This window comes from Phaseolus vulgaris, chromosome 3 (assembly GCF_000499845.2).
Source record: "Phaseolus vulgaris cultivar G19833 chromosome 3, P. vulgaris v2.0, whole genome shotgun sequence".
Classification (NCBI taxonomy): Eukaryota; Viridiplantae; Streptophyta; class Magnoliopsida; order Fabales; family Fabaceae; genus Phaseolus; species Phaseolus vulgaris.
In genome coordinates this window covers 36002531-36146709 of record NC_023757.2, presented here as the reverse complement: position 1 = coordinate 36146709, position 144179 = coordinate 36002531, and the positions used below count along the sequence as shown (strand labels likewise).

Genomic DNA, 144179 nt, shown 5'->3' with positions numbered 1-144179 from the left:
ATTGAAAATCATAATTTTTTTATAACAAGATAAAATGATAAATAATTATTTTTATTTTTTTCTTATAGTATCATAATGATTGTGCGGTGTCTTATCCAAATGTACTAGTATTTATCTAGTTTTGGGATATTTTTTTTTCAAGTTTTTAATTAATATTGTATTTTTTTTTCTTAAAAGTTTAAGACATTGTTTGTTTCTCATGATGGAAAGGCGAAGATTTAACCGGCAGCGCAGAAAGTTGAAAAACCAAGATTTTTTTTTGAAAAACACAAAAGTCGAGACAAGTTTTACCTTCAAAACTTTCTTCGCAAATATGCGAAGAAAGTTGTCTACATATATATTTATTTAATTAATTTATTTTATTTAACTTTTTTACCTTTTTATTTATATTTAAATTATCATTATTTTATTTAAAATAAAATTACAATTTAAATATTAAAAATATAATCAAAATTATAAAAAATAATTAATTATATTTTATATATAATAAATTATAAATATTAAAAATAAATATATTTTTTAATAATAAAAAATAAATTTATATAATAATTATATTAATTACAAAATAGTAAAGATAAAATAATAATATTATTTAATAGAAAAACAAGTTTTTATTAAATATTTATAATTATAAATATTTAAATAATATTTAATTAAAAATTTCTAAATATAAGGATAAATTAATAAATTTACATTTTTATTAATTAAAAAAAATATAATTTCAATCACATCCATCACATCACTCACAAACTTTCATAAATTTTTCTCACACTTTCCACTCTATTTACCTTAATTCAAACATCCTAACTTTCTTTACATTTTCTCTTCAAATCATCTCAAATCCACTCCCTCATTTCCACTCTCTGATCCGAACACAGCCTTAGAACACATTTTTGTAAAATATATATATGACGTAATGTTTTTTGAATAATTGAAAAACTAGTGGAGAGAAGAAAAAAAAATCATGTGTACTCTTGTTTTTATTACTATTATACTGTGCGAAAAGAAGTAAGACTAAATGAAAAAGCACTTAAAGTGTATGGTGTTTGAGTTAAAATGATACCAAAAAGCTTGAAAAGTGACAACACGCGTGATTATCCTTTATTTGTTGTAACGGGTATTGAAACTAATTTAGGGGTAGAGGGTGAAACTGATTAGAAAAAAAACGACGTCGTTTAATCTGATCCTGAACAGAGAAAATGGAAAGCTGTAAAGCATATTTACTTTGTATGTTTGTGATTTCCATTGTTAAGCAGCTTTCAAGATTTTTGAGTAAGGTTTGACTCCTTTATCATCTTTAGGTCCATTCTATACCGTGCTATGATTGTGCACAAGTCCATTTCAATTGACAAAAGTTGGCTTCATCATTTCAGATTTGAACATTTGCACGTCTTAAACTCCCTTATCTATTTAAATGCAACTAATTGAATGCAATTGGATCTTTTCGTGTTTGAAGTTTGCATTGAAAGTTTTGGATAAAGTTCTCTAACTACAGCCACCAACTTTGCCCTCCCGTCATTTTCCACTTAAAGCCTGCTTTTTAACTATTTACCAAATACTTATAGAAGAATAGATTTAAAAAAAAAAATGTAATAATCCACGTAGTTGCTGTGATTTCAATCTATAATTAATAAGTTCGGTAAACATTATTCTCCACCCTACTTGTTTTAAATTACTATATGATCATTAATAGTATATTAATTACAAAATTTTTACTTTCATGGCATGTTATGCTAGCAAAAAAATTGCTTGCATAATTGTTTAATTAATTTTGATATATGCGGATCAATAATAACATCAAATATTAAAAATTGTACTTTAAAACTAATTTAACATTATAATATTAACTTATAATATAAGATTTATATTCATGTGTATACTTGTGCATGAGACTATATATTTATGGATAATCTAATAATAGTTTGATGACAAATGACTTGATAAGGTTAACAAACTCTTGTTAGGATAAACTTTAAATGACATTGATAATATATTAAAAAATGAACTTGAAGTCTAACTCAACTTTACAAAATCAACTTATTTATACCACTTATACTATGAAATGTTCTAATATCTAATTGATGTGTGATTTTTAACATGTATAATTTATTAAATAATGAAAATAAAAACATATTAAAAAATAAGATATTTTTATATAAATAATTTATAAATTTTAAGTTTGTTAAAATAGAAGTCACGAGTAATCCTTTAACTTGTTGAAAGTTCAAACATATTAAAATTGAATTATAACTGTTATTTAGTAAAATCAAGTTTTCATAGTTGAATTGATAATTAATAGTAGAAACAACAATCTAGATTGGATCAAGTTTAATCTAGTTTTTTTATTTAATTCAATGGATTGAGTTTATATTTTCTTATTTAGCAACTTAACTCAATTAGGGTTGAGTCTTGGTAGTAATTTAAAAAAAAAATTGTATTCGCTCAAGAAATGTCTCAAAATAAATTATTTGAATGTTTCTTAATAATTATAAGGTAATAAGATATCAATAATATATTTATAAATAATATTTATATTATAAAAAGTTAAATTAAATTTTATAATAAAGTCGTGTTGGGTTAAATTAAATTCAAGGTATTTTATTGAGTTGGTTTGGTAAATTCTTGACTTAACTACAATCTATTTGCATTATATAAATTAATTTTACAAAATTAAAATCAAGGTATTTTATTAATAATCATTTGATAGATACAAGAAAGCTTGTAATGCTAACTTTGAGGTTAACATGAGATATTGCTTCTCTAACAAGGAAATGATTATAATATTTGATAGATACAAGAAGACGTGTAATAGTATAATATGATTTATGTGTGAGTAAATTTTTTCATTTTATATAAGATAATATCTCACAATTTTACAATTTTATCTACAACTAACTTAGAATCTAGTTCAAAAAGATAAAGTGTTTGGTGGAACTTAACAATCCACTATGTTCATCACTTTTACTTCTAACACTTCATACAAGCTATTATATAGTCCTAAACCTTTGTAGTCATTGCTATAAAAAAAAAATCCTAATTATTTAATTTTTTCTTTTTGAAGCTAGAATCCATATTGCATTTTATGAGAGGAGGTAGGGATGCTACTCATTACACAATTATGTGGAGAGTGTTAGCATCGGTTAGGTTATTCAGAGTTTTTGTGACTTTGCTTTTTATTGAATAAAATGTATTATCAATTATGCTAGCAGCTTGTTGGACACTTCTTGTTATTCAACAACTTTTCATCCCTCATTTTTCTCAAAAACTAATGGTCACAATAAAGATGTCTATTGTTTGAAGAATTATGATATACTCAGTTTATTTTTTTTTCTACATTTACTTTCCAATTCCCAATACTATTATTTTAATTATTTTTTACATTATTTAATTACAAAAAATATTTTTTATTATGTATTTTTTTAAAAAAAAACTAGGGAGTTGTGAAAGTATAACTTTTCCTACTTGAAACAATGTCTAGACTTTAAATATAACCTCTTCAATATTGAGGAACACTGGTTTCTATAAAGGAGAAATAAATTTCAATTCTACCAACATTCTTAACTCTTCTTAGTTCCAAACCACAATTGAAGCATTCTCCTAGGTCTTTAAACATTGAAAGTACTTAATCCTCTACAAAAGTGTCAAAACACACTTTTGCCTCTAATTTTCAAATCAAAAACCAATTATCATTTATTTACATGTGAAATGAATGCTTTTATGGAGAACTTCATCATTGAAAGTGAAATGCAAAGTAAAGGAAAATTGATTTCTTATTTAGAAATTAAAAGGGTCATAAGAGTAAAAGATTTTATTTCAGTGCATTTGTAGGTTAGTTATATATCCCTAAAGTGATAGTTGAGAATTAAGGTAGTAAATTATCCATCCTTGTACTTTCAATGTTTAAAAAGATCAAGAATGTTTGACAAGTGATTTTAGGTGTAAGAAAAGTCATGGATATTGGTAGGAATAAAAATTCACCTTTGTTGCAACTATTTGAGATTTGTGGAAAGTGAAGAATGAAAAGTTGTGAGGGAGAAAAAAACAACCCAACAAAGCTCCTAATATAATGAACAATATCTTTTATTCAAGAATGGAGACAAGTCACAAAAGTTTTGAACACTCCAAGAAATGCTTCACTTCCCATTCCCCACGTAATTGTGCAATGGTTAACAACCCCACCTCCTTTCACAAAATGCAACGTAGACACTAGCTTTCATACCACAAAATAAATCAGGTAAAGATGACTATGAAATGTATATACCATGTCATGAAGTGTTAGAAGGGGAAGTCACGGGTCAAAAAGTTATATGATGGATGATTGAGTTTGACCAAACACATGTGACATTTTAACTAAATTCTAAGTTGGTTGTAAATAAAATTAACAAATCAAACACAAATGGTATACATAGTTAATTATGAACTAATATCTTATAATGTCAAAATTTATCCATTTATAAATCAAACTATATTATTAGATTTGTTAAGATAGAAATAGATACTACGACTCACTCCCTTTTTATATAAGCAATATTCTGTATATGGTAATCTCAAAATTTATGATAACATACCATTTTTATATTTGTTAAACTATTATCCGTGTCTTGATTTTGATTGTATAAAAAACCATCTTTGCATTTTTTTTTCTTTTGCTTTAGTAATATGTAAAATCATGTCAAGTAGCGAAGATACTATTGCAGACCACAACAAGAAATTATATTTTTGCTAAACTGAACTGAAAAAAATTCTGTTTGTACTTACTTTAAAATACTTTAATAGAAATTGATTTAAAATTATTTTTATGGACAGCTGAGTAATTTTTTTTTCTAAATTATTGAAAGATACATATCCATAGAAGAAATATTGATAAATTTAATGAATTCTAACAAGTAAATAATAAATGAGCTAGTTAAAAGAATATGTGTATTAAAACAAATATTCACAAGATATATCATCAAATAATAAACAAATTTGAATTCTGTTAAATTTAACTTGTTTTTATCTTGTTTAAAATTAGAGTGACGTTTAAAATAAATTATTGTAGTAATACAGAAGGTTGTAGGTTCACAACCGAGCACTTTTATTAATTTGTCTTTAAATAAGAATTGAGTATATATATATATATATATATAAAATATTGTTTTTACTGAAAATGTATTCGGAAAATGTGTTAGTGAAAATGTTTTATGAAGATATACTTTTAGTTTATCTTCATACAGAGAAAAAAAGTCTATTTGAAAAAGATTCTTCTACTTAAATAAGTAAGAAAAAAAAAATACAATATGTGCACGCTTTAAGTATGAATGTATATAAATTGAATACGACAAAATGTATTAATCAGATAAATTGTATTTATATATCTTTAATGGTCCTTAAACTGACTTATGATAGTAATTATGATTCTTAAATAGCCGTTCAAAATGATAATTAGAATACTAAAAGTCTAAGCTATAAACATTTATGATTTTATGACGGGTATATATATATATATATATATTATAAATCATAATTAATATTATTTTGTAAAATCTGAGTCCAAATTCATTCTTGAAAGAAAATGTAGAATAAAAAAAAGGGACTTCAAATTTCAATCAAATAACATACAGAAAAACCAAAGCAATGCTACTTCAATTCAACTCGCCTCTTGACTCGTTGGGTTTAAAAAATATGCAAGATTAATTATACACACTTAAAAATAGAATCATTCAACTTAATTTATCTGTTCTCATAGGTTAGAGTGGTTGATATGTGGATTCAGCTTTACTTTTCCTAGTTTAGTCCTAAAAAGTGTGACTAATAATTTATATAAACTATTGTTTCTTAATGAGATTTTGTTTCGATTAATTTAAATTGATTTAAAAGATCATAGTGAAAAAATGAAAAATGAATAAAATACTTTTATTTGAGTAATTTAAAAAAATATAATATATAACATAAAATATACAAATAATATAGTCAAATTAAGAAATATAAATGAGTTAAAAATCTAGTTTAAGAAAAACTTAATTGAATAAATTTAAGTAATTAACGGATGAAAAAGGTTAAAAATAAATGTAAAAATATAAAAATCAACTTATTATTTTTTTATAAAATGCTAAATGATAATGAAAATTCATTTAGAGGAAAAAAAAAGTTGTTTACTTATAAAAAAAAATATGTCTATACCATCAAATCCTTCCATAGTGTTTAAGATCTTCGTGCATGGTAACTAATGACAAAAGGTGAGAAGGAAAGATATTACAACTGTTTCCAAGTCAATTGAGATAAAAATTTCATTTTTGTTTGTGGTGGTAGAATTTTGATTTCAACTCTTAGTCTGGAAAGTGGATATTTTATTTACAGAGAATGAGAATAATCATGATCCATTATGACTGTTAATAGACGTTAAATACGTAGTATAATAGAAGTCATACATTTTAGATAATAATGATCATTAAAGAAGTTTTGTATTTATTCATTAAGGATATATTAAAAATAGAAGAAAAAGGTGCAAATAAGAATTAATGTGAGAAAGATAAAAACACTGAAGTATAATAAAAGGTGACGTACAAAATATCACATGAAAAGGGTAATTAAAAGAGTATAAAAGACAAGAGGAAGCGTTGAAGGAAAGTGACATAGGTGTAGTTCACTTAATGATGATTTAAAAAATGTAATTAGTGGGATTTGGTTTGGATTTATACATGAAATCCATTCTGAGCGCATTTGTTTGTTTGGCTTGTTGATATGTTATTGGTAATGAGTTTAACTATAGAATAATGATAGTGGGAGGTGAGTAAGTGAAGATTAAACAGAAAGAAAGGGAGAATATGGAAGTTGTGTATAAAATAATATAGAATTGAAGACGTGGTAAGAGGAAGTGCGGAAAAGGATGTGGTAGTATCCCTGTTGTGAATGTTGTCCTTGGCGTGTACGTTGGGTGGTGGAAGGTGACGATTCACGAAATGGGACCCAAACTTTGAACATAGTCTCTATTATCATTATTCTATTTTTTAACATTTTAATTGGTTAAACTGGACTAAATCAAACTGACGTATCTAACAACTCTCATCAGTTATAAAAGTATAACTGTTTTTAAATTGAACCTGATTTTTCATACACTCATATATATTACAGTAAAAACCCATTTTACTGCCTTACAAATGATAAGATTTGAAATTTACATTCTCCAGTTCTCTTTTGTTTATGATATATCCTTTAGACACTAGCTTTTAGAAAACAATGGGTAGATGATGATTAAACTACCAATATTGAAACTAGGTATACATGATCCACAAATCAGAAGGGAAGCATTAGTTTAAAGGTGTGCGCAACGAATGGGAAACCCAGTGCAAAATGTGGCAGGCAAATCATATACAGTGGAGGAATGGGTTTTTTTTATCACCATTTCCTTCCAAATCAAGAGGTCCATGTCTCCAACCATTTTATGGCACCATGAGGGTACATTACTTTTGCCTTGTTTCGATTCTATATATTTCAATTGTATTTTCACATTTTAACTTAAAAGCAATTAACACTAAAATACAGGGCCACGTACAAAATAACCAACCAAACTCAGATGTGATGACTAGTGATACGTATGCAACAAGTATAACCCAAAAAGCACAAGGTTCATTAATTATGACATGATGGGATGAGGAAGAAGAAACTACACAAATACTTTCCTTTTCTCTTGCCTCCTAAGAACTTAATTATATGATAATTAACAATTGCTAAACAAAATTAATCTTAACAAATTATTTCAATAATGAATGAATTGTTAATGAATTTTTTTTAGATTTACAACATATATCCTAATGCACAGTAAGTTAATATTGCTAGAATTTTTATTAAAATAGACAGCAAAACTTAAGTGTAGTCCACAGCACAAACATGCACACATATATATTAATCTACAATATGATGTAATACTACTTCCTGTGTCGAATATATACTTTAAAAGTTAAAATAATATTAGAGAATGATGCATTGAATTTTATAAGGTATCAAACATTTAGTGCTTCATGATTCTTGTAACAAAATAATTTATAAATAAAAAAGCATGTCTCTCATTATCTAAAATATTATTTAATTTATTAATTATAAAATAAAAAACAATATAAATATGTACCTAGATTCGCAACGGATATGAGTGATGTTTATGCGATAATTATCTCATTCACTAACTAATCTCAAGCCTAGGTTCAAATTTATATTAAAAAAATCTGAAGTCCAATAGATGTAATGTTTCAATCACATTGATATTTTATATGATCAAATAAACCTTTAAATTGAATTTTTTGTTATAAATATCATTACTTGAATGTTTATATTTTAAAAATGCAATTAATAACTGTAAGAGTTATAATGAAAAATCAGGTTCAATTTAAAAACAGTTATACTTTTATAATTGATGAGAGTTGTTAGATACGTCAGTTTGATTTAGTCCAGTTTAACCAATTAAAATGTTAAAAAATGGATTAATGTAATATTTTTAGTTGTATTTTTTTTAGTTTACGTTTATATATTTCATTAAAAATAAGTAACTAATGGAAATATCAAACCAGTTGGATTTGGTGGTTTCCGGACCAAAAATGTCACTGTATAATAAAAAAATGTAGATTATTATAGTAATAAAATGGAAAAATAAAATATCTGTCATAAAATAATAACATATTTTTAAAAATTGAAAGTTAAAATAATTAAAGAAAAAAAAATTGTAAATATTTACCAAATAAAATAAAATAAATTAGAAATATATAAATTTAAAAATTTATTTAACATACTAGGACATTTAACTTTTTAAAGTTGGAGACAGGGATGAATTTGTAACCATGGTTAAATTGTTTTAAGAACTAATAAATAGCCATATTGGAGTATTGATGACGGACCCTTACTTTTATTTGTTTTTGTTTGCAAGTCAGCAACTTTTTGAAAAAATGAAACCGTTTCCACCTTCTTTCTACCCACTCCATTTTTTTATTTCATTCGATCAGATCCTCTGCATCACTTTTTTTTACAGCCAATCAATAGCACAATCCAAACCATTGATTTGTCAGTACATAATAATTTGAGAAAGAGAGAGGCAGCAGATTAGACAATCTGGATCAGTGTACCGAATATGTTGATAACTATAGTGAATCTCCTCCTCTTATTTCTTCCTCTATCATCCAACGGTTTAAAAAGAATTTCTCGTTAGAGTAGGGTGGAGTCGAGGACATATGATTTTTCTCAAACTCATCAGGTGGTATACACAGCAAGCTTACCATATTGGGTCCAGATCTTAATCCATATGATGTCACCTGGTCCTATGTTGCATTAAATTAATATTTTTCATAAAATAACATTATATCATATATATAAATAATACACACTTCTTGGGTATCGCACCCTTTGTTGCATCCCATTTAATAGTTGAATTAGAATAATATAATAAAAATACTTAGATAAAACATCTAATCCGAAGCAGTTAATTAAGGGATGAGGGAATTTTTTATATTGTTATTAATATTATTATTGGACTTTAAATTCTTAATTGTTAAAGAGCAAATCAGAAGGCTCCGAAGTTGGAATCTCCATATCCGGTTCCGGTTCCAATTTTCAATTCCGATATAGGACATAAGCCTAATTGGAGGTATTTTGCTTTATGTTAATATGTGAAGATTATACATTAAAGTTTAGCAGATTACAATAAGTAATCTGGTGAATCATGAAGCATTTGTAGGTTATTTAGAAGTAGAATGGGGTGAGGCAGTTGCAAGGTGTAGTAGATGCAGTCGATCTTATCGGCAACCGATAGATGAATTAAAAAAATAGTGTTGATCTTGCAGCTTTTTCAGGTACTTTATTTGGAATGATAGAGTAATATGAATATGCAGAGGAGAATGGAAATTGTTTTTATTATTTATTTGAGTGTTTGTTTGTTGCGAAACATGCAAGGGCAAGGGGATCATATTCTTCTCCTATTGTGAAATTGACATGACCAGTTCACCCAGAGTGCGCATTTCTTGCGATGATAAATAACTCATAATCCTATCCTCTACAACCCAAAAATTAATATAAAAATAAATTAATCAGGGAAACTCAGAAAGCGTGACCCCACACCACACGTGGGTCCCACTGTTCCTTCCTACTCACCAAAAATGACGACACTACAAACCTCTCTCTCTCTGCAATCAAAACCTTTCTCAGCTCTCTATAAATACTTTCCACCCCACCATCCACCTCTCAACCCAATCTTTCTCCTCTTTTACTTCCAGCAATAATTCTTCTTCTTCTTCTTCTGCATCTTCTCGATTCCTCTGTTTTCTACAAACATGGCTGCATACAGAGAACCCATGAACGTAGGTGATAGAGCCCCGGTTTCTTCGCAGCAGCAACCACACTCGCCATGGCATTCTCCAGTTCCCTACCTATTTGGGGGGCTAGCGGCTATGCTGGGTCTCATAGCCTTCGCTCTGTTGATCCTTGCATGCTCCTATTGGAAGCTCTCCGGGTACCTTGAAGGGAACGGGGAAACAGAACGGGACCTGGAAGCTGGCGAGGGAAAAACGGAACAAGACCAGAAACCTCAGAGACAGTATGAGGAGAAGATCCTGGTGATCATGGCCGGCCAAGAGAAACCAACATTCTTAGCCACTCCGAGCGTCTCTTCTTCAAGCTGCAGCACTAGCAGGTCCTCTTCCTTCGGTGACAACACCAGCACCTGCACCTGCGAAGAGACGCAAAAATCTCTGGAAATGGCACAGACCGCAAAAGAGGGAAGTGCAGAGAGCGGGACCACCGAAACCTCGTCGGATCAGCACCCTTGATCGATGAGCCAAACATGTGGACATGTTGGGGGATTTTGTTTTGTAGCCGGGTTGCTTTCGTGCTAAAAGCAAAGCTGGTGACACCTGTGATTTTTGGGTGTCTCTCTAGGTAGCTAGGTTGCATGTTCAACAATTGGCAGTGAATGGCGATATAGGGATTCCGAATCTCTTCTCCTTTTCTCTTTCTTCTCTGTACATTATTTCGGGAATGTAAATTGTTTGAGGTGGAACTGGAATGGAATGAATTCTCTTGCTGTTTCGCAATTTCTGTTTTTCGGTGTTCGTTTTCTCCCACTGAGATTATATCGGTGAACTGAACTGTAATCACTTGTTAGTCTCTGGAACAAAACAGAAGGGGACAAAAGGAGAAAAAAAAAAGATGGGGGCAGAGAGAATTTAAGAGAGTTTAACAGTTTTCTTGTTTTTGTTATTTGATTGATTGTAAGACGTGGAGAGGTGGGGAACGTCTTCTTCTTGTATTGAGAAGAAGGAAAGTGTGATGTGTCTGATGCGGCGAGAGGAAGTTGGGAAATGCAGTGGCGGCACTGTTCCTCGAGGGACTAACTTTCAATTCGGTTTCTTTCATTTATTATTCTCCTTTTCGGCTTATTCTGTTTGCGACATGCATTATTCATAAGTTGGGGATGAAAACAGTCCCTGGAAATGCTCAACACAAGCTGTTTTGAACTCTTGCATTATCATTCTATGGTCTATAGAATAATGGTTTTGTTGTTTCAAAACACTTTTTTCATAACTTACCCCCTGCGCTGCATCTGGATCGGTTTTATTACGTTCTAGAATTCACACCCTCTGCAGTTTTATAATTTTTATACTATTTTCTTATTGATTTTATAGACTTTTTTTTGATGTCGTGAGGTCTGGAATAACCTTTTTATTGGGATCCTTTTATTGATTGATATTCTTTCCAGGCATTGAATTGAAGCAGTGGGGTAAGGCTGACGGTAGTGTGGGTTTAATGCATGTTGATGCTGTGTCTGCAAAAATCACGATAAACACTAAACACAATAGTTCGTATTGGTACTTGCAAAGTATATCGTACACCACCTTTTCTTTTTCTAATTTCTTGTTATTTTTCACATTTTGTTGTACTCTATTGTTTTCCTTTATTGTTTCCCTCTCTTTCTTTACCTAAAAAATTAGATGTATAGATTTTAGCATTTTCCTATCTATAGACAGCAGTCAGATAGTGTAACAGAAAAAATGCCTTTGGCGCTGATTTTCTTTTACCGCTTTGTATTTTCATCCATTTAATATAATTTTAGTTTCTTTAAATGAAATTATAAATAACTTCTGTTATATTAAATTATATATAGAGCCGTGCAGTTATAGTTTGATTATGAGCACTAAATTGGTTGTTAAATAATTTGATTGGGGCACGAAACATTTAATCATATATGGGGACTTTATAAACGGACAGAAGAATGAATTAATCACACCATTAACTCACGTTTATAATAATCCCTTTTATCTCTCTTTCTAATAAATTTTCCACAAATTACCTTAAACAATCATTTTCCAATAAAAGAAATCACTATGCGGTAATATTAATAGCGTTTGTGTATATATAAGTTATATTAATAGTGATATTGATATGGGGAACTAAATGACAACAGCAAATGGGTGGTACTTACATATTCCCTCAAAAAAGTTAAGGGTAAAGTGTGGAGAGAAATATAAAATAGACACATAATCCTTTAATTCTTGTAGTTTTTCGACCAAAGCAAAAAGAAAAATAGAGGAATCTTTGTACAATAATGCCAATGGGTGAGGTTGAGTTCATTGTTTCCTATTCTTTCCCTTCTTAAGCAAATATAATACTTGCCAACTGTATGTGAGAAATTTTTTGGGCTTGCTTTCGTTAAAGTAACACCATGCAAAAAGAAAATATCTTTTAAAAATTTTATTTGTGTTAATTATGTTATTAGCCAGCACTACTCTAGCAAGTCCCTTGAAAAGAAAAAAAAGAAGATAAAAAGATGATGACAACGCTTCCATTGTTGTTTGACTTGAGCTTCTATACTTTTTTTGCATAGAAAATGCTTCCTCCAATTGCATAGTGTAGCGCACCATATACCTTTTATAGGGTAGACCTTGATGTTCTCCTTCACCAAAAATATTGTTCACCCATAATCTTCAAGGTCTAAATCATGCACAAGTTATTTCTAAAAATTATATGCATATATATTGAAAGCGTAGCAAAATTAAACCCACAATAAACTTCTCCGATTCATCTTTCGGTTTACACTGCCCAATATATTCAACAAGTCTACGAAATCGAAATTTAAACCAATACGAATATGAAGCAAAAAGATAGCGAAAACTTGGTTCCGTGTAGTATTAAAATAGGTTCCACAATAAGAAAGCACACAAGCACACACATAAAACAACAAAATGCATGATAGTTGACAAATGAATTCTCTTGCCATATTCTGGTAACTGTTTTGCTCTAAACCTATGATTTAGGGAAAGGAAAATGCTAATTTAAGTGATGGTGTCTCTTTAAACAAAGAAAAAAGGAAACCTAATCTTGAAATCATTATCATTAGGCTTACTGATTGAGGGATTAAGTAAACTTAACAATATAATATAAAGTATATCCATTACCCGAATCTAAGCAAAAACTTTCACTGTCACATTTTCCCTTCTTTACAACTTATAAAAATTAAGGAAATTCACCTTCAATCCAAAACTATGATGTTACATATTGCCCATTTCTCCGTATTCTCAGGATATGATCAAATTATTTCATGGGATCCACTTTTACCTTCAAATATGTGCCACACTACATCATTGGATTATATTTGGCTGTTTCTGTTTGCCTTAGGTGATAGCCTTATATTCTAAAATAATATATATATATATATATATATATATATATATATATATATATAAAGTTGTCATTTTAAGAATTGGGATGAAAGAAGCAAAACATTAGAAGAGAAAGTAACAACTATATATAGTGATGTGATTAATATGGTGGTCTTTAGCTTGTATGGGCATGAAATCGCATAACGCTCATTGTTGTTGTTAGGGCTTTATTGACGACACTGATAAAATGAAATTGTCTGTTAAGAAATCTTTGCATTGTCAAAGAAAGTATATGCATGTATATATGTGGTATCAATCAAAAGAAAACAGAAGTTGCATATAAAGAATGAAAGAAAACGAAAATTGAACAATATCTTATTGCTATGTATAGAGCGTGAAAGTCATAGAGGGTAAAATTTAGTAAGACAGAAATATTGATATGATTATCAAATATGCACAAGCAACCTTTTGAGGTTTTTCCTTATCTATAATGATGTCGTCATGTAACAATTTATTTGATTTACTCGTGATTCTATTATCCGTATATATTGACAGTCCTAGGTGTAATTGAGCGTGATGATTATGATGTTTGAGCAATGTTGGTTAATGTATGATTGGTCAATGTATATTTATGATGGTGGCACCAAGTTGTTCCCATAATAGCAAAATGTGACTAGAAAAACTAAATTTGCATACGCCTGAACAGAAGAATGCAAAATGGCATAACAGTAAGCTCCAATAGGGTGAGCAGCACCCACCTATTTGTTCTAATTTTGGGCCAAGTGAGTGGTGCTATTAATCATGCTGTGTCGCATCCTCATGGGATGCCCTACGTCAAATTAATTAATTAATCTTTCTTATATATACATATAACACCTACTCAAATTTATTGATCTTTGACGATGATGGTGAATAATTGAAGTGATTACATCAAGGTTCAAATATATTATAATGAAACAAATCGCTTGGTTATGATGTGTGGAGATTCTTGTGGGTGTAAAGAGAAAGTTGTGGATTTAAGGACGATGAAGGTACCAATAATTGTCACTCGCCGCCCATTGGCTACTTACGTCAAATCAAAACATTCCCAACAGTAAATTATGATTATGACCACAAATAATAAACCCAACTTCTATAACTTATATTTATATAACTTATATTAATGTATAAATATTGATAACATTATGAAGTTATGTGACTTTATTGATCAAATACTTTTTTTATTAAATATCAGTAAATTATGTTTTTAATTTAATCTGCTTTTGTCAATTTTTTATTTATAATTTTTATTGTTATACTTTAATTCTTCTAAAATTGGTATGTGTTTTATTTTGTATGATTTTCAATTTATTATTTAAATATATTCAATTTCAAATTTTACATCCTTTTTAATATTATTTTCAATTTTATAATTTTATTTTCATAATTAATCATCTTTCAATTTTAATTGATATTTATTTTTATTAAAATAAAATAAAAAATATTTTTATAATTTACTTTATTATCCAATTTATTAAATTTTTTAATTGTATCTGTATTCTATTTTTTAATCTAAATAATTTATCATTTTCATTTCTTTTTTCTAACACACATCTCATACTTCAATAAATTAATATTTTATTTATTTTTGTTTTATTTATTAATTTAAAATATTATTATATTATTATAAGAATTTGTTAAATATTTTTTTTTTACTGTAGATGGCGTTAAAGAAATTTTTCTCTATTTGCTTACCAGGTTAGTATTAGTTTTAAAAAATTATGAAACTATTTCAGTCATATTGCTTCAATAATATAGTGCAGGTTACACATGATATAGTGTGCAGGAAGAAAAAAAAAACCCTTTCACAATGGACTTGAGTATATGGCTAGATAAGGCCCAATCAAAGATTTTATGGTTAACAATAGTACATTTTAAAACTAGCAGTTGAAGCACAGTGCATATGATATGATCATAACATGTGAGTATCTTGTTACTCTGTTGGAAAGTGTACCAAATTTTTTCAAGCAAAATATAACATATGAAAAGTGTTCTGATTTATCACTATATAGGTAACTTAGTCAATGAAATCAATAATTAAACCAAAGATTCGACTAAATATTACAAAATTGTTTGATTTCGAATCCTTTGGAGTATATGAAAAATAATGGTATATTGGTAATTTCTTTTGATATATACTTAAAAATTCTTCTACTATCATTATTGTGTGTAATTTTTTTGCCCAAAATTTCATCTTTTTTTAAAAAAAATTTATTGCTTCATTTACTTTTATACTTTATCGCATTTCTTTCAAATATATTTTTCTTGACTTTCATGTCTTTTAACTTATTAAATTTTATATTCTTTTATTAATTTCCCTCCCTTTCATCTACATCACTCCTGATTAATACATGTGATCTTTCACTCTTTTTTTACAAAAAGTTGCAATTAAAAGTTAGTTATTCTTTAAATTAAAGATATATGTTTTGAGAAAAAGTTACAGGTCATATCTTTAATCAACTTATGACTAAAACAGGCTTTTCAAGATGACAATGAAGACGTTTACGGAAGAGGTAGCAATTAAAGTGATATAAGGGCTTAATATTAACGCAACTTTGTCCTAAACTTATATATAATGGGGTAATTATGTTTTTTTTCATACACTATAACACACGAAATTGATTTTTGTTTTTTATTTAAATTTTATATCATTCAGAGATACCTATAGTGTATGCATGATTGGAATAAAATTTTCTAGATGTAAAATAATTGTTACTTTTTTATAAAAAAAATTATTAGTTTTTCTAAAATTTATTGTTATTTTGATTTCATAATGATGTTCACTATAATTACTTTTAATGATTTGATAAACTAGAATTTCAAGTGGAATAAATTTTAAATATAAAATAATTTATTTCAATCATTTTCATACTACTAGCATTTGAATAGTCTAAAGTTTGGATAAGAGACAAACTATTAAAGGATACTGATACATAGTTACAAAAGGATCCTAATATTAATTGGGAGTCTTTTCTAATTATCAGTGTTATTTCTCTTTATAGAAGGGAATAACCTTTATTTTATTTTTGTGTGTTATGATTATAGTATTTAATATTGATTATTTCCTTCTTTAGTTAAACCCTAGAATGAGTGTACTACCTGTATATATTCAGACCATCTGTTTTGATTTGAATAACAAGAAAGAAGAGATATTCATTCTCATATCCTTTGTCTTCAGTTTACTCTTTTGTTCATCTCTTTGTTCATCTCTGTTCTATTTTGTAATATGGTATCAGAGCTCTCTGCTTGCTACATTTATTCATGGGTGAAGTTGATGATCCCTCACAAGATCTTAGTTCACCTTACCATGTTAGTTCATCAGATAATCCTTCCTTTCTTATTGTCCCTATTATTCTTGAGGGACTAAATTATCATCATTGGTCTCGTTCGTTTCAAATGAGCCTAATTTCAAAGAACAAAATAGGTTTCATTGGTGGAACTATAGAAGCTCCCAATCGTACCAAATCATTGTTTCCAACATGGCAGAGAGCCAATATGTTGGTTGTTTCGTGGATTCTCAAGGTTATTTCTCAATCCATCGCGCAGAGCATCATCTGTATGAACAATGCCTTTGACATATGGAATGATTTAAAGGAAAGGTTCTCACAAGGAGACATGATTCATGTTTCTGATATCCAGGAGATGATTTCTTCTTTTAAACAAGGTGAGTTGATTGTTACAAACTATTTCACTCAGTTAAAAATTCTATGGGATGAACTTGATCTTTTCCGCCCGCTATCCGCTTCTTCATGTGCCTCTAAATGCAATACTCTTGTGAATGTTTCTAAATATAAAACACAAGACCAGATTATCAAATTTCTAAGGGGGCTAAATGATAATTATTCGACTGAGAACTCAAATTCTATTGATGGACCCTTTGCCATCCTTGAATAAAGTTTGCTCTCTTGTTACACAACAAGAGAGGCAAATATTTGGTGATCAATCCAAGGCAATGATTGCTACTAGCAAAGGAGGTTATAAAAACAATGCTACAACCTATGGCAGAGGTGCTGGATACGGAAGAGGAAGTAATGGAAGAGGATATACTTCCAAAATTTGTAGTCATTGTGGAAGGACAGGGCATACCATTGATACATGCTATAAAAAGCATGGCTTTCCACCTCATTTCAAGTTCAAAAATCAGAATCATGATCAGAGTCATACTAATGCAGTTTTTCAGAATACAAATTTCAATAATAATGAGCAGAATCATGAAGGTTCAAGGTCAGAAGTGGAGTCTCAACAAATTGGTTTTACTCCTGAGCAGTATCAAACATTGTTAGCTCTTTTACAACAGACCAAATCCAGTGGCAATGCTTCTAATCAAGTCTCTATTATTCCCTTCAATCCCTCCAATCAAACAGGTAATAATTTTATTTCTTCTTTTAGTTCTTGGATTATTGATAGTGGTGCTACTGATCACATTTGTTCATCCTTAACTTATTTCACTTCATATCATCAAATTGATCCTATTTATGTCAAATTACCAAATGGAAATCAAGTCATTGCCAACTATTCTGGAAGTGTTTTTCTCAATCAAAATCATGTCATAGACCATGTTTTGTACATTCCTTCTTCAATTTTAATCTTCTTTCCGTAGCAAAATTGATTGATAAACTATCTTGTGTTCTTACCTTTGACTCTAATGGTTGTCACATTCAAGACAAAATAACAATGAAGATGATTGGAATTGCTAAGACACAAGATAGACTTTATATACTCAGGATCCCATCTTACCAGAAATTTCAAATTAAACCCCTTGAATGTACACACACCATCAATACTGTTAATTTCAGTGCTAGTGATCTAGAAACCCTTTGGCATTTTCGATTAGGTCATATTTCAAATAAATGTATTGATGTTATCAAGAATAAATTTCCTTTTGTTAAATATAACAAATCTTTTGTTTGTGATGTTTATCATTTTGCAAAGCAAAAAAGACTTTCTTTTCCTATTAGTACTTCTAAATCAAAAAAATGTTTTGATTTGATTCATGTAGATGTTTGTGGACCATACTCAATACCATCAATTCATGGTCATAAATATTTCTTGACCATAGTTGATGACTATTCGAGGTACACATGGATTTTTCTTTTGAAACAAAAATCTGTTGTTAAGGTTTTGGAAAATTTTGTTATTTTTGTTCAAACACAGTTTGAGACAACAATAAAAATAATAAGAAGTGATAATGGAACTGAATTTTTCATGACTAAGTTTTTTGTCAGTAAAAGAATAATACATCAAACATCATGTGTCAATACTCCACAACAAAATAGTATAGTTGAAAGGAAACATGGTCATTTATTAGATGTAGCAAGAGCTCTTATGATACAATCTCATTTACCCAAAATTTATTGGTCATATTCTGTGATACATGCTGCGCATATTATAAACATGCTTCCCACACCTGTTTTAAACTATTCTTCTCCTCATGAAATGCTTTTCAAAACTGATGCAAATTTTAATTGATTAAAGGTGTTTGGTTCTTTATGTTATGCTAGCACCTTGTCAACAAATAGAAGAAAATTTGATCCAAGAGCATCAAAATGTGTTTTTATTGGTTTTCAACGGGGGACAAAAGGATATATTTTGTTGAATATTCAATCAAGAGAAATTTTTGTGTCTAGAGATGTTGTCTTTTATGAACATGTTTTTCCATACCAAAGGGTTCAAGATAATAGCAATGAAACTAACAATCCCGACGTTAATGATCAAATTTTGTTTGCTGAAGATCAATTTGTCTTAAGTCAGCCATCACAAGCTATTCTTGCACCTTGTGATAATACACCTTGTGATAATGTTGAAAATAGTAGTGATAATAATTGTGAGTCACAAATTGAGGTTTCAGAAGAAGATTGTTCCCATATAGACCAAAACCTCAATGAAAATCATGATATAGAACAAAGTTCTGAATCAGATCCATCTGTCCAAATGAGCACAAGAATAAAAAAATCACCTGAGTATTTAAAGGATTATCATTGTAATCTTAATGTTTCCAGTACATCTTCAAGCGTTAAATATCCTTTGAATTCTGTTTTGTCTTATAGCAATTTATCACCTTCTTACAAATCTTTTGTTATGTCTCTTTCTTCACATGTTGAGCCAAACACTTATTTTGAAGCTGTGAAACATGACTGTTGGAGAAAAGCTATACAATGTGAGATATCTGCTTTAGAGTCAAATCAAACTTGGGAGACTGCTCTTCTGCCTCAGAACAAAGTTGCCATAGGTTGCAAATGGGTATTCAAAATAAAATATAAGGCTGATGGAACAATTGAAAGGTATAAAGCAAGGTTAGTGGCAAAGGGATATACACAAACAGAAGGCATTGACTACCTCGATACTTTCTCTCGAGTAGCAAAGATGACCACCATAAGGTTGCTTCTTTCTTTAGCTTCTATTTATAATTGGGAATTGAAACAATTAGACATAAACAATGCCTTTTTACATGGAGATTTGAAAGAAGATGTATACATGGTTGCTCCTCCTGGATTGACTTCTATTCCACCAGGAAAAGTTTGTAAACTAAAAAGGGCTTTATATGGCCTTAAACAAGCCAGCAGAGAATAGTTTGCCAAACTGTCATCATTTTTGCTTTCTATGGGATATACTCAATCTATGAATGATCATTCCTTGTTCATTAATTCTTCTGAAGGATCTTTTACAGCATTATTGATATATGTGGATGATATAATATTGGCAGGAAATGATAAAGAAGAGATTGTTCGAATCAAACAAGCCTTGAATCAGACATTCAAGATTAAAGATCTTGGGAATTTAAGATACTTTCTTGGTCTAGAAGTAGCAAGAAGTAAGACAGGAATAATGGTAAATCAAAGGAAATATGCATTGGAATTATTAACCGATGCAGGTCTTTTAGCCTGCAAACCTGCACCCACTCCTATTGATAATCATGAGAAATTCTCTTCTACTGGAAGTCTTCCTTTCACAGATATTCAAGCCTACAGAAGATTGATTGGAAGGCTTATGTATCTCACTAATACCCGACCTGACATAACATTTTCTGTGCAACAACTTTCTCAGTTTCTTGCTAAGCCTACAATTGTTCACTATAATGCAGCGATTAGAATTCTCAGATATATCAAAGGGGCTCCAAGTCTTGGTCTATTTTTCTCTTCCACTACTTCTGTTCATCTCAAAGCCTTGTGTGATAGTGATTGGGGCATCTGCAGTGATTCAAGACAATCAGTGACTGGTTTTAGTGTGTATCTTGGGAATTCTCTCATATCTTGGAAATCAAAGAAGCAAGGAACAATATCAAAGAGTTCTTGTGAAGCTGAATACAGGACTGTTACATGTGAAATTCAATGGCTAACTTATCTTCTTCAAGATTTCAAAGTTCCTTTTGAGCAACCATCTCTTTTATACTGTGATAATGACTCAGCAAGATACATTGCAGCAAATCCAGTATTTCACGAGCGTACAAAACATATAGAAATAGATTGTCACGTGGTCAGAGAAAAATTAAAGAAGGGTCTCATCCATTTGCTTCCCATTTCCACCACATAGCAACTGACTGATATTTATACCAAAACTTTAAGTCCTCAATCTTTTAAGAATATTTGTTTCAAGCTGGGTCTCATCAATATTTGCTCTCCAACTTGTGGCGGGGTATTAAAGGATACGGATACCAGAGTTACAACAGAAGGATCCTAATATTAATTGGGAGTCTTTTCTAATTATTTGTTTCTCTTTATAGAGAAACATAATTAGGTGTCTTTTCTAATTATCAGTTATTTCTCTTTATAGAAGGGAATAACCTTTATTTTATTTTTTTATTTTTGTGTGTTATGATTCTAGTTAAATCCTAGAATGAGTGAAGAGATATTCATTCTCATATCCTTTGTCTTCAGTTTACTCTTTTGTTCATCTGTGTTCCCTTTTGTTCATCTCCGTTCTATTTTATAATATGGTATGAGAGCTCTGATCAGAGCTCTGCTTGCTACATTTATTCATGGGTGAAGTTATAATTTTTAAGGTTATAATACAGAAACGAAAAACATATTTAAGATTTAAATTTTTATCATCTTTTATTATTATTATTCAATTTTTAACAGAAGTTGAATTAATTTTTAATGAAATAACATTCTTCAATTAAATGGTTAATTCACAAAAATTTAGTATTAAAATTTAACATAACTAATAAGATGTATACATTTACCGAGATATTTAAAAAGTTAACAAAAAACTTTCAAATAAGGTTGAAAATGTAGAGTTGTGACTACTTTTATTTGTCGATGAGCTTTTGGAAAAGTTCCTAAAACTGTATCTGAAACCAAATTTCAAGTTTAGAAATGGATTATACGTAAGAAAAATATTAATACCTAGGACATGTATTAAAAATGGTTGGCTGGAATTAGAAATCTCATTTTAATTTGAAGTTCTTCACAAGTCTACTTGACCCACTATATCGTTGTTTTTGGGAATGTTTTTTTCTTGCATCTTATCAAATTCTTCCTATATTTTATGGATTATTTTTTTTGGAAGCTCTCTAGAGTATATTTTTTGAAATTCAACAGATGTATTTTAGGAAAAAAAATTCTGAAAAAAGATTTCCAAGAATATTTTTTTTGGATATGTTTCAGAATGTATTTTCTAGAATAACTTTCCTGGAGTGTGTTTTGAAAAGAACTTTTGCAATATAGACGAATTAGAAATTTCACTTATTTTAAGACATGCAGGAAAAACTTTCTATTTTATGGCATGCAGGAAAAACTTTGATAGGTGCAAGAAAAAACACCTTTACCCTTGACAAGATTTTTCGGTTCATTCTGATGGGCTGAACCTAAATGTTTTTATTTTAAAAAAGTTTTTTTTTTTATTTACTTTGTCTTTAGACTTAGCTGAGTGTACGAATGGTCCATGTGAGAAAAAAAATGGGTTTGATAATTGGCAAACAAAATGCAACAATTCTGAGCTCTAATTATCTCCTCTAGTTCATAACTGCTTCTGATATATGGTCCTTAGAGTGGAATGTAAAGATATTATATCATAAATAAATAAAAAAGTAAGCATCACAAATATCAACTCCTCATCATTTAGATTTATAGTATGGATTAGTTTACCATTTTACTTTGTTTTCTCATTTCTAAAAAAAAAAATATCAGTATTTTTAAAATTAAAATTAGTAGTGATCAATATTAATTAGTATCATTAATATTCATTTATTTTATTAAACATTAATTTTTTTTTATTATAATATTAAAGTGATTCAATTTTATTATTATTTTTATTGTCCAAAAAAGTAATATAAACAACTATAAATAAATAGATTAAAAAAAATTATAAATTTTTATTGAAAAGTTATGGACCAATGTCAATTCGATATGAAAAGTTATTGAAAAGTTACCAAATTTAGTGTGCATAGGAAGATTCATCCGTTTTCACACCTATTGGATTTGGAATTGGATTACTTTACTCTTTTAAAATTTGAAATCAAAGGACAGAGATATGAAAGAAAATCCTCTCCGCAAGCAAATAAGCAAAAGATTAAATTAATCCAGTAAAATGCAAAAACATAGAAAAACAACCATATCAAGTTTGATTCTCATTTAGTAATTTAGATAAATCACAGAAGTTGACTAATATTCAAGATCACTGAGAACTTACAATTCCTCCAATTGGCATCTTGATACGGCTCTGATTTTTTTACCCCAACTTTAGGGACAAACTTCAGACCAAATATCAAAGTTTAAGTGTTCGTATGACAACGAGTTTTTTTTAACAGAAGGAAGAGTCAAATTAGTAAGTGAAAAGTAAAAGATGCAATTTTGGTATTCGTATTTAGTAATAACATGTCTTAGATAAAAAAAAAAAAATAAAGGACGGAAAATTCCAACAAGAACAAGAAATGTATGATTTTAAAATTATTTATAATTGAATTATTCTCATTTTCTAAAGATAATTAAAATATTTATATTTCAAAAATTTTTGATAAAGAAATTGAATCTATCTTTAAAAATAAAATTCCATTTTAGAATATAAAATTTAAAATTAAACTTTTCAAAAAAAAAATTAGTCAAGTTTAAATATTTAAATAATGTTTTATAATTTTTTTAATATATATATATATATATATATATATATATATCCTCTCACTTCTTCCATTTTTCCTCTTTCTCACTCTCCATTTCTCTCCCTCTCAGTCCTTTCTTTATTTTTTCTTCCATAACTTATCTATTTCAAAATCCGATCACACCCTGCAATAACTGAGGAGTCAAACTACATTTCTACTCGATCATATTTTCAAACAGAGTAAGTTCATTTTTACTCTAAAGTCCTTGTTCTTTGTTTTCTCTCTCTATGATTTAGTCCTCCATCTTAGTAGAGTTAGTTGAGAAATTTCTCTTAACTTGATTAAGCTCATACTAAAATTTGGTAATGTTCGGATAACTTATTTTAGGTCCCTAGATTTTATAGTGGTTCTCCTACCTGAACATGAATTTTTGCGTGATAAGAGATTACAGTTAAGGGAAGCTAACTTTAACTTTCAATAGTACCCTTACCCTAAGCTAGAAGATCTGAATACGGAGGGGACGTGGTCCAAATTTCAATTTCTCTTGTAGGGATGTTAGTTGATTAAATTGTTTGATTTTATGTTGTGTGAATATGTATAAATATTATATTTTGACAATTTGAAAGTTAAATATATTTTTTTATATTGAAAAAGTTCTTGAATGATATGAATTTTTAAATGTTATGTGATTGAATGACATGTATCATATATGAATGATGAAAATTGTATGAATTAATGTCATACATTTGAGATAATGTATGAGTTGTGGTTTGATGACATTAAGTATGAAAAATCTATATTTAACGGAGATCTTCTAGCTTTCCTGATGATCTAGGTCATATAGACTAAGATATCAGGTGGTGAGAAGCTGAGAGGGAGTTCATACACACCGGGTTCCGCTGTAGACACTCAATATTAGGTGTTTGAATTTACCCTGATCCTTTCTCTTGAATTCGTTGGTAATATTTGAATCAGGTGTTAGTCTCTGGTAGGGACATACTTAATGAGTATTCCAAAAGACGATGAATTCATGTGTAGTCAATGGGTTTGAAATGAAATCCAATGATTGTGATTGAAAATAGATCTATGTGTGGTTTATATGAATGATGAAATTAGTATTGAAATTTTAGATGACATCATTTAAAGAAATATTTATAAATTATTAATATATATCTTTTTTTTAAGTGAATTTAAAATTCTATCATTTTATTTTTAAATGTCTTCTAGCAATTCCTAAATTTCAAGTTATTTTTAATTTTTTCTTCCAAACAACTTATTTTAGTTCACAAAAGTTTTAAATTTACCAAATTTATAAATTACTCTCTTAAATTATCTTATCCAAGTGTAAATAAGTTTAACTACACTAACCAACTTTATCAAATGGCATTACAAATTCTCTTGGAATACACGTGTATTTTGTGTTTTCACAAAACAAAAAATACTTTTAAAGACGTAGGATTATAGTTGTCTATAATCATTTTAAGAGGTAACAACAAATATTTACAATAATGATTAAACGAGCATTGATCATAACTTTTTTTAAAAACATCCACTACAACAAAATCATAAATCATTGATTAGAAATCAATCTTAGAAACTAAAAATAATTAGTTGTTATAGTAACCAAATTAGAGACCATTTTGGAGATTAAAAAAAATTGGTTTCTAAATTAGTTTATATTTTTATTAGATGGTTTCGAAATTAATATCTAATTAGCTACCAAGGTTTTGCTACCAAATTTAGAATCTAAATAATTGGTAATTAAAACCTTGATAGTTAATTAGATACCAATTTAGAAACCAAAATTTTTTTTAGTCTCTAAAATGATCTCTAATTTGGTCATTGTAGCAACTAATTATTTTTTATGTTTAAAATATGTTTTTCTTTAATAATTTTCTTGTAGTGACTCTTTTAATTACATTATAAAATCTATTGTAATCTATAAAGAACAATGTTGCTCATAAATTTTTTTGATAGTAGGAGTTAACACATTAAATTTTTTTATTGAAAAGAAAGAACATGGTATCAAGAATAATAGAATGAAAAATGTTGGCTTTTCCAAAATGAATTCAACGGCTCTTTTAACACTTTTTTTTCTTCCTCCATTTCTACTTTACTATTTTCCAAGTGGTCTCCTTCTTTCACGACTTCTCGGTTATGTTAGACAGGTGGTGTGTACAAAGTGTTCCAACGATAAAGTTAGAATCAATTCTAATTATGTGATTAGTCCTCTAAAAAAATATTCTGCCTACCTGTTAATCAAGTCACATATGTATACGGTAAATTATTAAGTCTTAATAGTGTTATTGGATTTTTACTATTTGTATTTATATTTATTGAGTTTACTCCTTATATTTTGAGTATAATATTTGGCCATCAAATTTACATAGTGTTAATGACATATAGGATTTGATGCTTTCTTGTTTTGTAATCAGAATTCCATTAAATAAAGTAGTTAGTAGAATGAGAGATCTTTCGGTTTGATGGCCTTTCGATCTCTTGGCCTTATTATTGTTCTTAAAACGGTTCAAAAAAAATATTCTCTTGTATTTTTTTTTGAGATCATCTTTATGCATTTCAATTCAACCTCCATGACATGTTGCCAAAATTGGTATATGCAGGACATTAAATACAGGATAGGGACAAATAAGTTACCAGTAGTCTTGGCCTAAAATATTTTCTAGCATCCATGCGAAAATTTTCAATTGAAAAAATGGTGCAAACTTAAAATAATACGGATAATGATATATTAACAACCCATATTTTTTATATAATCATATTACAACTCTTAATACTATTATTTTAATATTTTTTATATTATTTAATTTTAAACATATCTTTTATTGTATATATTTATTTCTAAATTCATAATTATATACAACTTGTCAAAGTATCATTTGTATAATTACATGTCTCAAAAACAGATTGAATGAGTGATCCGCGTCAAATAAATGTTAAAAGCTAAACTCAAATAGATCATACATCTTTCAACTGACTTTACTTAAATATATGTAATGAAAAATGTATAAAACACCAAACCAACTTATACAAGCATGTACCAAAAAAATTAAATGCATGGATAACTTTTAATTCGTTCCTGAAAAGAGGGAAAAAAGAGAGATAGAGAGAGAACAGCTTGGTGAAATTAACTCGTTGTAGACAAAACTCTTGAGTCTTGACCAATTCGAGGACAACGGCTAAAGAAGGAATCCTAAGGGCATATTATCTTACGTTACAGAGTAAGTCAAATGCACCTATATTTATATATCTATGATTTTAAAGAGTGGGTATTAGTATAATATTAGTGTTATAGTTTGTTCAAGCAAACTTAAAGTCAAAAGTTGGGTTAGCCGGCCAAAGTCGTTCGGCCGGCACTAATTGCACGTGCCATTTGAGAGGACCAAAACGACTGTTCTATACTTTAAAAGAGAAAAATTTGGTTGGACACAAGCTCCTTAACTTGTTCTTCATTTCGTCCCATCACACTGTGCCAATTATGGGATCCTCATTCAGTTGCTGTGTCTCAGAGAGGGTCGACGAAGTGTATGTAACATTACGTTTCTCCATTGCTGTTTTTGTGATTTTCATTGTTAATAATGTAAATTAATTATTAACTCTCATAGTGGTGTTGGCATCACCATCAATCTTACTAATTAGCCATCAAAATTGTGCGTCTAATTTTGTATAGGTCCACATCATTTGGCGTAGTTAACAATTCATGGAGAATATTCACGTACAAGGAATTGCATGCGGCTACCAACGGATTCAGCGATGATAACAAGCTTGGAGAAGGTGGTTTTGGAAGTGTGTACTGGGGAAGAACCAGTGATGGTCTTCAGGTAAAAATAGAAATAGTAGGCATAGACCGAAATTGAGTTTGAATAATGTCTTAATGATGTGTAGCTCTTGATGGCAGATAGCGGTAAAGAAACTGAAAGCAATGAACTCAAAGGCGGAGATGGAATTTGCTGTAGAAGTTGAAGTTCTTGGAAGGGTTAGGCACAAAAACTTGCTGGGTCTTAGGGGCTATTGTGTTGGGGATGATCAACGGCTCATAGTGTATGATTACATGCCAAATCTCAGCCTGATTTCTCATCTCCATGGCCAGTTTGCTGTTGAAGTTGAACTCAACTGGCAAAGGAGAATGAACATTGCAATTGGTTCTGCAGAAGGCCTTCTGTAAGTTTCAGCCACACTCATTCAACAACAAATTAGCTTCTATTTAATAATACATGTATTAATTTTGATAGAATCGTGTAAAATTGGATGTTGATGGTAGGTACTTGCACCGTGAGGTCACACCCCACATCATCCACAGGGACGTAAAAGCAAGTAACGTGCTTCTGAATTCAGAGTTTGAGCCTCTAGTTGCGGATTTTGGGTTTGCAAAACTAATCCCAGAAGGGGTTAGTCATATGACTACCCGTGTGAAGGGTACGTTGGGATACTTGGCTCCTGAATATGCGATGTGGGGTAAGGTCTCGGAAAGTTGTGATGTCTATAGCTTTGGAATTTTGCTCTTGGAACTTATAAGTGGAAGAAAGCCCATAGAGAAGCTCCCTGGTGGGCTTAAGAGAACAATAACTGAGTGGGCCGAGCCTCTAATAAGCAGAGGAAAGTTCAGGGAGCTGGTTGATCCAAAACTGAGAGGGAACTTTGATGAAAAGCAATTGAAACAAGCAATCAATGTGGCTGCTCTTTGCGTGCAGAGTGAGCCCGAGAAACGACCCAACATGAAGCAAGTGGTTAACCTTCTTAAAGGGTATGAATCTGAAGAGAAGAAAGTGAGTGTGACGAGGATAGACAGTATCAAGTATAATGAAGAACTATTGGCACTTGATCAGCCTAGTGATGAAGAACCTGATGATGCAAGCGCTAGTTATGGTGTTTTCAGCGCCATTGAAGTCCAAAACATGAAGGATCCATATAAGCCCGGTTATTACAAGAACATCGCCTAAAACCTTTATATATAATATGTCTGTAATGAACTTCTTTTTTAAGCCTTTTTATCTATCACCAATATAATCCTATCATCCTATTCTTTTAAGTCTAATCTTCATTTACAGATCTTTGCATCAATTTAATTTTCCTCAATCTCCCTGCCGATACTCGGGACAAAACCACATCAAAGATATGTTAACGATTCAATTCAAAAGGTTTAGAAACTATTGTAATTGTGGTATTCTATCAATTAGATCATTCATTCATTCTCATTCTTTCAATTATAGTATAATTTTCTAATAATAAATATTTATTGTGTGCAACATCAACTAAATACTAATCAAATATAAAAATAAAATATTTCATAACTAAACAATACATGCATAATAAAATGTAAATATATTTACAATTTTAAACATAAAATATATACTCTCAACATTTAATTTACAATACATATACAATAACATACATCAATTATAAATTAATTTTCCATTCAAATTAGCATCTTCTGTTAAGGTGTGAGAAATTGAATAAATTTGCCTCAATTCTTCTGGAAAGACAGTATCCAAAACATTCACAAATATTAACACTTATTCAAAGATCATAATCTACAAATTCACAATAATTAGTTAGTAGCTCATAACACTTATTATACTAAGTAACAATACATGAATTATCACTGGTTTCTCACTCTAATATTCATTTAAGTTATTTAAATATTAGTGAAACTTCAATATTTTCTACCATTGATGACTTTTCACTACTCAATACACACCACATATCTAAAATTTAGTCTGATTACCATCCAAAATAACTTCTTTTTAAGTCCACCACCTCATTCATCTCATTTAAATTTCATTATAATCACAGTTTTTTACCTTCATAAAATTCATTAAGATAAATATAACACAACTCGTATTTTCATTATCACCTCCTCATGAAGTTGCAATATGAAGGGATATCACTTGAGCTATATTACTTGAAAGACGAAATTAACATGAACTTTCACTTGCTCAATTTGTGCTTCATTTTTTAAGTAATATACTTTGTCACTAGCTTGAGCATTATACATTAGAGAGTTTTCTCCTACTCTTATTACTTTAAGCTACTAGAATTTTAGAGGAAAGATGATACAACATCTATCTCACTAAAAAAACTACTTTTGAGCGTTTAGAGTTAAGCATCATTGTTTAAATTACCATTTGAATGCTTTATAAAATGTATTTTATATTAAATGTCACACTAAATGATCAACATTGATGTGTTTGGTTAAAAAAAAATAAAAAAATTAATGGAGAGATGATAGGAAATATAATGTTAAGTTTCACTTTCTTTTTTTTTAAATTATATTTTTCCTTTTTTCCCACCAAAACATATTAAGGAAATAATAATTATCAAATTATATGCAATTATTGTATGCAATATTGTACGATATTGTACCCAATTATATGCAATTAATTTAATAATGATAGAATCTCATGATTAGTATCCCTACCTAATTAGATTGTAATTTGGAGAGAGAAACTCCCTTTATATTTCATATACATGAAGTGATGTAACATACACATAAGAGAATAAGAAACATCTCTTCTTCTTATCATTTTTTATCATTTTCTTATCTGGTATCAGAGCCTCAAATGAATGTGCTGGAAATTCCAGCTATATGAGATCTGTGATGACAATAGCATTTGAATTTGCATTTGAAAGCCATATGCAAGAGCATGTAGCATCTATGGCTCGCCAATATGTTCGAAACATTATATCATCAGTCCAAAAGGTAGCATTAACACTTTCTCCTTCTCATTTGAGTTCACATGCAAGGCTTAGGTCACCATTGGGCACTCCTGAAGCACAAACCCTTGCTCACTGGACCTGCAACAGTTACAGGTGCTACTTGGGTGTGGAGTTACTCAAATCTAACAACGAGGGGAATGAATCTTTGCTGAAGTCCTTGTGGCATCACTCAGATGCAATATTGTGCTGCACTCTGAAGGGGTTTCAACGAGGCACTCAATGGGTTCACTAATGAGGGATGGACAACAATTGGCAATGATGGTGTAGATGATGTTACTATTCTAGTGAATTCATCCCCTGACAAATTAATGGGTCTGAATCTCCCCTTTACCAACGGATTTCCTTCTGTCAGTAATGCAGTGCTATGTGCCAAAGCATCCATGCTATTACAGAATGTGCCCCCTGCCATTCTCCTAAGGTTCCTGCGGGAGCATAGATCTGAATGGGCATACAACAATATGGATGCTTACACAGATCAATAAGTTTTTTGGGGTACCTTGGACATAAGGCATGTAGCCCAGCTCTTCCCATAAAGAAACCAAAAGCTTGAACTACCAAGGGACAACATCAGCACTTTCCTGTTTGGTCTTTTGGTCTCTTGGTTGCATTGGAGACTGTCATGTACTCAGGGATAATGAGTTGGGTGTATACATTCGTATACATTACTCTGGCAAGGAAGTACAACTTGGACTATGGCCCTATTGGTAGATAACATATCTCTAAATCTGTAACAGTAGACTGGAAAATATATGCAGATTGTTTTTCATCTATGGTAATAGTATAGCGGATGGGGAATGTGGCTCGCCAAAGGGAAACATGTTGCAGTTGTGTTTATGGCCTCCTGATGGTCTGACCAAGGGGTTGGTTGAAAAAGAACGGTTACCTATGGAGCAACATGAAAGACTCTACATAACAGCAGCAAGAAACAACAATTGTTAGCTAACTTGATTTGTAGTTTTTTGCAGGTATAGTTTTATCCAAATGTGCAAGGAAGTAGAATGATAGTTGATGGTGTAACGACCCCTATTTCAACTGCCAAGGATCAAATAATTCTGGAGATGTATTTAAGTTGTTACCACGTGCGTTGAGGAGGGTGCAAACATCTAGTAGGTGGAGTTAGCTATGGTGAACACGTAAGAAGATGCTTGGTTGGGACGGATGAAGGAAAGGTCACTGGGTTGTGCTACGTTGTTGTGCACAACCTTTGAGGGGATTGTGATCATGCTATATCAATTCCCCTCAATTTTTGAACGATTTTCCCTACACATGAACTCAGCAGGTTTTTCATTGAACTTTAGCCATGTTAGCTTGAGGCCCAATAGCAAGGTTTCCCTATCCTTTTGTTTAAGTGTTGGGTTTGGGGGGGGAATTACCTGTACAACTTCGTTTAGCCTTCTGGTCTGTTGCTGAACTTCTATACTAGGTAAGGATTTCTAAAAGGGTTGGGACACCCCTTAAGTGTCCCTTCTTAATTTTATTAATTCATTGCTGTTAAAAAAAATGGATGCTTACACAGCTGCTGCTATTAAAGTTGGTCCTTGCAGCTTATCAGGATCTCGTATTGGAAATTATGGAGGTCAAGTTATACTCCCTCTAGCACACACAATTGAGCATGAAGAGTGTTTGGAAGTCATTAAATTGGAAGGAGTTGTGTTAAGAAGTGGGCTTTAAGCCTAACTCAACCCCATAAAATCGGCTCAATAAGGTGAGGTTTGCACCCACTTATATACTATGAAAGGCTCTAATCTCTAGTCGATGTGGGATCTCCAACACACCCCCCTCACGCCGAGGCTACCAACTCGTGCGTAAAGATATATGTTATGGGTGGTCCGATAACGGCTCGATAGCGGGTGGCCTGCTAAACCCAACAAATACTCGCTAGGATAGTCTCGAAATGGCTCTAATACCATGTTAAGAAGTGGGCTTTAAGTCTAACTCAACCCCATAAAACTGGCTCAATGAGGTGAGGTTTGTACCAACTTCTATACTATGAAAGGCTCTAATCTCTAGTCGATGTGGGATCTCCAACAAGTTGCTCATTCTCTTGAAGACACGATAATGCCCAGAGAAATGTTTCTCTTACAACTCTGCAGTGGAATGGATGAGAATGCTGTGGGCACCTGTGCTGAACTTATATTTTCTCCAATTGATGCTTCTTTTGCTGATGATGCCCCCCTTCTACCTTCCGGATTTCGCATTATTCCTCTTGAATCTGGAAAGGAAGCTTCCAACCTCAATCACACCCTTGACCTTGACACCGTTACTCGCTGGGCAAAAACCCATCGGATGCAAATGAGTCTATAAAATAAAGTACAACTCAGATGGTAGCGTCGACAGATATAAGGCGTGCCTTGTCGCAAAGGGGTACACTCAGATTGAAGGTGTTGACTATTCTGAAACTTTTTCACCAACAACAAAATTAACAACTTTGAGGTGATGTGCAAAATGCCTTCTTACATGGCACATTGCAGGAAATTATTTACATGGACTTGCCACCCGGGCATCATCGACAGGGGAAGAACATTGTATGTCGACTTAACAAATCCTTTTATGGTCTCAAACAAGCATCTCGAACATGGTTTTCAACATTTTCTCATGTGATTAAATCTGTAGGATTTCAACAGTCCAAGACAGATTACTCTCTAATCACAAGACAGAATAAATCATCATTTACTGCCCCTTTTGATTTATGTTGATGATATTCTTTTGACAGGAAATGATTTGACAGAAATTCAGTGTGTTAAAGATTGTCTATTACAACAAGTTCGCATTAAAGATCTTGGAGACCTAAAATATTTTCTAGGGATTGAATTTTCCCGTTCCAAAGCTGGTATTTACATGTCCCAAAGAAAATATGCGCTTGATATTTTGCAGGATACGGGACTCACAGGTGCTCGTCCAGACAAATTTTCAATGGAACAATACCTAAAACTCACACCCGACAATGGAGAGTTATTAAAGGATCCAGTCAAATACAGGCGACTCGTGGGACGACTGATATACCTCACGGTTACTCGACATAGCATTTTTGGTTCAAACCCTAAGTCAATATATATATGATCACGGAAACCTCATTGGGATGCCGCAATTCGAGTCCTAAAGTACATAAAAGGATCACCAGAACAAGGATTATTATTGCCATCCGAAAATAATCTGACATTGACAACTTATTGCGACTCAGACTGGGGAGGTTGTCAGACAACTCGGAGATCAGTATCTGGGTATTGCATTTTTTCTTGGTTCTTCTATTATCTCATGGAAGTCAAAAAAATAGACAAACGTATCAAGATCAAGCAGAATACCGCGCGATGGCCAATACTTGTTTGGAGATAGTTTGGTTGCGATATCTGTTGCAGTATTTAAATGTGTCATGTAACTTGCCAGCTCAACTTTTCTGTGACAATCAAGCGGCATTACATATAGCAGTAAACCCAGTATTTCATGAACGCACAAAACACATTGAGATAGACTGTGACATTGTGCGAGAAAAATTACAAGCTGGGATAATCAGTCATTCATATGTACCGACACAGTATCAGCTCGCAGATATTTTTACAAAGGCATTAGTCAAGAAACGGTTTTTGACGCTACGACACAAGTTGGAGGTTCATGATCTTCACCTACCAACTTGACGGGGAGTATTAAGGAAATAATAATTATCAAATTATATGCAATTATTGTATGCAATATTGTACGATGTTGTATCCAATTATATGCAATTAATTTAATAATGATAGAATCTCATGATTAGTATCCTACCTAATTAGATTGTAATTTGGAGAGAGAAACTCCCTATATATTTCATATACATGAAATGAAGTGATGTAACCATACACATAAGAGAATAAGAAACATCTCTTCTTCTTACCATTTTTTATCATTTTCTTATAAAACATTTTATCTTATTTCTATTACCACTAATCCTTACAACTTAACAAAGGTTTTATGAAAAAATAAGTATTTTTTTTCTCTTTCCTCTTATCATGTAATTACAATTAGTTTCAAAATTATTTAAAGACATTCAAGTGAATTGAGAGGAATGTTACAGAGAAGAATGTCTTGAACCTTATTTTATAATTGATACTATAATTAAATCAAGTAATCATAATATATCTTAAATTGTAAGACACTTGTTGTAAAATGAAAAAAGATATATGTTCATATAGTTTGTAAAATTGAAAAGGCAATTTTATGATATAAGGATTGATTTATTGTACATTACTCTTTCAACGGACTTAGAGCTTATATCTGTATTTGACTTCACTGTGTTGAAAATAAAAGAAAGTGTCCTTATTACGTTGGAATTAATTAGGTAAACTTTCTTGAATTTTATTTAATACAAACAAACGACTATAAATTAGTAAATTTGGTAAGCATAAGTAGTGACAAAGGAATCGTAAAATGTTTTAAATTCAGTTCAAACTTGTACGATGGTTTGCTCTTTATTTATTGATCCTGCCGACAACTCGAGCGTGGAGGAATTGCTTCGCAGCTCTCTCTGCCCCGTCTACGCGACTGTGTTATCTGCAAAATCACCCTCAGAACCTTCTCTAGGATCTCCAAACGCGACCTGCAAAACACACAGACGGCGCCTCTAGCGGCCGTTTGCACTCCGACGATCAAGTTAGATCACAGAACCACCAAATGAGAAAAACTAGTAGTGTATGTGAAAACTCTTGCTCTCTGTTTTTTTCTCTATCCCCTCTGAATCTCCCCTGATTCTCTTTTATGCCTTTCCCTGTATCTGGGCCTAGCAGAATTCTGTTATGCCCCTCTGGCATGTGTCAGAACCCTGTTATGCTTTTCTGAGACAACGTACCTCCAGAATCAGTAGAGTGTGAGTGTCTGTGCGTGTCTGCGCTTGGCTGCGCTTGTCTGTACCTTTAGCGGTACGGAGTGCACCTTTATCTGGACCGCGCCCTTCTTAGATGATGACACGTGGAGGCATGCGACTCACATCTAACCATACGCGTGTCACTACTTGAAGGGCTCTAACGCTTCTCTTTGTGCTAAGTTATTCCCTTGCGGAGTAACTTAGCATATTTCTTCCATCTGGGTAAACCGCATACTCTCAGGAGAACGCCAGGTGTGGCTGGTCTAGGCACACTCACCAAACGTTGCTCTCTGCGTAGACGGCTTACCCTTCACGGTGTCACGCACGTAATGGGTTGAGGGAATCACCAGTCACTGACCGGTTTACTAGCTCCCTCAGGCCACTCTCGTGCACGATTCCCTGAGATGTGCTCATGCGAGGTCCATGCGTAACGCTCTCGCTGGGAACCTCAGTCCCAGTTTAACTGCGTGTAACACGAGACCCCGATGACATTGCACCCGATGACTGATCAGTGCTCTATTGCTTCTCGCGTTTTGCCCTAGGCGTTCATCTGGGAACTGGTCTGTTGGTGGCCACTTGGTTACTGACCACCGATCACCGTTCTGGGTGATCTGTCTCCTGACTTCTCTGCGGCCTGATCTGTCGGTGGTCACTTGGTTACTGACAACCGATCACGTTCACCCTGATCTATCTGTCACCTGGTCCACGTGTCACCCTGCGAGTGGTCCACGTGGTTATCTTCTGCTGACGCCATTGACTACCGATGACCGACCGGATCACAAGCCCCCTAGTCTCGAGCTGTGAACTCGTTCTCAGCGAAGAGACTGAGTGGTCGTGCCCTCGGTCCACGTGGCATGTGGGCCACATCTCGTGCCACCTCACGTGCGACCCCTTTAACGTTACAACTTCCTCCCTTAATCTTGCGACGCGTGGACGCATCAACGGTCAGCGTGGAGTGTCGCTAGCGCTTCCCTTTTTTAAATAGGCGCGCGCCTTCGCTGTTTCTTCATCTTCTTCAATCGACTCTTAGACTTTCTGCGAACTCTCTCCCTGCGCTTCCATCCTTCTTCCAGCCTCTTACCTTCAAGGCTCTTGCGATCATTCAAAGGTATGGTTTTTCTTCTCCCTCAGTCCACTTAGGTTATTTTTACCGATTGCATTCATTTTTCTCTTTATCATGCATTCATCTTCTCTGTTTTCCCTCTCTTGACCCGCGCTAGGGTTTTTCGCGCTCTTGCTCTGATTTCTGCTTCTCCTCCTTCCTCTTTTCACCTGGGCATTTCTTTCTCCTTCCCCTTCTCTGTTTTCACCGAACCATTCATCATTCCCTCTTCTTCCATTCATTCTGACTTTTCGTTTTTTCTCCATTGCAGCTATCTCGCGATGGCTCGCTTGAAACAAACCGCCCGCATTATTCCCTCGTCTTCTGGTGCACAGCCTTCCGCAAGTGCGCCAGCTCCACCACCACCCGTTGCAACTTCCTATCACGACAACGCCAGGGTCTATAACTGGGCTCCCCTGGCGTTGCTCGCTGAAACCTTTACCTTGCTGCCGCAAGAGCACCTAAAGTCCCTCCTGAGCAGCGACCCGGATGAGCCCTCTTGCGCCATCGATCGGGAGAACAACTTCAACATTCGCGTCTGCATTCCTCCTCGAGGGATGCCCATCTGCGCGGACGATAGGGCCACCAATGGGGTGCCCTTCGTCTTCATCTATTCTGCCATCTTCAAAAGGTTGAAGCTACGCCTGCCCTTCACCTTTTTCGCGAAGGAGTTGATGATGGAGCTGAACGTCGCACCCTGCCAACTCCATCCAAATGCCTGGGCTTTCATCCGGGCATTTGAAATCCTTTGCAATTACTTCGGGCATAACGCCTCCGTGGACGTGTTCCTCTACTTCTTCGAGGCGAAGAACCCTGGGGACAGGTCCTGGATGAGTCTGAATGGGGTTGCTGGACGGGTGCTCTTGGGCCTGTATCAGCAATCTTTCAAAGATTGGAAAGGCAGGTTCTACATGATATCTGCCACCCCACAAAGTCCAACATTGCTCGAGGGGTACCCCCTTTACTGGGTTTCCGTGGTCGAGTTCAAGAAACCTCGGGATCTCGAAACCATGGCCCCCTACGAGCGCGAGCTATGTGGGCTGTTCCTGGGGGCCAAGTACAGTTCTGCACTCCTCATCAAACATGAGTTTGATGTGGTGGCTCTGAAAAAATATATAGGTAGCTCTTCTTCTTTCACCTCTTAGGATACTTGCACATTCTCATGCATGCTTGCATACATTTTGACTTACTTGCATAACCAGGCCATCTAACTCTTCTTTTTCCCTTCGATGCAGATACGATGTCAGGGAAGGATAGAAGGACAGCTTTGCTGGAGCTCGCCAAACTCCGAGGGGCCAAAGGGACTGGCTCCTCCTCTTCCACCACCGATCCTATTGCAGCCCCTCCACTTTCGGTCGCGCCAGCTGAAGGCCCCGAGCCAAGGAGGAAAAGAAGGAAGCTGGTGAAGGCCTTTCCTTCATCTGCTGCTGTTGCTGCCCCTGCTCTCTCAACCGAAGAGGAGAGCTCTGGCTCTCCTCTCATACACTACAAGAGGAAGCTTCCAGCGATTGGGGGGGCTTCATCTCTTCAACCTGGAGAAGTCGAGGTGGTGGAGATAGAGGAAGGTTCAGCCTCGCCTCCCTCTGCTCAACAATTGCCCTCTCCAACCCCACGACTACCCTCTCCAACTCCACTTCCATCACCTCCCCCAGCAGGCCAAGCTCTTGGCCAAACTACCTCACCTGCTGGGGGTGATTCTGCTCCCTCGGGGGGTCTCCCAGGGCCCCTTACATCACCACCGCCACCGCCAACCTCCGCTGCTATCGCCGAAGGTGGGGGCATCTCGCGACCAAGCGGCTTTGGAGCCAGTAACGAAAACTTCAGCCGAGTCATAGCCTTGGTCCGACAGCTCCTTCACAGCCGAGAGCTTGTTGAGTGGAATGGGGACGAGGTGGACATGCACTTGGCAAAACAGATTGTGCTTTCCTTGGATTTTTCCACCCAGCACCGCAAGCAGATAGCCCTGGAGAAGAGGGTAAAGGAGCTTGAGCACGACAAGTGGTCACTGCAGAGTGACTTCGAAGCTGCCCAAGAGTCCGTAGCCCTGCTGAGGGGTATGGTGGAAAAATCCAGGGGTGAGCACTTCGCGCAAGTCCAAGAGACCATCAAGACTGAGATCTTGATGGGGCAAGCTGTCAACTCCCTGGACTGCGAGTTGGCACAACTACAGGCCGAGACTTCCTCCCTATGCCAACTGAACTCACAACTAGTGGGGGAGCTCGAGTCCACCAAGGAAGCGGCCGCTACTGGGGAGAAGAAACTTGAGGAGGTGGTGGACAAACTGTCTGAAGCCAAGGGCCAATTGGAAGAAGCTGCCTCTTCCCTTGCTTCCCTTACCACCGAGAAAAATGCTGCGGAGGCCTCAAAGCTAAAACTAGAGGCTGAGAAAGCCGATCTTATGAACGTGGGTGCTAACGCCCTTACTGACGGATTCGAGCTGGCGCTCGAGCAGATCCGATGCGTTCTCCCAGATTTGGACCTCTCGCAATTCAGCATTTATCACGAAGTGGTAGATGGAAAGCTCACCCCTCCTCCTTGAGCTCTTCTCTTTTTTGTAAATTTATACTTCTGCACAACTTTTTGTACTTGGAATTTGTATAAAACTTGGTGTGAATACATACTCGTTTCAGCTATAAGCTTATTCTCTTGTACTTTCTTGAGCTTCACCTTTCTTTATGCACACGACTAACTCTTAGCTAGCTTAGGTTTAGCGCGATCTTGTACTCTTTGATCTTGGCCTCTACTTTGATCGCGACTAACAACTTCTCTAGCTTTATCTTTAACAGCTCTTGTGCGCTGCTTTGTACCACTAGCCAATCACTGACGACTCATCAGTCATCGTTCTTTGGTCTTCACTTAGCTTTTCTGTCGCTCTAGCGCCGAGTGCATAGAGGACTTTGACATCGATCGCTCGAGGTGATGCCTTGTTTTGGGGAAAGAAAAGTGTTTCTCGCTAACCCCTCTTACCTTCCCCAAGGTCATCACCCTTTGGCGGATCGGGTCATTCATTCCCTGCCTCACTCCTGGGGTGAGAAGGGTTTCAAACTAAGAGCCTTACTGGGCCAATATTGGTGTATGCCAAGTGGGTAAGGACATTTGTCAAAATCTTTCCTTTCCCTCTCTTGGTCTTACTAGCACCCCTGGCTTTTCAAAACCCTGGTCGCCTGCACTCACACCTGAGGTGAGGAAGGCTTAGATCAGTGTCAGTACTCGCGCCTAGGGCGAGTAAGGCCTAACCGATCACCTGCACTTGCGCCTGGGGCAAGGAGGATTTTAACTTTAATACTTGCGCGCATTTGATATGCTGGAAATCTTTTCATTTTGCTCTCTTGGCACGTGCACCAATACAAACTCGGTGAAGGACGTCTTCAGGAGCTGTACATATTCCAGGTAGGCTGCCATCTGGGGATCTTTTGCCTGGAACTCCCCTGTAACCTGCCCGGTGACTAGCAAAGAGTCGCTTTTAGCCAGCAGGTTTCTTGCTCCCATTTCTCTTGCTAGCAACATTCCTGCGATCAGAGCTTCATACTCCGTCTGATTGTTGCTAGCCTTGAAGGCAAAGCGGAGGGACTGCTCGATCAGTACCCCGTTTGGGCCTTCCAAAATGACTCCAGCGCCGCTCCCCTTCTGATTAGAGGAGCCGTCCACCGATAACACCCATCGGAAATCTAAACCTTCTGTAGGTGTCGCGATTGACAACAGCTCGACCACAAAGTCCGCGAACACCTGCCCCTTGATCGGTCCTCGGGGCTCGTACTGAATGTCAAACTCTGACAATTCGACCGCCCACTTGACCATCCTTCCTGCTACGTCAGGTTTCTTCAGCACGTTTTGGATGGACAGATCCGTCATTACCACCACTGTGAAGCTGTGGAAGTAATGCCTGAGTCTTCTTGCTGAAAATACCACCGCCAGGGCGGCCTTCTCGAGGGCCTGGTACCTTGTTTCAGGGCCTTGCAGCACCTTACTCACGAAGTACACAGGCCTCTGGGCCTGATCTTGCTCTTGCATCAGGACTGAGCTGACTGCTCTCTCCGTCACAGCAAAGTATAGACGAAGAGGGATGCCTACCTGAGGTTTACGCAAGACTGGTGGGCTTGCCAGATACTCCTTCAGCTTGATGAAGGCCTCCTCGCACTCCTGTGTCCAAAGGAATCTGTTGTTGCGTTTAATACACTGGAAGTACGGATGACCTTTCTCCCTTCCAGCGGACATAAACCGGGATAAGGCTGCCAAACGACCGGTGAGTTGTTGCACCTCCTTCACCGTCGTCGGGCTCCTCATTGCCACGATCGCTGCGCACTTCTCTGGGATAGCTTCGATTCCCCGCTCTGTTAAGAGGAAACCCAAAAACTTCCCAGCCTCCACGCCAAAAATACACTTCTCGGGGTTGAGCTTCAGCCTGTACTTGGCGAGGGTGGTGAATAGTTCCTCCAGATCGGCCGCATGGTGCTTCTTCTCTTGGGACGTGCACCACCATGTCATCTACATATGCATGTACGTTCCTTCCCAGCATGGGCGAGAGCACCCTATCCATGAGTCGCTGGTAGGTAGCCCCCGTGTTCTTTAGTCCGAATGGCATGACCTTGTAGCAATAGCAAGACCGTTCAGTCATGAACGCTGTCTTGCATTCATCCATCGGGTGCATTTTGATCTGGTTATATCCTGAGAACGCATCCAGGAAGCTGAGTAGCTTTCCTCCCGACGCGCTATCCACCAGAGCATCTATACCGGGTAAGGGGTAAGAGTCTTTGGGGCATGCCTTGTTGAGGTCAGTGAAGTCCACACACATCCTCCACTTGCCATTTGACTTCTGCACCAGCACCACGTTCGCTAGCCACTCTGGGTACTGGATCTCCCTGATGTGCCCTGCAGCAAGGAGCTTTTGCGCTTCGTCGTGGATCACCTTCCTCTTTTCCTCGTTGAATTTCCTTCGTCTTTGTCGCACAGGTCGAACCTTAGGATCCATCGACAGACAATGGCAAAGGAAATCGGGGTCGATTCCTGGCATGTCAGACGCTGACCATGCAAAAGCACCCAAGTGCTTCTCGATAACACCGACAATCAGCTTTCGCTCTTCTTCAACGAGATATCCTCCCAACTTGAACTTTTTCCCCCTTATGTCCACTTCAACCCATCCTTCAGCTGGGTGGGGCCTTCTCTCACTGGCGATGACCGCCCTCGCGATCCCTAACTCGTCGGGAGTGATCGCGCCTTCCTCTTCTTCTTCAACCTGAGCTACCTGGGAGCCCCCCATCGTAGCGTTCTCCATCCTCCGAGCGCCATTCGTTCCCGTAACCACCGATCGCTCTTCGCGCACACCAGGTGGTGGTGTCGTGGTGACGTGACATACGCTTCTCTTCTGCTTGAGGCTGTTCTCATAACAGCGTCTAGCCTCAGCCTGATCCGACTTGATGGTTATTACGGTTCCCTCCATCGACGGCAGCTTCAGCTTCATGTGCCTCGTTGATGGTATTGCGCCAAACCTATTAAGTGTTGGCCTCCCCAACAAAATGTTGTACGCAAAAGGGGCGTTCACCACCAAGTACTTTATCCTTTCGGTGCGGGCCGTCGTTCCATCAGTGAACGTTGTCCTCAGCTTAATGTACCCCCGCACCACCACCTGATCCCCAGCAAAGCCGTAAAGACACCCCGTATACGGCCTTAGTTGATCAGGGGACAACTGCAATTTGTTAAACGTCGGCCAGAACATGACGTCTGTCGAGCTTCCTTGATCTACGAGCACTCTGTGCACTCGTCTTCCTGCCGTGATGAGGAAAATGACCACAGGGTCGTTATCGTGCGGGACAACGTCCCGTAGGTCAGCTTTCCTGAAGACAATATCTACTTCAGGGTAATGGCTCTCGTCTACCGAGTCTACCGCCATAACCGACCGAGCGTACCTCTTTCTCTGTGACGCGGTGCATCCCCCACCAGAGAAGCCTCCCGCGATTGTTTGCACTTCCCTGTGCACATGGACTTCATGTTGCTGTTTCCCAACCTGGGATCCCGACGCGCGATCACCCTGTGGCTCGCGCAGGTAATCTGCTAGGAATCCGGATTTCACCAACTCTGTCAGTTGGTGTCCCAACGCCAAACAGGAGTGGAGTGTGTGGCCAAAGGCCTGGTGAAACTCACACCACTCATTCTTCTTCCTTCCAAGTACCTTATCTGTCTTCTCCGGTACTCGTAGTCTCGCTGCTACAGCAAGAAGGGCGATGAGATCCGCCAATCCCACCATGAAATTGTATCTTGGGGGTGCATTATTCTCCCTTGCACGCCCCCTGCCCTGGTCCTTGCTCGATGGATAGGAACGAGGTTTTTCCTGCACCTTCTTCCCCTCCTTGGCCTCGTGCACCCTTGCTTGCTGCTGCGGCTTCCCTTGCCCTCCACGCGGTCTCGGCGGTGCAGCACTCCCTCTTTTCTCAGAAACCTCTGTCTCTGCCACTATGTGCGCCACCGCGCGTCGTCGGATCTCTGCAAAGGTGCTGGGATGGCTCCTGATGAGGGACTCGCTGAAGGGACCAGGCAGCACTCCCTTCTTAAACGCGTGCACCAGCATATCCTCATCCTTGTTGGGCAGTCTAACCACTTGTGCTCCAAAGCGGTTGAGATAGTCCTTCAGCGACTCGCCTTGGTACTGTCGTACATCGAACAAATCGTATGACACCACTGCGGGTGCTTTGTTGACGATGTACTGCTCAGTGAAAAGCTTTGAAAACTGAGGGAAGGACGTATATGTCCTTCTGGCAGGCTCACGAACCATTCTATGGCGATTCCGCTTAGTGTGCTCATGAACATTTTGCAGTACACAGTGTCTGAGCCCCCAGACAACATCATCTGGGTGTGGAACGCCGTCAGATGCGCCTCTGGATCTTCTACCCCTGTGAACGACGCCTTCACTCCCACCAGGTTGGGAGGCACCATGGTTCCCATGACTTCAGGGGAGAATGGCATGGGGAACGATCTCTGAGGCGATGGCGACCTCGCCACCCTTTCTTCAACCATGTGCTCCCTCTGTGCCTGCAACGTCCTTCTCAGCTCTTCATTGACACGATTCAGCTCATCGTTTCTGCTCTGCGACGCTGCCAACTCCGTCTGCATCTTTTCTTGTTCAGCTCTCGACGCTGCGACATTATCCTGCAGCGTGCGCACCATCTCCAGGACCTGCGCCATTGTCACAGCTCCTTCGTCAGCAGATGGCGCAGGTGATGGTTGTCTGTTTCTTGGCATCTTTCCCAGCAAAGAACTTGGAAAAACTTTGGTAAGCTTTAAAACTGTGGTGTATATGGGACCACGATTCACTCGTGCCCCACGGTGGGCGCCAAATGATCCTGCCGACAACTCGAGCGTGGAGGAATCGCTTCGCAGCTCTCTCTGCCCCGTCTACGCGACTGTGTTATCTGCAAAATCACCCTCAGAACCTTCTCTAGGATCTCCAAACGCGACCTGCAAAACACACAGACGGCGCCTCTAGCGGCCGTTTGCACTCCGACGATCAAGTTAGATCACAGAACCACCAAATGAGAAAAACTAGTAGTGTATGTGAAAACTCTTGCTCTCTGTTTTTTTCTCTATCCCCTCTGAATCTCCCCTGATTCTCTTTTATGCCTTTCCCTGTATCTGGGCCTAGCAGAATTCTGTTATGCCCCTCTGGCATGTGTCAGAACCCTGTTATGCTTTTCTGAGACAACGTACCTCCAGAATCAGTAGAGTGTGAGTGTCTGTGCGTGTCTGCGCTTGGCTGCGCTTGTCTGTACCTTTAGCGGTACGGAGTGCACCTTTATCTGGACCGCGCCCTTCTCAGATGATGACACGTGGAGGCATGCGACTCACATCTAACCATACGCGTGTCACTACTTAAAGGGCTCTAACGCTTCTGTTTGTGCTAAGTTATTCCCTTGCGGAGTAACTTAGCATATTTCTTCCATCTGGGTAAACCGCATACTCTCAGGAGAACGCCAGGTGTGGCTGGTCTAGGCACACTCACCAAACGTTGCTCTCTGCGTAGACGGCTTACCCTTCACGGTGTCACGCACGTAATGGGTTGAGGGAATCACCAGTCACTGACCGGTTTACTAGCTCCCTCAGGCCACTCTCGTGCACGATTCCCTGAGATGTGCTCATGCGAGGTCCATGCGTAACGCTCTCGCTGGGAACCTCAGTCCCAGTTTAACTGCGTGTAACACGAGACCCCGATGACATTGCACCCGATGACTGATCAGTGCTCTATTGCTTCTCGCGTTTTGCCCTAGGCGTTCATCTGGGAACTGGTCTGTTGGTGGCCACTTGGTTACTGACCGTCGATCACCGTTCTGGGTGATCTGTCTCCTGACTTCTCTGCCGCCTGATCTGTCGGTGGTCACTTGGTTACTGACAACCGATCACGTTCACCTGATCTATCTGTCACCTGGTCCACGTGTCACCATGCGAGTGGTCCACGTGATTATCTTCTGCTGACGTCATCGACTACCGATGACCGACCGGATCATTTATAATAACAACTTACTCTTTCAATTAAGTTTTTTCTTTGTAGTACTTTGGAACCATAAACACCGGAATTGTAACTAATGTCCTGATAATTTCAAATCAGAGTAACAATGATTAACTGTTGAATAGTAGATGGATTTTTCAAATGAAGATGTATTAACGAACTTGAACAGTATATTCTTTTACTTTAAATAAAGGAATTCTTCGTATCTTTCCAATTTTATTTTGTTTTTTCCGAAAAAGTGAACCACATAAAGTTTACGAGTAAGGTGAAACTGTTGTTAATTTCCGATGTGTAGGATTTGAAAGATGGGTTATCCATGTCTCGACAGTTCCATAATCCCAATCCCTTGCCTTCACCACTCCAACGTTAGGTATGACAATCCGTTGTCACGTCTTATGCACCATTTTTGGATGCTAGCAGAATTGCAAAATTTCTGTCATTTTAGCTTAGAATTTAAAGTTTTGTCAAATCACCAAAAGATAAACTTCGTTAACCCTTTCATTTTGAATTTGGGATCCAAACATGCATTAGCCCATTCTAGTTTCGCATCAAAAAATTCAGCAGCAAATAATGCAATTCTATCGGCAAGATTTACTTTAAGGCTGTGTATACTGTGTGAACGTATTAATTGATTCATGTATAAAATAATGTGACTTCTACTATGTAAAGTCCAGTTTTCTTTTTTCTTTTGGTAGCAACCCAAATGAGAACCAGAATAGCATCACATGTTCCAGTTTTTTATACCTCTGAGTTGTAAAATCGGCATTATTATTTATTTAACGAATCTTGAAGTGAAAGTCGCACATGCTCGTTCAGAAGGGGAAATTCTTGTTCAGAAAAAAAGCAATAATTGAATGTAGAATGGCCTTATCTTCCTTGGAAGAGAGAAAATTGTAAACGAATCCACTCTTTCATAGCACACTAGAAGGGCCATCTGCTCTGAATTTTCCATTTCTATAATTTTCCATGTTATGAAAATATTCTTATGTGCAACAACTATTATACTTGTGATAGATTTGGGCTCACATTGTTAATGCTATAATTCTACATAACAAGGTAATCTATATCTCTCTAATGTTCTAATGTTTTGCTGTGCATGGCAAAAATAATGAAGGCTATGCACCAACCTCACAGTTCGATAGCGAAGTAGGGGAAACAGTTATAAGGAAATGTTGCCACTTCATCCATCAGAAAAGAGAAGACAGTTGGTGTCTTCTCGAAGTTTCATTGATGTTGAAGTGATGAGTGATGTTCTTTTTTTAAGAAGGTGGCAAATAGCCCCATAGTCTTTCATACCAAACGGAAGTAAAAAAGAAAGAAAAAGAAAAGAAAAGAAAAGAAGAAAAGGTACTTTGCATACTAAAATTGAAGGGGAGCTTCATTTTTGGCTTACATAGCAAGATAAATCAAATATGTGCCCACCTTTGCTTATACCCCAAAGCACCCAACTACTACAACACTTAATTGTCACCAGAGAGAGAAATAGAGTCTAATCAGTTTTCCTATTGCCACTCTTAAAGCCTTTTCATGCTTCTCCTACAAGAATTGGACATGGAGGTTGGCAGTTGGCCTCACACCCCTAACTGAATTTAATCATGCTCTTCCTTACACTACTTATTCTTAGGCTGAGAATGCATTCATCCATGTGTGACAAGAACTAGCAGAGCAAATAATTTCATTTCTCTCCACACACTCACAACAGTGACTGAACCTGTTCCCCAATTTTCATTTGAAGATGGTACTTCCCTCCCCTGCCAAAATACTCATTGGCCTCTCCTTAGACCCAGATGACAGCAAGGAGCTTCTCTCATGGGCAATAAGAGTTCTAGCCAATCCAAATGACACCATTGTGGCTGTGCATGTGCTTGGTTAGTCACTATTTTTCTACCCAAATTCAAAATTTTCAACCATTTAGCCTTTTATTACTTATTACTTCTTTCCTGCATCATCAATCTATCACGTATTCAATGGTGTTTTAATGAAATTCACTAAACTTAAGATTCTAACATGAATGATTGACGATTTGTAAATAGAGCAAAACACGTATTCGTATTGTGAATGTTTAGTGTTGTAATAGCCACCAAATCTGTTAAATTATAGTTAATGCGGATAAGAAGAAGCGAGTCTCCGTCAGAAAAAGGCAATCACAACTGAGACAAGCAAAAGCAAACGTTATATCTGTGCTTGGAGAATTTGCACAGACCTGTTGGTCTAAGCAGGTAATTCACCAGAATCAAATATACGATTATAAATGTCTCTATCTTTAAAAATGATAATTTTTTTTTAAATCTTGTATAACCAATATTATATTACAACATGCGTGTTACTAAAGTCTAGAATCAAATAAGTTATCATGAAAACATCATTATCAGGTTAATTTGGAGGCAAGGGTGGCACTCAATTCCACAGTTGGTGGAGGTTTATCGGAGGAAACCAAGTCCATCAATGCTGACTTTCTTCTTATTCGTGGCTCAAGAAACCAAACTAATAAGTATGAACTGAATGATATGGCAACAGTTGTCAATTTTCTTTATGAAAATCATGCAAGACAAACCCAATTTATGTTTTTTTTTTTTATTTCTTAGAATTGGAACTTCCAAAGGAATTACAGGGTATTGCTTTGAGCATGCGCATGAAGGGTGTACAATAGTCTCAGTTGGAAGACGTAGGAAGGCAGATCAAAGTGTCAAGCCAAACTCAGTTCATTTTCAAGGTAATTCAGTTCTCAGAAATAATGTGACAAAATACAAATTACAGTGGATGACAAGTCCCTTAAATACGGTAACTTGTATCTTTTCACCAGTAGATAACAAACAACCAAATTCAAGAAGGTTTAAGAAGGAAAAGCAATGTGATAAGGGTGTCTCCCCTGTTCTGGAGGATTATATCACAGGAATCAAGGCTCAGAACCGTTCACCAAGAACAGTACTAAATAGTCTAGAGGGACAATCAAACAGCACAGAAGATGATACCTTTAGCACTAGGGTCTCAAGCACCACGTATACCCCATCATTGGATTCAAAGATTAAGAGCCGATCCAAGATAAAACCACAGTTCTCATTTAGGTTCATAGTCTCATTCCTTGCTTCACCATTTAGAAGGAAAAACTTCAACATTTACGAAAGTGAAAATCGTCAGCCTTTGTTGAAGTGCTTCAGCTATGAACAGATATTCAATGCTACCAACGACTTCCACCAAGGTACGTTATTGTGGACTCTTGATTTCTTTCAAAATTACTTTTAGACAATCTTATATGCTACTGGGCGCCTAGTTAAATAAGGAAACAACAGAGAAAAATGTAGGTGGATAGCTGATATAAATAATAGGTGTTGATGGAATATTTTTTCCTTTTTCATTTATCAAAACAACAGATAATTTGGTTGGACGAGGTGGGTATTCGGAAGTATACAAAGGTGATCTTTCAGATGGACGAACCATTGCTGTGAAGAGGTTGGCCAAGGATAACAAGGATCCTAACAAGGAAAAAGAGTTCCTTATGGAATTGGGTGTTATTGGACATGTCTGTCATCCTAATACTGCAACTTTAGTGGGCTGCTGCATTGAAAATGGGCTATATCTGATTTTCAATTACTCTCAAAATGGAAACTTGGCAACTGCATTGCATGGTAAAAAATCCTCGTATTAGAGTTTCATTTTATTTTTTCAGCTAGAATTGCTTGTTATGTCATTTGAGATTAAATGCATTGGAATGATTATCAGGTAAAGGAGGAGATTCACTAGACTGGCCAATCAGGTACAAAATTGCCATTGGTGTTGCAAGGGGTCTCCATTATCTTCACAAATGTTGCAAACACCGAATAATTCACCGTGACATTAAAGCCTCTAATGTTCTTCTTGGTCCTGACTACGAACCACAGGTAGAAATAGAATTATAATCAAATGCAAACATTTTGGAATTGGAAAAACAACATTGTTTTGACGTGGTTCAAGTCAATCAACTCACATTTAAATTTTTTTGAACCTCTATTTAGATTGCTGATTTTGGGCTTGCAAAGTGGCTTCCTAACAAGTGGACTCACCATGCTGTGATCCCCGTAGAGGGCACGTTTGGATACTTAGCGCCAGAATACTTTATGCATGGAATAGTGGATGAGAAAACAGATGTTTTTGCATTTGGAATTCTACTTTTGGAGATTGTAACTGGACGGAGACCTGTTGATTCATCAAAACAAAACCTTCTCTTATGGGTAATCATAGCTTTTTATAGAGATTAAGTGAGAATTGTATGTTCCATGGTTAAGTTATTAGGAATTTATCACCAAACATGGATGTATAAATTGGTTAAGCAAGAAATTAATAGAGTTTTGTAACTACGTATAGGCAAAGCCTCTAATGGAATCAGGGAATATTGCTGAGCTGGCTGATCCAAGAATGGAAGGTAAATATGATGGACTGCAACTGTACAGGGTAGTGCTAGCGGCTTCATACTGTGTGAGACAAACTGCCACGTGGCGTCCCCCAATGAGCGAGGTGAATGAACAACAAAGACCATGTTTAAGTTTCTCTCAGTCTCAACAAGATCACACTTATTTTATGTTCTTCCTTCTTTTTTGGTTTTACGCAGGTGTTGGAGCTGCTAACCAGTGGCGAAGACAGTGAGGTTGGAAAAAGCTGGAGGATCCCAAAGTTCACCTCTGATGAATTGGATGATTACTCTATGGTTTTCGGATATGATGTACCCTCAGACCTATCTTTGGAGGATTATTTGTGAGAATTAAATTACACTTCAGTTTCAATTTTCTTTCCATCATACACACTATATATAGGTTTTTTATTTCTGTAATTTATCATATTATTATTTTCTTTGTTTTTTTTTGTACCACTTAGTATTTCCATGAAGGATAAGAATATTATTATTTCCATGAAGATTTTAGGGAAATACTGCAAAGACATTATCGTCTGTGCCCAGTTTTTGATATATAAAAGTTTAGTTTGCCTTTGTTTTGATGTATGGTATTTGTCAGAAGAAAAAAAAAACATTCAGAGAAGGTTCAAATAGATAGGCAAATAAAAACAGACCACATAATTTTCCTAATATCTAGCATTTCGATAAATATAAAGTTGTCATCCTATTTATTTATGATAAAAACAGGATCACGTCTATCTTAAATCCTGTTTATACGATCGATCAAATGGGTGAATGTGTTGTTTTGAAATATATGGTTTTTGAAACACTTTTCGCAAAAGGAAGATATTTTTCAGAACAAGAAAAGAGAATTTGTTAGGGGATACGAGCAAGCTCTTGGAAGATATGTCACTGATTGTTGCTAGATACACTTTAAAAGTCTAAATTTATAGATATCAGCTAAAAGTTTAAATTTCAAGCGTACTGTTATATTATTTAATATTAAAAGTGGTTTTTTAAGATGATCTTCTCTCCGTATATATAAATTAGAGTGAAATCTTTGTTTATGACTTATTCTGTGTTGAAAATATTTTTTAAAAAAAATCTCTACAAAAACAATTTTACATGTTTTTTTACTTGACATTTAATGTCTTCTAATATGTATTTTTCATTTATTTAACGTTCAATCATTGGATTAATTTAATATTTTCACACGGCCGGTATACTTCATTTAAAATCATAAAACAGTCTAAAACACTTATAAAATTCAATAAAACTAACATTCAAAAACATTCAACTATTAGACGATAATATAAAAATGTTTTCACACTCTCACAGTCAGTATATATAATTTACATTCATGAATTTGAACTCATTACTTTTCTTTTTCTTTGAGAAAGTTACTTATTTCTTGTATACATTTTGTTTCTTGCTTGCGTCCACTTGTGGGTTTTTGCTTGATGCCCTTAATAAATTTAAATTTAGTAATCTATTATTGATGTAAAATGATTAAAATATTCTTTTTTTTTTTAAAATGGATGGTGACATTTTAATATCCCATACATAAAAATACATACACTCTACACACTAATAAATTATTATTTTAATTTTATTTATTTATTTTTTATTTTAAAATATTATTATATTATTATAATTATTTGTCAAAAATGTGTGGTTTAGTATTTGGGTGTCAAAATAAACTTTTCCTTTTTAAATGAGAGTAAGGTGTGCTTGCCAAAATGTATTCTAAATTTGGTATTCTGAAATATATTTTTGATTTGAATTTTCAGAACACTTTTTCATATTATGTCCTTTGTTTCTGTAATAATCTTTTTAGAATATGTTTCTAGAATTTTGTTTCTTGGAATTCTTTTTCTGAATATGTTTCTAGATTTTGTTTTCTAGAATCTCTTTTCCAAAATGTATTATTTATATTTTGAATTTAACTTTTTTAAATGAGATTTTGGTTTTTTAATTCTATTCCAAAATTTCATTTTCAAGATGCAAAAATATCTATTCCGTTTTTCTTATTCCAGAATGTATTTTCAATTTTGGATTTCCAATTATGGAATGAAGGCCAATTATGAAATTTTAATTTCATTGGGTGTAGGAAACAAATTTATTGGGTACAAGAAAAAATAGCCCGGGGTATGTAATCATTGTATTAGGGCAAATTCTTCCTGCACCATATCAATTTTAACTTCCACCATATCAATTTTTTAAATTTCAAAAACTACCCTTATTCCAAATTTAAAAATCCAAAATAATAATTATAATTGAAAAATAAAAAATACATTATGAAAAAAAAATTCTGAACACAAAACTGATAAAAAATTTCAGAATTCAAAAATATGTTCCGAAAATTGAAATCCAAAATATTTCAGATAAAAGTTTCAAAAATATTTTTTTCCATTTTTGTATAAGATTATTTTCGTCATTTAAAGAGGGGTATTTTTGTCATTTTCTAGAGCTGATTGGGTACATGCTGAAATTGATATGGTGGAGGGAGAAATTGCCTTGTATTGGGGTCAATTAACAAATGGCCCAAAAGTTAGGGGTGACAATGCAGGCTAGCTCATCCATTCGGTATTAGCTGGTAAAATATGGGTCGGTTTGACCCGTCTTACATAAATAATGCAAATTAATTTTGTTGGCTTATCTCACATAAGGAATGACATGTGGGTCAACCTGCATATAGAAATTAATTTTTGTTGTTCTTGTTGAAGAATTAGATTAAATTTAACAAAATGAAAACATCTATAAAAATATAGATGCAACCTTAAAAGACTTTTCATTTTTGACTTTTTAATAGTTATAATCTTTCTCGTCATCTCCATGCATTTGAACAATGACAATGAGAGAATGAAATTAAAATTAAAATAATACAATAAAAATTGGATATGTAAAAATAATTGAATTAACACAATGCCTTTACCATGAATCAGTCTAGAATCAATCTAAATCACTAATCAACATTGAATCATAACATAAAATATTAAAAGAGACTTAATACCTTGACATGCTTCTTTTCAATTAACGTCCTGATTTTATGCATCCAAGATATCATTTTGTTATTGGAATTCACCAAATGAATAACAATATAAAATGGATAAAACAAACACCAAAGCAATGAATACAAATAAAATTATAATCGGTAGATACATTCACTAAAATAGGAATGATGGAAAAATATGTAGTTAAAATAACAATTTCACTTTAGATAGGGAAGAGTGATAAAAATCGCATATTCAATGGATGGATTTAACAAAATTAATAGTCCAAATTCTATTGCATTAAATTCATAAGTAGTATCATAACGCGTTAAGTAGCAACAAACTTAACAAAAAAATTCCAAATCACAAATTTTTTTTTGTATTTTTTAGTATTATGCAAGTTAGTGGGTTGGTCCATCCTCATTGTTTGCGTGTGCAGGCTACCCATTATGCGAGGTGAACCTAAAGTGGATCAGTGGGTCGCGAGACGACTTGCACAACTCGTCCCGTATTGCCACCTACCAAAAGCATAATCTAAAAGATAAAACAAATAAGACTATTTCAATTTGTATCCTTGTGTTTTTTTTCTCAGCGTCCATTAGATGTGTAGAAGACAAAACTATCATACTTTTTTTTTATATCATCCCTTATCGTTGTCACATTTTTGTTGTTGCCATCACATTTCATCCCGTTGTTGTTGTTATCATCCTTTTGTGTATGTGTTATGTCATGGACTCATGAAAGATTTCAAATTATGTAATTTGGAAGACAATTCTAAATTACATAATTTAAAAAAAAATTATGAAAAAAATGTCTTTTAGATAAAAGATGAAATAAGAAAGTTTATTCCAAATTTAATAATTCAGAAGTCCTTTTTTTTTATAAAAAAGTTAATCCAACATACTATACTAAATTCTAAATTTCACAATTTAAAATTAAAATTAACTTTCAAATTATTGTTATAGAAATCTGATATATTTTTTCCAACTTTAAGATCACATAATTTGGCAGATTTTCAGATCTAACAATAAAAAAATAAAACTTTAAACTAAAGAGGAAAGCGATGATTTTTAATATTTGTGACGGTGCAAAAGAAAAGCACGGGGTGCAAAAAGAAATCCCAGGAAATAAACGGTTTTGGGTTTGCATCTTTGTGCTTTGAAAGTTTAAAGAATTTGAAAGCCCGTCTTTGTGTTTGACAACTTTTATGTTCATTATAGGAACCGGTGTGGAAATTGAATGCCCATCATAAAAGAAAATAGATTCCCGTAGAACGTTCCATTTTCATATATTTGGGTTGGATTGTTATATTGATTATCAAATAGTCTGTTACGTAGAGAATAAAAAAACGGTGAAAAATGAAAACAAGTTAGAAATAAAGTAAAAATTTAAATGTTAAATGATGCAAATGCATATGAATTTTACACTATTGGACTCAATTTCACAAAAGTGTCATTTGTCATATTCATGAAGATTGGCGTTGTACATTTCCATATTCGTCGTGTCTCTACTTCACAAAATATACAACCACAAACAACTAACTAATGTCACATATTAAATAATACAGGAACTAATCACATTTGAGCCCAAATATGCACACTAAATTTCACAAACGTGTAATCTATGTAGCATGTAGGCACTTAGTACGTTACATAACATGTTTCGTTAATGTTAATATTTATGATTTAAGAAAAAGACTAAACTAGAAAAATAAATTACAAATCAAGAACCAAAGTGTTATTCAATCATGTCTCCCATATTTAGTATTTTTATTTGTCTACGAAATTGTGGAGGTTGTTAATATATCTTAGAATTTTGAATATTTTTTCTAAACTCTAAAACCCATATTCAAATACAAGTACAGCATCATGTATACTTGGTTAAGAATATAAATAAATCTTAACTAGATTTATTCTATTTAATCATACATTTTTGTAAATGTCTTGGTTTGATTGAAAATATATTTTAAGAACATTTTATTATTGATACAAAGTTCTAATAAAAAAATATTATTTAAACGAGAGGCACGATCTTTCAACAATTTAATTTATGTATTCAAATCCATCTAAGTCATTCAACAATAAAAATCTAGTTAACCCGAAAAATAACTCAAGGACATTTTAAAATTGATTTATTTTACCAACTTTTAAATGAATGGACGCAGAATTTTTTCAGTTCAATTAATGATTTCGAAGTCAAATCTTATATAGGTAATAAAATAAAATAAAAAATATTCGGTTCATAAAAAATATTTATTTGTTCAAAATGAAAATTCACTTTATATTGAATTAAAGTATATTTTTAGAATATATTTAAACCTCTTAAATTTCCCCCTTAAGGACACAGCGTCATTTTGAAAGTTATCTTTCCAGATAGAGTTTACGCGTCTTACGCCTGTTATGGATATCTTCAATCATATCTTTAAAATTTTATTGGAATAATTAACTTATAACGAAAAATATTTAAAATTTATATTATATATAATTTAAATCTAAAAAATGTATAAGATTTTTTTTGTCCACGTATGAGATATTTGTCAGTGTACTTATAAATGAAAAAAAGTGGTGAGAAGTGAAGGTCAATTCTGCAGATAAATAAAAAAAATAGAAGAGTGCATAAAACAAAGAAAGGAAAGGACCACATGGAACATAAGATGTAGCCTAGGTTGGATTCTAGCCTACTTCTTCTTCAATCGGGAACCCAATCGAAAGCATTGAGAAGTAACGGTCTAATACTAACATAAATGAATATAAAAGGTTGAAAATGAAACGGGTTTATCCCTTCAATTCAATCTCATTTCTGGTTGGTTGTAACATTCTGTGTCATGGCAAAATAACCATTCAAAAGGAGAACAAAAGAGTTAGGAACAAGATGGGAAGACCAAACTCTAACATGCTATCTTTTACTAGATTTGTGGAGTCCTAACCCCCAAATCAATATATGGATATGTTACATGTTGCTGTCGGAAATTTCTTACTTATTGTGCATCTCTATTTTGCTGTTTTTGTGTGCTACATTGGAGTGGTGTTGGTGAATGATATATGAGAAGTGTTGTGTCGTGTTGACTAGGCATACATAGGGTAACACTGTGGGGTCCTCTGTAGAGGAGTTTAGTGGGGGTGATGATGAACATAACTTGAATGGACCACACGAGACAGTGGTGCTGCAACCAGACAGAGCTGAGCCCACAAGGAGGTGGTTTGAACGAGTGGCGCACGTGAAGGGGGTATGGGCTGGGCCCACTATGTAGCCCATTTGACAGTGACCCCTCGTGAAACAAGTAACCGACACCTTTTCGTCTTCATTGTTCCATCCCTATATCCATATAAAACGCAGCCTCCCACTGTCCGTATCACTCTTCAGTTTTTTTCAACACTAAAATTATAAATAAGATAAAATTGCTTCTTTTTATGCTGATAATTGAATAGATCCCCGTTGTATCCAGTTCCAAAAGGATCATTCAGTTCCTCTTCAACCATCTTGTTCTCAAGTAAAGTTGCCTCACACTTTAAACCAATAATATTTTTAAATATATTAATTAATAATGGATAACGACATTACATTTTAAATCTACTCTTAAAGTTGTTGAAACTCGTAGTCGCTTTATGCCCAATTAACTAATTTGTGATAAAAAATAGTAGTATAACTTAATCTTAATAATTTGTGTCTACTAATTCTTCTTTTACTCTGTACCAGAAAAATAATATTTTTATAATAATATTTACTTTTTATTATTCAAAAGTAGGATGACAAAGTGAATCGGTCCTTAGCATGTTCATGCATAATAAACTTGGACTAGATTTTATGTTCCGTATAAGAGATCCGCATTTGAGTTTTTTTATTTTTTTTATTTTTAGAAATTCAATAAAAATATTTTTTATTTTTTTTCTTAAAAAATTATCAAATTGAATCCATATATTTGTTATTATCAACCATCAATATTTTTTCTTCTATTACCAACATAGTCAAACATTAATAATTCAATTAAGATAAAAATTAAATATTAATATTCTTCTATTTTAAAAATATTAAAAATAGTTAATTCAAAAACATTAAACATAAACATCATTACAATTAACATAGTTAATTTAAAAATATTAATATTTTTTTTCAGTTCAAGTTATCACTGTCAAGTCCAATCCAAGTCAATACACAAACTTTTTTTTACGGGCTAATGAATCAGCCCTCCCTGTCCCGTTGTTGACTCGAGCAGACTACGAATTATGCGAAACAGACTGAAACGGATCAGCGGGTTGAAAAACTAAATCCATCCCACATTTTTTACTAACGAACCAAAGACTGACCCACATAACCTGACCCACTGTATCACCCTAACCAAAAGTAGAAAATTTTTGGATATATTTTTATCATAAAATTGATATAAATTCTCTAATCCACAAATATTTTATACCCTTGAACTTTTAAGATTATTAGGATAAATAGATAAAAATAACTTTTTAATTTTATTTTTCTAAATAAAATATATAAAACTAATAAAATTTTCAATTTAGTTTCTATAGACTGTTATATGGATAAATATCAAATTTAAATCGGAGAAACTATAACAATAAATAAATAAATATACTCTTTAAGAGTTTCAATTTAGTTTCCATATTCTGGATAAATCTTAAAAATCAAATTTAAATTGGAGGAACTATAAAGAGATAAAAAAATTCAATTTTGTTTTATTAAAGACTATGAAAGCGAGACAAAATATCCGACCTAATATATAATGTGAGTATTGTTATCCTTTAAAAGAAGAGTTATTACCTAAAGTTAGGCTTACTGACCTTTCTTATTATTTATTTATTTCCAATTCAAGTTTTCTAGTATTAAAAATTTCTTTAAATATCTCAATTTTAAAAATATAAAATTGTGATATTCTGCGTGTAAATTGCATTATACGGAAATTAAAATTGCCACTATTTATTTGTTTATAATCTTACTGCTTATTAAATGAAAAATAACTATAATTACACCTTTAAAAATCGAGAATCTTAATTGAACCTTTTATTTTAATAATGAAACTAAAAAATAATTAAAAACAGTTTATCTCGTGTGTTATAGTTTTAAGAATCTTTTTTATAAATTTATATTTTTTTCACAATATGTTTCTGTGGTCTATAAGTTTTTTCTACTTCTTATCTATTTTTGATAAATGAAATACAAGTGGAGAGAAAACGGGACGGGTCCACCCTTATCTTCACCTATAGGCTATAATTGAAATAACTTCTACCATTCTTATATGTAAAAACCACAAGAAAACAACATTTCAAAATATCATAGTTTGGGACACTTATTTCCCAGGTTACTGATAAACAATTGAATTTGGGAAGTTCATTCATTAAATAAAAATAAATTTTAAAATTATAAATTATTAGTTATTATATTAATTAAATTAAATATTATTTTATAGAAAAAATTATTAATATATAAATTATTAATAAATAATTTTAAAATTTATATTTAACTACTTATCAAGTTTGAGCTATTAATTTTAAAATTTAAATAATTAATAATTAAAATTTTAATAGTTAATTAAATATTAATTTAAAAATTATTTATTAATAATATAAACTAATTTAGATATAAATAATTTTTAATTTAAAAATTAAGATATTACAATTTTTTTAATTTTTAAAAAAGTATTTAGTTTAATTAATTATTTTGCTTTCTAAAGTTAATTTTTAGGAGTATTTGGTGTATTTACATATATTTTTGTAGTTTTTCAAGAAAACCGTGTTGGCTTTGCCATTGAGTAACAAATAATCATATTGTCATAGTTTGAAGATGATGTGATTACTGTTGCTTTCGTATTAAAGAGTCAAATCCAAAAAAAAATCAAAACAAGGAAACAGTGGCCGCTAGATTGATCAATCAACGCCCAACCTCAGCATGAATCCTGTGGAGGAGCCAAGACAAATAATTTGTGGGGACTGTGTTTAATCAAGGATTATATATATAAACTATTTCTAAATCTTTCAACAACATTCCCGTATTTATCTTTCTATTTATATTCTATAATATATATTTTAAATTATGCTTTAGTTTTCAAAACAAATAATTAACATGATGATTGTAATGCCCATAATTAATATATATATATATATATATATATATATATATATATATTTTGTCGGATATAGGTCTATAATCTTGACAAAATAATTAAAAATAGGTAGGCATGCTACATCTATGTTTACAAATTTTGTGGAGAGAATACATTTTAGGTATTTATGATTTTACTAAAACTATTTTAGTTCTTGTACTTTTTAATGGATTTATTTCACATTTAAAATTTATAAAATATAGAAATTTAGGTTTGCTCTGGTCTAAAATTGTAATCTTAAATTAGTGAATTCAATTACTATAAGTACGTCATATATATATATATATATATGTAACATTTCTATTTTTTTTCCATATTTGTTAATATATTATGCCTACAATATCTAATTAACATGTAAACATATATTAGGTTATCATATTTGTATCTCAAAAAGATATCCCTCTCCATAGGAGTTAATATATACATCAAAAGTAAATAAAAATAAAAATAAAGCATTCAAAGGTAAATCTATCCAATACTCCAGTTGCTCATTGAGGAGTTCTATTCCCTGCAATCTCTGCTCCTGTGTAAAACACTATCATCACAGATAAAGAAACAAACACAAACAAATAACACGGTAAGCTAGCTATATAAAAATTTCTATATAATTTCATGTCAAATTAATCAACATAATTCATCAAGTCTCATACAATTTCTCAAATCATAAAGTGTCTATTAAATTTCATAATTCATCTTTTCACATGTCAGACTTCTATTGACTCATAACACATGGACACTTGACTCTACTTCCGGAAGATTCGTGCGTTGACTTAGACTCAGAGATCTGCACCTATCATATTACATCACTGTGAAATCCACACAGCTATGCGCATTAATCTCAATATCATCTCTCTCCTAGTATGACAGGGTTAATTCATATAACAGGTCAAGTTAATTATCTTTCAAACAACTTACCCATTCATATGAACCTCCTTTGACTCTCACCACCTGAATAACTTCATCTATATGATTCTATTATCTTAGGAGAGTCAGGATATCTCCTTCTAGATGAATCCCTAGTCAATGCACATCCTAAACAATCTTAACACGGTATTTTCTTTCCTGAAAATACTATGTCTCGATTAGAATTCATATTTTGAACCTCATAATATCCCCCATCAAACAATCAAATCATACCAATATTTAGAATATCCAAAAAACACAACAATTCATTGACTAATCATATAAATGTCTAATTAAAGAGATTTTCAATTAACTATAAATGAAATAAAAGTTTACATACTTTATAAGAAAAACTATATAGGAATAAATCAATCAATCTTTTAAAAGCAAATAAAAATTAGTTTAATATTTTTATTTATTATTTTATTTATTATTTTTATTTTACTTTAGCTTGAGCTAGAATTCGCTAGCTTGAGCTAAAATCCACCAGAGAGCACCCAGAATTTTAGCTTGAGCTAAAATTCGCTAGCTTGAGCTAAAATCCTCCAGATAACACCCAGAATTTTTAGCTTGGGCTAAAATTCGCTAGCTTGGGCTAAAATCCTCCAGAGAGCCCCCATAATTTTTTTTGCTTGGGCTAAAATTCACTAGCTTGGGCTAAAATTCACTAGCTTGGGCTAAAATCCTCCAGAGAGCACCCATAAATTTTAGCTTGAGCTAGCACTTGCTAGCTTGAGCGAAATATGCAGAAAAATTCTGCATAACTTAATATACCGATTAGATTATAAATCAATATCACATTCAATTCATAAATTATAAATCTACACATTACATTGACAGTTCCTGTTCAACATGATACAATTACTTTCATTGAATCATTGAGTTATTATGTCCATTTATACATATATATGATTTCTAATTCCAAAACCATTTAAATCAAACAAACAATTCTCAATCACAACACTTTCAATTTCAATCAAACTACAATCTACTCAGAACAAGAAATCTTGCAACAAAATCTGGACTTGGTGATCCCGTCACCCTCACATTCAAATCTTCTAACCTAAGGTTCTATTGAAGATTTTAAACTAGCTTCCCTTACCTTTACTTGAGCATATGCTCACGAAGAGCTCTAAACCTACCAAAATCTTCAAAAGTAGCTTAACCTGCACCACAGAGTCCTGATAAAAAATCTAACTATATCTCTAAGACTCTGATCAACTAAAGACTAATCCTAAAACTAAAAGAGGCACATGCATACACTTAGATTGAGATAAACCTACAAGTTCAAAATTTGACTCAGAGAAGGGTAAAAATTGAACTTACTCTATCAGAGCTTCTGATCGGGCAATCTTATAGGATTCACGGTCAGGAGTCCAATGGTAGACTCCGATCGCCAAACTGATAAGCAAGGATATAAGAAAATCTTAGAGAGGAGGGAGAGAAAAGGAAAAAGAGGAACAAAACTGAACTTACTCTATAAGAGATTCTGATCGGGTAGTCTTGTAGTCTTCGCTGCCAGGAGTCCAATGGCAGACCCCGATCGTCAAACTGATAAGCAAGGAGATTAGAGAGAAGGAAGAAAAAGGAAAAGGGAAGAGAGATGGTGGTTTTTTAAAATGAAACCTGTTCCGTCCGGTTGACCGGGACGTCTTCGTGCACGACCTCAACCGTCAGCTAGGGACTCCTTCCCACTGGTTACCTGTGGATTCCTGCAAAAAAGAGGACAAAGAGGCGCCCTAGCGGCCGTGTGCACTCCGACGCTCAAGTCAGCTAGCAAGAAACACCAAAAAACTGTCCACCCACGTATCTGAGCACCGCGTATGGCACTCTGGGGGTGGTAAAAGAACTGTGTATATGTGTGTGTGTTGTCTCCTTCAGGCAAAAATATTCCCCAGTCACTTGTACGTAACCTCAAAGCACGAGCAAGCAACTAGAGAGTTCTCTGGTAAATTTGCCGAAAGTTCCAACCCTTTTTCCGACATTCTCAGTGCTATTTAAACTGCCCCCAGCATTTAAAGCGCCTTAAAGCGCTTTTACACTCAAACGTAACGCACTCATTAAAGCGCTTAATTACGAAACGTAACGCATTTAAGACGTTGAAACGCTTGGGAGCCATAATAGTACCTGAATGCTAAAAAGGGAAACTGTATTGAATATCTTTAATTACCTGGCACCTGACTTGAGGGTGTTTCTATTCCGGCATTACTGTTATACACGTGGAGGGCCTCACGACGCCTTGACCCCATCTGGGGGCGTTTCTGCCCATCTGGGGACGTTTCTGCGTGTGGGTCCTCCTACTTGGGAGTGCTACTGCGCTAGGGGTGGCTTTTTGGGTGCCAACTCATGCCCCCAAGTATCTAGCCACTTACTCTGAGAGCGTATCTGCCTTCCTCTCACACCCTGCACCCGGTTATCCTGGGCGTGACCTTCCTCTTGGGTCGTATCTGTCCCGAAGGCGTCTCTGGGGCGGCAGGGGTACTTCGCGAGTCAGGCTGCCCTTTACTGGTACTATAACTATGGCCTTGGAGCCACCTTTTTCTTCTCTTTATCACTTTCCCGAGATATCGGGACCTGAGGCTTTCCCACAACGTCGCTCCCTCCATGGTCTTTCCTACCCATGGGTATCGGGGAACCACACCGTGATTGCCTTGCTTTTACACTGTTTAATCTGGCGACGCCCTCACCTGGGCGACGCCTTCACCTAGGCAACGCCTCCGCCTAGGCGACGCCTCCTCTTGGCGTCTCTACATCTGGGCGACACCTCGAGCTGACTTTGACTTTCCAGTCGTTGACTTTGACCTTGACTTAGTCAACGCCCTGATACGGGACGGTACAGAACCTGAACTGAATTTTCTATTTATATGTCATTTTCATTTTAATAATAAAATATTAAGATATCTTTTAAAATATACCACTTTTACTCTAAGGTTATTTTCTAGACCCTTACATTATTTATATATATATATATTCAATTCCCTAAATATTATATTGGATAATTATTTATGAATAGTTTGATATGTAAAAGGATAAAATTTATTTCAGCACGTATCCAGTTAATCATGATGAGTGTAACATTGACAAACTCTAAATACTCACAATATTTTATTATAAAAATATTTTACTTTTTTTATAAGAATCTAAATTATATATACATCAAAAGACTTAGATAATTAAAAAAATCACTACTAATTTTCCAACTCTTTAATGCTTAGTTTTGCTTGGCTCCACTACCTGCAATCTTTGTTTTCGTGTAAAACACGTTTATAGCAAGTTTTAAAATAGCAATAGTTTTAAGCTTGAAGTTATGAAACTCAGACACTTTTTTCTCTCTTAAATTATGTGTCTTTTAAATGATGTGTCGATGTTGAATACTTATATCGGACACCGACACTCGTAGATTTCTGACAATTCTAGTACGGTTTTAACACAATATTAAAAAGAAAAAATATATTTCTGCTCCAAAAAATAATCTGGAACATACTTGTGCACATAAATCTTTATTGTCAATTTATATAATATATAGATTTGTGTCCATGTGTCCTACATTTTAGAGATTATACATATCTCTGTGTCTGTGCTACATATGTTTTAAGACTTTCAATAATTTTTTTTAAATAAAACAAATTTCATTCACAAACACATTAATTATTATACATTTTATATTATCTAAAATCGTCATTTATAAACATCTAAGTGTCTACCATTATCTCAATTTTCTCATCACTCATTCTATAAAATTTATTAACATATCAACACGTAGACACTTGATTTTACTTTCGAAAGATTCATGTATTGAAATTAGTATCTAGATATTTACTTTTGTCATATTATCCATTGTGAATCCACACAGTCATGCGCATAATAGTCTCAACATCAAATCACCTTGTATGACAAGGTTAATTCATTGGTCCTGAAGACACTTGACTCTATTTTTGAAAGAATCATGTATTGAAATTAGCATCTAAAGACTCATACCTGTCATACTATCCATTGTTAATCCACACAACCATGCGCATAATAGTCTCAACATCAAAATCACCTTGTATGTCAGGGTTAATTCATAGGTCCTAAAAGTCTTGGTTCTTTTTCACACCCCGGAAAAAATCATATGAACCTTCAACGACTTTCACCACTTGAGTAACTTTATTTATGTGATTCCATTATATTAGTAGAATCATGATCATCTCTTTCATAGGACACTCACAAATCAATACACTCTTCTAATAACCTCAACATGGTATTTCATTTCCTAAAAATACTATGTCTTGATTACATTTTCATATTTCACATCTCATATTATCCAAAATCACATAATTTAATCATACAAAGCTTAGAAAGCAAATAAACCAAAAATTTATCCAAAATTTACACAAACACATAAAAACTAATGAATTTTCAATTAAACATATAATTAAAATTCACCTAAAATTTAATTGAAAAAACCATAATAAAACAAAAATACAAAAGAAATTATTAAACTTTAAGTTTTTTTAGTTTAACTTAAGCAAAAAATTATAGCTTAATCAAGAATGGACTCACTTGAGTAAAAATCTTCTTGCTTGAGTGCTAATAGATCTGAGAGCACCCAAAATTTCATCCCATTTTCTCTTGAGTGAAATTCCCTCTCGCTTGAACGAGATACCCTATCGCCTCGCTTGAGCAAAAATCGACATGAGAGCACCCTATTTTTCATCCTATTATCGCTTGAGCGAGATATACAAAAAAAGGTTTCTCAAACTGATATCGATAATATTTGTTCACCAAAATTTTGCATTCAAGTTCTATTTTTATAAACCCACAACATTAAATTTGACATTTCTTTACTCAAAATGGTAGAGGTATTCTGAATGAGCTACTCTGTCAACATATATATTCATTATTTCTAAACTAAATCCAATCTCAATCACCATTCAAAGTTTCTCAAAGCAAACAATCTTGCTAGACAATTTGAGACACCTCGACATCCCGATTTTCTAACTTAGTGTTGTATTTGAAAATAAAACTAACTTTCCTTACATGTGTTTGAGCAATTGTGTTTACAAAGAGCTTTAATCCTAATTTAACCTATCTGATTAACGATTCAAACATGTAACTAGGATTCTAAACTCACAAGAACTAATCTTGAAGCTCTAAACATCACATGCAAAGTTATACCTAAGTTAATCTAATAAGTTCAAAACTAACTCTAAGGAGAAAAAAAAACATAAAAAATGAACTTACTCTATCTAAAACTCTTATCGGACAATCTTGTAGTATTCACTATTAGAAATCTAATGACGAACCTCAATCATCATTATGATGACAAAGAGGTTCAAAAGGTTAGAAAGAAGACAAATAAAAGAAATAGAGAAAATTTATAGAGATATTATTCTTTTAAAATGAGACCTGAACAACTGATTTTTTTTATATATTATTCTTATTTTAATAACAAAATATTAATGTATTATTTAAAATATAATATTTCTAAAAAAAAAGAGTATGTTTTAGATTATTGGGATGGTACAAAGTTAATTTTTTTAACCAAATTAATGGAGCATATCTTTTTTAGTGATTCAAAATATACTTTTTTTTAGTACTTATAAATAGTCATAAAACACATGTATTTAGAATGAAATTACAGATTATGCCATATGCAGGTCTACTATTTTGTCGCTATTATATTAAACAAAAATGTTTTTTTTAGAATTTAAATAATTATAAGCAATTTAATTCAATGTGAGTTCATTATTGGATCAACAATTCTCCCCAAGAGTTAATAATTGAAGTATGTGTTTGTTTGATTGGTGATACTATTACACGGTCACTTCATTTCCAACTTTTGTTGTTGTACTTATTTTCTCTTTCTCTCATATTTTTTTTTGTTTTCTCATTTCTTTCCTTCATTTCAAGTAGGGGATACGAGCCACAAGTGATAATTACACCTCTAGAAAATGTTCATTTTAAATCGTTGCACCTTGTAGTTTGTTTACCGTGCTAACTCTCTCTTAAGGGAGAAAAATGAAACTAACATGTTTTCCTATTTTTAAGACTAAATAAATAAATAAATTAAAATCAACTTTGAGAAAAAAAAATATACAAAACACCACATTCCCCCCTATTTCATAAGAAATAATACCCATACTCAATATTTCATATTTTTCTTCAATTAATTTTTTAATATTCGGAAGCTAAAAGTCAAATGTCATTCAATAAAAGAAAGTAGTAATATTTATTATTTAAGTTAAAACTTCTATTAAGTCATTTAATCAGGGTTGTTGTTTCCTCGCTTAAACCATTCATGAGAAACATGTTTTCTGGAATATTTTTAAACCTCAAGAAAGGCCTTTTAGAACCCCTATTGAATAACATGGGTTTAAGAATCTCCATTTTCTACAATCTCTAACGATTCTCCTAACTTCTTTCTTTTATCGTAGATACATTGCTTTCCAGCATATGCTCAATGGCCGTTGACAGTAATCCTAACCAGAAATTGCAATTCAACCACATTTATGTCTATTATATTTAAGGAGAAGAAACACTAAATAGAGCATTATCTTCTTCTTATTCCAATATTGCTTATTCCATCATCTTATTGCCACAACTTGGGTCACAAGCCACTGTGTTTATCACTTCTTTATATATCATAAATAATTGCATTATTTGTTAGATGTGGGTTTCAAACATGTGTGTTCTTGGCTAAAAATGGCAAGAACATATTGCAAGGAAAAATTAACTTTATTATTTTTCACTTTCACAATGAATTAATTATTAGATGCATTTTAAAATAAATATCTTAATTTAAAATATTTTAAAATTATGAGAATTAAATACTAAAAATTATAACTAAAACTAAAATTGCACATAAAATATACGTACATCAAAAGTTAAAACAAAATAAGTCAGATTTTTTGAAGTATGAACTCGTAACAAAAAAATAGGAATTATATAAACGAACTACCATCAATCATAAGAAATATGCAAATATTGTTGAAATACTTATTATCCAAGGTTATTTTGCTGAGTTTTTAAAATAAATTTTTGAAACTTTAGAAAACTTATTTGTAGTGTAAAGTTATACTTTCAAAATTTTAGAGAATTTAGTTATAAAATATATTAAAATTATATAGTTTTTAATTATTTATTTATAAATAGATTTAATTATATTTTTTTTATTGAAGTTTGGAAAATCTGAAGTGTTTTATCGAGGTTCTACAATCAATCTTTGGAATTTAAAAAAGGTTAAAAAAAACCTCCGTTATTTTGTTGAGATTTTAGAATAAACCTTTGAAACTCAACAAAGGTTAAAAAGACTTCCGTTAATTTATTGAGGTTGTAGAATAAACTTTTAGAACTTAGTGAAAGTTAAAAAACCTCCATTGTTTTATTGAGGTTTTAAAATAAATAAACCTTTGGAATTTAATGAAGGTTAAAAAAATCTCCATTATTTTATTAAAATTTTAAAATAAATCTTTGAAATTTAATAAATGTTAAAAAAATCTCGGTATAACATGTCTTTTAGAATAACCTTTGGAACTTAACAAAAGTTAAAAAAGATTTCTGTTAATTTGGTAGGTTGTAGAATAAAAAAACTTCTATTATTTTATTAAAATTATTTAACGAAAGTTAAAAATCTCTATTATTTTACTGATGTTTTAAAATAAAATTTTAAAAAAAATTAAAAAATCTCTCAATAGTAGAGATTTTAGAATAATCTTTAAAATTAAACAAAGATTAAATAATTTTCATTAAGTAAATCATTTCTTATATTATATTAATTTCTACTAAATCACTTTCGTAAAACCTTTTTACTATAATTAACTTGAAAAGTGTTAAAAAACACGACTTAGATATATTAATTTTGTTTAGTTACTAAATTAAATCGTATTAACCTATACAGTTAAGTATATTTTTAAATTTCTATTAGTTTTACCTTAAATAAAATTTGAACTAAAAACTATTTATCCCAGTATTAATTATAATATAACTTAAAAAAAACTATATTTTGTCTTGAACTTCAAATTTATATATTAAATAATGTTGGATATCTAGAGATATTGTCAATAGAAATGACCTTGCACTCTATACATATATTGTATTATATATATATATAATTTATATTTTTAGTAAATAAGGAATTTCAAGCAGTAATAATTAGAAAAAAGAAATTTCTTTCAGTGGTATTTTATAGGACACCATTACTATCATTATGAAGCTCCTAACAAAATATTACCCTTTATTCATCAAATATTTAATGGGATTAAATTTGAGATTGTTATTATTCCATTCTTATATCTTTATGTTATCAAATTTTGAGAGCAAATGACTGTTTGTAGAGATAAATAATAAATAAAGAGAATAATAAGTTTTGGTTCAATGTATCTTCAGATACTTTGTCAAGGTGAAAGGTAACAACACCGACCTTCGTTTGACTTGTTACTTACTCACATTACATATTTATAATTTAACTGTCTCCTCGGGTAACGCAGAAGAATCACGTGTTTTATGTGGCAAATACATTTGAACACGTAGGCTGCCAAATGGTAAATGTGTGAATATTTCTTCAAAACAGTTACATCACTTTATTTTCTGAATCAAAATTTCAATTTAGAATAATATAGAAGTATATTGCATTAACTGCGCCAAACATACATACTTATTAATACATCAAACAATTCATTATAGTTGATATAATAGTTGTTGTATATATTATTATATTATATTATATATTACGAGTGTTACTGGTGAAAATTATAACAGGTGATCCCAATCAAAGTTTTATCGTCAATATTCTAAAAGAATAATGTTTCATTATTATTTTTTTTATGAATAATAAAAGTTAAATAAATGGGAGTCATTTCAGGTGGTTCAACTCTTATACATAAAGAACTAACACCTTACCAACCTCTAACTAAGGAATATCTTCAAACTTAAATAAAGAATAATCAAATCAAATTCAAGAAAGCATTAAACTACACAGTATTAATAACTAGACAAAACCACAAAGTAGGTGAGTTAAAACCAAGTGTAGAATTATTTAATCTAACCTATACAATTTGATACTTATATTTAGGACAAAACTTACATATAATATCATATGTACTCCTGGTGATGTACTCCCCTCATATTTAGAATTTTACCTTCCTAATATACAATGTATTTAATAATACAAATTATTAAAGAAAAACGCCAATTTTGTTTGGAGAAGTATACCTTTGATACCGTGTGCAAGTTATATAAATAAACTCACCCAAGTTGTAGTTAAATTGTGATATTTAGCCTACTACATTTTATTATTATAAAGAAATACGTTCTAATTAACCATTTAATTTTTAATTTAGTAATAAATGTTTGATAAAGTAATATATTAGATTTTGATTAATGTCATATACTTCTAAAATATTAAATAATTTAATACAAATGTTAGACCAATTGTTATTTAGATTTGAGTGTTTTTTGTTGTTGTAAAAAACACATTTTTTTTCTTAAATTAAAAACCATTACTTTTAATTCTAATATTACATTATTAGTTGCTTATTAGATCATTTATGTTTTGTTTGGATTAGGAGGTGGATTTGAGAGAATGAATTTGAGATGATTTGAAGATAAAATATAAAGAAAATGAGGTTGTTTGGAGTAAGGTAAATAGAGTAGAAAGTGTAGGAATAGTTTGTGAGTGATGTGATAGGTGTGATTGAAATTATATTGTTTTAATTGATAGAAATATAAATTTACAAATTTACCATTATATTTAAAAATTATTAAAAAATTAATTTAATTGATTTATTTATAAATTATAATTATTTTTAATTAAAATATTATTTTCATGGAATATAATTTTAGAGCTAACTTTAGAAAAAATACAAAATGATATAAAATTTGATAAAAAATATTTAAATATTTATAATTATAAATATTTGATAAAGAATTATTTTTATATTAAATAACATTATTATTTTTATCTTTATTTTTTATAATTAATATAATTATTATATAAATTTATTTATTTTTTATTAAAAATATATTTATTATTATTATTATTATTTATATTTATAATTTACTATATATATAATATGATTAATTATGTTATTTTATAATAATTATTTTTTATAATTTTAATTATATTTTTATATTTAAATTTTAATCTTATTTTAAATAAAAATAAAAATAATTTAAGTTTAAAATAAAATTAATTAATTAAATTATAACTAATTAACTATATAAATGTACATATATACCACTTTTTGACAATTTTTAATTCATTCTTACAAGACGAAGAAAATTTTCAATGTATAACTATTTTTGTTTTTCCTGTTTTTATTTCATCTCTGCACAATAAACATTTACCTTTTCTCAACCATAAATAAACGAGACCTTAAAGTGATATTCGTTAATAAATTGAGAGGTGCAAAACAAGTTCTATTCATCGGATAAATCTATCTCAATATGTGTTTTTTTTTTAATTGGATTATTATTTGAAATTCATTAGCTAACTAAACTAGGTAAAGATAGGTTGACTCACCAAGTTTCCAAACTTATTTTATTTTATTTTCTTGAATTTACTATCTAACCGTATACAATATATTTATTTTACTTTTATTTATGATTTGACCTATCAATCTGTCAACCTCCATCAATAGTTTTGATTTTTTTTTTTCAATCCGTCATCGCGATCGAATACAATATGCGTTGAACTATCTTACTCATCATAACAAATACAAACCAATTTCATCTTCTATCTTTATGTATTCTCTCTCACATTTCCCCCCTTCTCTTCTCTCCCTTTTGTCTCCTTGTTTTTCTTTCTTACTTTACATCTACATCAATATTAATGTAAAATATAAATATTTTATTTTAAAATATTAAATATGAAAATATCTTGATGATCAAGTATTTAAATTTGGACTAATTAATTTTATCTTAATTAAGGTTAACATCAAATTTTAAATTATATATCTTTATATATATTTTTAAGCAGTAAAGTTCACATATAGTATAAATTAATGTTGTCTATGTAACACCCCATAATTTAAATATAAGTTTCAAAATCAACGCCTTAAAACTCTTCTGACCCTCAGACACCTGTAAGATCATCTGCTCGTGTACGTAGTACAGTCATCGCAGTTCAAACACAGCAAGAAAAGCAAGGGTAAACTAGTGAAAATAGAATTTTATAATATACGCAATTAAATCAAAAGAGAAAACCAAGTTACATGATCAATTTCTCAAATTATACAATCTTCTTCAATTCCCAACATTAAAACAATCACATAGATCTCACATGGATCTACACATCCAAGATATTCAACAAACAACGTCTTCCGGAAGACCCGTATTAAGTAAGTCCTACTAGAGACTAACACCTGATCCAAAGATTACCAGCGAATCCAACAGAAAGGATCAGGGTAAGTTCAATACAACCCAAGTTGTGCATCTCATATGTCACGGTGTGCATGAACTCCCCCATCAGCTTCTCACCACCTGATATTTAGTCTATGTGACTTAGATCATCAGTGAAGCTCGGAGATCTCTGTTACCACATAGGCATCAATACTTAATACACAGCAAACATCAGTCCATACATTATCCCAAATGTATGAATTCAATTCCATACCATTCCGTCATACAATATCATTCAAAAAGTGATCCACAATATTCAAAAGCGTAATTAACATAAAAAAATAACACTTAAATATTAACCCATCAAAATATAATATTTTTACAAATTCAAATAATATATAAACAAACAACCCAATATATAAACAAATAACACCCCTGCAAGAGAAATTCAATATTGGGACCACGTCCCTTCCGCATTCAGATCTTCTATCCTAGGGTGCTATAAAAAAATTAAATTAGCTTCCCTTACCTCAATTGTTTGCTTTCCAAGCAACTTTTAGAATTTTATTCCCCACCGTTTGGATAAGCTTCAAGATTTACGGGCCTAATGCAAATTATCCAAACAGAACAAAAATTCAGTATATAATAGAATAAGTTGAGAGGATTAAACTTCTCAACTGACCTCACCAAGATTGATGACTAAATCCTAAGGAAAAACAGAGAACAAAGGATATTTAGAGTAAAAATGAACTTACTCTGTTTAAAAATCTGATCGGGTAGAAATGTTCCTTAACTCCTCAGCTACATGGTGGTATGATCAGATTCTAAAACAGATGAGGTATGGAGTGAGAAATTAAGAGAGAAGATAGAAGGGAGAGGTGGAGAGAGAAAGAAATGGAAGTTCTGTGCGTGAAGGGGAGAGGGTTCTGTTTCTGCTTTTTAAAAAGAAAAGGTGTTGTTACATTACCAATAAAGAGACTAGGGTATGATGCTCGTATTTCCTCTTCAATTTCCCAAGTGGAGTCTCCAGAGATGAGATCCCACAATACTTTCACCATGGGAATACTTCTTGCACGAATTTGTTTCACTTGTGAATCTAAAATTTTGATTGGCTTCACTTCAAATGACAGATTTTCTTTCACCTGGATGGAATCCGACTCTAGAATGTGGCTAGGATCAGGTACATACTTTCTTAGTTGGGATACATGGATAATATTGTGAAGGTTAGCTAGAGGAGGAGGCAAAGCAATTTCGTAAGCCACAGGGCCTATTCTCCTGAGAATTCGATAAGGTCCTATGAACTTAGAAGTCAATTTCTTGGATTTGAGTGCTCTTCCTACACCAGTGAATGGTGTAACTCTCACAAAGACATGCTCACCCGCAGAGAATTCTAAAGGTCTTCTTCTTTGATCTGCATAAGATTTTTGCCTGCTGAGAGATGTTTTCAATCTTTCCTGAATCATTTTGACTTTCTCATTGGTTTGTTGTATTAATTCTAGTCCAATTAACACACTTTCACCATCCTGAAACCAGCACAGAGGTGTCCTGCACTTCCTTCCATACAATGCCTCGAAAGGAGCCATTCCTATGCTAGCTTGGTAACTGTTATTGTAAGTGAACTCTACCAAAGGTAGAATTTCATCCCAACCGCCCAAATGATCTAACACACAAGTCCTAAGCAAATCCTCTAACGACTGGATAGTTCTCTCTGATTGTCCATCAGTCTGAGGATGGTATGCTGAACTAAGTCTGAGTTTAGTCCCCAAAGCTTCTTGAAGTGTTTGCCAGAATCTGGAGGTGAATCTGGGATCTCTATCTGAAACTATGTTGGAGGGTACACCATGCAATCTGACTATTTCATCTATGTAAATCTGGGCCAACTTTCGCATAGAGATTCTCAAGTCTATAGGTAGGAAGTGTGCCGTCTTTGTCAGCCTGTACACTATGACCCTAACAGAGTCATGCTTCCGTAAGGTATGTGGTAAGTGGGTAACAAAATCCATTGAGATACTATCCCACTTCCACACTGGAATGTCTAACTGAGTTAACATGCCTCCAGGCCGTTGATGTTCAATCTTTGATTTCTGACAAGTCAGGCAAGCAGCTACAAACTTAGCTACATCATTCTTCATGCCATGCCACCAATAAGACTTCTTGAGATCTTGATACATCTTGGTCATTCCTGGATGTAAACTGATATTGCTTCTATGACGTTCATATAACACTGTTTGTTTTAGTACATTATCCTCTGGTATGCTTATTCTACTTTTGAATCTCAAAATACCATCCACTCCTAAAGAGAAGTCTATAGCTTTGTCAGTATTTAATAAGCCCATGAAGTTCTTCAATTTTGAATCTTCCAACTGCTTCTTCTTCACCTTCTCCAGAAATTCATTAGTTATAACAAGTGTATTACAACTAATGCAATTTGAAGACATTGAAACCTCCAAATTCATACTCCTGAAATCTTCAATCAATGCTAGCTCTCTAATCATAAGCGACGACATTTGTATCTTTTTACGACTCAACGCATCTGCAACAACATTTGCCTTCCCAGGATGATATATTAGTTGGAAATCATAGTCTTTTAAAAATTCAATCCATCTCCTCTGCCTCATATTTAACTCCTTCTGATCAAACAAATACTTCAAGCTTTTATGATCACTGAACACATTAAAACTAACTCCGTAAAGAAAATGTCTCCATATTTTTAAAGCAAAGACAATTGCTGCCAATTCTAGATCATGAGTTGGATAATTTCTTTCATGCACCTTTAACTGACGAGAAGCGTAGGCAACAACTTTCTTATTCTGCATCAAAACACAACCCGATCCCTGATAGGAAGCATCACAGAAAACTTCAAAAGACTGATTGGTATCAGGGATTGTCAATACAGGAGCATTAGTCAACCTTCTTTTCAACTCTTCAAAGCTTTTCTCACATTGTTCAGTCCATGCAAAAGGATGATCCTTTCTAGTCAATTGGGTCAAAGGAGCCACTATTTTAGAAAAGCCTTCTATAAATCTCCTGTAATATCCTGCTAACCCGACAAAGCTTCTAATTTCTGTAACTGTTTTAGGACGTTCCCACTGAAGTACAACCTCCACTTTAGAAGGATCTACTGATATTCCCTGTGTAGAGATGACATGTCCTAAAAATTGTATTTCTGACATCCAGAAGTCACATTTTGAAAGTTTAGCATATAACTGTTTTTCTCTCAAAAATGTTCAGGACAGTTCTAAGATGTTCTGCATGTTCTTCCCTTGTACGAGAATAGATCAAGATATCATCTATGAACACTACCACAAACTTATTAAGAAAAGGTCTGAATATCCGATTCATATAATCCATGAAGATAGCTGGAACATTGGTCACACCAAATGGCATGACCAGAAATTCATAGTGACCATACCTTGATCTAAAAACAGTCTTTTGAACATCTTCCGCTTTCACTGAAATTTGGTGATAACCTGAGCGCAGATCTATTTTAGAAAAAACAACTGCCCCATGCAACTGATCCATCAGATCATCAATTCTAGGAAGAGGATATTTATTCTTTATTGTTAACTTGTTTAATTGTCTGTAATCTATGCATAAACGTGACGAACCATCTTTCTTCTTCACTAATATCACTGGAGCTCCCCATGGAGAAACACTAGGTCGAATGAATTGTTTCTCTAATAAGTCTTCTAGTTGTTTCTTCAATTCCGCTAACTCCGCTGGTGCCATTCGGTATGGAGAAATTGAAATAGGGCCTGCTCCGGGAATCAAGTTTATTGCAAACTCTATCTCTCTTTTAGGTGGAAGTCCAGGAATCTCATCAGGAAATACATCCATAAACTCCTGAACTACAAACATCTCTTTTTGTACTTTATCAGTAACTATAGAACAAGCCAAGAGCATAAAACATTTTGCACCTTCTTGTATCTCTCTCTCAAACTGATGAGCTGAGATAATATGCATTCCTTCTAATTTAGGGAAAATTAACTTCTTCCGACCACAATCTATAAGGATATGATTAGCAGACAACCAATCCATTCCCAAGATAACCTCCAAATCTTTTAGAGGTATACAAATCATGTTGATCTTGTATCTCTACCCATCTATAATTACTGGACACTCAGCACACATGGAAGAAGTTACTATAATACCTTCTGTTGGTGTAGATACCACCAACTCAAATTCTAATTCTCGGACTGGCAACTTAAGTTTCTTAGCACAATCAAAAGATATAAAAGAATGGGTTGCCCCAGAATCAAACAATACAGATAACTGTGTTCCAAGGATAAAACAAATACCTCTAACAAGGCTATTAGACTGTGAAGCTTCAGCTCCACTAATAGCAAAAACTTTGCCAACAGCTTTGGGTTTTTTATTACTATTTTGTTGTACTTGTTGCACTCCGCCAGAATTTGGAGCTCCCAATTGGACACGACAGTCTTTTGTTGCATGACCATACCTGTGACATCTATCACATGTCACATTTGACACTGGATGAGGGCAAAATCTAACAACATGTGGCCCACCGCATCTAAAACATCTGAAACTAGGTGGTGATTGAGAACTGGGTCTTCCACTGCTATAAGATTGAGGTTTGAAATAAGGTTTCTTTCTATCTTCATATTTAGGCATGCTTTTAGAAGGTCCTCCCACTTGAGGCTTAGCAAGTTTGCTACTATTTTTCAAACTCTCCACTACTTTTGCTTTCTCCACTTGAGCAGGGAAATCTCTAATGGACATAGGAATCACCACTTCTTTAAGTTCTTGCTTCAACCCAAACTCAAATTTTCTACATCTCCAAGCCTCAGTCATGGTCTGGGTGTAGAATCTAGTTAGGTGTTTGAACCTAGTAGCATATTCAGTGACTGAAAGATTTCCTTGTTCCAGCTGCATGAATTCAATTTCTTTTGCATACCTGACACTATCAGGAAAATACTCCTCCAGGAATCTTACTTTGAAGTTCTCCCAAGTGGCATCTTCTCCTTTGTCTTCCATCATTTGCTTCATGCCTATCCACCAAAACTCAGCTTCTTCAATAAGCATATAGATGGCATAAGATAACTTTCTCTCTTCAGGGTATTGAGTAGCTTCAAAGATTCTTTCTATGTCTCTCACCCACTGGTCTGCCCCATCTGGATTTACCTTGCCATTAAATTTGGGTGGATTATGTCTCAGAAAATCCTCCAGACTAAAGGTATGGGGTTGTTGATGAAGCTGAGATGCTTCTGCTGCTAATCTAACTGTTTCTAATTGATGAAGGGCGGCCTGATGCTGTTGTGCCATAGTAGCACTCTGTTGTTGCAAGGTTGTTGCCATCATCTCTATTGCCCGAGCTAAGTTGGGCATATCTACTGGTGGAGGAGGAGTAGGTGGTCTACGTGCCATCTACTAAGCACATAAAGAATTGGATTAGAAATTACTAAAAACTTCCAACTACATCTTTAAGACAAATTAACTTCAAAGAAATAATCATACGAAACAAGTAAAAACCAATCAAAACTTATCCCTAAAATGCACTCTAGCTACTTAGAATTAAGATAGAAAATAACCTTGATCTAGTCATGAGTGTGCACCCTCACCACTCTATCAAGATTCTTTTCATTCTTAATACTTTCATCTTTATTCATAACAATTAACTTGACTCGAACAGAAACAAGATTTCAAGAAAAACAACTTTGTCAAACATCTTATTAGAAACTTTTAACTAAGTCTTGAGGCTAGACGTAAACAAAAATCTACACGCAGGAGAAACAAAATAAACCCATTACCCTCAGGTTATCCTAAGGATGAACCGCTCTGATACCATTAAATGTAACACCCCATAATTTACATATAAGTTTCAAAATCAACGCCTTAAAACTCTTCTGATCCTCAGACGCCTGTAAGATCATCTGCTCGTGTACGTAGTACAGTCATCGCAGTTCAAACACAGCAAGAAAAGCAAGGGTAAGCTAGTGAAAATAGAATTTTATAATATACGCAATTAAATCAAAAGAGAAAACCAAGTTACATGATCAATTTCTCAAATTATACAATCTTCTTCAAATCCCAACATTAAAACAATCACATGGATCTCACATGGATCTACACATCCAAGATATTCACCAAACAAAGTCTTCTAGAAGACCTGTATTAAGTAAGTCCTACCAGAGACTAACACCTGATCCAAAGATTACCAGGGAATCCAACAAAAAGGATCAGGGTAAGTTCAATACAACCCAAGCCGTGCATCTCATATGTCACGGTGTGCATGAACTCCCCCATCAGCTTCTCACCACCTGATATTTAGTCTATGTGACTTAGATCATCAGTGAAGTTCGGAGATCTCTGTTACCACATAGACATCAATACTTAATACACAGCAAACATCAGTCCATACATTATCCCAAATGTATGAATTCAATTCCATACCATTCCGTCATATAATATCATTCAAAAAGTGATCCACAATATTCAAAAGCGTAATTAACATAAAAAAAATAACACTCAAATATTAACCCATCAAAATATAATATTTTTACAAATTCAAATAATATATAAACAAACAACCCAATATATAAACAAATAACACCCCTGCAAGAGAAATTCAATATTGGGACCACGTTCCTTCCGCATTCAGATCTTCTATCCTAGGGTGCTATAAAAAAATTAAATTAGCTTCCCTTACCTCAATTGCTTGCTTTCCAAGCAACTTTTAGAATTTTATTCCCCACCGTTTGGATAAGCTTCAAGATTTACGGGCCTAATGCAAATTATCCAAACAGAACAAAAATTCAGTATATAATAGAATAAGTTGAGAGGAATAAACTTCTCAACTGACCTCACCAAGATTGATGACTAAATCCTAAGGAAAAACAGAGAACAAAGGATATTTAGAGTAAAAATGAACTTACTTTGTTTAAAAATCTGATCGGGTAGAAATGTTCCTTAACTCCTCAGCTACAGGGTGGTATGATCAGATTCTAAAACAGATGAGGTATGAAGTGAGAAATTAAGAGAGAAGATAGAAGGAAGAGGTGGAGAAAGAAAGAAATGGAGATTCTGTGCGTGAGGGGGAGAGGGTTTTGTTTCTGCTTTTTAAAAAGAAAAGGTGTTGTTACAGTCTATGTATTTAAATTTAATATATTCGAATTTATGTATCTAAACAAAAACACGTGAATCAGTACAAGTTAAAAAGAAAGTTATACAAAGTAACGTTGTTATTGTATCGAACTGAAGTTGAATTTCTAAATGGAAAAGACGATCATAGCAAAAGGATGAAGATGGAAGATGGAAGTTTTTGTATACAGGCCAATAGGCGATCTAAACCCAGAACATTCAAGCTACTCAAGAATAAGTGTGCTCGTAACTTAATTTTTGATCTGTCTATCTGTGAGGTTTTACCTAATATATATGGAGTCAGTCTTAACCTTGTGTCTGCCGTTATGATTATCTCTTTACTGCCTGGTTAATGCTAATTAATCCAAATCCTCGTCCTATGTTATTTCCTTTACATTATTCATTTACATCAGCCTCCTACCTAAATGACCAAGGGTCGACCAAAGGCCCATAACCCAATATGCCCCCCAACCTTATGCGCAGGCAAATAAGGCTACTGCTAGCTTAAAGTTGTACTTGATCACCAAGTTGGGCTACACCCGCGATAATTAGATCGAGGTCCTTCCTTAATCGCCAAGGGTCGGCCCAAGCCCATAACCCAACATGCCCATGATCCTCTGACTATTTTGCCTTCCCAAGCCCACATGTCGTCACTGGAGTGGGATTGACATCTCATTCCTAAACAGGATTGACATCTCATTCTTAAACTGGACCGATGGTTGTTGGCATTTTCTTCATCTGATAGATCGTCATTTCCTTCAACTGCAAAAAAAATATAATTTTTTGGTAGCATACCAAGGATTAAGGATTTTTTGGTACCTTGCCAGGGATTAAAGATTTTTTTGGTACCTTACCAGAGATTAAGGAGTTTTTTGGTACCTTACCAGAGATTAAGGATTTTTTTGGTACCTTACCAGAGATTAAGGATTTTTTTGGTACCTTACCAAGGATTAAGGATTGGTACCTTACCAGGCTCTTCACCTGATTAAGGGTTTTTTTGGTACCTTACCAGACTTTTCACCTGATTAAGGATTTTTTGATACCTTATGAGGCTCTTCATCTGATTAAGGATTTTTATTTGGACCAAGCATCTAGCTTGACACCATGATCAACATGGATTTTATTTGGACCAAACATCTAGCTTGACACCATGATCAACATGTATTTTATTTGGACCAAGCATCTAGCTTGACACCATGATCAACATGGATTTTATTTGGACCAAACATCTAGCTTGGCACCATGATCAACATGGATTTTCTTTGGACCAAGCATCTAGCTTGTGATGGAGATCAAGCCCAAGAGAACATGGAGGCCACTCATCAAGCTCAAGAAGAGGTGGAGGCACAAATGGAGGACGCCCATGGAGGTCAAAGTCCACCTCAAAGGATTACAAGAAGCATGTTCAAAGCCTTGGGAGCTAGAGGACATTTATTTTCTCTTTTTGTAGTGTCTTTAGTTGAAGGTGCTTAGAGGGAAACCTTAGAAACCTCTTTTTGTTATAGCATCTTTTAGGTTTTTAAATAGGAGCTTTAGGGGGGTGTATTAGTAGATAGGTGTAGGAGTAGAATAGGGGGTGCCAAAGTAAAGGAAGGGATCACACCTTCCTTGCTTGGCAATTAGCGCCGGTTCTAGATGGCTTTTGGAGGGAATTTTGAGTTGTTTAGCTTTCATTTTTCAGCACCTTAGGCTATAAATAGAGGTGCCTTCCTTGTAAAATTCAGATTTGAATTTGATCTAAAGAAACTATACTCAAAATTGGAGTGAGCATTTGGAGAGCTTTTGAGCTTCTACTCTAGTCTTATCTTGAAGGACCATGGTTTCCTCAAGTGGCGGCTTCCACACTCATCTAGGAGCATCCATACTTCTAGTGGCGTGATCATCCAACCTATCTTCCATCTTCATGAGCATTCTCTTCTCCTTCCTTTCTTCTCTTTCAATTACTTTTGTTGTCTTGTGTTCTTGAGCATGTTTTGGTTCGGCTATTCCTTTTTCCAGCATCTATTTTCTATTTGTTCTTAAATCTGTTCGGCTCTTTTGTTTTTGTTTCAATTTCTGTTCGGTCTCTTCTTTTCTTTTGCCTATGTTGATTCAATTTGACAATATTTGGTTCAACCAAATGAGTTTGGGATTTGGTACTTGTTATTGGTGAGTTCTTGATCTTAGAACCATGATCCAACTTCTAAGAAAGTGCCTCTACATTTTCCAGCTCAAGGTGATTCCTCAAAGTGTCAAGAATCTTGTTCTATGTGGCTATTGGAATCACATCATGTGGTATCATGAGTCTTAGGTTCATTCTTGTTTAATTGTTGAGTTGTGTGCACTTTATTTCAAGAGCTCTTTTTAATTTCTTGCAATTTTAGTTGCTGTTTTAGAATTTTAATTGAGTATTCTTGCTGTTTTTCTTTTGCTCCAAGTGTTTGTGGAAAGGTTTATGGCACTCATAATTCTTATGAGTATGGTTGCTCTTTTGGAATGGCATTATCCTTCCTAGAGTTTACCTTAAGCTTCCTTTCATTTGTTACAATTTGTGTTGTGTCTTTTAATTTTTGAATCATGTCAAGTTGTGTCTTAGTCATGTTATTCCATGTATGTCATTACTTCTAGTAGTACTTTTATTGTTTTGATTGTTTCTTGCTTTGGTGTCATATAATTTTCTGAATTGATGTTGATCCTTTGTGCATTTTCTTTTTAGAATTGAGTTCATACTTGTATTCTAGACCTATACAAGTTCCACTACATCATTTTCTATTATGTCTTTGCTAGTTCATCATTCTGTTTTTTTATTCCTATTAGGATTCCTCTGTTTCTGAAAAGAGTGCTTACTGTTTTTCCTTATTGCAACTGATTTACGTACTGTAAAATTCTGAAATTCTGGATTTGAGATATTCAAAGTGTTAGAAAAGAATATAAAAAAGAATCATTCAAAAATATGAAGTACACAAAAAATGATAAATAAAATAAAAAAAAGTGTACATTCCTGCCGAAAAAAAATACGGTAATCTGGCAGTGATTTTAAAAAATTTATTTCTCTCAATTGGCTTACTGTTTTTAATTGATTCCAGTGCCATTATTGAGTTAACATCTTGAAGTTTCTGTGGTATAAATTTCATAATCCAGTTCGCTCTACAACGTTCCAGTTAAATCAGTGAATATGAAACACAGTTTGCATAAATTTTTTTTTTTTCCAGTAGCTAAATTTTTTTGTTTTCTTCATCTACTCTAGTGCTTTTCCTTAGGTATTATTTTGTGTGCCTACTTTTCTCATTGAGTTCTTTATTTTCTTGATTGTCTTTCATTCTTACTCTTTGAGTTTGTCTTACATATAGTATTCCTTTTGCAATTACCTTTCCTTGCTTATACCTTTTCTTGTTTGTCTTTATTGTTTCTTTGGTTTTGTGGTGGTTTGCTCTTAAGATTGGTGTGCTTGCTTTGACATATTTCATTTGAGGATTCCAAGGCCTCAAGATCAGATTGGAGCAAGAACATTATTTCTTTGAGAGTGATATCTTTTTCAGCCTTAAATTCACTTCGGCAGTTTCAATTGCAAAGCTCACTGTTTTTGCTAATTTTTAACTTGTTTGCTGTTTTGTGTGTTTGCTTTTTTTTTTTTTAATTACAAATGGCTGGATCTTCAAGTGATGCATCCTACAAGCAGAATTCTCCTTCCAAAGCTTCAATTCTTGGTGAATTACATGAAGCTCAAAGAACAATTAGAAGGTTGGAGGAGAAATTGCAAAAGATGGAGGTCCAACAAACTAGACCATCTCCTTCTATCCATGATGGACATCATTCTCATAGACCATCTTCAAGAGCTTCTTCAAATGATGTTGGCCGTGAAGATGAGCATAGGAGAAGGAGACCTCCACCCCAAGTCCATGGACAAAGACATCATCACCAAGGGGAAAGAATTCACTACGGCAATGGCTTCTACCATGATGCAAAGTCCAAGCTTCCTTCGGTCAAACTACCTTGTTTTAATGGTTCTAGTGATCCAAATGTGTATTTAGATTGGGAGGCTAAGTGTGAACAAATATTTGAGATCCATGAGATCCAAGATGAGCATAAGCTCAAGCTAGCCACCCTAGAGTTTAGTGATTATGCCATGAAATGGTGGCATGGGATTGTAAAGGACATTATCTATCACAAGGGTCCTCCCGTGGACTCTTGGAACTCTTTAAAGGATCATATGCGCGCTAGGTTTGTGCCCCCACATTTTAGGAAAGACCTCATGTTGAGACTCCAACGATTTCAACAAGGCACGCTAAATGTGGATGAATATTATAAGGAGCTTGAGACGCTTGTGCTTAAAATTGAATTAGAAGAAAGTGAAGAAGCCATGGTTGCTAGGTTTGTGAGTGGTCTTAGGAAGGATATCCAAGACATTGTTGAGTTACAAGAGTATTCATCATTGGGCTCTTTAGTTCATCTTGCAATGAAGGTGGAAGCCCAACTTGCTAAGAAAAACTCTTTTAAAAATGCTTCCAATAATGGATACTACTCCAAGTCTTGGAGAAACAAAACTTCTTTTTCTAAACATCCTTCCAAAGATTCTTCTTTCAAACCCAAGGAATCTAAGCCATCAACATCTAGACCTAAGTCTCCCACTAGAACATCTAACACTAAATGCTTTAAATGTATGGGTTATGGTCATATTGCTGCAAATTGTCCTTCCAAACGAAGTATGTACATGTATGAGGGCATTGTAGTTAGTGAGCATGATTCGGATTCTTCAAAGCATTCATTGCATTCTCATGCATCTAGTGAGGAAGAGAGCGAATGTCCACTTGAAGGGGACTTGTTAGTTGTGAGAAGACTTCTTGGACAAGTTTCACAACCTTTTGATGAAAGTCAAAGGGAAAATATTTTCCATACAAGATGTCTTATTCAAAACAACATTTGTTCCTTGATAGTGGATGGGGGTAGTTGTTGATAAGTGTCTAATTTCAGTAATATTTCATATTAAAATATAGGCACTTATGAGGATTTATTGCTAATTTACATATAAAATAATCCCTAATTTATGAATTTATACCTTTTTACATTTTTTATGATCTTTATTTGAATAAGAGTATTTTATTCCCAAATTTGGTGTTAATTGCAGATTTCTAAGGAAGATTGGAGATTTGGATTAAAGATGAATGATTTGAGCTAAAAAGATAAAGATAAAAGGTCCCAGAATGGAAAAGATGCAAAGAAAGATTGGGCCTTTTTTATGTTTTATCATTTAGCCCATTAGCGCGACATAGGAAACAACCTAACCCTAGAAAACTAGGATAAATAGAGGGCTAGAGGCTCAACCTTAGTGTGGCAGATTGAGAGGAAAACACCATAGAGTGAATTGTAACCCAATTGGGAGAATGGAAGGTGATAGAAGTATGCGTGGCTAATTCTACCCTTTGGGATTGGGAGTAATCTGCTCAAACTCTTATGTATTGAGGTGATATTTTATATATTAATATTCAGTTCTTGATTGATTATTGGTATTGTTGTTTTACTTTTAATTTTCCGTGACAAATTGAGAATCTTAAATCTGACCGGGAGGTATTTTTAGGGTTCGGACCTAAACAACAATACTTAACATATTTGAGTGCTAGGAATAGACTTGAAATGTTAATTGCTATTAAACGTCCGAGCTTCGTTCTAAGTTGTTCTTATAATTATGCGAGGGATCGATAGTTAGGGAACATTCTTAAGGATTTTATATGCGAGGAATCGATATAAATGATTTTTATACGGGCATCAATTTCAATTAAAAAACTTAATATTGACATGTTAATCAAAATACATGAGAGTGAGAGAGATGAAACCTAATCCCTATTTTTCCAATTGAAACAATTAATTCTTTGTCTGTTTTCTTATTGATCATCGCCAACACAACCACTCTCAATACACTTTTAATTGTTTTGTTCTATATTTAGCGATTATTGTACTTGATAATTCACTGTTCCTTGTGGGATCGATATCCGTCCTTAGGGACAATTATTACTTCTGACAAACGCGGTGCACTTGCCGTAAAAAGTCATCAAGTTTTTGGCGCCGTTGCCGGGGAACAGATTTGATTTGTTGAGTATAATTTCCTAAATATTGTAAATATTTTATTTTTATTTTTATTTTTTTGTTTGTTTTGATTTTGTTTATTTTATTAAAATTAGATTTGATTTTATTTTATTATAGATTTGCTGTTTTAAAAAAAAGAAAGTTGTTGATTTTATATTATTTTCTTTTCTTTTCTTTACGTTATTTAATATAGTTTATTTTTATTTTATTTTGTTTTGATTTTGATTTTGTTTTATTATATTTTATTTTAGTTTTTTTTAGGATTAGTTTACGTAGTTTTATTTAGATTTACGTAACTGTTATTTATTTGTTTTAATTATTATTTTTACTAGTCTTAAGTTTTATTTTTACGTAAGTTAGTTAGAAATTTTGTTAGTTGTTTACAATTATATTTTTTAGTTTTATTCTGGTTTAGCTTTATTTTATTTATTATTTTATTCCTAGTATTTATTTTTTATTTTTATGTACGTTATTTTTTGTTTTTATGTTTTCTTTTATTCTGTTTTTAGTTTTGGTTTTATCTGTATATATTGTTTTTAATATTTTTGTTATTTTTCTCTTAACGTCATTTTAGTGTTTTATTTTTATTTTTATTTTATTTTGCAGATTTGTTTTTATTTTATTTTATTTTATTTTTTTAAAAAAAAAATACTCTGTTTTTTTTTCTCACTAATATGTTTTAGGAAGAAAGCAACATGGCAGAAGAGCAAGCACCACCTCCTAAGAGGACACTTGGAGATTATGTCATGTACCAAGGACCAAGGCATTATTCTAGTATCGCAATACCTGCTACCGCTAAGGCCTTGAAAATAAATCCTAATTTTCTCACTATCATCATTACTCATCAATTCAAAGCAATGGATCATGAGGATCCATGTTCACATTTGTCTACATTTTATGAATTGGTGGGAACAATGGGCTTTCAATCAAGTGATCTTGAAAATGCTTATATGCGTTTGTTTTCTTTGTCATTGGCAGGAAAGGCTAAGGATTGGCTCAGATCACTTCCAAATCAGAGTCTCACTAGTTGGAAGGAGGTAGAGGAAAAATTCCTGCAAAGATTTTTTCCAATTTCTCGCTACATCAAAGCAAAGTCTGAAATTTCTGTGTTCAGACAAGGAGTAGATGAATCATTCTGTGAGACATGGGAAAGATTTAAAATGTTACTTAGAAAATGCCCAAATCATGGGTTTGAAGATATTGCTCAACTGAGCATATTTCTCTTCGGTCTCAGATCTGACACAAAGATGCTCCTAGATGCTGCAGCTGGAGGCACAACGATGACTCTTGATGTAGAACAAGCGACAAGGATTATTGCTGCATTGGCGTCAACTGATTATCAATCCCAACATGATAAACAAAATACTCAGAAGGAAGGTTCGTTAGAAGATGCACTCTTGGCTCAAAATAAAATTCTGACACAACAGATTGAGCAACTAACCGCACAAATGGCTAAATTGTCCCAACAGTTATATGTTGTGCATTCATCTCAAAGCCAGAGTCACTCAATCATGTGTGATTTTTGTGGAGGTGATCATCCTAATGGACACTGTTCTTATCTGAACAATTCACCTGAAGTTGAGGATCCATTCATGCTTGAAAGAATGAGTAAAGTTGAAGAAGCCCTAACAAAGCTTGTCATAATGGAAGAAAATAGCATGGCAACAATCAGGAATATAGAGATCCAAATGGGAAAAGTGGCTAAACAATTTGAAGAAATACAAAGTGGTCAGTTTTTAGTTGACAACCAAACCAACCCAAAAGAGCATTGCAATAAGGTAATAGCTGAAAAAGAAGATGAGACTGAGGAGTTAGAGAGAGAAATGAAAAGAAGTGAGGAAGAAAAAATTAAAAATAAGGAGAGAAGTGTTCTTGAAAAAGATTTATCATATCCTCATCCTCCTTCAAAAACAGAGAAGGACAGAAAATTCTTTGACAAATTGCTCCCTAGGAATTATTTTGCAGGAAATCTGAAGCAAGATTCAACATTTGAGAGATTTCTGAAGAATAGGAGCTATATTGAAGAGAGAAATAGAGAGTTGGAGGCTAGATGCAGTATCATGACTCAAAGGGACTTGCTTCAAAATTCTAAGAACTTAGGAGGTTTTAATCTTCCCGTGTCTATAGGCGTTTTATCTGTGGACAAGGCTGCACTGTATTTAGGCGATTTGGAGGTTCAACCCACCAAGATGCAGTTGGCAAAAAGATCCATCAAAGATCCTTATCGTGTGGTTGAAGATGTTCTTGTAACGAGGAAGAATGCATACAACATGATGCAACAAAGAGAGTTGTCCATCTTGAAATAAACAGGCGTCAAGCTAGATGACGTTAAACGAGCGCTTACTGGGAGGCAACCCAGTCCACATTTTAGTTTTATGTTGTTTTATTACCTTTGCTGATTTTATTTAAAATAAAAAATAAAAAATAAAAGTAAATAAGAATAATAAAAAAAATCCTATATGCCTCCTAATCATTTTGTAGGTTATGTATTTTTGACCTGGGGACAGGTTCTATTATTCAGGGGGGCAGATCCAGCAAATGAAGCAAGACTGTAGATAAATTTTTTAACAAAAAGCTGGATGATTTCTTAAGAAGAGAGGATTGAGCAAAAATATGGTTTTATCTTTCTAATTCTCTTTTCTTTTCAGTTATTTGAATTTTTTCTTATTTTATTTATTTTATTTTTCGGTTATTTTGTTTTCTGTTTATTTGCTTATTTGTTTGGTTTGTTTTTATTGCTTATTTTGAATAAATTTCCTGTTTTATTAGTTTGGTAATTTTAAGTCTTGAATTATCTTTCTTGACTAAATTTCAGTTTTAATTTGTTTGTTTTCTAGTTTATTTTTTTTTTCAAATTAAAAAGAACTAGAATATTAATTTTGAATTGTGGAAAAAAGAATTTGTGTTTAAATATTAAGTAGTGAGATGAATTAGACACAGGTTAGAAAAGAAAATATGATTGAATCCCTATTTAAATGTAGTTAAAATTATGATACATGAAAATTTAACAGGATAATTGATTAGGACAAATAATGACAAGACAAAAAGGAATGAGACCATTTAAACCAAGTGAGTGTGTGAACCTGAAACAGTTTTTGAGAGTTTTACTGATGAATTGACAGTTGTGGTTGCTTAATTTTTATTTTTGTTGCATCATAAAAGAGCATGAAGATGATTGAGGCATTTGTTTGTGTTAAGTAGGAGCCAAGGCCAAAAAGCCAACCTTTATATTAGTATTCCATTTTTTTATCCCCTTTGGGCCAAGAATTTTTTTGTTAATATTGCACCTTAACCTTTATTGATATAATTTCCTACCCTTTAGCATGTCTAAGGAAGGAGAACATAGATGCAATACATATAGAAAAGGGAATGGTTGGTTCTGATTGTGAAAGTTCAAAAAGTTTAAAATAGGAAGAATTTTTTCCTATTATTGAAAAAAAAAAAGAAAAAAAAACAAGAAACAGAAACATAAGAAGAAAAAGAAATAGAAAAGAAAGATAGAAAAATTTCATGAAAATCATGAAAAAAAAAATGAGGAAAAAGGTGATATCAAAAGAAAGTGGTAATTAGATAACATATATGTTCTCTATAATTGAATTGTAGGTATGTTCTTCTTCTTTAAGATGTGCTTTTGTTATCTAAGAAAAACCAATATTTTTTGGAAGCCCAGCCTCATTACAACCCTGGAAAAGACCTCAAGATTCATGTTTCTAATATGTTTGTGATTTGAAGATGAAATGAAAAGCAACTGTGATTTGTTATGATTCAGTGAAAATATAGAGAAACACTTACCCGTGAGCATATGAGAAGATATTCCTTGATGAATTGTCATTTATTTGTTTTGATTTGATCCTGGAAATTGATTGTGTCTATAATTTTCTATATTTGAATTTGGAAACATCATAAATTTCTAATTTGATCTGTTGTTTAATGAATTAAGCTGTTTGATATTTAAATTCAAATATATTCATTTACTTTGCTTGAGGACAAGCAAGATTCTAAGTTGGGGAGAGTGATAAGTGTCTAATTTCAGTAATATTTCATATTAAAATATAGGCACTTATGAGGATTTATTGCTAATTTACATATAAAATAATCCCTAATTTATGAATTTATACCTTTTTACATTTTTTATGATCTTTATTTGAATAAGAGTATTTTATTCCCAAATTTGGTGTTAATTGCAGATTTCTAAGGAAGATTGGAGATTTGGATTAAAGATGAATGATTTGAGCTAAAAAGATAAAGATAAAAGGTCCCAGAATGGAAAAGATGCAAAGAAAGATTGGGCATTTTTTATGTTTTATCATTTAGCCCATTAGCGCGACATAGGAAACAACCTAACCCTAGAAAACTAGGATAAATAGAGGGCTAGAGGCTCAACCTTAGTGTGGCAGATTGAGAGGAAAACACCATAGAGTGAATTGTAACCCAATTGGGAGAATGGAAGGTGATAGAAGTATGCGTGGCTAATTCTACCCTTTGGGATTGGGAGTAATCTGCTCAAACTCTTATGTATTGAGGTGATATTTTATATATTAATATTCAGTTCTTGATTGATTATTGGTATTGTTGTTTTACTTTTAATTTTCCGTGACAAATTGAGAATCTTAAATCTGATCGGGAGGTATTTTTAGGGTTCGGACCTAAACAACAATACTTAACATATTTGAGTGCTAGGAATAGACTTGAAATGTTAATTGCTATTAAACGTCCGAGCTTCGTTCTAAGTTGTTCTTATAATTATGCGAGGGATCGATAGTTAGGGAACATTCTTAAGGATTTTATATGCGAGGAATCGATATAAATGATTTTTATACGGGCATCAATTTCAATTAAAAAACTTAATATTGACATGTTAATCAAAATACATGAGAGTGAGAGAGATGAAACCTAATCCCTATTTTTCCAATTGAAACAATTAATTCTTTGTCTGTTTTCTTATTGATCATCGCCAACACAACCACTCTCAATACACTTTTAATTGTTTTGTTCTATATTTAGCGATTATTGTACTTGATAATTCACTGTTCCTTGTGGGATCGATATCCGTCCTTAGGGACAATTATTACTTCTGACAAACGCGGTGCACTTGCCGTAAAAAGTCATCAGTTGTGCAAATGTGGCTAGTACAAGAGTAGTAGATAAGCTTGGATTGCCTACTATCTCTCATACAAAGCCCTATAAGTTACAATGGCTTAGTGAAGTAGGAGAAATAATTGTTAATAAACAAGTCCTCATCCATTTCTCCATTGGAAAATACAAAGATGAGGTATTATGTGATGTTGTGCCCATGGAAGCCACTCATGTTCTTTTGGGAAGGCCTTGGCAATTTGATAGAAAAGTTTTACATGATGGCTTTACCAACAAATTATCTTTTGAATTCCATGGTCACAAGGTTACTTTAAAATCTCTCTCTCCAAGAGAAGTCCATGAGGACCAAGTTATCATGAAGAAAAAGAGGGAGAGTGAAAAAGATAAAAAAGATAGAAAAGATAAGAGTTCTAAGCCTACACTTCTTGTGTCTAGGCGTGACATTGAAAGGGAAATAGTGGCTCATCATCCTCTTTTTTTAGCCATCCCTAGAACTCTTAGCATAGAAACACTTGTTGATAGTCCTCATTGCTTGGAAAATTTGGTTGAAGAGTTCAAAGATGTGTTTCAAGATCCTCCAAATGGACTTCCACCTTTGAGAGGGATTGAGCACCAAATTGATTTGATACCGGGCTCTTCTTTACCAAATCGTCCCGCATATAGGACCAATCCAAGTGAAACCAAGGAAATTCGCCAACAAGTTGAGGCTTTGATTGAAAAAGGGTGGGTGCAAGATAGCATGAGTCCTTGTGCTATGCCTATCATCTTAGTGCCAAAAAAGGATGGCACATGGCGAATGTGTTCGGATTGTAGGGCCATCAATAACATAACCATTAAGTATAGGCATCCCATACCTAGACTAGATGATTTGTTGGATGAATTACATGGTTCAAAAATCTTTTCAAAGATTGATCTTAAAAGCGGCTACAATCAAATCCGTATCAAACCGGGTGATGAATGGAAGACGGCTTTTAAGACCAACTTTGGTTTATATGAGTGGTTAGTTATGCCTTTTGGTTTAACTAATGCACCAAGTACCTTCATGCGCCTCATGCATCATGTTCTTAGACCTTTCATTGGTAAGTTTGTTGTGGTTTACTTTGATGACATTCTCATTTATAGCTTATCTTTGAATGACCATAGGTTGCATGTTAGGCAAGTTTTGGAAACCCTTAGGAAGGAACATTTGTATGCTAACCTTGCTAAATGTATGTTTGCTCTTGATCATATAGAATTCCTAGGGTTTGTTGTGAGTTGTAAAGGGGTCCATGTGGACAAAACCAAGGTGGTGGCCATTCAAAATTGGCCTACACCGAAATCTTTGAATGAGGTCCGAAGTTTTCATGGGCTTGCTTCTTTCTATAGAAGATTTGTCCCAAACTTTGGTACCATTGCCGCACCACTCAATGACATAGTGAAAAAGGATGTGGTCTTTCATTGGGGAGAAGCACAACAAAATGCTTTTGATACTTTGAAAGAAAAATTGACTAATGCTCCCATCTTGGCCCTTCCTAATTTCACTAAGACATTTGAGATTGAGTGTGATGCTTCAAGCATAGGTATTGGGGCTGTTCTCCTTCAAGAGGGCCACCCCATAGCCTATTTTAGTGAGAAATTGAAGGGAAGTCATCTCAACTATTCCACCTATGATAAGGAATTATATGCACTTGTTAGGGCTTTGTTTACTTGGCAACACTATCTTTTTCCCAAAGAGTTTGTGATACATAGTGATCATGAATCTCTTAAATATTTGAAAAGCCAAAACAAACTTAACAAGAGGCATACTAAGTGGGTGGAATTCATTGAGCAATTTCCTTATGTGATCAAACACAAGCAAGGCAAAATAAATATTGTGGCGGATGCTCTTTCTAGAAGATACACCTTGCTAAATCTTTTAACCTCTCAATATCTTGGTTTTGATCACATTAAGGAACTTTATCATGATGACCTTGATTTTTCTCTCCTCTATCAAGAGTGTCTTAAGGGAGGACACAAAGACTTTTTTATTCAAGATGGCTTTCTTTTTAAGGGAAAACGTCTTTGTGTTCCCCAATGCTCTATTAGATTATCTCTTGTTAGAGAAGCTCATGAGGGGGGCTTAATGGGACATTTTGGGGTTGCTAAAACTTTGGATGTGTTGCATGAACATTTCTTTTGGCCTCATATGCATAAACATGTTCATAGTTTGTGTGATAAATGCATAGCTTGCCGCAAAGCTAAATCTAAAATGCATCCCCATGGTCTTTATACTCCTCTTCCTATCCCTTCAATGCCTTGGGTAGATATATCTATGGATTTCATCTTAGGCTTACCCAAGACATCAAAGGGAAAGGACTCCATTTTTGTGGTAGTGGATCGTTTTTCAAAGATGACTCACTTTATTCCTTGCCACAAAGTGGATGATGAATGCCACATTGCAAACCTCTTCTTCCAAGAAGTGGTTCGCTTGCATGGGATTCCTAAGTCTATAGTGTCCGATAGAGATCCTAAGTTCTTGAGTCACTTTTGGAAGACCTTGTGGGGCAAGCTTGGAACTAAGCTTTTATTTTCTACCACTTGCCACCCACAAACTGATGGTCAAACCGAGGTGGTGAATAGAACTTTGGGACAACTATTGAGATGCTTTATTTCGGGGAATCCTAGAGTGTGGGAGAATTTACTACCCCATGTTGAGTTTGCATATAACCGAGTAGTAAATTCTACCACCTCCCATTCTCCTTTTGAGGTGGTCTATGGGTTTAATCCCCTAACACCTCTTGATCTTCTTCCTATTCCCCTTCTTGACGATGTCTTGTGCAAAGATGGGGATGAAAAGGCTTCTTTTGTGAAAACTTTGCATAAAGACATCAAGAAGAGAATTGAGAAGAAGGTTGGCAAGTATGCTGAACTTGCCAATAAAAGGAGAAAAGCATTGTTGTTTGATGAGGGCGATTGGGTTTGGCTTCACTTGAGGAAGGATCGTTTTCCTACTCAAAGGAAGTCCAAACTAATGCCTCGAGGGGATGGACCTTTCCAAGTCCTCAAGAGGATTAATGACAATGCTTATGAGTTAGATATGCCTGATACATTCTTAGGTAGTCATACTTTTAATGTCAGCGATCTAACTCCTTTTTCTGTAGGTCTCCAGAATTCGTGGTCGAATTCTCTCCAACTCGGGGAGTATGATGGAGATCAAGCCCAAGAGAACATGGAGGCCACTCATCAAGCTCAAGAAGAGGTGGAGGCACAAATGGAGGACGCCCATGGAGGTCAAAGTCCACCTCAAAGGATTACAAGAAGCATGTTCAAAGCCTTGGGAGCTAGAGGACATTTATTTTCTCTTTTTGTAGTGTCTTTAGTTGAAGGTGCTTAGAGGGAAACCTTAGAAACCTCTTTTTGTTATAGCATCTTTTAGGTTTTTAAATAGGAGCTTTAGGGGGGTGTATTAGTAGATAGGTGTAGGAGTAGAATAGGGGGTGCCAAAGTAAAGGAAGGGATCACACCTTCCTTGCTTGGCAATTAGCGCCGGTTCTAGATGGCTTTTGGAGGGAATTTTGAATTGTTTAGCTTTCATTTTTCAGCACCTTAGGCTATAAATAGAGGTGCCTTCCTTGTAAAATTCAGATTTGAATTTGATCTAAAGAAACTATACTCAAAATTGGAGTGAGCATTTGGAGAGCTTTTGTGCTTCTACTCTAGTCTTATCTTGAAGGACCATGGTTTCCTCAAGTGGCGGCTTCCACACTCATCTAGGAGCATCCATACTTCTAGTGGCGTGATCATCCAACCTATCTTCCATCTTCATGAGCATTCTCTTCTCCTTCCTTTCTTCTCTTTCAATTACTTTTGTTGTCTTGTGTTCTTGAGCATGTTTTGGTTCGGCTATTCCTTTTTCCAGCATCTATTTTCTATTTGTTCTTAAATCTGTTCGGCTCTTTTGTTTTTGTTTCAATTTCTGTTCGGTCTCTTCTTTTCTTTTGCCTATGTTGATTCAATTTGACAATATTTGGTTCAACCAAATGAGTTTGGGATTTGGTACTTGTTATTGGTGAGTTCTTGATCTTAGAACCATGATCCAACTTCTAAGAAAGTGCCTCTACATTTTCCAGCTCAAGGTGATTCCTCAAAGTGTCAAGAATCTTGTTCTATGTGGCTATTGGAATCACATCAGCTTGGCACCATGATCAACATCGATTTTTTTGTATTGGACAAATCATGCTCCTACAAATTTCAAACTTGTACACCCTATATAGTATATTGAATAAACACTTTTATTTTCAATCAACATAAATCTCAATGAAATACTCAACTTAATTTACGTATAGAATAAGGAAAATTTTAAATATATATTGTGGAGGTAGGAAAAGTTTTACCTAACCTCATAATGGGCGCCAAAATGTTCTAGACAGGCCAATAAACGACCTAAACTCAGAACATTCAAGGTACTCAAGAACAAGTGTGCTCTTAACCTAATTTTTGATTTGTCTATATGTGAGGTTTTACCTAGTATATATGGAGTTAGTCTTAACCCCGTGTCTACCGTTATGATTCTCTCTTTACTGTCTGGTTAATGCTATATAATCAAAATCCCCGTCTTATGCTATTTCCTTTACATTATTCATTTACATCGGCCTCCTATCTAAATGACCAAGGATCGACCCAAGACCCATAACCAAACAGAAGCCATAAACAAAGTATCAAATAACGATGATTTACCGACCAGGTCATCGGGTGTGATGACGTTGACAAGAGAAAGGTAGGTGGTCAAAAAGTCAACATAGTCGTCGTATGTAGAAGCAGGGTTCTGCATATGCATAGTCGGTTATCGCCGAGACGTGTCACTATCCGAGAGAAAGACATCGCCTAAGCGGACGTCGCCTAAGTAAGACATCGCTTGAGTAAGACATCGCCCGAAGAGTCAACCCGCATGACGTAAGCATTTCACAGAAAGGGGGGCCCACATGATGGGATAACCCTAAGTTGGGTGGCGGCACTGTGGGTCCCTCCGTGCAGAATAAACGATTAAGTCAAAGGGGCACGTGACTATGCCCACGTACTCATAAAAGATCTTCAAGGAAGGCTGCATGCATGACACGTGATTAATTAGGGCACCTAAATAGTATGATGGCACAAGAGATACGGCGCCCAAGTTAGAACCCAAGCGGCCACATGGTTAATCATTGCACTCTAGATAAGGGAAGTCCATGTGCCAGATACGCTCAGATCCCAGGAGTAGCGGCGCAAGGACCTTCTCCAAGGAACCCTAGATAATAGCAAGCAACCCAAAGGTAAACCCTAGTTTCCACCTATATAAAGGGCACGAAGAAACCCTAGTGAGGTACGTTTTCACAGTTGCATGAGTTTTAACCTAGTTCTCATAAAGTTACTCAGAACAGTAGTCCCTAGTTGTTCTTGACGGCACACCCAACTGTGAGCACAAGGCAATTAGGGCCACACAGTTTAGTCACACAGTTCCAGTTGTTGAGATTACTATACAGTTTCTAGTTACTTTGGTGTTTCTCGCTAGCTGACTTGAGCGTCGGAGTGCAAACAGCCGCAAGGGTGCCCCTTTGTTCTTCTTTTTCAGGTACACACAGACGAGGCAGAACGAAGGTGCCCTAGCTCGTTAGAACAAGCCACGCATAAAGACGACCCAGGTCAACCGGCCAGAACATCTGGCGCCCACCGTGGGGCCGATATAAACATCGGTTCCACCACACAAGCTTTCAGTTCCAGATTCCAGAATAAGTCAAGAGGATCCCCAGAGAGCCATGACCACCCGACCAGCACGCGCTAGGAGTGAAGAGATGACCCTACAGCAACTCATGGCCATGGTGCATGGGCTACAAGACGCAGTGGCAACCTCAAAAGTAGAACAGGAGCGCATGCAGGCGGACCTAACAGCCTCTCAAGCAAGAAGCGAGGAACTCCACCGCACCAACGAGGAGTTACGCCATAGATGGCGTGGCAGAGACGAATCGGAGGCTGCATCCCCACCCAGGGAATTCACAACACCATTTTCACAGGCAATCTTGGAGACGGCAATCCCCAATACGTTCACAGGACCCAAAGCGACTTTCACGGGAATGGAGGATCCTGAAGCACACCTCACGGCGTTCCACACACAGATGTTGCTGGTAGGCGGTTCAGATGCCGTTAGGTGCAAGCTTTTTATGAGCACCTTGACAGGGATGGCCATGGATTGGTTCATCAGCCTCCCAGAGGGCCACGTCACGTCCTTTGCGCAACTTTCACAACTATTTAGAGAACAGTACCTGGCCAACAAAACTCCCGCCCCAGTCTCGTACGATCTTTTCGACGTCAAGCAGTTCCAAGGCGAAACGCTAAAAGAATACATAAGCCACTTTGGGGCACAGGTAGTGAAAGTAGGCACCAAGGAGGAACCCATGATTGTATACGCGTTCAAGAAGGGGGTGCGTCCCGGATCTTTTAGTAAAACGCTTTACCGCAGTCGCCCCAAAACCTTCGCCGAGATAAGGCGACAAGCGGTAGAACATATTGCCTCCGAAGGTGAAACGTACGAGAAATGCACAACCACTGCGCCAACGCGTCCCAAGGCACAAATACGCACGCAACCTGTTCGGGTTCACCAAGCCGTCACAGAAAGAAAACACTTTGACAGAAAACGTGCTTACGAGCCACGGAGGACCCAACCTAAGGGTAGAGTAGAGGAAGGGAGAGAAGCAAGCCGCCGAGGCACAACTTCGTGATGGAACTCAAAGATCTGATTGCGGTACCCAGCATAGCCGTCAGGTTGAGGCCGCCGATTAAAGCTGACAAGGTGCTGGGACCTCGCAAGGAGTCATGGTGCGAATTCCACGAAGCATTCGGGCACCATATTAACAACTGTCTGGCGCTTGGCTATCAGTTGGATGAGCTCGTGAAGAATGGTTTCCTGAAGGATTACTTGATGGAGAAACAGGCGGGACGACCATCAGGCTCGCAACCGGGGGGCAGTGAGGGGCAGCAGCATGAGGCGCCCGTTCTCGGTGAAATCCACACCATAGCTGGTGGGTTCTCGGGTGGCGGGTGTACTACGTCACAGTGTAAAAGGTATGCGAGGTCCGTAATGTTAGTGGAAGTTTTTGAGGACCATTCTCCCGATGTGGACATCATGTTCACTAAGGAAGACCTCAGGGATGTTGTGCCGCATGACAACGATCCCATTGTGATCTCGCTCGTCACGGCAAGGAGGACAGTTCATCGGGTCTTGGTCGATCAAGGGAGCTTGGCAGACGTGATGTTCTGGCCGACTTTCGAAAGGCTACAATTATCTACGGACCAACTGAGGCCATATAGGGGCTGCTTATACGGTTTTGCGGGTGATCAAGTCGAAGTCAGGGGAACAACGTTCACAGATCGGGCCGCTTCGCGCACGGAAAAAATCAAATACCTTGTCGTGAACGCCCCCTCAGCATATAATATCCTATTGGGAAGGCCAACACTCAATAGGATAGGAGTTGTACCCTCCACGAGGCACATGAAGGTCAAATTACCTTCAATGGAAGGGGTGATCGTCACCATCTGATCTGACCAAGAGGAGGCAAAGAGATGCTACGAAAACAGCCTCAAGAACAGGCGATCAGTGTGCCATGTGACCACAACACCACCTCTTGGTGCAGGGCATGAGCATAAAAACCGACGGGCTATGATGCAGCGTCAGGGGGAACGTCGAAGGCGACGTGGTTATGGATGTGGCATTGGAAGCAACCACCAAGGGCGACGTCACCATGGAAGATGTCGAGCCGAGGTCTGAGAGCAACGCTGGAGTAGAGGAGGAGGAAAACTGCCTGGAAGCCGCCAGGGAGTCAAGCATTGTGAGAGCATTGCTCGCTAGTGAGAAGAGGCCTCGGCCAGTTGGAGATTGGCTCGAAAGGGAGATCGGCGGCAAAACTTTTAAGTTGGGGAAAACTTTAGACGGTGAGACAAGGAACAGATCGCCAAGGTGATAGGCAGGCATCTGGACGCGTTCGCGTGGTCTGCCTCGGATATGCCGGGAGTCGACCCCGATTTTTTATGTCATCGTCTAGCAATGGACCCTCAAGTCAGACCAGTCCGACAAAGAAGAAGAAAATTCAATGAAGAAAGGAGACAGGCGATCAGAGATGAAACGCAAAAACTCCTCAAGGCAGGCCACATCAAGGAGATACAGTATCCGGAATGGCTCGCCAATGTTGTATTGGTAAAGAAGAGCAATGGGAAATGGCGAATGTGTGTCGACTTCACAGATCTAAACAAAGCCTGTCCAAAGGATTCCTATCCTTTGCCCAGTATAGACGCCCTAGTGGACAGTGCAGCAGGGTGTAGGTTGTTAAGTTTCTTAGACGCATTCTTGGGGTACAACCAAATTAAGATGCACCCCATGGACGAGGAAAAAATTGCCTTTCATGACGGAGAAGTCGTGCTATTGCTACAAGGTGATGCCTTTTGGGCTGAAGAATGCGGGGGCCACGTACTAGAGGCTGATGGATAAAGTGCTTGCACCTATGCTTGGGAGGAACGTACGAGCTTACGTTGATGATATGGTCGTAACATCCCTGGAAAAAAACCAGCATATCGCTAATTTGGATGAGCTGTTCGTTACGATAGCCAAATATAAACTGAAGCTGAACCTTGAGAAGTGCATTTTCGGCGTGGAAGCAGGAAAGTTCTTAGGTTTTCTCTTGACCGAAAGAGGGATCGAAGCAAACCCTGACAAGTGTGCGGCCATCTTGGCGATGAGGAGCCCTGCTACGGTTAAGGAGGTGCAGCAGCTCACGGGTCGGATGGCCGCCCTATCGCGATTTGTGTCTGCTAGTGGAGAGAGGGGTCACCCGTATTTCCAGTGCTTGAAAAGGAATAATAGGTTTGTCTGGACAAAGGAGTGTGAAGAGGCTTTCGTGAAGCTCAAGGAGTACTTGGCGAGCCCGTCGGTTCTGTGCAAACCTCAAATGGGAGCGCCCCTCAGGTTATACTTCGCCGTAACCGAGAAGGCGCTGAGTGCGGTGCTCGTCCAGGACCAAGATCAAGTTCAGAAACCCGTTTATTTTGTCAGCAAGGTGTTGCAGGGCCCAGAAGTGAGATATCAGACTTTGGAGAAAGCAGCACTGGCAGTAGTGTTTTCGGCGAGGAGGTTGCGCCATTACTTCCAGAGTTTTACAGTGTTGGTGATGACCGACTTACCTATCCAGAAGGTTCTAAAGAAACCAGATGTGGCTGGAAGAATGGTAAAATGGGCGGTAGAGTTGTCGGAGTTCGACATCAAGTATGAGCCCCGAGGACCGATCAAGGGCCAAATCTTCGCTGACTTCGTGGTCGAGCTATCTTCTGAAACAGTGCAGAACGCCGGAGATGGTTTTCGTTGGGTGCTCTCAGTGGATGGGTCCTCTAACCAGTTGGGTAGTGGGGCCGGGATAATTCTGGAAGGACCCAACGGCGTGTTGATAGAACAGTCCCTAAGGTTTGCCTTTAATGCCAGCAATAACCAAGCAGAATATGAGGCTTTGATCGCTGGTATCTTGTTGGCAAAGGATATGGGAGCAAGGGTGCTGATGGCCAAGAGCGATTCATTGCTAATCACAGGCCAAGTAACTGGCGAGTTCCAGGCTAAGGATCCGCAGATGGCAGCTTATCTGGAGTATATGCAGGAGTTGAGGAGGTCTTTTGTTTTGTTCGAAGTAGTGCACGTGCCAAGAGAGCAGAACGCCCGAGCTGACTTGCTAGCCAAGCTCGCCAGTTCGGGCAAGGGGGGCAGGCAGAGGACTGTCATACAAGAAACCCTAAAGACACCTCGAGCGTTCGTGATGGACCACCAAGTTCTCCAAGTCTGCAAGTCAAGGGAAGGGATGGCGAGGGGTCATAAGTCTCTATCTCAGGAGACCTTGAGGACGCCAAGGGTTAGAGCGCATCCAGTGGGAGAGGCAAAGATGACGCAAGTTTGCGCCGTCCACGAGCCAGACACATGGATAACGCCATACCAGCGCTACATGGCAGATGGCGTACTCCCAATGGACCCAACGGAAGCTAGGAAGGTAAAAAAAGAACTTCAGCAAGTTCACCCTTATCGATGGCGAGTTGTACAGGTTTGGGTTCACACACTCCCTTTTAGTGCACGAGAATTATGGCCGAGCTCCATGAGGGGATTTGTGGGAGTCACATCGGAGGTCGAGCCTTGGCGACAAAAACCATCCGTGCAGGTTATTATTGGCCGACAATGAGGGAAGACTGCAAGAGATATGCCCAATGTTGCAAGCAGTGCCAGGAGCACGCCGATTGGCACAAGACGCCTCCGGAAGAGTTAAAGTCAATCTACAGTCCCTGGGCTTTCCACACATGGGGAATCGATATTCTGGGACCCTTCCCATTGGCGATTAGGCAGATGAAGTATTTGGTTGTGGCAGTCGAATACTTCACGAAGTGGATTGAAGCAGAACCAGTAGCCCAGATCACCGCGCACAAGATTCAGAATTTCGTATGGAAGAATATTGTGTGTCGTTTTGGTGTGCCCAAGCGTTTGGTATCAGATAACGGGACTCAGTTCGCAAGTCACCTGTTGAAGAAGCTGTGCGAGGATGTTGGAACTCAACAGGTGTTCGCTTCTGTGGAACACCCACAAACGAATGGGCAGGTGGAGTCAGCTAATCGGGTTCTACTGAGAGGTTTGAAGAGGAGATTGGAGAAGGCCAAAGGATCTTGGGCTGAGGAAGTTCCCCGTATAATATGGGCATATCATACCACTGAGCAATCAGGAACCCACGAAACCCCGTTTAGCTTGGTGTACGGGTGCGATGTGATGATCCCAATTGAAATCCAGGAAAGCTCGCCGAGATTCCAGAATTTCGTGGCGGAAGACTCGAATGTAGAAAGGAGGATGAACTTAGATTTGCTGGATGAGGTCAGGGAGGAGGCAAGGGTAAAGGTTGAAGCAATAAAGAGAAGAGTCGAGCGCAAGTACAATTCTAGGGCAAGGCCAAGGCAGTTCAGAGATGGCGACCTGGTAATGAGGAAGGCCCACCTATACGAGATGCAGAATAAATTGTCACCCAAATGGACAGGACCGTTTAGAATAACTAAAGCACTCGGGAACGGCGCCTACCGTTTGGAAACACTGGAGGGAGGGGCGATTCCTCGCACTTGGAACGCTACCCATCTCAAGTTTTATTACAGTTAAAGCACTGTAAGTAGCAGTTAACTCGAACAGTTAAGTGAAAACAGTTTTTAAAGGTGGCGCTCTTTTTCCCTAAGGAGGGTTTTTTAATGAGGCCACCCAATAAAGAAAGTTCGAGTCTATTAAGTTTTCCCAGTTATTGAGTTTGCATGATTATCATTTTAAGTTTTTAAACAAAAGACTTTGTCGTCCTTGTGTAATTTAGGGCAGATTCAGATCGCATGCATAAAGTTTTTTAAGTCCTCATCGCCGCTTGGCGATGAGAGACACTAGTATAAAATTGTAAACCCTCATCGCCAGTTGGCGACCGGAGGTGAGAGATAAGGTATAAGTCCTCATCGCTGCCTGGCGATTGGAGGCACAAGTTAAGTTGTAAACCTCCTCGCCCATTGGCGATTGGAGGTGTAATATGAGCTTTAGGTCCTCATCGCCGAGCGGCGATCAGAGGCACTAGTATAAAGATTTTAAGTTCTCATCGCCATCTGGCGATCGGAAGCACAAGTATAAAGTTTTTAAATCCTTGTCACCACCCGGCAATCGGAGGTGAAAGTTAAGTTTTAAGTCCTACTCGCCTAGAACGAGTATAGGCGAGAACAGAATGAGAAGTCCTACTCGCCAAGAATGAGTATAGGCGAGAGTTCAGAGCAAGATGACAAGTACGTCCAGTGTGAGTTCAAACCCGGGCGCCTAGTCCTTGAGCAGGGGTCAAAGGATTCCTTCGGGACGCCCCCTCCTCAAGTATGAATAGCTAGCCCCGGTACCAGATAACAGTTCAAACCCGGGCGCCTAGTCCTTGAGCAGGGGTTAAAGGATTCCTTCGGGACGCCCCCTCCTCAAGTATGAATAGCTAGCCCCGGTACCAGATAAAGTCCTCCTCACCCTCGAGTGAGTTCAGGCAAGATGAGATTAAAAGTCCTCAGTGCATCCAGGGAAAAGGTAGCCCCCGGGCAAGTTGAGGCACCAGATAAAGTCCTTCTCGCCGTCGAGCGAGTCCAGGCCAGATAAAGTCCTTCTCACCTCAGAGTGAATTCAGGCAAGAACAGAATACAAGACCTCTTCGATTAAGCAAATTGAGGCAAGTTCGAAAGTCCTCAGTGCAGAATCAGGCCAACCCAGTTTAGGCGATGACCTAGAAATACACATGTCACTTGGCAGATCAGGCAAGCGAGATTTCAAATACTAAAAATGACTCTCGCCTACTGCTCAGTAAGTAATTTCGTGTCAAATGTTATTGCTATAGACTAACCGTTTGTTTAAAATAAGTTGATTGCCAGAAAATTAAGCATCAGTTTGCGCTAAGTTAATTGGCTTAAGTGAGAGCCCACCAAGTTATCAAGTGATCGCACAACAGATAAAAGGTAAACCATGTGCATATGTTAACACGGTCCGAATGAAAGAAGTCATTACAAACAGATTCGCTGCACATAGACAGAGGTCGAATATGTAAGTCTTCCAGAATGTTTCTAAACAAAACGTCAAATGAAAACGTTAATCTGAGGGTACAATTTTGCCGACTACCACTTCATGGCAAATTGAGAACTGGGAGAGGTCCAAGTCGGGGTAAGTACAAGCGAACTGCTCCAAGGCCGCGCCAAACCCGGAAGTCAGAACGTTTGCGGCGCTGAGGTCGAGTTCTTCAATTTGTTTCTTCAGCTTTTCGTTCTCCTCAAGCGCCTGGGCAAGCTTTGCTGCAGATTCGTTCAGCTCCTTATCTTTCTCGCTCAGATCCTTGGCCTTTTGATCCTTGTCAGCTTCGGTTTTACCCAGCAGATCCTCCCTCTCAATTGACTGGGCCTCGAGCTCATCCGCGTAGGCCTTTTTATCCTTGAGAGTTTCCTCCAGGTCCGCTATCCTCTCCTGCTGATGCACGAGTCTGCCCTCGAGTTCGGTGACCTCTAAGAGTTTGGCATTGAGCTTTTTGTCTAGTTCAGCGCTGTTTTTACGTTCGCTCCGCAACTCGTCCTTCAGAGCATTCTCTAATCGCGAAAACTCCAATCCCCGCATCGTAAGATCACGCTTAAGTTGTTGGACTTGGTCCTTCGCAACACTGGCTCAAGGAGTCCCTTAAAGCCTCGCCCATCGTCTGGTAAAGGCGTTTCTCTACACACTCGGTAGTCATAGCGCTAAGGTAAGCGGCGTGGGCTTTCAAAACCTCCTCGACAGGGGCTGGAAGAGCAGGGATTGGGAGAGGAGTCGAGGGTTGGTTCTCGCCGCCACCTTCATAAGTGTGGACGACCAGGGGAACATCAGGACGTGGCGGCGACACGTCTGGCTCCACTACAGGCAGGGGAGACCACTGAATGTCCGCAGTCTGCTCCAGAACGCCTCCAGCAGCTGAGGTGTTCGATGGTAGAGCATCCCCAGTGCTCTCAAAGGGTGTGGAGACGCTGGGGGGATTCTCTGCGTAATCTGGGCCTGTACTCTCGTTTGCGGGTAGCTCGGTGACGGTTGCCCTGTTCCTCTTACAGATAAGTCCATCTTCAGTGCTCTCGTCATCCTCCTCATCCGACACCATTGTGGGATTCTTCCTCTTGGCCCTCTTTGGTGGCAGTTTCTTTCTCGCAGGGGCAGGAGGGGCGATAAGGGAAGATGAGCCCACAGGAGGAAGCTCGCCTCGAGCAACGGCGGCTTCCGCTACAGAATTCGGGACGGTTTGAGAACCCGCAGCGAGTTTGTGGCGTTTGACTATAGAACGCAGTCTGGCCATATGATCTTTCCCCAACATTATATCTGCACGAAGTGATCAATGTTCACAAATCAATCCAGTTACAGATACAGGTAATTAGCAATACAAGAGTGAGCGCAGGACAGTGTAATACGAACGAGTTTGATAAAGAAGTAAAGCAGACTTGGCACAGGAAAGAAAAATCTAGATAGAGTGGAGGGACAAACCTATGTAAAAGTCTTGTTGATCCTCATAGAATTCGAATTTGATGATTGAGGGGGTGGGTAAGGTAGTATTGGTGGAGGCAACTTCTTTTCAGAAGTTGCACAAGTCTCTATCGAGCTCCCCCATCTTCTCTGGACTCCTAGCTTTCCGAAAATGATCTTGGGAATCATTTTTTCCCTTGTCAACCCAGTACAAGGGGAACCCATCGAGAAGTGTGGGATTCTGATCATTACAGCAAACACGAACGAACTTACCCTTCCAATCCTTGAAAGATTGTTGGAAGATGGAAAGGATGGATCTCCCAGCAATCCCATTGAAGCTACCCATAGGCGATCCCCTGGGTTTTTAGCCTCAAACAGAAACAAGAACACATCTACAGAGGCTGGATGGCCTAGGTGCGCACAAACAATTTGGTATGCCCTGACAAACGCCCAGCCGTTGGGATGCAGCTGGGCAGGGGCAATATCAAGCTCGGTCAGGAGCTCCCTCTCAAAGCGAGTAAAGGGGAACCTGAGCTTAACCTTCTTAAACACGGTTGCATAGACAAAGCAGAAAGGGTGGCCATCGTTGCCATCGTTATCAGTACAAACAGGTTTCCCGGGAGGACAAGGACGGATAACAACCTTGTCGTCATGCTCCTTATGGAATGTGAGGTGGGTCTTATCTCTCAAGCGAAGAATATTGGCCTCAGAGTTAATCAAGGAAGTCTCGTTCAGCAGAGCAGGAGGAGCCCATGGGTACAACAGTTTGTAATCAGGAATGGGGCGTGCGGTGGCACTAGTTTGTGGGGGAGTTGATTGCGATTGGTTAGGACGAGAGGGCGCAGGCCTCTGAGCCCGGGTTGAATGGATGGCAGGATCCCTAGGTGGGTTACGAGATGTGGAGGGGTTTCCTGACGAAGGTTGTTTGCGAGATTTTGGAGGAGGGTTTCGAGAGGGGGCAGGAGTGGCCCCTGTACGAGCCATCGAACACTGCAGGAAAGACGAAAGGAGAGTAAGAAAAGGAAAGCGGAGGGTCGATAAAAAGAATGATTCGATTCGAAAACAGGAAGGGAAATCAACATGAACAAAGGGGTCGCAGAAAGGGAAAGAAAAACCTAAAACGCAGGAAAAAACAAAACAGAGAACAAACAGCCACAACGTATGCTTCAAGCAGTTAAGGGATGATGCAAGCCGATTAAAATTCGGTGAGCACCAACGAAAGTGATAAAAGGTTTACCTTTTTGATGATCGAAGGGGCGCGCGAGGAAATGATGATTAGGGAGACGAAGCGTTCACCAGAGCATATGGAAAGTTTGAAAGTGAAGAAGAAAGATAATGTAACAGTGGAGTGGCGTGAGAAGTTTAGAGTTTCGAAGGTTACGGGAAGCGCAAACGACACGAAATAACAACCATCAATGAGTCCACGTGTCATTTGATGGGAGGGGGTTGGTGAAGTGTCAAGTCAGTAACCAGCGTGGGCCTTAGAGCGCGAAGCCACGTAGATCGCCGTAGTTAACTTATCCCTTCGCCAAGAGAGTCACGACCCGCACGCCAGTCGAGTCATCGAGGGCGATAACGGGACCAAAAAGTACGCATAGTCGCCGGTCGCGCAGAGGCGATCTTCAACATGTGCGACCACCGACAGTATCGTCGCCAAAGTAGAAACCAGGCGATCTGACACCTCTACAAGCAAGACATCGCCGACTGTCCCGATGAGCTCGGGGGGCGAAAACGCCGAGGGTTTGAATAATAAAACTCAAACGAGAGAGCATCCCGCACGAAAAACGAAGGTCGAGCAGAGCCATGGATGAAGTGATCATGAGTAAGGTATTTAAGGAATAAGGAAATAAGCAAACGCTATCTAAAAAATTCACGCCAAGCATAACGAAGGGAATGTCAGAGGTAACGCGCGCGACGTGGCAAAAAACGTAAGCATGCAAAATAAGTCGAACAACATTTAACGTAAAGAAAAAGTAAACCAGCGTTAAGGTTACAAACGGAGTTTATGACAAGTGCAAGATGAAATATATAACCCTACGCACACATCCTAATGTTGTACGAGAAGCGAGAAACATATCGCTCATCAGTGGCCCCTAGAGTTTGAGCAATATGACAAAGAAGCCTCGTCTCCGAACTGCAAAGCCCGAGTCAGAAGCGTCCTCTGATGTTCGTTTATCTTTGAACCTATGTGAAAGAAAGGAGTAAAGTTTAGTAAGAGACACACATGAAAGAAAGTATTTCCAAGCAAAATCATACAAGAGATCCAACAAGAAGTGGGAAGGTCGTAAGGAAAGCCTCACACACATATATATCTTTCCAGAAGCTCGGCATTATACTCCAAGCTTATTAAAGCAGCCGCATCAAATCCTCCAACACCCGCCAGGATCTTGCAAGCTTCCTGATCCCTTGAAGACAGTTTCTTAAGGGATTTAGATTTCAAGGCCCTGGCGTCCTTTGTCCAGTACAAAGGAAAGCCGTCCAGAGCAGAAGGCACCAAGCTGGAACAGCATACCTTAAAGAACCTGCCTTTCCACCCTGTGAAGGCTTGCTGGAAAGGAGTCAAAAGAATCCTACCAGGGACATTGCTAAGAGTTATCCAAAGATTGTTTCTCTGCCTCTTCACCTCAAAGAAGTGAAGAAAAATGTCAACAGAAGGTGCACATCCAAGGAAGCCAAACAAAATGTCAAAGGCCTTCACGAAGGCCCAACTGTTAGGGTACAGTTGGGCTGGAGCGGTGTTCATCTCCGTTAACAACTCCCTCTCGAACCTGAAAAAGGGAAGGCGTACGCCGACGCCCTTAAAAACTACTTGGTAAAAATAAAAAAAGGGGACCCCATTATTGGATCGTTCATCCCCGCACACCGGCTCCCCCGTGGAACAAGGGAGCACGACGATGTCATCATCGTGCCTCTTTGCGAAGGCACGATGGTCATAGGAACACGCTTCCCCCACGTGTTCCCTCAGGGCCCTGGTAGAAAGCAAGCAAGAATACTCGTCAAGGAGTTCACTCGAAGCCCAGGGATAAAGATCCTTGTGACTCACTCGGGAGGAAGAAGGGTTTGTGGACAATTTAGCATGTGCTGGCAGTGAGGAAACTGGAGGTCAAGGGTAACGCAATAGAAGGAAAGGCCGCAAAGAAAGAATGTAAAACAAGGAGTTCTTGGGAAGAAGATGAATAGTGCAAGGAAGATGCGAAAGAAGTAGAATCAGTAAGTTGAGATGCGGGGTTTTCAAAGATTCAAGCATCACGATTGAAGTGGTAAAGGGCGTTAAAGCAAGCGGCTTATGATTGGGCCACATGTCGCGAGGTAAAAGTACGAATTAAAGGGCATCTGTCTCACTCAGAGAATATCACATCGTCAGAGTCCTCAAGGGTACGTTGCGCCGGCGATGCAGAAATGTCATGTCAATCGATCGAAGGATGACACGTCATCAAAACGCCGCGAGGGCAGCAGGGGGCAAGCTTTAGTCTTTTCGCTGAAAGCAAGTTATCAGCTCAAGACTGGGGGGCTTGTGTACCGACCAGGTCATCGGGTGTGATGACGTGGACAAGAGAAAGGTAGGTGGTCAAAAAGTCAACATAGTCGCCGTATGTAGAAGCGGGGTTCTGCATATGCATAGTCGGTTATCGCCGAGACATGTCACTATCCGAGAGAAAGACATCGCCTAAGAGGACGTCGCCTAAGTAAGACATCGCTCGAAGAGTCAACCCGCATGACGTAAGCATTTCACAGAAAGGGGGGCCCACATGATGGGATAACCCTAAGTTGGGTGGCGGCACTGTGGGTCCCTCCGTGCAGAATAAACGATTAAGTCAAAGGGGCACGTGACTATGCCCACGTACTCATAAAAGATCTTCAAGGAAGGCTGCATGCATGACACGTGATTAATTAGGGCATCTAAATAGTATGATGGCACAAGAGATACGGCGCCCAAGTTAGAACCCAAGCGGCCACATGGTTAATCATTGCACTCTAGATAAGGGAAGTCCATGTGCCAGATACGCTCAGATCCCAGGAGTAGCGGCGCAAGGACCTTCTCCAAGGAACCCTAGATAATAGCAAGCAACGCAAAGGTAAACCCTAGTTTCCACCTATATAAAGGGCACGAAGAAACCCTAGTGAGGTACGTTTTCACAGTTGCATGAGTTTTAACCTAGTTCTCATAAAGTTACTCAGAACAGTAGTCCCTAGTTGTTCTTGACGACACACCCAACTGTGAGCACAAGGCAATTAGGGCCACACAGTTTAGTCACACAGTTCCAGTTGTTGAGATTACTATACAGTTTCTAGTTACTTTGGTGTTTCTCGCTAGCTGACTTGAACGTCGGAGTGCAAACGGCCGCGAGGGCGCCTCTTTGTTCTTCTTTTTCAGGTACACACAGACGAGGCAGAACGAAGGTGCCCTAGCTCGTTAGAACAAACCACGCATAAAGACGACCCAAGTCAACCGGCCTCCTATCTAAATGACCAAGGATCGACCCAAGACCCATAACCAAATAGAAGCCATAAACAAAGTATCAAATAAAGATGATAAAAAAGTATGAAGATCAAGATGAAAGCCTTAAAAGTTGCACAAAAACGATGATACAAAAATATAGAAATGGAAAAAGAAAAAGAAGGAAAGTAAGATAAACATATTGATAAACAAGGGTTGAAATATTGATGTAATGAAAGTTTATGCGACTTTATGATGACTTTTTACGGCAAGTGCACCGCGTTTGTCAGAAGTAATAATTGTCCTAAGGACAGATATCGATCCCACAAGGAACAGTGAATTATCGAGTACAATAATCGCTAAATATAAAAATAGAACAATTAAAAGAGTTTTGAATTAATTGTGTTGGCACTGGTCAATAAGAAAACAGACAAAGAATTAGTTGTTTCAATTGGAAAAATAAGGATTAGTTTCATCTTTCTCACTCTCAAGTATTTTGATTAGCATGTCAATATTAAGTTCTTTGATTGAAATTGATGCCCGTATAAAAATCATTTATATTGATTCCTCGCATATAAAATCCTTAAGAATGTCTCCTAACTATCGATCCCTTGCATAATTATAAGAACAACTTAGAACGAAGCTCAGACGTTTAATAGCAATTAACATTTCAAGTCTATTCCTAGCACTCAAATATGTTAAGTATTGTTGTTTAGGTCCGAACCCTAAAAATACCTCCCGGTCAGATTTAAGATTCTCAATTTGTCACGGAAAATTAAAAGTAAAACAACAATACCAATAATCAATCAAGAATAGAATATTAATATATAAGATATCACCTCAATACATAAGAGTTTGAGCAGATTACTCCCAATCTCAAAGGGTAGAATTAGCCACGCATACTTCTAGTACCTTCCATTCTCCCAATTGGGTTACAATTCACTCTATGGTGTTTTCCTCTCAATCTAGCACACTAAGGTTGAGCCTCTAGCCCTCTATTTATCCTAGTTTTCTAGGGTTGGGTTGTTTATTGTGTCGCGCTAATGGGCTAAATGATAAAACATAAAAAAGGCTCAATCTTTCTTTGCATCTTTTTCCATTCTGGGACCTTCTATCTTTATCTTTTTAGCTCAAATCATTCATCTTTAATCCAAATCTCCAATTTTCGTTAGAAATATGCAATTAACACCAAATTTGGGAATAAAATACTCTTATTCAAATAAAGATCATAAAAAATGTAAAAAGGTATAAATTCATAAATTAAGGATTATTTTATATATAAATTAGCAATAAATCCTCATAAGTGCCTATATTTTAATATGAAATATTACTGAAATTAGACACTTATCACTTTATGCGGAGTATTTTTCAAAACATACTTCAATTTTATTTTATTATTTTAAAAAGAATAAGTTACTTATTTTTTAACTAAATGTTTTTGTATTATTTTAATTTAGGTTTCTTAGCGTGTCTCTGTTTCTGCTTGGGTCGAGAAGGTCTTATCCTCTAATTAAGTTTGGTCTTCATTCTCTGGATATTAGTCTCTAGTTAGAATTTGAGGTATTTACAAAAGACACCCCCACATCCAAGTTAGAGTTCAGTATATGGTGGTTGAGTGTGATAAATGATAATAAATACGTATCTTGACATGATGTTGGTCAACCTACTTATATGAGATGAGTTAGGTCTCCACGTTACTGGGTCTTAGGTTAATACGGTCTCAATGATTAATTATCATATTAGTTTGACATTATCTACTACTTTATCTATTTTTTTCTCTAAATTTGTTTTTAGGGTGCCATGATGTATTTGTTGGAGTAGTTAGTTACCAGAAGAAGAAGACGAAGACGTAGGAGAAGAAGAAGAGGAAGATGAACGAGACAGGGAGGACATGATTAACCTTTCAGGACGTAGGGTAAGCAACGCGCCAAGACGATTGAGGGTTTTGGATGTTAGAGCAAATGAGAGCAGTAACTCGACATTGTAGGGGACCACTATTTATAGCCTTTGAGGGACATGGGAGACAAAACGTCACTTTCATCTCAATCATTAGATCTTCCTCGATCCAACGGTCCTCGTCAAATGATGCCCAAAAAACCCCATCATTAATGCACGTCTTGTCACGCATTCGGCGCCGCCAATGTCACGTTAGACCTCGGGAAGCCCACCGTCACGACGACCTTGGACAAAGACTCAGATTAACCATCCTCGACTTAAACCTATGAGAAAATAAGTTACAATAATTTTTTGTTCATAATTAAAAATATGCTAAAATTTGGAACTATATACACGTCATGCTCTAAATGTGTTATAAATGTGTTAGAGGTATGTATATAAGAATTTAAACGCAAGAATAGTGTATGAAGTTACTGTTTGTCACTTATTGAACACTTTCAAATACTCAAATTACGCTTTTAACAAGTGTTTGCACCGATTTTGTGCAACATAAACTGCATAAATGTGTATTTTTTTAAAACTAATACATACATGGACAAGTAGTAAGTTAAGATGACACTATAAAGTCTTTGATTTTTTATTTTTTTTTACTAAAGTCGTCATTAAAGTGATTGTTTCACTATTTTTTTTCTAAAATAACCAATTAAGTAATAACTTAATTTTTTTTTCTAAGACGACTTCTATTTAAATTTTTATATATAAAAGATGTCATTTATATTCATTTTAACCAAGACACTATATCATGAATACTCTAAAGAGAAAACTACCTTACACAAAGAATATCAATGAAAAGTATGAACAATTATGTTGAAAGATCCAATTAGCAAAATTGAGTTTGATATTCAAAGAGCTAGTAAATTTCTATCTTAGTTAACAAACAATGAAGTTAACTGAGTAGGGATGTAATTGTGGAAATTTTCAAACTCTTAAACTTCTTGACCTCCATGTTTTTTTTTGTTATTATTGTCTAATCTTGATGTCATCTTCAAATTGGTACAATATTAACCTTATTTATAAAGTAAAAGTTGTTTATAAAGATTAGTCCATTTAATTGAAAATTAAGATAATTGTACCGTCAAACAATTCTTGTATGTGTCGGTATCTGGTACTGACCGAACGACACAAGTTTAAGCATATTTATTAAAATATGTATTAACATTAATTAAACCTTATGAAAATTAGGTAATGTAAATACTAATGATGATGCACACTTTAATCAAGGTCCAATACTGAAAGGGTCCATAAGATACTATAAATAGACATTATAACCAAGACAAATATATGTCATTACTACAATATTTATTGTATCATCCGAATTTCGAACACTTACTTGAACATTGGGTAATCTTTTGTATGTGTTCTCGATTGAAAATCAAAACCTAAACTACCAAAGGAAGAAAAACAAAAAAAAATCAAAAAAAGAAATTCAATTGTTCGACTGATAAATATTTCTATCTGAACCTCTCCAAAAAAAGCAATTAATTTTGGTATATATATATATATATATATATATATATAAATTTCATTCCTAACCTTAATATGGGAAAGAAAGGAAACAACAACTAGGAAGGTCAACTTATATTCATAATAAAATTGATAGACTAGTTCTAAATAAATATTGATTTTATCAAAATAAAAGTCATAATAAAAATAAAAGAAAATCATATAAATTGCAATCTTTGATTCACTTCCGTGTATAATTACTTTGAATTTATTAAATCTTTTATTATCCTCACTCTTTTAATTTACATACAAAAATTAACTTCAATTACAATCAACGTAAGTCTATAAAAAAAAGCAAAAATAGAACTGAAATATAAATGATATTTTCCTTCTCTTATGTGTATTCCTCTTTCATTTCCTTTCCTTTGATTGAATAATTTACTTTGATTTGTTGTTGATAAGTTAAATTTATTTTGATTTCCTATTGATAAGATAAATTATAGTGATAGAGGGAGAGTTATGTAACAGGGGACCACAACTGTTTTTCTTTCCAGTGGGGGAGAAAAAAACAACTTTTATGTTTAAAAATTTTGGAGTGACCATATCCTTATATCACTCAGAGTCCACCCCTGATTTTATTAATACAACCATAAGAACAAAATTTAACTTATATTAACGTAAATATTGTTTATAATTGTATCAACCACTTAAACATCCATCACTAGGCTAACCACAACGAGTATATATAAGTCTATATTTTTATTTGTTTGATTATATTTTTCATTTAAAATATTGTTAATTATGTGTTATGATTTGAAAAATGTATTGTTAAATTTATGATTTGGCAATATATAAAGTAAGAGACAATGACGAAAGCAAAAAGAGTAAATGTAAAATGGATTATAGTCTTAAAATGAAAATGGTGAAACAATATTAAGATAAAAGATTAAAGCAGAAGTACAATTTGAACAGGAAAGGAATGAAAAGATGAGAGTTGGTGTGACCTTGGAATGCGTATAAGCCGTTAAAAAAGGAAAGGCTTTGATGACGATGAAATAAAAAAGTTGATATATATATGTAGTTGGAAATGGCAGCCAATAGAAAGGGGGAAAGAGATCCGTGATGGGGCTGATAGAAAAAAGAGACTTTTATACTAAAAAAGATAGCAGGTAAGGCAGTGAAAAGAGTTTACAGAACAGATTCTAATTCTACACAGGTGAAGAAGATGAAGAAGCAGCCCCTTTAAAGTTCTTTAAAAAAAAGTAAACGGGCTTTTCCGTTCCATCCAGACAAATCTTCATCTCCATCTTAATGAAACAACCTTCCCCATCGCGTTCCGTTTAAGAATCACGTTCGTACCGATTCTTCACCTTTTTCCCTAATAATCAATCCCACGGAATCACTAATCATTATTCTAAGACTTCCCAACACCAGATTCATGCACTCTCCCTCCATGCTTCTTTCTTTTATAGTTACTAAAACGATGGTACGACGCCGTATGGACTGTCAAGCATCAGCGACGCAGCGCCAGGGCTATAGAGACGCTCCACATCCGAGTCAGTTTCAGTTCGCTTCGCGAACCGCCCTTTTATCCTGGGCCGGGTTTCCGCATAAGCCTTCCGCGATGCGTATCGAATGGTTTTCTCAAACTTTCGGTTCTTTCTCTTCTCTCTGTATCGCAGAACCCTCGCTTCACGGTCCATTCCACACAACTGCGTCGCCCCTTGTCCTCCACTTACTCCGGACAAACCAATCCCACTCGATTCCGAACTGTTCCGACCAAACGAGTACGACACGGTGTTCCCATCCGGCACCACTCCAACATCAAGCGACGACGACGAAACCTGTCACATAATTTAATTCTCAAGTAAATTCACTGTAGGACAAAAAATTTATGTATAATATTTAAAATTTGTTACTAAGTGATACTACTCACGCTTTGGCTGAGAGACTGGGATGGGTAGTTAAAGGAGGAGAGCTTGGAGCGGCAAAAGTCGATGTCGAAGCAGCTTTCTGATTGGTGGTGGTTATTGATGAGGGGAGGAGCGAAGGAAGGTTTGGTTTGAACTGGAACGACGCTGTCGTTTCCGGAGTTGTTGTTGTGGAAGGAGTTTGAGTAATCGAAATCGAGGAAGGGGTCCATTTCTGAGTAGAAGATCTCCTTGGACTTCATGTCAGTGGCGTCCACGAGTTTCGACCCGAAATTGGGGTTGGGGATGAGCCAGGCGGCGGCGTCGGGGTCGTCATGGGCGAAGGCATCGGAGGCTCCGGTGGCGTCGTCGGAGGGGACGATGAAGCCGAAGGAGGCGGCGGTGGAGGCCTTGACGATGGAGTCGGCGGAGTCGTAGAAGGGCTCAACAGGGACGCGGTCGTGGCGGCGCGCGAGGGGGTTGGCAGAGTGGATGTCAGAGTCGCAGGTGATGCAGAGGGCGGCGGCGTCAGCCTTGCACGTGACAGCCGCGGGGGCCTGCTCGCAGACCTCGCACACCCAGACGCGCTCGTGGCGCGATGCCAGCTTGTTGGCACAGTGAATCTTGGAGTCGCAGGCGATGCAGAGAAAAGCGGAATCGGGGCGGCAGAAAAGCGCCGCCGAAGCCAACTTGCAGGAGTCACATGGCTTTGGCGGCACGGTCCAGCCGCTCCTGAACCCCTTCAAGCCTCCTCTTTCAATTCCCATGGTCTGAACAGAAAAAAGCACTTTTGAAAAACGCCGCTAATCTAACGGTACTACTCTCTCTCTTGTTCCCAATGAGAAGTGGAATGGAGTAGAATTAGAGCAACCTAAACGCGGAGACGAGTGAGTAAGTTGATTTCTTTTGGTGCGGTTTTTCTATTATCTATATTAGTCACTGGTCGCAGAGAGGAAATCTAGGTGATGACGAATCAATGCGGGACACGTGGCTCTCTCTTGGCCACATAACTGGTTCGCTCAGACCAACAATATTAGAATAGATATGTATTGCGGAGTAGTAGTTGTCATCGTGTTGTGTCTGTGCCGACGTGGGCCCGTCACGGACATTAGATGCAATCACTATGCTTTTTAACATTTTTATTTCTTACTAAAACCATCGCAATGGATTCAGGAGGATAATTTTCTTTTTCAAGCAACCCTGTCATCTTTGAGAAAACGGAAACTATTTTTTTAGGTCTTGTAATAAATGTTTTTCTATTTACAATTTAAAATAAAAATTTAATTACTTTTACATTATCAACTAATAAAAAATTAACAATAATTTTTAACATAACTAATATAAATTAATTATTAAATAACATTATGACATTATTTTACATTAACAAAATTTAATTTAATTTATATTTTATATTATTATTTCATCTTAATTTAATGTGTATGATATTTTTATTTCTATCATAATCAGGTTAATAATATAAAGTATTTAAATTTATTTTATAATAAATGCAAGGAAATTAAAATCTTTAAACACATATATGTTTGCCCTTGGATCATTAATGAGAGCCTCATATCCAACAATCGAAATATCAGGAGACACAATTGGGAAGGGGAGACATGTTAAAGTTGGCAGGAATAGCCAACAGCAAACCCACGTGGGGGTAAAACATGATACATGAGAGAGAAGAGAATGGAACAATTTTAAGGTATTGACTTAATTGATATTTTGTTTAGTATGATCTAACAATTTTTTTCTAAATTAATTCTAATAAACTACTAATACATATTAATTGGTGGCTCATATTATACCAAATGAAAAATATTTTGTCCAGTTGTAATTTCTGGTTATCTTCAACAGATGTTAATTACTTCAAGTACATTTTAATTTGTGGCTCATACCTTCATACGATTTTGACTGAATTTTGAGATACACTTTTAGACTCTTTCTAAAAATAAAATGTTTTGTGATTTGGAAGCAGACGTTCGCCTATTATAGATGTATTAATCTCATTTGGATATCAAAACTTGCTTCCTAAAATGTAAAGAATCGAGAAGAAATGTGTAGTCAAACAATAAGGTAAGATGCGGCTTTTACTTTTATATAGGCATAGGAATGGAATGTTCTACATAATTAAGCACTTCTTTAAGAAAATTAGTTTTCAAACATCAGAGATAAATTATATATATTACTTGGAGTTGTTAACTGATCCCTTTAAAATATTAGTTTAGAAAATGAAAATAAAATATAAAATGTAAGAAGACTAACACTTGCTCGAATGTTCTTACGGTAATATTAAAAAATAAAAGTCAGTATATAAAAAATAGCTTATTTGATTCTTCTAACCTGCTCCAACAATATGTATAGGTGTGGGTTTTCAATATCTCTTAACTTGTACAATTCGAGTTTGAAAGGGTTGTTTGCAATCTCTCAATAGGTCGACTAAGAGTTGCATAGTGTAAATTATTGAGTAATAATTAATCATACCAAGATACATAAGCATATTTTATCATACCATCAATAAAAAGTTAACACACATTTAATTATTCTAGTTTAACTTCTCCTAGCCTAAACTGAGGACATATATAACTTCTTCTACAACTATTTCTTCCACCACAATCCCTTTAGCCAACATAATTCACATCTTTTTTTTTTATATGTATACTTTATTGCTTGAGATAAAAATAAATGAAGATAAAATTGACCTAACAAATTTAATTACTTTTCTTAGGAGAGAAAAAGGCTAACATTTAAAATTAAAATTTGGAAGAAAAGTTTGAATTATTTATTAAATAAATCATGATACCTTGTCAACTTATTTAATACACGGTTTTAAATACATTTATATCAAAATTCAAATAATTAAATTTGATAACGAAAAAAAGGCTAACAGAAGATGTTACAGTATATACTAATTATAATTTTTGAAGTAATCTTTTAAAAAACCTTTGTACTTTTAAATAATTACATCTTTATAGTTCTTTAAAATGCTCAATGGGTTTACATAATTAACCTATTATGTTATTATGGAAACAACTAATTTATGTGAAAACTTATACACTAAACAACAATTTAATAATAAAAAATATTAAATTATGCATTGAAAATAATTCTTCAAATTTTAAACATATGCGAAGACCAAAAATATAAATGACAAAGGAGATATCAATATTTATAATGCAAAAATTCTCTCAACTTAAGTGAAAATCTATCAACATGAGTCATTCAATCAATTTCCACTAAGATCAAATATATCAATACAAGAGAGTTAAATCAAATGTAAAAGTAAGTGTTTAGAACGTACATCAGAGAAATAACGGTTTCAAAATTTAAAGAATAGAGAAAGAAAAACATAAAATAGAGTAATAATGTGAAACTAATTTCTCCATTCGGTACCATTTTATTGTCTAAAGTCTTTCACCACTAATTTAGCTTTGTACCATAGAGATGTAGCACATTTCCTTACTTCACCCTGAAAATTCACTTATTCTCTAAAGTCCTTTTGCTCTTATGCAATTTTACCAAGTCATAAGTGTGATTATTATACAAAGATTTCATCTCATATTGAATTACATCCAGTCACTTTTGTTTTTATTCACTTTCCAAGCTTCTTCAATAAAATAATCTCTAATTTAAGAATTTATACATTTTTACATTTATTATGATCTTTAATTGAATAAGAACATTTTATTCTTTGGTGTTAATTGCAGGTTTCTAGGGAAGAATGAAGATTTGGACTAAAGAAGAATGATATATGCTGAAAGGAGAAAGCTAGAAGGTCCAAAACACACAAAAGAGAGAAAAAAAAAGTCAAACTCAGCAACGAGGATGCGTTAGAATAATTAGGCTAATTTTATGTTTTTATGAACAAGCGCAAAGCACAACGCAGGAAATCACCTAACTCTAGCAATTAGGTTAAATAGGGGGCTATATGCACAACCCTAGTGTGCTAGATTGAGAGAAAAACACCATTGAGTGATTTAGAACCGATTGGGAGAATAGAATGTGCTAGAAGTATGTGTGACTAATTCTACCATTTGGGATTGAGAGTAATCCGTTCGAACTCTTATGTGTTGAGGTGATATATAAATATGATATAATATTTTGTTCTTAATTGATTATTGGTATTGTTGTTTTGCTTTTAAATAGTCGTGACATGTTTGAGAATCTTAAATCTGATTGCAAAGTATTTTTAGAGTTCTGACCTAAAGAACAATATTTAACATATTTGAGTGTTAGGAATAGACTTGAAATAGAGCATGATTATAAGTTGTTTTTATAAATACGTGAGGAATTAATATTTAGGAAACAGTTTTAATAATTTTATATGTGAGGAACTAATGACATCAATTTCAATCAGAGAACATAATGTTAACATGTTAAAAAAAAACACATAAGAATGAAAAAAGACTAAAATTAGTCCCTATTTTTCCAATTAAAGCAATTACTCTTTGATTTGTTTTCTTGTTAATTTTTGTCATTATAATAATTTTCAAACCAACTTTTTATTATTATGTTTTATATTTAGGGAACATGACTTTTTAGTAATAAAGACAGGAAGATGAAATTTTTTCACACACAAGTTTTTCATCTTGTGATTCCACAAAATAATAATTTGTATGTAATCATATTTACATTTGTCTCCATTATGTAATTAAGTAAATATAATCTCAAACCAAATTAGCAACAGTAAAAAACTGATTCCTTCAACTCTATACTTCCAATTGAAGATCCCTACAGTCAAAATGAAAAAAAAAATATTGAACGGTAAATAGTACTTATGTTAATTTATAATAGCCGTTTAAGATTTTTTATAAAAATAAATGTATTTAATTTTTCAAATTTATTGTAGTCTTAAGTGAATTTAACTATTATACTTTTTTATTTTTATACACTTATGTGTTATTACATTTTTTTATATTATCTTAACTATTTTTTATTAACTAAATTAATAACATAATTGAATAAAACGTTATCTTAAAATTTAAAGAATATAAAAAGCAAACTTTTCCTCACAAAAAAAAAATCTGACAATTGAAAAGGATCTAATAGAGGAACATGACAGATAACTTTTTTATTTTTCTGGAATGTACTGGTGACTTGCTTAAGTATTTTCATTAAAATGGTATTTAATCTGTAATTTTATTTTAAAAAACCACGTCTTCAAGTTAAAAACTTAATTTTATAAATTTAATTTATTTAAAATCAATACAATTTATTTTAAACAACTAATATTTTTTAAGTGACTAAAACATATCTATACTTTTAAATCGTAATTTTGTATAGACTGTATATAATAAAACAATTTATTTAGAAGAATGTTTTTTAGAAAAAAAAAATTATTATTTTTATATATTGTATATAATAAAGCAATTTTTACTTGTTGAAACTAGACGAGTCCCATAAGTCTCAATACTCGATTCTTGTCGACCGACATGTTCAAAATACATTAAAATCAAGATATGATTAACAAGGCTAATTTGTGTATAAAACTAGGTAATACATCCTTAATCATAATTCATACATTAATCTCGGTTCAACAGCAACGGAGCCCATTACAAACATATAAATGAGCATATCTTTCAAGAAAACGGTACGTCATTTATTACGCATTTATTGTATCGAATACTGAATACTCACTTTGAGTGTCGGATAACTTTTTGCAGGTGTCCTTTCGACCGAGAACTAAGGAAGAAGGAAAGTTTGATTGAAGTAAAGGAGCGAGAGTAGAGAAAGGAAGAGTGAGCCGAATGAGTCTGAGAAGTAGAAGAAGGAACAGGTACCGACCAAAACAAATGAGTGAATTGTTCAATTTCTCTCGGCCGCTTTTGAATAAGAACACAATCTATTTTTTTATAATAGAAAAAACACTATTGTATAACTAAACTTTTTTTACCAAAACCAAACATGAAGCAATATCTTTAATTAAAAAAATGTAATTGTTGAATTTTAAAGTTTAAATTATCTCAAATAAAAGTATAAGTTGAGTCTCCTTACTCATAATGATGAGATATGTATTTTATAGGTCCCAATTAGTTATATGTTATTATCTGAATCTTAATTCATATTATCTAATCTTTCAAATTTGTATTTTTTTTTGCTCTTATTTCAAGTACAAGGAATTAGGTTGACTCACAGTGCCAGAAATTAGGTCGAACAGTCTAGCCTTCTAAGTCAACTGACAGTGCGAGAAATTGGACTGAACAATCAAACCATTTTTAAGATGACTGGTATAGTGTAAGGAATCAAGCCTTTTAGGCTGATAGTGTCAGAAATTGGGTTAAACGATGAAACTCTTTTTTAAGTCAACTGAGAGTACCAAAAATGAGGTTGAACGTTCAAACTTTTTAGGTCGATGACAGTGTCAAAAATTGGGTTGAACAATAAAACCCTTTTAAGTCAATTGACAATACCAAAAATTCGACAATATCAAATTGATTGATCAAACTCTTGATAAAATTAGTAAGAGTTGCAATTTGAATACAATAATTAATTGAGAGGAGAGAGTTTTTTTTTTCTAATTTAAACAAGATAAACCAAAATTATCTTTATTCACTTGAATCCAAGATGAGCATTTAATAAATATAACATGTGAAATTTGAATCATAATATATATATATATATAGAATATGATATATGTCGTAAAATAAAAAAAATTATATGGTTTATATAATTGATATATAAAAAAATACAATAATTGATATATTTTTATTTTATATAAATATGGTTTTTCTATATTTTTAAATTTTGCATCTTGAAATTTTTAAATATTATTTTTATTTTTTTATATTGGAGTGTGATTAGTTTAACGTTAAAATAAAAAATATTACTTAACCTAATTAAAATAATAAGAAATAAAAACTTAAAATCATTACTTTTCAAACAAATCATTTAATTAGAAAATATATTTTTATTTAAAAAAATAGTTATATACATTAATTTATAGTTTTTTAAAACATAGTTTATTTTTTAAACGTTGTATTTAAAAATAAACTTATTTTATTTTCTAATGCTCCAAAAACAGAAATTGTATCTCTAAAAGAAAAATAAAAATTATTTTCTATACTTTTAAATGTGACAAAAAAAATAAATTTATTATAATATTATAAATTTGAATTATTATTGCATAATTATTTTCTAATATAAAATAACAGAAATTTCATTATTGAAACAGAAGTAATAATTATTCCTTATATTTTAATGATTAATAATTAAATATATTAAAATTATATATAATTTAAAATTTTATTTTTTTAAAAATATTTCAAAGTAAAATTAATAATAAAGAGTAAATAATAGATAATTTTTATTTGAAGAAGACATACTATTAAGAAAAGCCCTAAACAAAAATAACTTTTATAGACTTTATTTGTACATTATCTCCATATTTTTGTTGAGATTTTGATTAGTTTTATTAAAAATCTCTATTAATTAATAGGTTGTAACTCAAAAATAAATTACTCTCTGCTAGTAAGATTTTAAAAAACGATTATAGTAATATCATGATTTCCCCAATTTATATGATACTAAAAAAAAATTGTGATTGTTAAATGTAGGAAAACATTGCACCAAATGCCCCCCTAATGTCATGTCATGTTTACCACATGTTTTCGAAAACCCTAATTAACTGTTCTAAGACCCTATTACATCTCTGTTCGACACCATTACTGTCTCAAAAACATAACAAGGTGCAATCATGATAATTTTAAAAAAATAATAATATCCTCATAGTTAATTTGTACAACAACAAAGCATTATGATCTCAAAGTCATTCATGTCATTCATATATAGCGAAAGACGAAGGAATTTGTTCAAAGAAAAATCATGAAGAAACCCTTTTTTTTATTCATTTGACATGCAGAAATAACGAGATCCAAATTCAACGAATGATGGGCGTGTGTTGGACAGTGAGATTGTGGCATTGCAGTGTGGTTGTTCACATTATTTAATGGTGTCTAAATCTGGTGATGTGCAACGTGGTTACACAATGCATGGAAGATGGTGAGCATGGCCAAAGACAAAGAGGGAAAATGTAAAATAATATCATACACTTTATATTAATATAAGGTTGCTCCATGTAACCTACCATTCACCAAATAAAAATCTTAATAAACATATATTTCTCTCTTTTGTTGTGTCATACTGCAGGGCACCACAGAAAGCAATTCTTATTTTTATGATAACTAGATCATGACATTTTTATTTTTATTTTATGTTTTATAAAAAGTGTGGTTTGATGATTTTGGGAAAAAAAATCTGTAAATCACAAAATTGTTGTTTTGTTTTAATGAGGATGAGGTTGGAAAGAGAGAAAAAAAAGGAAGAGAGTGGAAAGTGAGACGGTTTAAATGTAGGAAAAGTTAGAATTTGAGTAGAAAGTGATGTGAAAATATGTAGTGAAAATATGTAGTGAATTAGATTAATCTAACTGGAAAAAATTGTAAAAAATTAATATTGTAAAAATTACTTATATATCTTTGAATTATATCTTTTTAAGAATGTATATAAATAGTGTTTGAATACATTAATTAATAAAAATTAAAGAAATTTTTGCTTTATTATTTATTTATATTTGTTAAATTTGATTTCCTGATAAAAGGTGTTGAGTCAAGTTTGGATGAAAAATAGATTGTCACCTTTTGTAAAATTGGGAACAAAATTGAATTTTTATTAATATTACAAATAAACAATGACTTAAAAAGATAATGAAATCTAAAAATATAGATTTAGATATTAATTTTACTTGATTGCTAAAGAATATAAATACCATTTTTTTTATAAACTTACTAATACCTATACATCTTCAAAAATTATTCACAATTAATTAGTAAAAATTTAACTCTCTGTGTGTAAAGTATAATCATATTGATTTTTAAAACTAATAAAATTAAAAATATATTTTCATAATATCAAATGAATTTCTAAACTTATTTTTAGATTTTTAATTATATAAAATATTATTATTATTGTTAATAATAAATCATATAACTTTTTACAAATTTTAAAAAATTAACAAATCATATTTTTAAATTTTATTTATTTATTTAATTTTTAAGAATTAATACGACAAAAATAAAACTAGTATGATTTCCAAAGCAAAATGAAAAATTATATTTATTTAAAGAAAAATAATTGATTATGATTGAAGACATGATTAATTATATTTCCTTGGACAATAGAATCACAGCTTGGAATATCCCCTAAACGTAATATAAATTGTTTCTGTTCATGGGAGACAAAGAGATAATTCCCCAAACACAGTGTAATGTAAATGATCTCTCTTTTTCTGGCATGAGAGTGGGCTATTTCCCTCCTTTTTCATTGAAATCAGTAAATCCAAATGTGAATGGTGGTGCAGCTTTTTCTACTTCCATTTTCGCAATTACAAGAAATGATGTCCAGAGATAATATATAGAGTGGAAAGTGTAAGATATAATTTGTAAGAGGCACAAAGCGAATATTGTATAGTGGGAGTCAGAATCATTGCATCAAAGACGTTATGATAAAAGTCAAACAAAGCCAGGATATTAGAAATTATCTTCCGGTGGGGACGGTTTATACTTTATGTTTCCAGAGAAAATTGGACAAAGTGCCAATTTTTTTATACTAGAGAAAATAATTTCTTTTGGATCTTCAAGTTGTGGGTACGTAAAAGAACAAGAGTTGGAATGCAGAGATAATTATTAATAATTTATTTCAGTAAGATTAATTGTATTTATTGTATTATCGATTTTATCGTATTATTTTTTTTATGTTTTATGTTTTTAGTGTGAGGAAGCGTATTATAAATTTTATATATGATCAAAATTATAATATATAAGTATGTAGAAAATTCACCTTACTAGAATCGATATTAAGAAGTTGAGGAAATTTAAAATTTATAATATCATCGGAACCAAATTGAAATAGAAATTCTAGGTAATTAACAACTGTTATCAATTTGCAAGTGTATCTAAATTTACCTTCTTAAACTGTTTTACACTGAAAATATAGGAGAACAAGGGCACCTACCATAGGGTATCCCTTTGAGATTAAGGTAAGAATTGAAACGTAGGTCTAAGGTAAGTTGGTTTTCAGGGCGGGTAAAGCGAATGAATAGCCAGCTATGAGCATGTATAAAGTATAAACTATCATCCACCTATATACCTTTAAGAAAAAATATCAACTTCTAGTACAACTCATTCACGTGTTTGACATATAACTCATTTAAAAAGAAGAAATAAATCTAAAGATTCACGAGTTATTGACATTAAGTTAAATATAAATGTCCATAAAAGTTATTTGAAGCATTATTATCATAAAGTGGTATAAGGAATGTTTTATTATTTTATAAAAAAGTAATATGAAAGTAAAAGTTTTTTTTATAACCAGAGAGAGTGAAAATATTTTTTATATTTTTTTGAAAATGTTAATTTATTAATGGCTTAATTACTGAAAATTAAAGAAAACTTTATTTGATTCTCAATTAAAGAAAACATGATTATGTAATTTAGAAGGTTGTTATGGTTAAGCTCAAATTTACTACTCTGTGATGAGATATTAATGTGTAACGGTTTAGTAGGAAAATCATGTTTTAATAATAACAAATTATTAAATATTTAGTTATATTTATTATCATTAAAAATCTTTAAAAAAATTAAATTTTATAAGTTAAACTTTCTTAAAAAAAAATTAGTGATCAAAACTATATTCACCCTAAATAATAAGATTAAAAGTAAAATTACGCTTTTATTAATTAAAAAATAGTTTTTTCTATGTATACATGTAGGAATAAGCTTTATCCACGATGAACATATCATTTATGAAAAAAATGAATTGAATATTTTTTGTACTTTTTAGGAATCATATTATTAGAATTTTCATTAAAAAAAAATTTAATTGACGATAAAAGGATACTGTTAAATGTTGGAGGTGTTCTATCTTTTTATAGAAAACAATTCAAGAATTGATCCTTTAATAGAGGGACCTTCGCCATGCAACACTACTACGTGAAGATCTAAATCATATTTAGAGGATTTCACTGAGTCAGTACACTGCTCTAAAAATGTTACTTCTTTGTCTATTCTTAAATTCTCTCATGCTGCAACACAGATATGCATTCTTCCGTTGAGTCTTCCTCGTAGCATTATATATGATATGGCTAAATAAAACTACAACATTTGAAACTGCAGCATCTTTATTGAATATATGTCTGTGATATAAACTGCAGCAAAGTCCAGTTTTGGATCCGTATTGTGGTTGGTACTCCCTTAAGAGTAATCTTTTCTCAGTGAATTGTTTGATATGCAACACAAGCATAATAATTTAGGACAAACTCTCAAACTATAGAATAATTATGTATTTTGTGCGTTGTTTGATGGTAGATAATATAAGTATAAATACAATATAAAATTTATCAAAATATTTTTTTTATTTAACTATAATTTACATTATTATTTGTGCATTTATAATATGTGTCATAAATAAAGATAAAAGTAAGTCATATTATCTTATAAGAATGTGTAGAGTGGTGTATTACTATAAAAAAAATCATTAAATAGAAATCAACTTTAGAGACTAAAAAAATTATTGGTATAAAAAAGATTAGATAATAGTGTACAATTCGTGTTCTCGAATGAGGTTGGAACCAAGAGAATGATTCGAACACTCCTCGATTAGTCGGTCTGCACCCCACTCCTTCCTCTCAACTGAACTCCCAAGCGCTCGCTCTCCCACTCCTCCTCCTCGCTAGCTCCGGGCTCGGATGGTATCGGAAAAAGGTACTCTGACACTCAAGTCAGAATTTAGCACTCGACACTCAATATTTAGGATTAGACGATTGCGTACCTGATCCTTTGGAATTTGTGCTAATTTATACAATTATCGTGGGTCCATTGTCATTAATGGACCTAATAAAAGGAGATTAACAAACGCTGGGTCATTAGTCACTCTCGTTGTTGGTTATGTCAGTTGGTCTCGATCGAATGTCGAGTCAAGGTATTGGTCGTGCTGACTATACCGGTGAACAGGATTGAAACCAAGAGAACGATTCAAACACTCCTTGGTCGGTCGATCGGTTTGCACCTCACCCCTTCCTCTCAGCTGAACTCCCACGCCACTCTTCCTCCTTGCTAGCTCCAGGCTCACTCGGATGGTACCAACAAAAGGTACTCTGACGCTCAAGTCCGACTTTAACACTCGACACTCAGTATTTATGATTAGATGATTGCGTACCTGATCCTTTGGGATATGTGCTAATTTATACAATTATTGTGGGTCCATTTTCATAAATGAGACTAATAAAAAAAGATTAACAAACACTAGATCATTAGTCAATCTCATTGTTGGTTATGTTGATCGATTTCGACCGAATGTTGAGTCAAGGTCTCGGTCGTGCTGATCGTAGGGTATAGTTCGTTTATTTGTCTGATCTAAACAGATAACTCCAGACATTCATTGAAAATATTTTTTATAAGAAATGAAAAATATAAAAAAGTGCAAATATTTATTACATAAAAAGTTTGTAGTGTACGGTTAATTTATATGTCTAATATGTACAGATAACTCCAAACATTCATTGAAAATATTTTTTATAAAAATTGAAAAATATAAAAAAATTGCAAATATTTATTACATAAACAGTTTAGATATTTTATTTAATTCCAATAACCAACATAGCAAGTAAATAATATTTGTTTACACAAGTCATGTTAATAAAATTTAGTAATATAATCTAAATATAAAGAGAACTTCATAAACATTTCATTATATTTTTACTTTACAAAAATGTAATATAGATTTTTTTAAAATTAGTTTTTAAATAATATAAGTTAAATCGGGATATTTTTTTTATTAAGATGAGTAAATAAGAAATGTAGAAACCTACTTCAGAAACATTTCATTGTATTTTTAATTTACAAAAATATAGTATAGAAATTTTTAAAATAAATTTGTAAACAGTATAAGTTAATAATTTTTTTTAATAAATTAAATATAATATAATATAAAATAAATAAATAACATATATATAGGTTAATCGACCAACCACAAAAACATCACTTAATTAAGAACATCAAACACTATTTCTATTCGAGTAAAAATAGTTTCATTAAGAGAGGGTAGCAAACGAAGTACTAATTGGAGAAACTTAGATGATACATTTGCTTGAGAAGCACTTACTAGAGTGGTTCAAATAATACATTCACTTAACGACTTAGATGAAACCTATTATGTTAAAACATAGATACTCAAATATAACTATGTCTTAATATTTTTGAAAATATAATACCATTTCAAGTTACAAGACTCGTCTTTTCAAAATTGAAAATAATCATACATACATCTCAAGACTCAAAGTACATTAGAGACTCAAATTAGACTAATAAGGAGAAACTTTTATTCTTCATCCGAGTTCTTCATATAGAAACAAATGTTATGACTTAACATCATAAGGAAACATGTGAGTCTCACACTCAACGGAGACTAAAATAAAATTATTAAATAAAAATCAGTTTTAGAGACAAAAATTTATTGGTATCTAAATTAATTTCTATTATTGATAAATAGTTTATAAATTGATATCTAATTAGTTACCAACTTTGCTACCAACTTTATAATTTAAATCATTGGTAGTTAAAACCTTGGTAGCTAATTAGATACCAATTTATAAACTATTTATCAATAGTACAAACTAATTTAGATATCAATAATTTTTCTAGTCTTTAAAATAGTATTTAACTTAGTCAATATAACAACTAATTAATTTCTATTTAATGATTTTCTAGTAGTGTGATATTATTCCTATTCTTTACTGGAAAATGATTGGATGTGCATGCAAAATATATTCTTCAATTTTGCATGCAACTAAATAAAATTAGACATAAATGCAACAAATTTTCTTCAGATTCCACAAAGTTTGTTAGATGCAATTGGAATAGTTGTTCTTCACTTTTTTGTTGAAAAAATTTACTCTTACATGCAACCTCAAAACTTAAGACTTAAAATGCAACCCAAGAACCGTAAATGTAGCATGTAAAGAAATATCATGCTATAAAAAGCTCTCCAAAGAAAGTCAATCGTGTCTTAAACTTAGTTTAACTAAACAAGCTTCTTTTACCTAAATTTTTATTTTCCTCCAGAAAAATTTCCGTTCATGCAAGAGGTTGTTCGAAATTTTGAGAATGATCCTTGGCACTTCGTTTACGGTGAAGAGTGATCAAATTTTGAGAGGCAGAAGTGAAATTGAGCGAGTGAGAATAGAGAGAAGACTTTAAAAAACTAATTATTTTATATTCTAAAATTGGTAACTAAAATTTGGTATATTCTAAAGTTGTTAACTCAAATTTAGTAGTTAATTAGATACTAATTTAGAAATTCGTTTATAAATTTTATTAATAATAGAAACTATTTTAGATATCAAATTTTATTTTAGAATATTATCTCATCTAGTCAATATAATGACTAATTTTATTTTTCTTTAAAATTTATTTATATTTGATAATTTTCTTGCAGTTAAGAGAAAATTAGATACAAAAATTATTGAGAAAATTAGATACCACTTTTTGAGACAAAAAAATTCTTAGTTTTTATATTGACTAAATTAGATACTATTTTAAATACTAAAAAAATTATTGATTTCTAAATTAGTTTCTATTATTGATAAATAGTTTTTAAATTGATATCTAAAACTTTGGTATTTAATTAGATATAAATTTAGAAATCATTTATCAATAATAGAAACTAATTTAGATACCAATAATTTTTGTAGTCTCTAAAATAGTATCTAATTTTGTCAATATAACAACTAATTATCTTTGGTATCTAAAATTAGTTTATATTTAATGATTTTCTTATAGTAAGAGTACTTATTATATTTTGAAGTTTTATTTTAATATTATTTTAAAATCAAATGTATTGCACAATATGTAGATAAAACTTTTGATACAATTAGAGAAATAATACCTATTTATTGTTAATACGTTTTCATCTTTTAAAAAATAAATGTAACAAATAGGTGGATATCATATAAAATAAATTGACATAACTATTAATATTTTCTAGAAAACAATTGAAACTCAATATAAAATCAAATAAAAATGATAGCCCGTTAAAAATATTAAGTATACAAGTCAGGATAGAAAAAAAAAATTGAGATATTTTTTAATTAAATAGTGTGAAATATACTTCTACAAGAGAAAATATTAAAAATAACCTGTAAAACTATGGGTAGAATGAAAGTCGTACTTGATTTCTTAATAGTATATTAGAATTTATATCTAATTATATTTTTACTCTCTTAAATTGAAAATAAATTCTCCTTTAATCTGTAAAATTTTAAAATTATATTAATCTCTTAAATTTTAAAATTATATTTTTTTATTCCTAAACACTGAAAAATTTAAATAATTTTTTAAAATTGATTTTAGTCTTCAAACAAAAAAATATAAGAAATTAAAAAATATTTAAATTTAAAAAACTATTCATAAAAAATTAAAATGCATAAACGGATCACTCCAAATAAAAAATACTTGTATTCTCTTTTATCATATCTGTTTCGGTTTTAAATTGGACTACAAAGGATTAAGATTTTCTAAATTTGAAAGACGATGGGTTTGCGGCGGGAAATGTGTGGATAAAGAATAGACTTCATCTTTTTTATTCTCATTATTCATTTGTTTTATTTCATTCAGTCCTATTTATAATCATTAATTCCACATCAAAAAAATTTAATTTTTGAAAACGTAATCACATCACCTTTCATCCAATTATAAGGAGTAAATTTTGTAATATATTTAATAAAATAAGTATTGCTAACATAAAAATTAAACTGTGAATTGACAACAACACTCATAATACCTATGATAAGTTTTCTACATTTAAAATTTGATGAAGAACTTAATTAAACTTTTGAAAGAATTACATTATTATATTTTAAAAATATATAACAATTTATTATATCTGGAACACTGACCCAATGAATCCATAATTAATTCAACACATGTTTTAATAAAAGAATAAGTTAGGATTAATTTCAGAATTGAGTAAGTGAAAAGTGATAAATTATGAAATAATTTTACGTACATTGATTAGAATATAACATGAATACACATGTAGTGTTTTTTTAACGTAATCTGAATATAAATTGTAACAAAAAAAAATTATCACTTTAAATGCCTGAAGTAGTAACTTAGGATATTTATAAATTAACAGAAACCCTAGCAACCTAAAGCAATGATAAAAAAAAAGTGAAAGTTAACTACTCTTAAGTTAATATGAATAATAAAGACATGTCTATAAGACTTTTAGAAGAAATTTAATATTATTTTTATTTTTTATTGTTTTTTATACATATATTTAACTTTTATTTCATTTGTTCTTATTTTAGTTTTTATTGATTTTTTGTTTTATATTTTATCTCTTTGATTAGATTTAGTATAAATATACTGCTTTTATATATTTATATTTTTTTAATTTAAAAAAATAAAATAAAATAAAAGAAGTATTTTTGTATATCTTTTATTTTCATTTTTCTCTTTTTTTTTATCTTAATTCTTTTTTATAATAATAAAGAAGGTAATGGGCAGCTGAAAGAAAAAGAAGGGTCCAGAAATAGATATTGTAATTAAATGGAAAGTCGGTTGTGAAATGGTATCTAAATTTGCTCACTTCTAAGTTAAGGATCATAAAAAAAGAAAGTAGAGAGCAATAATGGTGGCACACCATAGCTTTAGGTCACTTTCTTGGGCGGTGGCATGGTGAAAAAAGAAAATGGCGTAAACAACGACAGAGACAGAAGAAACTTGGTGGCACTGACGCGGGGTAACGCCACCAACATATATATAACATTTATTATTGCCTTCCCATACTTCTTCATAGTGCCCTAATTCTCATACCCGATTAGACCAAACTCTAAAAGGCTACCTTCGTCTTCTTCTGACTTTTAAGAATCACTCTATTAATTAGTGTAATACTTAGACGTATTATGTTTGTGCGAAAATTGGAGAAAGTCCAGAAAAAAACAAGAGCCAACACTACAGCTTTGCTCTTCCCTACCCCAAAGGGCAAACTCACCGTTTCTGCATTACCTGCAATAATTAATGATAGTCTCTGAATAACTTTTCAAGCATTTGATCTCAACGTGTTTTCACAATACTTCACAACAATCTCATTCTCAATTTTGTTTTAAACGTGATTTTGTAAGAGATTTTCTTGGATTTTTTGGATTAAGTTTTCTTCTCTTCTTTTTCTTCTTATCGGGGGATGTGTGTTGATGTATATGTGAAATAATAGGACTTTTTAGTACAATTTTATAAGTTAATATAAAAATAAATAAAATTTTAAAAATTATTAAAATGAGTAAATTTTATCATATTAGTGATATGACACAGTTTTAATATATTTAAACTAAAATTATACTAAAGTGACACAACTTAATACATTTACATTTTAATTAAAATTATATAAATTAACATAACTTTTTATTTTGATAAAATTTTACTTATTTAATAACTAACATCAAATTACACTACATTGATTAAAATATTTAGTAATAAAAAATATTAGTTATAATATTTTAGTAATAAAAAATTTATTTAAATTTTTTTAATAAAATAAATAGTTATAATATTTTTATAAATTGTATCTTAAAAACTATTTACAATATATCTAAATCGTCATAAATTTCAATTAACTTATTACTTACTTAAAGATAATTTAATATGATACTGACATGTAAAGAAAGTAGGTGGTCAAAGCTTCTTAAGATATTATCTATACAGTACGTATTCCACTGTAGCAGTAATGTAAGTTTTAATAAAAAATTATTAAATAATAATTAAATTTTAAAAAAATAGTTATTATATTGATAAAATATTATTTTAGAAATTATAAAATTATTTATATTTAAAATTATTTTATTATAATAAAAATTGTTAAAATAATTTTTAAATTGATATTTAAATTAGTGATGAGATTTTAATTATAAATATTTTAAATTTTAAATTAATTTCTTAAATATTAATAAAAATTAATTTAAAATATAAAATAGTGAATAATAATAATTAAATACTAAATATATTTTATAAATTTTTATTAATAATATAAACTATCTTAAATATAAATAATTTTTTTAATTTATAAATTTTTTTTAATTTATAAATTATTTTTAATTTAATTAAATAATAACTATATTAAATAAATTAAATACTATTTCATAAATTAAAAAATTATGAATATTTAATAATTTTTTTAATATATATATATATATTCCACACTTTTAAGACATTAATAAATTGTATAGGACAAAACACACTTTGATCTACAGTATTTTCTACATAATCATCACTTATCTCTAAGCGCGATTAGTCAATAAAATTGGACTAACACAAATATTTAACAACAGAACTCATGCTAATATAATCAAATAATTCACATATCCAACTTAATCCTATAAAATAAATTGACTTCACTCAAACTAAATACACATTATAATAACATATATTACTCAAACCATACAAAAATCGAACACTAACTTTAAATATCGAAGAAACATTTATAAGTACTCTTTCACCTGCGAGCGAGACCAATAATCTAGTAAAAACAGAAAATTGAAATCATCTAAAGAGCAGCAGCCGAAAAAATATTCGCACCAGGGAGAGGTCACCCTTGGGTCCATAAAAAAACAATTAATAAGTTAATTTCTGAATTGATTTGGAGACATTTATCCATATAACTAAAATAGTAGATATAGTCCCTAATAAAAGGTCACTTGAGACTTCATAAATCCCTTGGAAATAAATCTGACACGAAGCATAGAAAGGTTTTATTTGTAACACATAACATGGTTCAAACCTATTTCATATATTATATTTATATATAGTTAAACTTAGACAGAATAGTTTAAAAGGTAGGGTTTTGTATATTTTGTTGTCTCTCTTCTTCCTCCTGTTAACAATAGAGTTTTATTTTATTTCCAGGTGTTTTCAATATTATACATATAAATTTTTAAAAGCACACACATAATTACTAATTGTTTTAATATTAAATATTGATTAATGACTGGAGAAGGCCACTTAGTAGTAGTTGAGTTTTAACCATCTAAATATTTCACTCATTATGCCTCTTTTAGTTTTATTTTATCGCAAACTGATGGCAGGCCCAGTGAAAGGAATTCGACGGCTTCTTCTTCCTGTACCCCTACGTTTTTATTTCTGCACTCCTACGTTTTTATTTCTGCACCCCACAATTTGCTAAATCCTGACATAGGCCTTGACCTTTTATTTGAAAAAGGGCACCTTGGTTACTAAAAATCGAGATCTGGGAGTGTGCTACGGATTCATCAATCCGGAACTGATTTTTTTTTTTCGGATGAGGATGTGTTTTGGAAGCAAATTTTGCATAAATTATTGATTTCTAGATGGCTGAATCTGGAAGCCTAATTCTGTTACAGATTGGTGGTTCTGGAATGTTTTTTTTTTTAATTATGAATTTTTGAATCCGGAATGCATATTTCTATTACAAATTGGTGGATCCGAAATATTTTTTTTTTGAATGTAAAATACATATTTTAAATTATGGATTAGTGGATCCAAAATTTTATTGGAAGTGCTCCGAAATTTTTTCAAATTCCATAATCTAGAATGTAAAATAAGAATTACAGTTCAAATATATTTTAGGATTTTTAAAAAATAATAAAGACAGTTTTATCTTTGCATAACATTGTGGGGTGCATCAAGAAAAATATAGGGATGCAAGATGAAACTACCGAGAGTATTTTAAGAGAAATTCAAGTCTTTAAATCTTTGCGCCCTCGAACGATGTTTTATGGTTAAAGTCACTGGCTGCTATTTCACGGCATCTTTTCTCTCTTCACACCGCTTACCAAATTTTTATAAGAAAATAAATTTCACACAAGTTATTATTATTTATTTATTTTTATTTTCATGATACTAAAAGGAAAATAATTGGGTGTTTTTGTAAAAAAATTTAAAACAATGCATAGAGCAAAAAGCCTGGTGTAAATAGTATTTTTGTAGGCTTATATAACTTATTAGTTATAATTTTTATTTTATTAGTCCATTACAAGACGGACTTTGATTTTGGTTTCAGCTTGCAGTCTGATTCGCATAACAAGTTATTCTCACCAAAAAATGTTTTAGCCTATATATATAGTTTTAATAGCTAAAGTTAATATTCAGATTCGAGATATCACAGATAGACTTGTGAATATGAGATTGTATTGAAGTTACCAGTGCTAAGGTTTACAGTATCACTGTTTTTAAGTCTTTGGCTTAGAGAAACTACTTATCCTATAATTATTTTTTTCAAATTATATAAATACCAAATCACAATATCATATAACAATAGAACAATTGGAGAAAAAAAAATCATAAGTTAAAAAACTAAAAATCAAATATAAATTAATATAAATTTTTTAAGTTATCTAATAAAATAAATTTATTTTAACAATTTAAAATAAAAACAATTATAAATATAAAAATTATATACAAACTCATCAGAATCCTCATACCCGATTTAAAAATAAAAATAATCATATAGTTATATTTGTATCTAACCAATACAAAAATTTCCATCGAAACAATCTATAAGTGATTGCTCAACAATATCCTTTAAGTCAAATTTATTTATGACTAATAAAAAAATTAGATTAATGTGAGTATTTATTTAAAATAATATTTAAATAAAATTGTAATTATTACAATGAAAAAACAATACAACCAACTTAAAAAATTGTAAAAACAAGGAGATATAAAATGAAAATTTAAAAGTATTATTAAATATGATTGACATCAATGAATATTAACAGTGAATGATATGGATTACATTAAGCATCCAGAGTGTCATCATACTTTCTTTTGATTTTTTATATAAACATTGTTGTCGTAGAACATTAATACTATGAATAATTTATGCATTGTTAATTATGTAATAATCAATTATGTAAAATTACAGTAAATGAAGATGAATATTTCTTGTCTGATGTAATGCTTTAATGTAGCGTACGTAATCGCACGTAATCGTAATGAAGAAAGAGAGGTTTTGATGAACCCTAATTGTAGATAAAAATAAATATAAAAGAAACTTTTATTCACTTGTATATTAGAGAGTAAAATACATGGTGTATATATAAGAAAATGATTAAGACCTAGCTGAAACAGAAAAGGAAAGTTGGGTCAAACAAACAAAGCCCAATAATTTAAAATAGAAAATTAAATATATTAACACCCCTCAAGCTGGGGAGTAGATATTTGTCAGGCCCAGCTTGGATTTGAGAGTAGAGAATTGTGCGGAAGCAAGGGACTTGGTGAATATGTCAGCAACTTGCATTGCAGAAGTAATGGGTAGTAGTTTGAGGAGACCAGAGTTAAGTTTTTCACGAACTAGGTGACAATCAATTTCGATATGTTTGGTTCGTTCATGAAAAACTTGATTGGAAGCTATTTGAAGGGCAGATTTGTTCTTACAGTAGGTAAGACAACCATTGTAACTCATATGTGGTGGTGGCAAGGGCTCTATACTCGGCTTCAGAGGAGCTGCGGGAGATAGTTGGCTGCTTCTTTGATTTCCATTATATTAGGGAGTCTCCTAAGTAGATGGAATATCCAGTGACAGATTTGCGTGTGGTAGGACATGTTGCCCAGTCAGAGTCACTAAAACCCACAAAGGTGAAGTGAACTAGTGTGAGAAAAATATAGTCCTTCACCAGGAGTGCCCTTGAGGTAACGCAAAAGACGTGAGACAGCTTGCTGATGATGAGTTGTGGGTGCAGATATGAATTGGCTTAAATTATGGACAGCGAAGGCGATGTCTGGTCGCGTGTTGGTTAAGTAAATTAGACGTCCAAGGAGTCTTCTGTATTGAGAAGTGGCATCAACATCGAGAGGTGAGCCTTGGTCGGGAGAGAGACGGGAGGTGTGAGTCATAGGAGTGGCCACAGGTGCAGAGTCAAGCATGCCAGTTTCTTGAAGGAGATCAAGAGTATACTTGCGTTGACTTAAATGAAGACCAGTACTGTTGCGAGCAATTTCCAGTCCCAAAAAGTAAGTGAGATTACCTAAATTTTTTATCTTGAAGTGATGGTGAAGGGATGCAGTAATTGTATTGATTTCCTCTGTGTCATCACCAGTTAAGAGCAAGTCATCAACATAAACAAGAATAACAGTGAGTTTATCATTATTATATTTAAGAAAAAGAGAGTGATCAGCAACAAAAATAGAGTAATTATTTGATAAAAGAAAAGTAGAAAGTTTGGCGTACCATTGGCGACCAGCTTGACGAAGGCCATACAAAGACCGTTGAAGCTTGCAAACATGCTGGGGAGAAGGAAGAGAGAGGCCAGGTGGGGGGGTCATGTATATCTCTTCATGGAGATCACCATGAAGAAATGCATTATTGACATCAAGTTGTTTTAAAATCCAATTTTTGGTAGTGGCAATAGCAAGCAGAAGGCGGAGGGTAGTGAGTTTAGCAACAAGTGCAAAAGTGTCTAAGAAATCCAGTCCTTCAAGTTGGGTAAACCCTTTGGCAACAACTCTAGCTTTGTGGAGCTCAATAGTGCCATCAAAATGGTATTTGATTTTATATACCCATTTACAACCAATAGTTTTCTTTCCTGGAGGGAGAGGGGTAAGTTGCCAAGTATTGTTAGCAGCAAGAGCTTGAAGCTCATCTTGCATGGCAGATTGCCAAGAAGCATGTTTGGAGGCTTCGTTATGTGTCCGAGGTTCAGGATGAGAATTGATAAAGGAAATAACATTTCTAAAATTGGAAGATAAGGAATTGTAAGACAAGTAATTATGAATAGGATATCTACTACTTACAGTGTTGGTTGCAGTGTGGAAATCTGCAAGATAGGCAGGTTGTCAGTGAGGACGAGTTGATCTTCTTGGAAATTGGGGTGAGATGCTTCCTGGAGATGCAGGCGGTGATAATTCTGATGGAGATGCAATGTTGGATGCAGGAGTAGAGACACTATTTGTTGGAAGATCATAGGATAATGAGGCTGGTGGAGGAACAGTATTGGGTGCAGGAGTAGAGGCACATGGCTCGACAAGAGGTGCAGTATCAGAAAAAAAAATCAAAAGCAGAATTATATGCATTAGAAATAGGGAGAGATAAAGTGTTAGGGTCCTTAGGCAAGCCACTGTCCAATTTATATGGAAAGTGGTTTTCATGAAAGATTACATGTCTTGATATCTCTATGCTATGAAACTTTAAATTTAAGATAATATAACCTTTTGTATTTTGCGGGAAGCCAAGAAAAATACCTTTGATAGATCTATCATCTAATTTTTTCCTATGTGCAATAATGGTACTAGCATAACAGAGACAACCAAACACTTTTAGAAAGGAAATGTTATATGGTTTTCCAAACAACTTTTCATGAGGAGTGATGTTATCAAGTAATGGAGTAGGAATAACATTTATTAAGAAAACATCATGATTTACAGCAAATTCCCAAAAAATAGGAGGAAGATTTGCTTGAAAAAGTAAAGTCCGAGTTACATTTAGTATGTGTTGATGTTTACGTTCTACAATGCCATTTTGTGGTGGTGTTTCAACACAAGATTTTTGATGTATAATTCCCTTTGAAGCATAAAAATTTGACATAGCAAACTCAACACCATTGTCAGTACGAATCGTTTTGATATTAGTTTTGAAATGATTTTGAACGAAAACAGTGAAGTTAATGATGTGCTGACGAACTTCAGATTTGTTATGCAGCAGAATAACCCAAGTATAACGCGAGTAATCATCAACAATAGTCAAGAAATAACGAAAACCTTGCATAGAAATTATGGAACATGGTCCCCAAATATCAAAGTGTACAAGATCAAAAATAGAAGAGGTAACAGTATTACTTAAAGTGAAATGAAGTTTTCTCTGTTTTGCACGACTACAAGTGTCACATACATGATGAGTATCAACAGTAATAAAAGAGTATTGTTTGCTTAAGACATGTAATCTTTCATGTGAAGGGTGTCCTAGTCTATAATGCCATAGTGTTTTGTCTGTGATATTACAATTAATAAAAGGAGCAAAATAATGCGGTTTAGAATGACTAGAAGCAGGCAAGGTAGTGACAAGGTACAAGCCAGCGGTGGCTTTAACTGTACCAATCCTCTCTTGAGTGAGATTGTCTTGTATAATGCAGTGGGTTGAAGTGAAAGTTAAAGTGCATTTAAGTTGGTGTGTGAGTTTAGAAACAAATATTAAGTTTAATTGAAAATGAGGCACGTATAACACATCAAACAAATAAAACTTATCAGAAAAACGTACTAAACCAGAATATGTGGCATAAATAGTTTGGTCATTTGGAAGACTAATTAAGACATGTTTAATTTTAGTATAAGTAGTAAAAACGTTCAAATTGTGACAAACATGATCAGTGGCACCAGAATCAATAATCCAAGATTCTTTTATAGAAGATAGTGAAGAGAGAAACTTACCTGTTGAAGAATGCTCAGTATTGGGGATTTCATCCGTAGAGATGGTGCCGACTTGATTAATTTGAGTGTGAGGGGCAGGATCCTCAAGGTTTTGCTGACGCAAAATGTTGGTAAGGAATTGACACTGTTGTGATGTAAGTTGAATCCCCTTTACATCCTGTTCTTTAGGAAAAAGCTCAGAAAAAGTGTCAGTAATAATCATATTATTGGCTTGGGATGTCCAATTGGTGAATTTGTAGCCAGGAGGGAACCCATGCTTTTTATAACAGGTGTCAACAATGTGGCCAAGACGATTACAAAAAGTGCAGACTTTTCTAGTAAAAGAAAACTTTGAGGTTTTAACATTACCAGAAGGAAAACCCACTTTGTGAAAACAAACAGCCTCAGTATGACCATATTTACCACAAAAATTGCATGTAATAGTGTGACTACTATTAAGACTATGAAGACTAGGGTTTTCATTAAACATTGCCTAAAAGATTTTTAAAACCAATCAAGATTTTGAAAGAGAACAGAAAAAAAAAACCAAGAACAGCAAAGAGGGAAATAAAAATCAGAGAGAAGCGCAACAGAACTCTTCATTCGAAGAGCTCTGATACCATATTACAGTAAATGAAGATGAATATTCCTTGTCTGATGTGATGCTTTAATGTAGCGTACGTAATCGCACGTAATCGTAATGAAGAAAGAGAGGTTTTGATGAACCCTAATTGTAGAGAAAAATAAATATAAAAGAAACTTTTATTCACTTGTATATTAGAGAGTAAAATACATGGTGTATATATAAGAAAATGATTAAGACCTAGCTGAAACAAAAAAGGAAAGTTGGATCAAACAAACAAAGCCCAATAATTTAAAATAGAAAATTAAATATATTAACATGTAACTATGTATTATTAATGCACAATTATCTTTTAATACTTTAGTAACTCTGATATAGAATTTAACAAAAAAAAAAAAAATTCATAAATGGAGATTAAATCTAGTAAAAAGAGTAACACATAAAAGTATTTTCGTGCATATGGTAATGAAATTAAAAGATTATTAATATTTTTATTTAATGATAATTTAAATTAATCTTAAAATTTATAATCATGTTTATCATCACTACCTAAAGTGTGATACCATCAAGGGTCATTCATATCAGACATCCAAAATCAATCCAGAACAAACATTATATAAATATATACCAACATATATACAAGTATACAAGTGATTCAATCACAATGTCTACCATCCATGAAGACCCATCCAATTATGGCACATATCATGTGTACATCATGGTATGTATTTCAATACCTTTAAGAAATATATAAAATTATTGTATTTATACAACATACTATCAACAAAACATTTATCACATATATAAAAACATCAACTAAAATATGACATCATCATCATCACTCTAACGTACCATTACTTAAGTGAGTTTCTCTTATTTGAGAAACTATCTTTACATAAACAAAGTATTAACCATCTCACTTAAGTGAGATACTTGTTGCTTGAGTGAAATGCAATCTACGAACAAAACCTTCTATGTTCTATTTTATTCAGTGATTAGTTGTTGCTTGAATGTTATAGACTATGCTTGACTGTTATTGACAACACTTGAGCAACAATCCCTTATTGTTAATAATTCAACAAGTTTCATAAGACACATCCATTGTCTTAGGATGCTTAGTCAATGCTTAAGCACCCATGTCATGTGTCACTCATTGATACAAATTCAAAACATGTGCACACCACATCTTCCATGCTTAAGCATTTAGAATAACATTTGAGTCACAAATTGTATCACTCAAGTGTTCTATTCAACACTTGAGCAATATGCTTTAAGTGGAGAGAGAATCATCTTTACTTCTCTCTCGATCTATCTTTGAGCCAACACTTATAGAATGCATCACTTAAGCAACCAACACATTGCTTGAGTGGCGTAGACAATTATTACAATTAATGCGCATTAATTTTCTATTCGATAATCCTTTAAAAAAAAAACTTCCAACCATCTCGCAATCTAGATAAACTTCTATAAAATCAATCATACCATGAAAACAACCCCTCTTTCTAAAACATAAAGAAAATCCAAAACAAAATATGATTGGTTTAATCTCCCCAAACTTGAGTTCAATTGATTGAATATTATTTATACTCCTTTAACTCATTATATCTTAGTTTGGTAAAATTTCTTCGGTTAAGATCATATTTATAAATTACTTGGAATGTAGAGAATTTTTTAATTGGAGATTTTATAATAAATTAATAAAATAAGTGTATAACTTCAATTTATAGACTAGAATTTCTATTCACTTTAAAATGTATTATTAAAATATATTTTGGGTCTTATAAATATTATTAATATTAATTTTATTATTTTAACTACTATAATTAATATATTATTATAAAAAGATAGTAGCTATATTTAATACTTGTAAAAAAATATTATTAACAATATTATTATAATTAAAAATATTATTATAATTAGTTATAATTATTATAGTTAATATATTATTATAAAAATACATTTTTATAATAGTCATATAATAATAATATATTATTATATTTATAATTATAATTAGTAATAATAGTTTTATTATTATAAGAATAATAATATTGTTAATATTAATTTTTTTATTATAATTATAATAGCTAATATATAATTGCTTTTTTAAATAATGTATTTAAACAGTTTTAATATTTAAACTTATAAAAATACTAAGAAATTAATAAATAAAATTATTGATGGTAAAAAAGACAAAAGATAAAAAAGGAAGAAAATAAATATTGTAACTCTGTATATTATACCTTTATATAAAGAGAATTTCTCCTTATAATTGTTTTTTTTAAAACAAATTCTTTCTTATTCTACTCTTATTTTATATATTTCATTTTATTAGAACAAATAGAGTATTTTGTCATTTTAGATTAATTATTTAAAAATAAAATTATTTTTTAATTTTTAAATTAATGTTAAGGGATTGTTTTTATATATAAACTTACTCATCATTATTCATTTAATTCTTTATTTTAAGGTAATAACATAAAGAAAGATAGAACATACTCTCACACCAAATCTCACATATCAAATAAAATAACCTCTATTTCCAATCACTCTCTCCATTCCATTTCAAGCAACTATATTTTTTGATAAATTCATCATTCTTTTGTATCTACGATAAAGTGAATTCTAACCTGTGAACATCATTACACTCTCGGATTCCAAAACCACCAATGAAAGAAGAGAAAAAACTTAGGCTTTGTTTGGATTGAGGAGGGGATTTGTGAGGAGGGGAGGGAGTGGATTTGTGAGGATTAGAGAGGATGTGTGAGGTTGTTTGGATTGAGGGATGATAGTGTGGATTTGTGAGGATGGTTTATTGTAAATTTACAAATTTATCCTTGTTATTAAAAAATATTTGAATAATAAATTATGATTTTTTTTTAAGTTTGAATTAATTAAATATTTTTAATATATAATATTCATAATTATTTATATTTTTAATAAAAAAATTAAAAAATATAATGAAAATATTTTTGTGTTAAATTGAAATAAATTTATCAAATACATTAAAATTTATGAAAATAATATTTATTATTATATTCATTTGTTACTTTATATAACTATATATATTGTTGATATTATAATTTTTTATTTATTTATTTATAATTATATGTTGTTATTAATAGTATAATTAAATATTTTTGAAATTATAAATAATAAATAAATTTATATAATATTGAATTTTATATATTGTAATAAAATGAATGCAAAAGAATATTTTGGTAAAAATACAATAATCCACATCAATTCCTCCAAATCTCTTCATTTTGTTAAGAGTGAAAAAAACCATCCACCCTCTCCCCCATCCACTCCCCCACCCTCAAAACCCTTGAAACAAACACAGAAAACAACCCCTCCCTCCTTCCCCCTCCTCCTCCCCCATGGAAACAAACACACCCTTAAAGAAGAAGAGAAACTCAAACTAGAGGAAAAGAAAAAATAGATTGATTAATCATTTTTATTTTACATGTTATTTTTTGTTTTTAAATTTTGCCTCATCCAAAATTATTCATGTATGTATGTTAAATTTTTATCATTATGAAAGTTGAGTTGAAGAGAAAAATACAGATACACAAATACAACAACGTCTGTGTTTTCGATAATTCTAAATAATGATCTTTAACATCAACGCGTAGCATAATATCAACATTACTAGCTCAACATTCTCATAATTTATTTTATCATCTTTTTATAAGGAAATGGAATAATGAAAAAGGTCAATTCAATGCGAGAAGACATCAAGTCAAGTGCATTGACTTGCTTTAGAAATCTCAATTAGAAGACATCTCATAATTACTTGATAGCCTCACATTACTAGCTCAACATTATCATATAATTTATATATTTATTTCTAAAAGATAATTGTCAACAAAATATATCCTTCATTCATTGAGAGAGATAACTGATAAAGGACAAAGAAGTTCTTTGTTTACAACAAAGCATTGTAATTACTTTATTGTCATACTATTGGTGACATGATTGCTACTCAGCCCACAACTGGTCAAGTGCTAGTTAATGACAAAGCAGTAGCTGCAACGTGGTTTGAACTCACCTCCAATGACCGATTTCAACGGTAAAACTTCATTCATGAATGTAAAATCATCTTAAGGTCTCCCCCACGAACTCTATCAGTGTAAGACTAGATTTCATTATCATCTTAATCATTCTTTAATGAAATGTCAATTATACATAAACCAACATCAACTATAAGCATGCTTGATAACCACTATTATCAAATACAAGCATGGTTCTTTTAAAAGACAAGTCTTATTTAATATTTTTTTAGATTCAAAATTTTATATTTTATAAGCATGATTTTTCTAATAAGATAATTTATTAATATTATCTTTAAATAAAACACTAACTTAAAACATTTGTGTTTTTCTTGTATAAAGTTCTCGTAGAATTATATAATAAAGTACCAAGTATTTTACTACACAAAGTTTTGGCTTAAAAGATATGAAAAAAAAAATATAAACAAGCAACAAAGGACAAGAGAAGCCACAATACTTAAAATGATAATTAAGACAAGTTTTGAGGAAACGTTTAAATGAAGTGGAGTAAAGAGATATGACTCTTGAAGAATTAGAACATGTGTTTATTTTGAACATAAAGATAAAATTGACATTATGTTGGAAAGAAAGATTAAATCAAACTCTATCACAAATATTATACAAAATATATCCTTTATGACCTGGGAGTTAAATGATAAAGGAGAAAGAAGTTCGTTGTTTACACAAAGCATTGTAATTATTACTTTATTATTATACTATTTATGATATGATTGCTACTAATGTACATGTATTTAGGGGACTCAGCCCACAACTTGTGTTAAGATTCAAATCTGTAGGTTGAGAAGCAAACGTCTATCCCAATTCACATTCGTTAATGACAAAGCTGTAGCTGCAATGTGGTTTGAACTCAGCCCTGCCATTGCAATTTGATCTTTCTGAGATCCATGGTTTATATACATGTCAGGCAATGTCATGGCTCGCCACTGTTCCATATGAGAAAACCACTGGTTAATTAATACACCATACACAATCCATATACACACAAAGAAGTGTACCACAAAAAGGTCTCACCTTAAGATTACCATCAAGAAGACCATTTAATCCCAGAAAATGAGAAACATGAGAACCAAATCCTCCAACAGATCCCTCTTCCACTGTGATAAGAATCTCATGCTCTCTAGCGAGTTGCCTCATCAAATCTCCATCTAGAGGCTTGCAAAATCGTGCATCAACCACAGTTGTTGAGATGCCATGATCTTCAAGAACCTTAGCAGCTTCCATGCTACTCTGGACCATTGTCCCATAACCAACAAGAGCCACCCTACTTCCCTCCTTTAACACCCTTCCTTTACCCACCTACATTTCATTTGTCAATTAGAAAAAAAACAAGCAATATAGGGGGGAAATACAAGAAAATTTGGGAGATTTAAAAGGACTAGTTGAAATAAGCACCTCTAGTGGTGTGCCCTTATTGTTGGGTGGAAGAATGGAACCTATACCATTCCCTCTTGGGTACCTGAAGCAACTGGGCCTATCATCTATGGCCGCAGCAGTGGCTATCATGTGCATCAGTTCAGTCTCATCTGACGGAGCCATGACCACCATGTTTGGCAAACAAGCCATGAATGTTGTGTCAAATGCTCCACAATGAGTTGGACCATCAGCACCGACTAACCCAGCTCTGTCCAACGCAAATCTAACAGGAAGCTTTTGAAGGTCCACATCATGTGCTACCTGCATGGACCACATTAAACACAACAAGGCCAAAGTGTCAAAAGGGTAGATTCCACTAATAATTTCGAGCATGCAAACAACTTAAAGAAAGAAAAAAAAGATTGTTTGGATCAGTTCTCGAAAGTTTCATGACTCCTGACCTGATCATAACCTCTTTGTAGAAAGGAAGAGTAAATTGTGCAAAAGGGTTTAAAGCCCTCAGCAGCTAGGCCCGCAGCAAAGGTTACAGCATGTTGTTCTGCTATCCCAACATCAAAACATCTTTCTGGGAAGCGCTTCTGAAACAGGTTAAGCCCGGTACCCCCTCCCATTGCAGCATGGATGGCAACAATCTTCTCATCAACTTCAGCTTCTGCTATTAAAGACTCGGCAAAATACTGTGTGTAAGACCGCGTACTTGTTTTGGATTTGAACTGCTTCCCTGACTTGGGATCAAATTTGACAACACCTACACAGATAAACAATAGAACACATTACGCCGATTGCACTATGTAAATCTTATGGAGGACGCAGTGATATATATATGTAGTCACTTACCGTGCATCTTGTCAGGAGCAACTTCAGCTGGATGATAACCTTTTCCTTTCTTAGTGATTACATGAATGAGAACAGGTCCAAGTGTTGGCATGCCCTTGACACTATTCAGTATGTGTACAAGGTCTTCCATGTCATGACCATCTACTGGGCCAATGTAGAAGAGCCCAAGCTGTTCAAATAAACAAGCACCAGCACCACCTACCATCCCTCTACTGTAGGAATCCAATTGAGATGCAAATTGATGTGCTTGGCTTTCAATTTGCTCCGTGCTCTGTTCATTTCTCACCAAATATTAGTTCCAGTACAAGTAGAACTATCTACGTCATGTTTT

The 144179-nt window shown here is 34.0% G+C and overlaps 9 protein-coding genes, 1 long non-coding RNA gene and 1 pseudogene across 11 annotated transcripts in view; 7 read left to right on the top strand and 4 right to left on the bottom strand.

The window, feature by feature from the left end:
* Positions 1-10187: 10187 nt before the first annotated feature.
* Positions 10188-11051, top strand: LOC137807371 (protein GLUTAMINE DUMPER 3). Its single transcript, XM_068607986.1, has one exon. The coding sequence runs from the start codon at positions 10293-10295 to the stop codon at positions 10785-10787; it is 495 nt and encodes a 164-aa protein (XP_068464087.1). The 5' UTR covers positions 10188-10292; the 3' UTR covers positions 10788-11051.
* Positions 11052-16916: 5865 nt separating this feature from the next.
* LOC137805598 (uncharacterized) lies at positions 16917-18094 on the top strand. The gene is made up of 3 exons (XM_068605539.1): positions 16917-17319; positions 17552-18019; positions 18063-18094. Exons 1-3 carry the CDS (start codon positions 16917-16919, stop codon positions 18092-18094), a joined length of 903 nt encoding a protein of 300 aa, XP_068461640.1.
* An 8889-nt stretch (positions 18095-26983) lies between these two features.
* Positions 26984-28756, top strand: LOC137805900 (PTI1-like tyrosine-protein kinase At3g15890). Its single transcript, XM_068605783.1, has 4 exons — positions 26984-27234; positions 27380-27530; positions 27608-27870; positions 27971-28756. Exons 1-4 carry the CDS (start codon positions 27188-27190, stop codon positions 28647-28649), a joined length of 1140 nt encoding a protein of 379 aa, XP_068461884.1. The 5' UTR covers positions 26984-27187; the 3' UTR covers positions 28650-28756.
* A 17647-nt stretch (positions 28757-46403) lies between these two features.
* Positions 46404-49825, top strand: LOC137807370 (probable receptor-like serine/threonine-protein kinase At5g57670). Of its 2 annotated transcripts, none has more exons than XM_068607985.1 (10): positions 46404-46724; positions 46957-47075; positions 47229-47347; positions 47442-47569; positions 47663-48055; positions 48228-48482; positions 48577-48734; positions 48849-49064; positions 49198-49347; positions 49442-49825. In XM_068607985.1, exons 1-10 carry the CDS (start codon positions 46592-46594, stop codon positions 49586-49588), a joined length of 1818 nt encoding a protein of 605 aa, XP_068464086.1. In that variant the 5' UTR covers positions 46404-46591; the 3' UTR covers positions 49589-49825. The 2 variants fall into 2 exon arrangements, with proteins under 2 accessions (XP_068464086.1, XP_068464085.1); XM_068607984.1 differs by having other exon boundaries at positions 46450-46724; positions 47660-48055.
* Positions 49826-70245: 20420 nt separating this feature from the next.
* LOC137805899 (uncharacterized) lies at positions 70246-71435 on the bottom strand. Its single transcript, XR_011080273.1, has 3 exons — positions 71302-71435; positions 71076-71150; positions 70246-70300 (listed from the first exon to the last, which is right to left on the bottom strand). It is a non-coding gene; the product is annotated as an uncharacterized lncRNA (long non-coding RNA).
* A 13355-nt stretch (positions 71436-84790) lies between these two features.
* On the bottom strand, positions 84791-84896 carry LOC137808872 (small nucleolar RNA R71; annotated as a pseudogene).
* A 9652-nt stretch (positions 84897-94548) lies between these two features.
* On the top strand, positions 94549-95508 carry LOC137805597 (uncharacterized). The gene has a single exon (XM_068605538.1). It carries the CDS (start codon positions 94549-94551, stop codon positions 95506-95508), a length of 960 nt encoding a protein of 319 aa, XP_068461639.1.
* LOC137805596 (uncharacterized) lies at positions 95508-96326 on the top strand. The gene has a single exon (XM_068605537.1). The coding sequence runs from the start codon at positions 95508-95510 to the stop codon at positions 96324-96326; it is 819 nt and encodes a 272-aa protein (XP_068461638.1).
* A 160-nt stretch (positions 96327-96486) lies between these two features.
* Positions 96487-99670, top strand: LOC137805595 (uncharacterized). The gene is made up of 5 exons (XM_068605535.1): positions 96487-96718; positions 97388-97930; positions 98114-98808; positions 99288-99435; positions 99591-99670. Exons 1-5 carry the CDS (start codon positions 96487-96489, stop codon positions 99668-99670), a joined length of 1698 nt encoding a protein of 565 aa, XP_068461636.1.
* Positions 99671-111537: 11867 nt separating this feature from the next.
* Positions 111538-113579, bottom strand: LOC137807369 (zinc finger protein CONSTANS-LIKE 5). The gene is made up of 2 exons (XM_068607983.1): positions 112589-113579; positions 111538-112496 (listed from the first exon to the last, which is right to left on the bottom strand). The coding sequence occupies exons 1-2, from the start codon at positions 113327-113329 to the stop codon at positions 112128-112130; spliced, it is 1110 nt and encodes a 369-aa protein (XP_068464084.1). The 5' UTR covers positions 113330-113579; the 3' UTR covers positions 111538-112127.
* A 28561-nt stretch (positions 113580-142140) lies between these two features.
* Positions 142141-144179, bottom strand: part of LOC137807368 (probable 1-deoxy-D-xylulose-5-phosphate synthase 2, chloroplastic) — a 3886-nt gene continuing 1847 nt past the window's right edge. The window contains exons 6-10 of the mRNA XM_068607982.1: positions 143849-144119; positions 143452-143759; positions 143030-143311; positions 142649-142933; positions 142141-142560 (exon numbers count right to left, since the gene is read on the bottom strand). Coding sequence (XP_068464083.1) covers positions 142402-142560; positions 142649-142933; positions 143030-143311; positions 143452-143759; positions 143849-144119 — 1305 coding nt within the window. The 3' untranslated portion in view covers positions 142141-142401. The remainder of the gene's footprint in view (positions 142561-142648; positions 142934-143029; positions 143312-143451; positions 143760-143848; positions 144120-144179) is intronic.

Excerpts from the sequence above, each read along its gene's own strand:
- LOC137805596 (XM_068605537.1), top strand. The coding sequence starts at position 95,508 with ATGGAACTCAAAGATCTGATTGCGGTACCCAGCATAGCCGTCAGGTTG.
- LOC137807369 (XM_068607983.1), bottom strand. The coding sequence starts at position 113,329 with ATGGGAATTGAAAGAGGAGGCTTGAAGGGGTTCAGGAGCGGCTGGACC. Across the intron at positions 112,497-112,588 it reads CCCAGTCTCTCAGCCAAAGC|GTTTCGTCGTCGTCGCTTGA; the intron begins GTGAGTAGTATC and ends ATTATGTGACAG.
- LOC137805595 (XM_068605535.1), top strand. The coding sequence starts at position 96,487 with ATGGATGTGGCATTGGAAGCAACCACCAAGGGCGACGTCACCATGGAA. Across the intron at positions 96,719-97,387 it reads GTTGGGGAAAACTTTAGACG|CCAAATATAAACTGAAGCTG; the intron begins GTGAGACAAGGA and ends TCGTTACGATAG. Across the intron at positions 99,436-99,590 it reads TAATCGGGTTCTACTGAGAG|GAAAGCTCGCCGAGATTCCA; the intron begins GTTTGAAGAGGA and ends ATTGAAATCCAG.
- LOC137807370 (XM_068607984.1), top strand. The coding sequence starts at position 46,592 with ATGGTACTTCCCTCCCCTGCCAAAATACTCATTGGCCTCTCCTTAGAC. Across the intron at positions 47,348-47,441 it reads TCAAGAAACCAAACTAATAA|AATTGGAACTTCCAAAGGAA; the intron begins GTATGAACTGAA and ends TTTATTTCTTAG. Across the intron at positions 48,735-48,848 it reads GTCCTGACTACGAACCACAG|ATTGCTGATTTTGGGCTTGC; the intron begins GTAGAAATAGAA and ends ACCTCTATTTAG.
- LOC137805598 (XM_068605539.1), top strand. The coding sequence starts at position 16,917 with ATGGGTGAAGTTGATGATCCCTCACAAGATCTTAGTTCACCTTACCAT. Across the intron at positions 17,320-17,551 it reads GATTTCTTCTTTTAAACAAG|TTTGCTCTCTTGTTACACAA; the intron begins GTGAGTTGATTG and ends CCTTGAATAAAG. Across the intron at positions 18,020-18,062 it reads CAATCCCTCCAATCAAACAG|TGGTGCTACTGATCACATTT; the intron begins GTAATAATTTTA and ends GATTATTGATAG.
- LOC137805900 (XM_068605783.1), top strand. The coding sequence starts at position 27,188 with ATGGGATCCTCATTCAGTTGCTGTGTCTCAGAGAGGGTCGACGAAGT. Across the intron at positions 27,531-27,607 it reads GAACCAGTGATGGTCTTCAG|ATAGCGGTAAAGAAACTGAA; the intron begins GTAAAAATAGAA and ends TCTTGATGGCAG. Across the intron at positions 27,871-27,970 it reads GGTTCTGCAGAAGGCCTTCT|GTACTTGCACCGTGAGGTCA; the intron begins GTAAGTTTCAGC and ends TGTTGATGGTAG.
- LOC137807371 (XM_068607986.1), top strand. The coding sequence starts at position 10,293 with ATGGCTGCATACAGAGAACCCATGAACGTAGGTGATAGAGCCCCGGTT.
- LOC137805597 (XM_068605538.1), top strand. The coding sequence starts at position 94,549 with ATGACCACCCGACCAGCACGCGCTAGGAGTGAAGAGATGACCCTACAG.